General features: G+C 52.5%; 3 protein-coding genes across 3 annotated transcripts; 2 read left to right on the plus strand and 1 right to left on the minus strand.

Moving 5' to 3' along the window:
- Positions 1–17893: 17893 nt before the first annotated feature.
- On the minus strand, positions 17894–29712 carry LOC129130578 (olfactory receptor 14A16-like). The gene is made up of 3 exons (XM_054649081.2): positions 29649–29712; positions 29066–29270; positions 17894–18692 (listed from the first exon to the last, which is right to left on the minus strand). The coding sequence occupies exons 1-3, from the start codon at positions 29710–29712 to the stop codon at positions 17894–17896; spliced, it is 1068 nt and encodes a 355-aa protein (XP_054505056.2).
- Positions 29713–54540: 24828 nt separating this feature from the next.
- On the plus strand, positions 54541–55526 carry LOC129130724 (olfactory receptor 14J1-like). The gene has a single exon (XM_054649305.2). It carries the CDS (start codon positions 54594–54596, stop codon positions 55524–55526), a length of 933 nt encoding a protein of 310 aa, XP_054505280.2. The 5' UTR covers positions 54541–54593.
- Positions 55527–97703: 42177 nt separating this feature from the next.
- On the plus strand, positions 97704–98291 carry LOC129130733 (olfactory receptor 14J1-like). Its single transcript, XM_054649316.2, has one exon. It carries the CDS (start codon positions 97704–97706, stop codon positions 98289–98291), a length of 588 nt encoding a protein of 195 aa, XP_054505291.2.
- Positions 98292–140964: the final 42673 nt, after the last annotated feature.

Raw genomic sequence — 140964 nt, forward strand, 5'->3', positions numbered from 1 at the left:
AGTTGGCAAGGACCCAAACTCTCCACAGTCCCAGCTGAACGCCTGGATCTGTACAGGCTGTTTTGTCTGTCCCATTCTTCCTTCTTGATTGGCTGGAATGGTGCAGTTGCACTTTCTTCCTCCTCTAGAAGTGCCATGAGTGGGCCAAAGCTGGCGAGTGGGCTGTGCTCCTGAGGCAGTGCAGTCTGGAGCTGGTGGATGGAGAATTGCCCTTCTGCACCTCCAAACCAGAGCAAAAAGCTGTCAGTGGGACTTTGTGTCTTCAAGAAATCCCTGACAGTTTCAAAGGGAATGTGCAGCTCATTTCCAGGCTGAGAAGGAAGGGCATCTTCCAAAGGATTTGGGGTTTGACAGAGTTTCCATTCCCAGTCCTGCTTGGAGCTGGCAGGGCACAAAGCAATTTCCCATTGCTTCACCCACAATTTAACAGTGTTGGAAACAACCTCAAAAACTTTTAAAAAAGGGTGCTGAAGTCAGCAAGATGGATCCATGCCATCAGCAGATTTACAATGTAAATAACTGAGTTCTCTTTTTAAAAAGATCATTTACCTCCTAATGCCAAGAATGTAACTTTGCATTTATGTTTTGTTTTTTTCACTAACATTATGTTATATTTTTTCTCTCACACTTGGATTTTATTCTTATCTTCTACAATTTACCTATTTTTTCCTTTTTCCTTTTTTTTTCCTTTAAATAGAAAACATGTCCTATAAAAGGAATGTCCTTTGCTCCTGGTTCCCGTGTGGAGCAGCTCCCTTCCTGCTGGCTGAGGGCTGAGGCTTTTCCCCATTGCTGGGCACAGACTGATGGAGCAGCACTGCTGAACACGGGCACACAGAGGGACCAGGAGCAGCTGCCTCTGCCCACCTGAGGCTCCAAGGCCCAAACTCTGAGCAGCCAGGGCTGGAAGAGACTGGCAGCATCTGATCCCTGACTCTGGGCCAGGGCTGCACAAATGACCCCACAGCAGCAGCAGCAGCAGCAGCAGATGGAGCTGACTTTCAGCACAGCCCCTGCCCCTGTTCCCTCCCGTGTGCAGCGGTGTCACAGCAGCCTGAGGCACCTGGGAGCCCCCAGAGCCAGCAGGGACTTGAGATGGCAGCCCTGGGCTCCTGGAGGCTGTGCAAGGAACGGAGCTGGGCACTCCCTGTCCATGGGGAGCTTGCAGATGGAAAAGGCTGCTGTGCCCAGGCAGCTCCAAGGGCACAGAAAGGAGGGTCTGGAGCAATGGGTCTGTGCCAGTGCCACAGTCCTGGGCAGCAGCCAGCCAGCCCTGGGGGAACAGAGGGCACAGCACGAGGGACAGAAGCAGGCAAGGGCAGAGACTGGAGAGAGCCAGAGCCAGGAGCAGGAACAGCTGCTCCATTGCACTCTTGGAGAAAGCTTTGGGCTGGTTCAAAGCGCTGAAAGGCGTGAAGGGCAGAGAGGAGGCCGCAGCAAACAATGCTCCTGTTTGCACAGCCTCCCCTCTCCGTGTCCCAGAAGGAATTGCATGGACTGTGTTCTTCTCTCCGAGTCGTCTCGTTCAGCATGAGCAGCTCAGCACCAGGAGCTGAAGGAGCTGAAGCCTCAGGCCACAGGAGCTGGGCAAGAGGGAACTTTCTGAGCAAAGTAATGCTGCTAAACTAGCCCCAGCTGAATGCAGTGGATAGAATCATGGAATCACAGAATCCTTTCTGTTGGAAAAGCCCTCTGAGCTCACCCAGTGCAGCCGCTCACCCAGCAGTGCCAAGCCCAGCACTAAACCACGTCCCTTAAGTGCCAAGGCCTGGACACCAGCCCTGAGTGAGGCCTGAACAGCAGGCCCTGAGCCCAAGGTGGCCTCTGGATGAACCTTCCAGCCAAAGGTTATCTTTGTATCTGCTCCCTAATGAAATATGCATGGTCATTAGCACTGTGATAGATGTAGCCACTCATTAGTGAAACATGTATTGACCTTTGTGTGTTTAGAAGCCGGACAAGGCCATGAAATCTGACATCTGGCCTTGTTTGGGGCTGAATGGTCAAAGTCACCTCCCTTGGTTCCTCCAGGGGCCCTGGCCAGCCTTTGGGAGGGACCCAAGAGGAGGATGAAACCAGATGTTGCCACACTAGAAGTGCTGTCAGTTTGTCCATTCAGCACTGTCAGAGCTGGGCCCTCTCCCAGCGGGGTTGGAGCCTCAGCTGTGGCTGGAGGCACCTGCAGGAATTGCCAGTGCCCAGGAGTGGCTCTGCAGCCCTTGGCTGTGACAGCTTCCCCAGCTGCTGTGTGGGTCTGGGCGATGGTAAAGGCTGAGGGTAACTGGGGCTGGATCTTTCTCAATCACTGCTGCAATCTTTGGTGGGGATGGTTGGGTGCATTGCTGAGCTGCTCCTGTTGTGATTCTTTGCTGCTTTGAGCTGCAGGAAATGACACTGATTCCTTCAGTTGGTGTCTGTGTCTTTGGTGCTGACCCTGCCCACTGGCAAAACAAAATTGGCCCAGTCTGGCCAGATCCCAACAAAATGTCACTTGTTCAATGTAAATGTGAGGAATCAGTGCCATCAGAAATTCAAAAAAAATCAGGAAGCCCTTCCCCTGGAGTTCCCTGGCTCTGGAGTGGGCTGAGGTCAGAGCCGCACTTATAGTGTGGCAACATCTGGTTTCATCCTACTCTTGGGTTCCTCCCAAAGCCTGGCCAGGGCCCCAGGAGGAACAAAGCGAGGTGACTTTGACCATTCAGCCTCAAACAAGGCCAGATGTCAGATTTCATGGCCTTGTCCAGCTTCTAAATGCACAAAGGTCAATACATGTTCCACTAAAGAGTGGCTGCATCTATCACAGTGCTAATGACCATGCATATTTCATCAGGGAGCAGATACAAAGATAACCTTTGGTTGGAAGGTTCAACCGTGTGAGCAGTGGGGCAGTCAGGTAAAAGAGGCTGAACCCCTGGATGGCTTCAAATGCGTCCAAAAATTGCAGATGGAAAAGGAAAAGAGCTTGTGGGTTTGGGCAGACAAAGATTAATTTGTTAAGAGTACATTGGAAACAGCACCTTCAGAAGGAACAATTATTGTTGGAATGCCCCCACGTGGAGCAACAGAAGAAGGTTTTAATCTTGAGCTCAGATGCATTTGTGCAAGGGAAATATCAATATTATAAATAACTATATATCTATTTATAGTACAATAAGACCTTCATATATATTTGTTATATATTTTTATATGTAGGTCTAGGTCTGTCTATCTATATCAAATGTATATCTACATATAAAATTATAATAATGTGAAGTAGTGCTGACAATACTAATTTGGTAGCTTTGGCTGCTCAGGGATGTAACACTAAATACCCTACAGAACAGGATTGGCCAGGACCCTGATTTCAGTGGTCAACTTTGTGAGATTGTATACAATGAAAAAAGGAGGAAGCGAGGAAATTGGCTGTTTTTACAGGGTGTGCTGATACTGTGATGCAGAGTGCTTTGTCTGTTCCTGTGAAAAATTCAGTGATTAAGCCTGCAGGGTTTTTCATGTACCAGACTATGCCCAAGCTGCAGCATTGGTTGCACGGGTGAAGGGGTTGTTTAAAAAGCAGTTGAAAAAATGAGGAGATGGGAACCTTTGCCCATGGAGAACCCATCTCCCAGATGTGCTCCATGCCCTTAACAATGGCCCACTGGGGAAATGGAAACCCCCTGGCTGTGCACGGCTGCCCCCAGTTTGCAAATCCAACCATGGGCAGTGAGACTTGGACTGCCTGGGAAATTGTTCTGGCTGTGATGGCCCCTGGCAGGGCCAGCCCAGAGGCTGCAGGGCTGGGCCTTCATGCATTGGAATTAATGAGGAGAAATTCAAAGCAAATGAGAGCTATCAATACTGAAACAGGAATTCAGATTCCTCCAGGACACTTTGGTTTTATAACTGCTCACTCGAGCTTGGCCTTGCAAAGTGTTCATGTCATGAGAGGAGGAATTATTGTTGCAGATATCAAGGAGAAATTAAAGGAATTGTGTTAAACAATAGTGACCAGGATTGGATTAGTCAACCCCATGACAGGGTAGCACAATTATCAATATTGCAATTTTAAGAAGGATTGTGAAAAAAGGAGATCCACCTGCAATCACCACCGTTTGTGGAGATAAAGGGTTTGGATCCTGCAGCCCTAATAATGGAGGCAGAGTGTGGGTCCGGAGGCCAAATGGCCCTCCCGAGGCAGCTGAAGGAGCAGCTCCTGGGAAAGACAACTCTGAGTCCTGAAACCTGGGCAGGAACAATGGGAATGTGTCCCTGCAGCCAAGTGTTCTGTGTGAGAACAAGTAGATCTGACAGGATATTGTTTTCCACATGCTGCCAGACCAAATCTCCCTGTTTGCCCCAAGGGCCCCTTTGGGAAATGCTCTGATCCACGGGGCTCCATGTGAAGGCTGCTGTGACACTGAGGGACTTGCACAGGAATTGCATCCAGGAGCCCGGGTGCCCCTCAGGGACTGGGACCCGGCCCCTTCCAGCCCGAGGGGAAAGGGCCCCCCCAGGCCTTGTTAGCCCCAGACAGCATGGTAAAGCTGAACAGCAAAGGGCCTGGGGGCATTATTCTGGAATTACCATGGTGCCAGTTACATGGACAACGGAATTCTTGTTCATAACTCGGATGAGATTGAGAAAAATGAATGAAGAACGGTGTCACTGAAGTACTACAGGTGTCTGTAAGTTGTACCTTGATAGTCAGCCAGAATCTTTGTCTGCCACAAACACCTCTAGAGTTTCACCAAGGGGTTAGTCATCCAAATGTAATGATGAGTTCTGATGGATTGCTGAGCTTCTTTTGTAATTTTTTGCTAATGATGATGTGCTTTGCTGAGCTTATCCTTTTGTAATTCTTTGCAGCTGTGCATGATATAAATGACACAATTCCTTAAGTTGGTGTCTGTGTCTTTGGTAGTGACCCTGCCCACTGGTGAAACAGGGCCCCCTCTTGCCTAAGTGTTACCTGGGAAGGCAGAAACCCTCCCTCCAAAATTCCCCCTTCCTCCTTGTTCCCCCCCTTCATACCCTGAGCATGATGTGCTCTGGTCTGGGCTATGCCTGGGGTCAGTTGGGGTCACCTGTCCTGGCTGTGTCCCCTGCCAAGCTCCCCCGCAGCCCCAGCCCCTCCCCAGCGTGGCTGGACGAGGGGCAGGACAGGCCTTGGCTGTGCTGCAGCTCAGCAAGAACAAAACCATCTCTGTGTGCTCAGCGCTGTGCTCAGCACCCGGCCCAGCAGTGTCTCAGTGCCAGGGGCTGTGCCCTCAGTGCCTGCCAGGGCTTTCCATGGCAACTGCCAGGCCACGTGACCCAGGTGTCCCCCCAGTGCCGGTTGCCATGGAAACAGTGCCCAGCGCTGCCCCTTTCTGTCTGGCTGACCTGGCCTTTGGCCCTGGCAGTGCCCTTGGCTGCTGGTTCCTGGTGCCCGAGCGGCCAGTGTGGCACAGGGCAGGTGGCCATGGCACAGGCCCAGCAAGGGATCCCCTCTGGCCCTGGGCACTGACACCAGCCCTGAGCAAGGTCCGGCTCCAGGCATTGGTTGCCTTGGCACCAATCTAAGGAACAGGTCCCTGTGGCCGTTGCCATGGCACCTGGTGGCACCAACGAGTGTCGCTGCAATTGTACCTGGAACAGCCCCGGCACCGCTTTGTCCTCAGGGTTGCCATGGCAGCCCAGGGCAGCAACAGCTCTGCAGGCAAGGGGCCATGGAGCCTGGCTGCAGAAATGGCTCCTTGGGCTGCTTTCCAAGGAAACCTGAACTGATGGGGGTTGCCATGGCACCCAAAGCCAGCAGTGGGGTCAGTGCAGTGTCCATGGCAACAGTCCCTTGCAATGGCCCAGTGCAGGTTGGGATGATGATCCACCCTCACAGCTGGCCCAGGCAGGTCTGGAGTGGTCTCGGTGGCACCTTGGGCTTGGCACACACTTGAGGAGGGTGTCTGTTTGCAATGGGGAAACTCAAAGAGTTTTGGATTGCTTGAAAAAACACAAGAAGAAAAGCCGCTCTTTGGCTTTGTGCAGCCAGTTCTCCAAGCAAAGCAGGTCCCAGGTGAGTGAGGAGAGACAGGATGGGGTTGGGGAATGTGGAGCAAGGTTGTCCACACTGGGTCAGACTTAAAGGCACAGCTTCTCTGACCAGGCTAGACTTTCTTAGGAGAGTCTCTGGATGAATATCAATCACAGAATGCTGCAATCACCTCTTGTGTAATAGGACAGCAATAAAAGGCACCCTTTCAAATAGAAATATGTATTTCCTAGAAGCTCGTTGAAATATTTCTCCATAGCTGTAGCAAGAAACCTACCTAGTGAACTGCACTAGAGCAGAGGGAAATCCTGGTTCCAGCAGAACCCAAACTGTCAGCATGGACTCCTTGCTTCCATTCAGCCCCACAGTGTCACCCTGGCCCCTTGGCTCTGTGCTGCCATGTTGTACACAGTGTCACCATGGTCCTCTTAGTGCCACCAGGCCCCGCAGTGTCACAATGGCCCCTTGCTTCTCCAGGGCCCTGCAGTGTCACAATCATCAGAGAATCAGCCAGGCTGGAAATGACCTTGGAGAGCATCAAGTCCAACCTGGGACCCAACACCACCTTATCACCCAGACCATGGCACTCAGTCTTTCCTTAAACACCTCCAGGGACTGTGACTCACCCACCTCTCTGGGCAGCCCATTCCAATGCCCAATCACCCTTTGTGTGAAAAATATTTCCTAATTTCCAGCCTAAATGTCCCCTGGTGCAGCTGAAGGCTGTGTCCTCTTGTCCTGTCCCTGTTCCTGGGAAAAGAGCCTGACCCCCACCTGGCTGCACCCTCCTGTCAGGGAGTTGTAGAAAGTGATGAGGTCTCCCCTGAGCCTCCTCTTCTCCAGGATAAACAACCCCAGCTCCCTCAGCCACTCCTCACAGGACTTGTGCTCCAGACCCTTCCCCAGCCTTGTTGCTCTTCTCTGGACACGCTCCAGCCCCTCCATGTCCTTCCTAAATTTGGGGGGCCCAGAACTGGACACAGAACTTGAGGTGCTGCCCAACCAGTGCCCAGCACAGGGGAAGAATCACTGCCCTGGTCCTCTGTGGTGGTGTTTGCAGGGGTCCCAGGACAAGGCAAGAGATGAGAATCTTGACTCCATGTTTCATAAGGCTGATTTATTATTTTATGGTATATATTATATTAAAAGAAAATGCTATATTAAAACCATACTAAAAGAATAGAAGAAAGGATTTCATCCAAAGGCTAGGAAGTAAAGGAATGGAATGATGATAAAATCTTGTGACTGACCAGAGTCCCAAATGGGCTGGATGTGTGATTGGTCATCAAGTAGGAACAATTTCACCTGGGGCGTAAACAATTCTCTAAATCGCATTCCAAAGTAGCAAAACACGGAAAAGCTGAAGCTTCTCAGCTTCTCAGGAGAAAAGATCCTAGTGTGACGGTCCTGCTGGCCACACCATTCCTGATCCATAGGAGTGCCAGGGGTTGGATGAGGGAAATGGTGGGGAGAGGGTGGGGACAAAGTCTGATTGATTGTCAGCCGTGAAGGGTCCTGATCTTATCTATTCAGACTGCATTAGATGTTGCTGGGGGTCAATATCAATTGAAAATTGCTGATACCAAACTATAAACACAGAAAAAAACCAGGATAAAACAGTTCTCTCTACTTTTTTTTTTTTCAACATAGCAGATTCACTTTGAATACACTTCTGAAATGTGTCTAATTAACCACAGAAGAATTGAAAACTAAAATTATTCAATGGGGCTTTTCTTGTTTGGGTCTTTAGAACAAATCTTTCTGAGCCTTTTTCAGAGAACTCCTGAACTGAAGAGCTCAAGAAAGAAGAGGCCTCTGGAGTAGTGAAATTCATCAGCAACCTCCAAGTGGCTGAGGATCCATCCCCATCAGAGCAGCAATGAACAGCAATGGGCACAGCTTTGTGGCTGCTGTCCCAGCTTTGGCATGGGTCCTGGTCCTGGAGCAGGAGCAGCTCTTGAGGGCCCCAAGGCCGGGGCTCTTGTGCTGCCCTGGGCAGATGGGATGGCAGCAGGGGCTGCAGAGCTCTCAGCACCTCAGGCCGAGGGGAGCAGGGCAGCCAGGGAGCCTCCTTTGGCCTTGGCCAAGCACCTTCCCCCATGGCTGGGGCTGAGTCCTGTGGCAGCTGCAGCTGCTGCTGTGCCCTTGGCAGGGGCTGAGGCCGTGGGGCCAGTGCCCAGAGCAGCCTGGCCTGAGCAGAGCTGTGGGGCCAGAGCCGGCTGGGCTGGGCTGGGCTCAGAGAGGCCCTTGGTGCTGCCCAGAGCTCAGGGCAGCTGGCAGAGCTTGCAGGGAGCTGGGCTGGGCTCTGAGAGCCTGGCCCAGAAACCATCAGTGTCCATCTCAGCCTGGCTGAGCGTGCAGGGGCCAAGAAGAGACACCTTTCCCTTGCTTGTCCCCAGCTGTCATCACTGCCTCCAGTGTTCTGCTCTACCTGGAACCTGGGGACACTTTGTCACTCTTGTGCCTCACAGGAATCTATTTAAAGTACAAGAAACTTCAGTGTCTCAATTTAAGTTTGAGTTCCTGAGAAATTTTTGAGCCCTCTCTGGGGGACTGACTGATGAAAAGAGCAGCAAAGCCTGAGAGGGCACCTCTGTGGCTGTGTCATGGAGGCACAGAGCAGCTGGGATGTCAGCAAGGGGCTGTGTGACAGCACAGAGTGGGTTGTGTGACGTCACAGATTGGGCTATGACATGACAGAGTTTGTTGTGTGAGGTCATTGAGCAGCTACATAGAGGGGATTCTGTCACATAACAGAGCAGGCTGTGACATCATAGCATGGCTGTATGGCATCATAGAGTGGGATGTGAGATCAAAGTGTGTGCTGTGACATTACAGAGTGTCAGTATGACATCACAGAGAGGGTTTTGTGGCATCACTGAGGGGATTGTGACATCACACAACTGTCTGTGACATCACAATGTGAGGCCATAGAGCAGATATTGCCATCATAGAGGGTGGCTCTGTGACATCCGACAGTGGGTTGTGACATCACTGTCTGTGTAACTTCACAGAGAGGGCTGTGACATCACAGAACAGATTCTGACATCAAATGGTGGCTTTCTGACATCCCAGGGTCTTTTGTGACATCACAGTGCAGCTGCATGACACTCCAGGGTGAAATCCCAGAGTTTGCTCCGTGACATCACAAGGGTGCTGTGTAATGTCCCAGAGTGAGCTCTGACAGCACAGGGGAAATGTGACATCACAGAGAGGGGTGTGTGACATCACAGGGCTCTGTGACATCACAAAAATGGCTGTGTGACATCACAGGGGACTGTGTGACGTCATAGGAGGCAATGTGACATCACCGGGGCTGTGTGACATCACAGGGGCCTGTGTGACATCACAGAGATGGCTGTGTGACATCCCAGGGGCTGTGTGAGGTCACTGGAAAGGTCACTCTGCCCCGGCCCCCCTCACAGTTCCCCCCAGAGCAGTCCAACCCTGCTCGTGCACAGTGGGGTCCCCTGTCCCCCCGGGTCCCCCCGCCCCTGGTGCCGCAGCCTCCCCCAGAGGATGTTCCACGAGATCGACCCCAGAGCCTGACATGGGGACAGGGGGCCGGGGCCCTGGGGGTGGCACAGGGGGACAGGGACCCCCCGGCAGCTTCCCTGTGTCCCCCAGGGCCAGAGCCTGGGCCAGGGCTCCTTCACCCTGGTACCAACGAGGCCTTGAGAGCGCTGAAAAAATCCCCAGCAAGGGAGCAGCAAAAACCAGATTTAATATTAAGGGACAGCAGCACAAAGTTCCTTGGCAAGAGTCACTCTGCTCCTGACTGGACACTTCAGGCACACCAAAGAAACAAAGCAACAACAAAACCAAACCAAATCCAGGCAATCAAATCAGAAATGAACCGAGAACTGTTCCTGTGTATGTGTGACACAAGTACACTGAGGGGAAGGATAAAAGGAATACAGCCCAAAAGCTTAACAGAGCTCAAAGTTAACAGGACTGAACTTATACCATGACCTTTACTGATATCATCAATTTCATAATTTAGGAAAAAGCAGCATTTAGCAGGATTTAATCTAATTTATAACCAATGACTTTTTAATTTAACAGAGGAGTAACATTTCACAGTATTTAACTCAGCTTATAACTTATATTAAACATAATAACTTAGGAAAACAACAACTCCTAGCAGTGTTTAACTTCACTTAACTTGTGACTTAACCTTAACTGCAGGCAATGTAGGTAAGGTTAAGTCATCCTGACTGCACTTGGCACCAACAGCTTTCTTTGGCAGGGTGAGAACAGGGATGTTGTGCCACTGAGGGAACAAAACCAGTTCCCAGGGCTGCTCCTACAGAAAGCAGGAGCTGGTTGGGCAGCAGCAGTGCCTGGAGCAGACAGTGTTTGTGATGAGCTGCAGAGGAGCTGAGCCCAGGGGCTGTTGGCCAAGGCCGAGCCCCAAGGAGCATTTCTCAGCTGGCAGGGCAGCCTGAGAAGGGGAGGGGGGAATGCAGCAGCACAGGGCCCATGGAACCAAGGGAGCATTGTGACACTGTGGGGCCCTGTGAGACCAAGGGACCACTGTGACACTGTGGGGCCCTGTGAGACCAAGGGACCATTGTGGCACTGTGGGGCCTCATGGAACTGTGGAGACCATTGTGACACTTTGGAGTGTCATGGAACCAAGGGGCCATTGTGACACTGTGAGACCCCCATGGTCTCACAATGGTGCCAAAGGTCCATTGTGACATTGCAAGGCCTCATGGAACCATGGAGACACCATCAGGACAATTTACAGCCTCATGGAACCAGTGAGACCATTGTACCCTGGGGGTCCCCACAGAACCAAGAGGACCATTGTGATACTGTGGGGCCTCATGAAACCAAAATGCCTTTGTGACTCTGCAGGGCTGCATGGAACCAGAGGTCCATTGTGACATTGTGGAACCTTGTGTCATCAGTGGTTCATTGTGACACTGGGAAACAAAGGAGACCATTGTGACACAGCAAGGCTGCATGGAAACTTGGGACCATTGTGACATTGTGGAACCCCATTCAACCAATGGTTGATTGTGACACTGCAGGGCTGCATGGAACCAAAGCTCCAGGGTGACACAGAGGGGGGTCCAGTCATCAATGGTTCATTGTGACACTGTGGAGCCAAAGGAGACCATTGTGACACTGCAAACCCCCAGGGTCCAAAGGTCCATTGTGACATTGCAGGGCTCATGGAACAGAGGAGTCCCGTGACATTGTGGGGCCTGTGGAACCACGGAGATCATTGTGATACTGCAAGGCCTCATGGAATAAGTGGGACCATTGTGAAGCTGCAGGGCCTTCTGGAACCTAGGGGCCACTGTGACATTGTGGGACCCCATCAAACCAAGGGTGCATTGTGACACTGCAGGACTTTGCCATTGTGACACTGCTGGACCCCATAGAAACCAGTCACCATTATGGCACTGTGGGGCCTCACGGATCCAAGGCACCATTGTGACACTGTGGGGCCCCAAAACCAAGGGACCACAGAACACATGTGGCTGTTTTGGCCTCCCATGGGCTGCCTGACTGGTCCAGCTGACCTTGGCATGTTGAGGGTCTCTTCTCATCTGCTGTTGAATCACTGGGGCTCCATGCTTTCCTTCCTATGGAAAAGAGCTGTCCTTCTTGTCCAGGTGCCCATGGCCAGAATTGAATTCCACCTCCAACATTGCCTTACTGTGAGATACTTAAGGAGACTGTTGGCTCAAAATATTTTATGTGTGAAAGGGGCAGGTCCAGCCTTGCCCTGCCCTGGAACCCCAATCCCCCCAGAGCCTCTATCCCAGCCCAGCAGTGGCTGCCAGTCCCTGGCACAGCACAGGCAATGCTCCACAGCCACCTCTGCAGACCCCAGCCCAGCTCCTGAGGGACCAAATGAGCCCAAGCCCCAGCTGGGGGAAGGGCCCAGGGAGACCAAGGGGTATTGAAGGCTGACCACAAGGCAAGCACACATCTTGACCCTGGATCCTCCTGGAATTTCCATCTGAACAGTGCTGGAATCCAGGAGTTGGTAGCTGTGTGTGTGCTTCTCTAAATCAAATTTGTCTTCCTCTCTTTCTGTGTCTTCTTCTATTTCTGTCCTCTTGCAAATTTTGTTTAACATTAAACTGAACAGGCTTAGAGTTTGTGAAGTTGAAAGGGCCAGTTCAAAGCTTTAAGCAGTCTTTTTGGTTGATTCAAAGTCATATTAAACCATTTGCCAAAGTTTCTCTGACTTTTTAATGCTCCCAGTAAAGGCTGTTTTGCTGTTTTGAGCTCCTCAGAATCTCTTGTTGGTATTTCTCCAGTACTTCCAACTCAGAGGAAATAAACAATTTTAATTCCTTTTATATATCGAGAGAGTTGTTTAGTGGATGGGGGTAAGGGCTTGTGTGTCCTGCTTGGCCCAGCCCAGGCAGGGCTTTCCCAGCCACATTCCACACTCCATTGCCCAGCTGGAGCCGCTGCTGCCTCTGAGTTGTGCTGCCCCAGCCCCAGGGACGCTCTCCTTGTCTGCCCATTCCCCCACGCTCTCTGGGCAGGGATGGCCTCACTGGGGGCTGCTGACATCCTCAGCAACTTGGAGGCTGCTGCTGAATTTCCCTGCTCCAGAGGCTTGTTCAGCCTTCAGCTCTTCAGTGCAGGAATTCAGTGTCCCAGGGCTCATTAACATTGAGAACACCTGAACAAGCCAAACCTCTGGGAATCATTTGAATTTAATTTTCAAATAATTTGTGGTTAATTAGACAGATCTCAGTAGTATATCCAAAGTGAATGCAATATATTTAAAAAGACAGTGAGAAAAAGATTTTTCAGGTCCTGTTGATTTTTTTTTTTTTTTTCATTTTAGTTTTAGTTTTTAGTTTTAGTTTTTTAGTTTTAGGTTTTTTTGTTAATTAAATGATGTGTGCAATTTCCAATTGATACTGAATCCAAGTACCTCCTCATGCAGTTTGAATGGATATGAAAATCAAGACCCTTCATGGCTGACAATCAATCAGACTCTGTCCCTACCGCCACCCCACCATTTCCCCCATCCAAGCCCTGGCACTCAGAGCAGCCTTGTGCAAATCTGAGCTCCCTCCAGCCCAGGCTGCACCTGCAGCTTTCAGCTCCTTGGCTCCAACTCCCACCTGCTTTCCTTGCAGAAGGAGCTGCCCGAGACACAGAGGGATGTTCATTTCTTGTCAGCCAACAAAGGCAAGGGAAGGCACAGCTCCATCAAATGCAAAAGTCATTCCTCTGCTGGATATTAAATCCACTTTCCACAGCAGACAGTCTCAGAGCAATGGAAAACACCTTCCGGGCCCAGCACAGATCCCAAGGTCCCCCCAAACCCTCCCTGCCCCGATTCTGCCCAGATTTGCTCTTTGCACACACGAGTCACAGGCTGAAGTCAGGAGCTCCCTCCATGCCCAGAGGGAGGAAAAGAGAGAAAGGGGGTGAAGAGCTCTCCTGTGCAGAGTCAAGGTCCAAGTGCAGCCCCTGCAGTGGGAACCACAACTCATCAGGTTTGTGTCCTTTGGGCTCAGGGCCTGGTGACACTGAGAGGCACAGAAGGGTTTCTTGCCAACAAACACAATTTGAACATTTGAACAGTTTAATAACCATCACAGCTCTTCCCTCAGCTCTCTGGGATGTCCCAGCAGCATCTGAAATGTCCCCCATCCACCAGGAATTTCTGTACAGGAACAGTTTTAGACAAAGACATAAGAAAAGGTAATTCAGTGATAGATATAAACACAATTAAGATATTGACTAATGTGATATTTATTTGAATTTAAGAAAGACTAGGTAACTCCCTGAAGCTCAAAGCATGAAACCAATCGGTTGAGAGGCACTTGAAGGACCAGAGAGCATCTGGAGGAGAAAATCTGGAAGGAATGGGAAGAATAAAGTTCCAGAGAGCCTAGTGAAGAGATGCCCTTAGACATGGCCATTTAAACAAGAGAGCTGAAAACACATGAAGGAAGAGCGAGAGGAAATATTATACAGAATATTGGTGACACAAGTAGAGGGGAAGATCAGTATTTTATCTTCTGCCATTATTAGAAGAATCCAGTAGATCCAGGAAATTCCTGTTCCTGATGGGAAAACATTGCCATTTCTTAAAAGGACTCAAATGACCCAGATAATAAAGATTTGCTTGTATATTATGAAACTAACAGGTATTAAAACCTATGCCCCTTTCCAGGCAGACATCAGCTGTGTGCCCATGAAGAGGCAGTGCCACTTGTGCCCTGAGGTGCCCAGCTGGGATTGGATCTCTCCCAGAGCACCTGAGGGAGAGCAGAGCACCTTGCAAGCTGCAGGTCCCTGACAGCCCCACAGGGCTCCTGTCCCATCAACATCTGCTCTGCTCCAGTCTGAAACAGGGCCCAGCATGGTGCCGGGATCATCAGAGAGCTGAGGTGTGTGCTGGAATTCAATGGCCTCCCCATCCCGCAGCAGCCCTGCATTTCCCTGCTGCAGCCTTGGTCTCCAGCCCAGCCATGGAGGCTCTTTGGGCTCTGGAGTGTTGCTGCAGCCGCCAAGGGCAGCTGAGCTCTGCCTTTGGCACAGTCAGGCCTGGCCAGCGCAGGCCATGCTCAGCAATTGCTTGTGTGTGCCTGGCCTTGCTGTCAGCCCCGGCAGCGGCTGCGTGGCCCCTTTGTGGCCCTGTGCTGGCCCAGCCATGGTGGCCTAGCCCCTGTGCAGGCCCAGCCCAGGCCAGGAGCATTGCGGCTGGGAACGGCCCCTGTGCCGTGGTGCCCACAGCAGCCTTGGGGCTCTGTGCCCCATGGCCTCCCTGCTGGGCAGCCTCTGCCAGCTCCTGCAGAGCCCCTGGCACCTGTGGGGCTGCACAGACAGCCCTGCCCCGGGCTCTGCCGGCCTCTGGGCCAGCAGAGAGGCAGCCAGGGCTGGCCATGGCCGGGAACAGGCCCTGAGCCCTGCAGGAGGATGGAGCTGGGCCACAGCCAAACTCAGCCCAGGCCAAAGCTGGGCTCAGCAGCCAGGGCTGCCAACACATGGGCACAGAGGCTGGCGCTGACAAATGTCCTGGGCCCCCTCCCTGCTCTGTCCATGCCACCAAGGGCACAGAGCAGCCTCCTCTCTGGGCCACTTGCCTGTTTGCAATGCCTTGCACAGGCGCTGGCCCTGCCCCACAAGGCCTGGCCTGAGTCCTGCCCCTGCACGCTCAGCCAGGCTGAGATGGACACTGATGGTTTCTGGGCCAGGCTCTCGGAGCCCAGCCCAGCTCCCTGCAAGCTCTGCCAGCTGCCCTGAGCTCTGGGCAGCACCAAGGGCCTCTCTGAGCCCAGCCCAGCCCAGCCGGCTCTGGCCCCACAGCTCTGCTCAGCCCAGGCTGCTCTGGGCACTGGCCCCACGGCCTCAGCCCCTGCCAAGGGCACAGCAGCAGCTGCAGCTGCCACAGGACTCAGCCCCAGCCATGGGGGAAGGTGCTGGGCCAAGGCCAAAGGAGGCTCCCTGGCTGCCCTGCTGCCCTCGGCCTGAGGTGCTGAGAGCTCTGCAGCCCCTGCTGCCATCCCATCTGCCCAGGGCAGCACCAGAGCCCCGGCCTTGGGGCTGCTCCTGCCCCAAGGCCCAGGGCCCATGCCAAAGCTGGGACAGCCTCAAAGCTGTGTCCATTTCTGTTCATTGCTGCTCTCATGGGGATGGATCCTCAGCCACTTGGAAGTTGATGATGAATTTTATTACTCCAGAGGCCTCTTCTTTCTTGAGCTCTTCACGAATTCAGTGAGAAAAGCTCCTAAATATTTGTTCAAAACACCTGAACAAGAAAAGCCCCTGGGAATAATTTAGGTTTTCAATTCTTCTCTGGTTAGTTAGACAAATATCAGAAGTGCATTCTAATGTCCTAATGATATTGACCCCCAGCAACTCCTAATGCAGTCTGAACAGAGATGAAAATCAAGACTCTTCATGGCTGACAATCAATAATACTTTGTCCCAATCCCATCCACACCATTTCCCTCATCCAGCCCCTGGCGCTCCTATGGATCAGGAATGGTGTGGCCAGCAGGAGCAGGGCAGGGATTCTTCCTCTGTGCTCTCACTGGTTGGGCAGCACCTCGAGTGCTGTGTCCAGTTCTGGGCCCCACAGTTTAGGAATGACATGGAGGAGCTGGAGCGTGTCCAGAGAAGGGCAACAAGGCTAGGGAGGGGTCTGGAGGACAAGTCCTGAGAGGAGAGGCTGAGGGAGCTGGGGTTGTTTATCCTGGAGAAGAGGAGGCTCAGGGGACACAAGGCCGTGTCAGGGCACAGGTTGGACTTGATGATCTCCAAGGTATTTTCCAGCCTTGTTGATTCTGTGATTCTCTGAAACCACCCTTGGAGCAGCTGCAGGATGAGCCCGGGGCCTCCTCTTCAGCAGCTCCAGCAGCCCAGGTCCCTCAGCTTCTCCTGGCAGCCCCAAAGCCCATCCTGTCAGTCCTGCAGAGCCTCTGCAGCTCCTCCTCATTGCCCAGAACAGGGAGCCCCAGAGGCAGACACAGCAGCCCAGATGTGCCCCCCTGGCCTGGGGTGCCTCTGGCAAGGGAGCAGCACCAGGCACTGCAGGAGCCTGCAGACAATTCCTGCAGCACTTGTAGGATGATCCTGCTGCCCAAGGGACGTTCCCATGGGGCCAAGTCAGGAACTGCAATGGGGAGTGGGGCCAGAGAGGAAAGGGCAAACAGGGATGGGCTGTTTGCAGGGCAGGGAACAGGGCTGGGCAATGGGAAGAAATTTGTAGCAGAAGAGTAAAGAAGGCAAAGGTGAAGCCAAGGAAATGGTCAGGGCAGTTTGGGGGTGGCTGCCAGGCAGCCCTGGCTCTGAGCAATAGCGTCTGCAGTGGCACAGGAAACTCCCAGCTGATGGGAACAAACTTTCTGGCTGAGTGCAGAGGCCAGGACAAAGCTGAGTGGTTTCCCTGGTGTCCCGCAGGCCTTGCTGGCCCCAGGGGCTGATGGCATTTGTGCTCCCTCAGGTTCATGTCCCCACAGCAACAGCATGGGGGTGCTGCCCCTGCTGTGTGCAATGCAAACAGGGGCTGCTGAGGCAGTGCTGCCGTGTCTGTGCCTGCAAGGATGGGGCACCTGTGTGAGCTGGGGGAGAGGCCAGGGCTGCAGAGGGGGGATGTTGTTGGCAGCTGCATGAGGACGCTCTGGGACGCTGCCCTGGGCTGTGCAGCGCACTGGGCATGGATCAGCCCCTGCTCTGCTGCTCCTTCCCGTCTGGCCCAGGGCCCTTGCAGAGCCCCAGCCATGCTGTTTGCCCCCAGCCTGCCCACGGCCAGCCTGGGGCTGCTCCCGGGGGTTTCTTTGCTGAGCATTGGCCTGGCCGTGTTCTTGAGAGAGCCTGGGCAAGGAGCCTGGAGCCCCCAGGGCCTGGCCTGAAGCCTCAGCGCTGCCCCAGCAGTGCCCATGGCCTGTCCCTGCTGCAGCCCCGGCACTGCCACCCCCAGGGCTGTGCCCGGCCCCGAGAGCACTCAGGCCCTGCAGCAACACCAGGGCCACCAGGGCAGCGGGGCAGGGCCACGGCAGCAGCACTGGCAACACCAAGTGCTGCTGCTGCTGCTGCTGCTGGGCACAGCTGCTGGGCCAGCACTGATCTGCCCCAGCTCTGCACACAGACATTGCTGCTGCAGCTCCAGAGAAGGCAACACAAGGGCATCTCTGCAGAAAATTCTGCTGGGAGATCCTTTAGTTCCCTTAAAGCCACCGAGAAAGCAGACCCTCATTGACACAGTCTGTGGCCACAGGGAAGGTGGAGAGAAAAAAAAATGAGAAATGGCACAAATAATGACATTTCTTTGTGGACAAGATTAAAAACCTAAAATAAAAAAGACAAAGAACCTCACAATGAAACCAAGAAGAAGTATCAAATATGACTTTTATTGCAAGTGATTTGCAGAAATTGGCCAGCAGTTTAATGTTTCTGAAAGCATCCAGTCATCAGTCTCCACACTGCAGCCTTGAGCTCCTGGTTCCTCAGGCTGTAGATGAGGGGGTTCAGGGCTGGAGGCACCACCGAGTACAGAACTGACAGGGCCAGATCCAGGGATGGGGAGGACATGGAGGGGGGCTTCAGGTAGGCAAAAAAGCCAGTGCTGAGGAACAGGGAGAGCACGGCCAGGTGAGGGAGGCAGGTGGAAAAGGCTTTGTGCCGTCCCTGCTCAGAGGGGATCCTCAGCACAGCCCTGAAGATCTGCACATAGGAGAAAACAATGAACACAAAACAGCCAAAAAATAAACAGGAACCTACAGTAAGAAGCCCCAGTTCCCTGATGTAGGAGTGTGAGCAGGAGAGCTTGAGGATCTGTGGGATTTCACAGAAGAACTGGCCCAGGGCATTGCCATGGCACAGAGGCAGGGAAAATGTATTGGCCGTGTGCAGCAGTGAAAAAAGACAGGCACTGGCCCAGGCAGCTGCTGCCATGTGGGCACAAGCTCTGCTGCCCAGGAGGGTCCCGTAGTGCAGGGGTTTGCAGATGGACACGTAGCGGTCGTAGCACATGATGGTCAGGAGGAAATACTCTGCTGAGATGAAGAACAGAAAGAGAAAGAGCTGTGCAGCACATCCAGTGTAGGAGATGTTGCTGGTGTCCCAGAGGGAATTGTGCATGGCTTTGGGGACAGTGGTGCAGATGGAGCCCAGGTCAGCGAGGGCCAGGTTGAGCAGGAAGAAGAACATGGGCGTGTGCAGGTGGTGGCCGCAGGCTACGGCGCTGATGATGAGGCCGTTGCCCAGGAGGGCAGCCAGGGAGATGCCCAGCAAGAGGCAGAAGTGCAGGAGCTGCAGCTGCCGCGTGTCTGCCCATGCCAGCAGGAGGAAGTGCCTGATGCAGCTGCTGTTGGACATTTGCTCTGCCTTGGCATGGGGATCTGTAAGAAAAGTAATCATGGAATAGTTGGGTTTGGAGAGGACTTGAAATATCCCAGCACAGGCTGGGGGCACTTTCCCCCCACTGCCTGCCCAGGGCTCTGCTGCCTGGAGCTGTCCCTGCCAGCAGCTGCTTCCCTGTGCCCAGGGCTGGGCCCTGCCAGTGCTGCCAGAGCTCAGCCCAGCCCTGGGGGCTCAGCTCTGCCCTGCAGAGCCCTCCCAGCTCAGGCACTGCCCAGGGGCAGCTCCGGCTCTGCAGGCTCTGAGGGCAATGTCAGAGTGATAGTGGAGCCCTGGAAAATGTAAAAAATATTCTTTGAAAATATTAGGCTTTGTGTTTTCTCAGATCACTGCACCTGCATAAGCAGTATGATAAAAGATATAATTGTTAGATGTGATGATTGTTTAGAAATTAAATATAATTATTATATTACCAAAGGAAGAATTGTGAGAAACTATGTTGGAAATTTAAAGGGAGCTATGTTTAGCTGAAATCTGTGTATACAATAGATGAATATAAGTTTAATAATTAACATGAAATTTAAGTAATGATAGAGTATAAAACACGTTCACCTCGAATGTATGGTCAGAATCAGATTTGGGTGGAAACTACCTTGATTCCCAGAGCTCTTGAATAAAAAGCACCACATATAATCGCTTATGTGATTATGTGTTTTTGAACGCTAACAAGAGCTACCCTGAGGAGGCTGGAAAAGCAGCACTGATGCTGCCTCTAAAGGGCTCTGTGCTGATTTCTGTAACTGCCGGGTTTATAAACATCTGAGAGGATTGGTTTTTTTTTTTTTTTAACCTGAACTGAGAGATAAATATCTATGTGCAATTTCCTATCAAGACAACCAAGAAAAATAGATTTAAAAAGCATGATTTCCTCTTTCATCCAGTCCCTGCATCGCTGTGGTCTATTTATAACTTACTTGGAAATGTTCTGCAGTTAAATGCCATGCTGGGAGCAGTCCTGAACAATGCAGCATCCTCCCCACACAAGGAGAACACTCCCAAGCCTCACCAGCTGTCTCCTGCCACCCAGATCTTGTCCCCCAGCGCTGGGAGCAGCTGCCAGGGCTGGCTGAGAGCTGTCCCTGGCAGGCAGCAGAGTCCCTGCCCCAGCACAGCGCCCTGGGCTGCAGGACCCTGCTCTGCAGGACAGCCCTGGGCACCCCTGGCTGCTCTGCACAAGAGACAAGCAGAGAATGTACTCACAGGCTCTGCAGGCATTGGCATGTTCCAGCTGCAGGAGATGGCTCCAGGAGCTGCAGCTGCACTGTCCTGCAGCCAGAGGTTCCTGTGCCAAGGGCTGGCAGTGATTGTGCCCCAGGCACTTCTCAGCCCCTTCCCAGCCCTGACTGATTGAAGCTCTCTGTGCCTCTGGGCTGTGCCCGGGCTGGCTGCAGGCAGTGCCCCAGCCCTGCTGGGCTGGCAGAAGAGCTGCTCATCAAGAGAAATGTGCTTTTGAAGCTCTTCTTGGTGACCAGGAGCTGCCTCTGGGCCAGGAGCCCAGCCCAGCTCAGCAGCACAGACACAGCACAAGGACTTTAATCAGCCTCTGGGGCTTTGTGCTCAGGCCCTGGACATCAGTCCCTGAGAGGGAGCTGAAGAAACCTCTCCAGAACTCCAAGGCAGAATCCAACTCCAAACTTTCTTGCATTTTTAATGGGTCCCAGAGAGGGAAACGACTGAGAAAGTGTCCCCAGGCCCCAGGCAGAGCAGAGAACTGCAGGCAGTGATGACAGGTGGGGACAAAGAGAAGCCAAGTCTTGGTGCCCTGGGGCACAGCAGGGTCTGTGCCAGCAAGGGCTGGGAGGAGACACCTTGTGCTGAGGCCCTGGGGCCTCCTGGCCCAGCCCCAGCCAGGCTGGGCACTGTCAGCCCCTTGTGCTGCCCTCAGCATCCCCCCCTAGCCCACATCCCAGTGGCCTCAAGGATCTGCTGCAAGGAGTCCCTGGGGAGCCTTGCTCAGCAATGGCCCTGGGGGCTCCTGAATGCTCCCTGCAGGGACTGCAGCTTTTTCAAAGGACTTTGGCTTTGGCTTTTGCCTTGGAGTCTCTGAGAGGTTTCTGCAATCATGGCCTCCAATTATCTGCTGTAATTAGTCCCTGGAGAGGCTTTGTCAGTAAGGAGACTCAGTGGGGTCATTAATGCTTCAAGGTACTCAATTATTTTAAGGTACTTGGTTTTTCCCTTTTGATACAGACTCTGTGAGAGGTTTGTGCAATCATGGCCCCAATTATCTGCTTTAACGAGTCCCTGGAGAGCTTTGTACTGACACTCAGTGGGGCTCATTAATGCCTTGAGATACTGAAGGTTTTTAAGGTACTTTGGATTCTCCTTTCCACTCTGAATCTCTGAGAGTTTTTTGTCTAATTCTGGCCTCCAATTCTGCCCTCCAAGGAGTCCATGAGGAGCCTGTGGTGGAGATGGACCTCAGTGGGGCCCATTCATGCCTTGAGACACTTTGGGGTTTTCTTTTGACTTTGACTCCTGGAAAGATTTTTTGCAATCTCCTCTCAGGCCCTGAGGTTCCAGGGCTGAACTCCAAATGCATCACAGGGCTCATTAGGATCAGGCAAGTCCTGACAAACCACGACTCTGCCTTGACTTTCCTCTTGTCTAGGCCACTTCAGCAGGAAGATTTCCTTTTATAGTCTGGGAGAAATATTTCAATGAGCTTCTAAGAAATATGTAAACCTATTTTAAAGAGTGTATTTATTATTGCTCTCTTAAGGAAGAACTTATTGAAGCATGTAGTGCTTGATATTGATCCAGGGTCTCTCCTAAGGAGGTCTGGCAGGTCAGTGAAATTGTACCTTGGAGTTGACCCAGTGTGGACAACCTTGCCCCACATTCCCCAACCCCGTGTGAGAAATGATTTTTACTTTCAAAAATTTAAATGCTTTATTAAGACCTTATCAAAATACAACAGAAGACTGAATAAAGCAAAGAATACAGCACTGGGACGAAAGAATTCAGTCACTGAGTGCTCATCTATAAAATGTATGATTTGTCTTTTATACCTCCAGCCCCTCCCAAACTCTTGTCAATCGACTCCTTCTTCTCTGTCCAGTGGTGGAGATCACTGTCTCACCCCTTGATTGGAGGTCAGGTGCTGCCATAGGAACAAGCCAACCCTCCCAAATGCCCCAGCTACTGAGGCCATCCTGTGATAGCAATGCAAGGGGGAGGGGAAGGATAACTGTACATCTACAAAATGTCCCTTAACATATATTTAATATTCACCCCTTAATTGTGAGAGTCAACCATAGGATTATTCTTCTATAACAAACTCACCTTTTCTTTTTCTTTAAGTCATTTTGTTCAAACAATTGAGTCAAAATTTTTCTCTCTCTTTTGAATGAGTCATACCAGCATCTGTTGATATGGGCAAGGGCAGTGGGAACAGGAGAAAAAAATATCAGGTTTTCCTTGGACACACTTATTTGGAATGGGCAAAAGGGCATCCCAGAGGTCCAGTGTGGCTTTGACTCCCATCTACCGTGCCTCTGTGGCTGCTGCCCATAGTTGGTGCATCTTAGGGGTGAGCACAGAGGCCAACTCGGTCCTGCCCTCCAGTCCCTGTTGAAGTAAAGGACAACTGAGGAATTACAGAGGTCTGGAATGGCCTTTTGTCCCTACCTTACCATGCCCATGGGGTTGCTACCCACAGCAGGGCTATGGAGCCTTCTTGGTAGCAAACAAGGGGGCCAACCCGGCCTTGCCCTCCTTCCTTTGTCTTATTTTCTTAAAGAAGCTGTCCCATTGCCTTTTACAGTCCCTTGTGTACTTCCCCTCAACAGATGCTGGTAATTCTCACCCATGAAAACAGGAAGACAGTTCTCGAGCTGGCTGGTGGAAGCTTGACTCTGCTTTTTGGGCATCTTGGTGTTTTCCTGGTTGTCTCTCAGTCTCTGCTTGAGAGTCAATCTTGTTTCACCCAGCCTGAATGTTACAGTCCACTCTTTGGTTCTTCTCCTGGGCCTTTGACTCTGTTGCCATGAGTCCATCCCCGCTCTGCAGCTCGCACGGCCGATTCGGTGGTGAGCAGTGCCTGAAAGGGACCTTCCCACTGGGGAGTTAGAGGCTGATCTCTCCATGGCTTAATCATCACCCAATCCCCGGGATTAATATTATGGATTCTGAAATCCAGGGTGGTAGTTGGAGGAATTTCCCCTTTATGTCTTAGCCCTTATAAGGTTTGTGCTCTAGACATTACTTATTTCTTGGCATCCCCTTCCTCATAGGTGGCAGCCTTCTGGGGTGAGGTCAGGAAGGGAAACCCAAACATCATTTCATAGGGTGACACCCCCGGATCTGACCGGGGTTGGGTTCTAATTCTTAATAAGGCCAAAGGGAGACATTTTATCCATGACATTTGGGTTTCAATCATTAGCTTAACTAGAGCTCTTTTAGGAGTTTGATTCATCCTCTCAACCCAACGGGAACTCTGTGGATGCCATGGAGTTTGTAATTCCCATTTTACTCCCAGGGCCTGAACAATTTTCTGCAATATCTTCAATCTGAAATGAGTTCCTTAGTCTGAATCAATCGTGTTTGCCATCCCATATTGGGGTATGATTGATTCTAGAAGTGTTTTACTCACAACACTGGCATTGGCTTTCACAGTGGGTACCACCTCTACCCAATGAGTCAAGTGATCTGCTATCACTGGCAAAAACTTCCACCATTGTACCTGGGGAAGCTCAGTAAAGTCTACTTGGATGTTTTGGAAGGGCCTTAAGGCCAGTTCTCACCCTCCTCTGGGTGTTTTCCTCATGATTTTCTTATTCACTTGTTGACAAATCACACCCTGTTCAGTTACTTGCTTAGCTATTCTGAAAATTCCTGTGCATCCCCAGCCCCTTAGATATTGATCACTTTGTGCTTGTGTACCCCAGTGTGTTGTTCCATGTATGCCTTCTAGCATTTTCCTGGCAAGGGGTTTATTATTATTTCCTTCCATCTGCTCATTTCCCTTTGTTGTCTTTCTTGGCTCCTATTTTAAGGAGTTCTTCCTTTTCTGACCCACTGAATACAGGGACTTTTTGCATTTCTCTCATGGATGTTAATACTATTATTAGTTTTTCTGTCTCTGATTCAGTTGCATTTTTAGCTTCTAAATCAGCTAAATTGTTCCCTTGCTCCCTTTTTGATGTCCTTCAACATATACCACCACTACTTCCTCTGGTAATTGTAAGGTTTCTAACTCTTCTAAGACAAATTTTTCATGAATCGGCCACTTTCCCTTTGAATTTATTAGCCCTCTCTCTTCCCAAATTTTTCCAAAGATATGCACTGTTCCAAAAGTGTATTTTTAGTCTGTATATTTTGTTCCCCTTTTCTGTGCTAATATTTCCAGAGCTTGCTTTATGGCATACAACTCACACCTTGGGCTGACCAATAGGAAGGTAACTTTCTCTTTTCTATGGCCACCAACCCTTCATGCCCTATAGCGTACCCCGATACCCTGTGCCCCTTTATTACCCGTGAAGATCCATCAATGTTCAGTCATTTTCCACCTTGGAGTGGTTGATCTGTTAGGTCCTCTATTACTTTAGTTTGATAGTTCATAACCTCTAGGCAATTATGTATTAGTTTCTTACTTGGTTCTCCATACAAGAACTGGGCAGGGTTGAGTTGGTTCCTCACGATCAGCTCTAAACCATTATCTCTTAAGATGGCTTCATACTTTAGCACTCGGGAATCAGTGAGCCATTTCTCAGCATTTTGGCTTAGGATACTCCTCACTGAGTTTGGGATATATATCTTCAATTTTCCCCCAGAGGGTAATTTTTTGCTTTCTGCTATGAGTAGGGCAGTCACTGCCACAGCCTGAATGCAGGTTGGCCACCCCCGGCTGACAGGGTCTAGTAATTTTGATAAATAGGCCACTGGTTTCCTGGATCCTCCCCAGTCCTGGGCTAACACTCCATGTGCTACCCCTTTGTCCTGGTTCAGGGCAAATTTGGGAGAGAACCCCCAAAGGGGCTCCTCTAGGAAAGCAGATTCAATCAGCCCCTCCCCCCAGCCGGTCCGGGAGAAACTATCTCCTTGGAGAAAAGTGGAAAAAACTGTTTATTCAACAATAGAACTTCTTGCTGCTCCAAAAGAGAGGAGACAAACTTTTCCGACAGACTCAGAAAAGTCCCCTCCCTGGGCTGCAGCTTGGCTGACTCAGTCTCTTATCAGTCCCTCCGGCCCTGGAGATGCCATGGCCCAGGCCCGACCCGGTGGCCACAGGTGGGGGGTGCCAGTGGTGTTCTGGGTGTTTATTCCAGAGCAGGCTTAAACAGGTCCAAAGAAAAGGGGAAAAAACACAGTCCAGGGAACTTCTTTGCCTCAGTGAGCTAAAACTAACTGAAGCAAAGGAGAGCTCTGTCTCACTGTCTGTCCATCTGCAGACAACACAGTCCAGGAGTGGGAATGTGGAGGAGTGAGTGCAGTGCCTGAAAACAAACTGCGCGCTTCTTCTCTCCCCCCTTCACTCTCTGGAACAAGTCTTAAAGCTGCAAAACTTATTATTCAGCATAAACAGAGCAAGACAATTGGGGATAAAAGCATCATATAGTCAACCCAGGACACCCCTTATCCACGTATCGTCTGCTTACTACTAAAACTAATATATATTCTAACTCTACAAACACATACATTATACATCCAATATACAGCTATACACAGACAATGGTAGTAACATTCAGCAAACAGTGATATTTACACATAGGTCTCACCCCACAATCAGATCTCCCTGAGGTACACATCGTGTTCTTCCATCTCTGCATTATCCACCATGTGCAACCTGGTCCCTGAGCAAAAACAACCCCACAAATGAGTGTGTCTGTACTCGAGGCAGAATTGATCCAAACTGTCTTCCCTAACAAACCTCTGACATGTAGCACTGGAATTTTACCTCCATCTATTATATTCAGGGACTCAGACTGGGCAGGACCTGCTCGGTTGCTGGAACCTTGGCTGTTAACTAACCAGATGACCTTTGCTAAATGCTGCTTCCAATTTTTGAAAGATTCTCCCACTCAAGGCTTTCTACTGGCTTTTGAGTAGTCCATTGTACCTCTCTACTTTCTCTGCATCTGGTGCATGGTAGGGGATTTGGTACACCCACTCAATGCCATGTTCCTTAGCCCAGGTGTTGATCAGGCTGTTCTTGAAATGAGTCCCATTGTCTGACTCAATCCTCTCAGGGGTTCCATGTCTCCACAGGATTTGCTTTTCCAGGCCCAGGATGGTGTTCCAGGCCACAGCATGAGGCACAGGGTAGGTTTCCAACCATCCAGCGGTGGCTTCCACCATGGTCAGCACGCAGCGCTTGCCCTGGCGTGTCTGGGGCAGTGTGATGGAGTCAATCTGCCAGGCCTCCCCATACTTGTACTTGGACCCCTGCCCACCGTACCACAGGGGCTTCACTCGCTTGGCCTGCTTGATGGCAGCACACGTCTCACAGTCATGGATAACCTGAGAAATTCTGTCCATGGTTAGATCCACCCCTCGGTCTCGTGCCCACTTATAGGTGGCATCTCTGCCCTGATGACCTGAGGCATCATGGGCCCATCGAGCTGGGAATAACTCTCCCTTTTGTTGCCAATCTAAGTTTATCTTGGACACCTCTATTTTTGATGCCAGCTCTACCTGCTCGTTGTTTTGGTGTTCCTCATTAGCCTGACTCCCTGGGAACATGAGCATCCACATGGCAGACTTTCACAGGCAGCTTCTCTACCCTGGTACCAATGTCTTTCCACTCATCAGCAGCCCAAATTGGTTTTCCTCTACGCTGCCAGTTGGCCTCTTTCCACCTCTCCAGCCATCCCCACAGAGCATTGGCTACCATCCATGAGTCAGTATAAAGGTAGATCTTTGGCCACTTCTCTCTTTCTGCAATGTCCAGGGCCAGTTGAACAGCTTTGAGTTCTGCAAGTTGACTTGATCCACCTTCTCCTTCAGTGGCCTCTGCGACCGGTCGTGTGGGGCTCCCTACGGCTGCTTTCCACTTCCCGTTCATCCCTGCAATGCGACAGGAACCGTCAGTGAAAAGAGCGTAGCGTGTTTCCTCTGGAGGCAGTTGGTTGTATGGAGGAGCCTCTTCAGCCCATGTCACTGGTTCTTGTTCTTCATCTGTGACAGCAAAATGTTCATCTTTGGGCCAATTTGTAATTACCTCCAAAATCCCAGAGCGATTCAGTTTACCTATACAGGTGTGCTGTGTGATAAGAGCAATCCACTTGCTCCATGTGGCACTGGTGGCATGGTGGGTGGTGGGAACCTTGCCTTTGAACATCCACCCCAGCACCAGTAGTCGGGGTGCCAGGAGGAGTTGTGCTTCTGTACCAATCACCTCTGAGGCAGCCTGGACTCCTTCATAGGCAGCCAAGATTTCCTTCTCTGTGGGAGTGTAGTTGGCTTCAGACCCTCTGTAGCTTCGACTCCAAAATCCCAGTGGTCAGCCTTGAGTCTCCCCAGGCACCTTCTGCCAAAGGCTCCAGGAAAAGCCATGGTTCCTGGCTGCAGAATAGAGCACGTTCTTCACCTCTGGTCCTGTTCTGACTGGGCCAAGGGAAACCGCATGAGCGATCTCCTGCTTGATCTGGGTAAAGGCTTGTTGCTACTCAGGGCTCCAGTGGAAAGTGTTCTTCTTGCGGGTGACCAGGTAGAGAGGGCTCATGATCTGACTGTACTCAGGAATGTGCATCCTCCAAAAGCCTATGGCACCTAGGACAGCTTGTGTTTCCTTCTTGTTAGTTGGTGGAGACATCACAGTGATTTTGTTAATGACATCGGTGGGAATCTGACGCTGTCCATCTTGCCACTTCACACCCAGGAACTGGATCTCTCAGGCAGGTCCCTTTACTTTGCTCTTCTTGATAGCGAAGCCGGCTTCTAGCAGAATCCTGATGATCCTCTCCTCTTTCTCAAATACTTCCATTGCTGTGTTCCCCCACACAATGATGTCATCAATATATTGCAGATGTTCTGGAGCCTCACCCTTTTCCAGTGCAGTCTGGATCAGTCCATGGCAGATGGTGGGGCTGTGCTTCCACCCTTGGGGCAGTCAGTTCCAGGTGTACTGCACAGCCCTCCAGGTGAAAGCAAACTGAGGCCTGCATTCTGCTGCCAGAGACAAACACGTTAGCAATGTCTATAGTGGCAAAGCACTTTGCTGCCTTGGACTCCAGCTCGTACTGGAGTTCCAGCATGGCCGGCACAGCAGCGCTCAGTGGTGGAGTCACTTCATTCAAGCCACGATAGTCCACAGTCAATCTCCATTCTCTGTCAGACTTGTGCACAGGCCAGATGGGGCTGTTGAAGGGTGAGTGGGTTTTGCTGACCACCCCTTGGCTCTCCAGCTCACGGATCATTTTGTGGATGGAGATCACGGCATCTCAATTTGTTCAATATTGCCAGCGGTGCACTGTCGAGGTGGCAATTGGCACTCGTTGCTCTTCCACCTTCAGGAGAGCTACTGCAGATGGGTTTTCTGATAGTCCAGGCAAAGTATTCAACTGCTTGATGTTCTCAGTCTCTACAGCAGCTATGCCAAAAGCCCATCTGAGTCCCTTTGGGTCTTTGTAACAGCCATTCTGGAGGAAATCCATGCCCAGAATACACGGGGCCTCTGGGCCAGTCACAATAGGATGTTTCTGCCACTCCTTCCTAGTCAGGCTCACCTGGGCTCCCAACAGGGTCAATTGCTGTGATCCCCCCGTCACCCCAGCAATGGAAACAGGTTCTGCCCCCACATGTCCCAATGGTATCAGGGTACACTGCACACCAGTATCAACTAAGGCATCGTATTTTTGTGGCTCTGATGTGCCAGGCCATCGGATCCACACTGTCCAGAAAATCCGGTTTTCCCGTATCTCTTCCTGGTTAGAGGCAGGACCCCCCCTAGCCCTGGTTATTATTTCTTTCCTGGGCATACATGGTAGAGGTACCTTCCAGGGGATCTGACGGATGATACTCAGCAGCTCAGTCATGGGAGGTTGAGGCTACCTTCACTTTACTGAGTTCCCTCGATTAGTGTTTCCCTCCTTGAGCTGATGCATCCACGCTGCCAGGACAGAAGTGGGTTTCCCATCCCACCTTCCCATGTCTGCCCCATGGTCACGCAGAAAGAACCACAGGTCAGCCTGTGGGCTGTACCCTCTCTCTCTAGCTGGGGAACGTTGGGCTCTGACTCTGGGGCCTGTGACTCACACTGGTGCAATGTGGGAACTGTTCCTCCTCACCTCCTCCCTCATCTCCCTCATCTCCTCTCTGAGTTCTTGGACCACAGCAGAGACATGAGCCTGCATTGGGCCATTGATCACACTCTCATAATTTCTAAGCTTGTTGGCAACAGAACCCACTGTCTCTCGTTTGTTATTGGCATTAATCATTGCAATGAAGGTGGTGTATTGAGCTGGCCCCAGATTTGCCAGACTCCACAACATTTGCCCTGTGCACCTGACCTTGTTGGGGTCATTATCATGCTGTCCATCCCTCCCAAAGAGTACCTCCAATACTGCCACGTCTCTCAGCTCTTGGATCCCTTCCTCAAGAATCTTCCAGCGCATTCTGTGGTGCTGGTCCTGCATTCTCTCCCTGTGGACAAACCTCTCTCTGACACTCATTAAAAGCCGCTCCCAGAGGGAAAGGGACCTTGGCTCCTGTACAAAAGTCTGATTGATACCTGAGTCCTGGGTCAAGGGTCTCAAATTCCTTGCCTCACCACCATCCAGCTGGACACCTGTACCCATAAGGTCCCAGACCCAAAGCAGCCAGGTTGTATAAGCCTCACATCCCTGTTGTAAAATGTCTTTGTGCAGATTACGGAGACTTTCGTACATCTGGGACTCGGTCATGACCTCAACTGTTGCCTCTCCTGGGCGTTGGGAAGGCTCTCCTTTCATATCCTCATCTGGGTGCTCTGATTTCATCTTAAATCTCCTTGTTTCCACCAGGGCACTGCTGCTGGCTGTGACTGCCTTTGCAGTTCAGCTGGAACCTGGACAGTTGTAACATCTGTGGGTTCCACTGCTGCACCATCAGACTCTCCCTCTTTGAGGCAGGGGGATGGCTTTTCACCAGCTGTGGAAATGTACTCCTTCAGCACCTGGCCCATCTCTTTCATTAGAACCCTCATCCAGCCTGGGTGGTTCATTTCTGAGGTGGGCTGTGGGGCAGGGTCAGGCTCTGGGGCAGCAGCATCTCTTATTTCTGGGGTAGGTGTCAGTGTGGTTATCAAAGTTAATCTTCCCTTATCTCTGAATGCTAAATGTAACAGGCCTATCAGCAACACCAGCCACTGTATGATATCCTTAGCATTTAGAGTGGATCTGAACCCTTTGAAAACTGGTGGGGCAGACCCAAAGAGCTGGGTGAAGGGCTGGGAAAAAATTTGCCCCCATGTCATTTCCTCACAGTAAGTACCATTATTAAAGTAACCCCAAAACCATACACTTAGCGTGTGATAGCTCTGAATCCATGTGCCTGCCTTCCAGAGGAAGTTAAAGATCCATTAATTCCTCACCTCATTAAGCCATAAAGCAAACTGGATAACAGCCAGGGCAGCCTTAGTTTGGTTAGCCTGTGTTCCCAAGGATTGCCTGGGTGCTCCTGATGGGGCAGAAGGAAGAGCTCCAGGCCCTCCGTGAGGGTGATGAGGGCAGTGGGCTGTCAGCGGGGGCTGGCTGGGGGAGCTGCAATGCCTGGGCAGGAGCTGCAATCCCTGCCCCGGCTGCGGTGGGCTTTGCTCCTTGCGTGGACCAGGGGTGGCGTGGGCAGAGCACACAGAGATTTCAGGGATGCAGGCAGGGGGATTCATGGCCAGCACTTTGCAGCTGATCCCCTTGGCCTCTCCTCTCTTGTGGCCATGGCAAGAGCTGGGTGGGATGGCTCTGGCAGGAAGGTCTCCTTGGATTCCTGCACATCCAGGTTCTGACCGTGGCTCTGTTCCTCTCTCTTCCAGCCTTTGAGCCCTGAGTGAAGACAACAGCCCCTCCTGCATAAGCACATTTGTTCAGGTGATGTTTGAGGGAAGAGCTGCAGAACTTTCATCTGCTGGCTCAGAAGAACCAGTGACTCTTTAAGACCTCCAGATCCCTTGGAAGGTGAGACCACCAGGAGACCAGAGGGGATCAGCTGGAGTTCCAGGCACAGCTGATGACTGGCACAACTGAGCCTGTGGGAAGCTCCCATGGCTCCTGCCTTCTCCCTCCCTGTTGACAGCTCCCTCCCTCCAGCCCTCAGACCGTGCCCATCCCCTTTCTTCCCTCCCAGCTCATCCCTCTGCTTCACCTTCCATTAATAAACAGTTTGGCTTCCTCACTTTACCTGCATCTCTGTGGAGCTGGAGCGATGCAAATCCAGGGCCCTGGGACACACAGGCCCCTGCTGCCATTCTCTTCCACGCCGTGTTTTGTGCACAGACACAGAGGAATGAGGGCAGATCAGGCTGGAAAGGTTCCTGTGGTGAAGGCGCAGTTGTACAGCACTGTGGAGTTACAGATCTTGCTGAGCACCCTGGAGCCCCTGGATTTTGGAAGAGCAAACCTGATGATGCTCTGAACCCAGCTGAGAGGGATTCTATGGCAAGCATCCACGGAGGGCAAAGGAGCTTGGAATGCTGGAAGTTTTCAAGAACAGCTTCCTGAAAGCACAGCAGTGCTCCATCCCTGCACAGGATGAGGAAGAGGGCAGAACCAGAGACCATCCGGGCTTAGCACGGAGCTCTGGGTGTGCCTAAGGGCAGATGAAGCAGCAGCACGGTGCCCGAGACTCGGACACGCGGCCGTGCCGGTGCCCGGAGCGCTGTCAGGCAGTGCCGGGATCCCGGCTGTGGTTCTGGTCCCCACAAGTGAGGAATGGCAGCCCCAGGCTCAGAGCCAGTCAGGAAGCCAACCAAGGGAGAGCAGAGGGAGGGCACCCTTCCAGTCTCTCTTGGGCATGGCCGCAAATCAACCCCTGCTGCTTCTTCCTCCACCTGTGTTTGGGCTGTGCTGGTGGCAGAGCCAGCCAGGTTGTGCTCTGTGTTCCAAAGCCTGTTGGGAGCGGGCATGAAAAGCGCTGCGTGCACAGCAGAGAGTCCTGGAAGGTGCTGGCAAGAGCATCCTGTGGGGACAGGGCTCTGGGCTCTGGCTGGGAACAGCCTGGTTTTGGTGCTGTGAGCGCAGGCAGGAGCTGAGGCAGGGGAAGAGGCAGCAGGCAGCTTGTGTTTGTAGAGGGCCTGGGGCTGCACCTCTGAACCTGCACCTGGACACACACTTGGGGGAATACGAGCTAGAGCTGGAGTGCCTGTCCTGAAAGGACCTGGAGTCATTCAGCCTTGCCAGCTTTGCTTAAGAGTGTGTTGGTGTTCCCCAGGAAAGCCACATATTTGGAGAAACGCCTTTGGAGGAAAGGGGCTTGCTTCTCAAGGAAAGTGCTTCCCAGGGAGCTCCCAGTGAGGCAAGTGTGAGTGTCCCCCTTTGGCTCTCTGTGCTCCTTTCAGTACTTGAGGCCCCTTGCACTTGGCAGAGGGGCAGGGAGAAGGCTGTGAAGAGCAGGTTTGGCATCCGCCTGGACCTGCAGAGACCAAGCCAAGCACTTGCAGCAGGGTGTGTTCCCCTCCTTTGGACAGAGGTGTGAGCAGGAGCATCTCTGTCCAGCCACGAGCCCCAAAGCTCTCTGTGAGAGCTGTGAATTAAAAGGCCTTTACACACACACTTTTCACATCTTTCCTGTCTGCTGTGTTTCAACTCTTGGCAAAATGCATTTGCCTCCTGCTTGGTGGGAGCTGCTGTGGCCCAGGGCCAGCACAGAGCTGGGATGTGCAGGCCAGGCAGCGAGGAGAGCCTTGGCTGATCTTGGTGTGTGCCTGGCCTCAGAAAAGGCCTCCCAAGGTGTCCTGCTCATTGGCTCTCCCTGTGCATCTTGGAGAGAACAAGGTGGGCATTTCTGGCAGCTGGGCATCAGCAGGCCTTAAAATGGGGGCGTGTGGTGGAGTGAGCCCAGCTGAGATCCCCTGAGAGGAGCCCAGTGCTCCTTGCTCCTCTCTGCTGACCCGGGAGCGTTTGTCTGCTTTCGGGATGGCCCTGGCTGTGTCAGGGCTGCTCCGTGGACACGAGACAGCCGCTCCTGTCCCGCTGGGTCCCAGCAGTGCCTGGCAGCAGCCCTGCATCCACGTCAGGATGCTGGCCAAGGGAGGCCCGGGGAGCTGAGGCAGCTGATTGGAAGCTTTTGCAGATACACACAGGGGATGGCCAGCAGTGTTCCCTCAGGATACAGCAGTGCTGAGGCGCCTCCCCAGAGCTGCCTGATGCTGCCCACTCCTTGTGGCACCAGTTGCTTTCCTGTGGGATGTTCTAGCTCCCCCAAGAGTGAAGAGGGAGCTGGAGAAAGAGCTGGCCAGGCTGCTCTGGATCCTTTCCCAGCAGCCCTGGCTGAGTGGAGCAGTCCGAGCTGAGCGCAGAGGTGCCCATGGAACAGCCGTGCCCAGGAAGGCTCGCTGGGAAGGGGGATCCAGGAACCACAGGCCTGGCAGCCTGAGCTGCTACCAGGGAAGGCCTTGGAGCAGATCCTCCTGAGTGCCAGCCCACGGCACGTGCAGGGAACCAGGGCATCTGCTGGAGGCTGGGAAAGCTCTGCAGAGGGACGGGCACAGCTGGGGCTCCTGGTGAGGTGCTGAGGGCTTCTCTGTGGGATTTTGGGGGATAGGTGTTGGTGGGGTGTTGGGGAAGGAGTTGTCTGGAAGGTGAGAGGTCTGGGCTGGAATTTGAGTCAGTTTGAAGGCAGCATCTATGCTTTGGCACAGCTTTGGTTATGGAGGGCAGAAAGAATATCTGTGACTATTTCTATTCATGGTCCTGTTTCCCCTGCAGGGAACAAGAGGGGAGAGCTGTACTTTATTGGCCACTTAGATATCTGTACTGCGGGAGGATCAGCCCTTTTGCCATCTACTCCTTTGTTTGGGTTACTCTTGTAACACTGAGTGGTCTTTCATTCCTTGAGAGTTTTTATTCCTTAAGAAAATTAGGAGATTATCATCCCTTCATCAAAATCCATTTGCAAATCAAAGAATGATCTTCTTTTTGGCTCTCTGTAGTGTTATGTTTTGTAAAGTGACATTCAATGGATGATAAAGCAAATGAGTTGCTGCTTCAGGATGGGACACAAACTTGTAGACCAGTCAGATTCTCAGGCCATCCCAATAGATTTGGGAAGTTTGCAAATTTTGGAACTACTTGAGCTGAGCAATGGGAAGTACAACTTTCCTGAAGTGAGGATTCCTTAATGCCAGATTCTTCTGTTTCTTCATGGCAAAGATGTGTTTGTGGTGCAGGAAATGACTTCAATGAGAAAATAATTCCAGCACAGAGTAAGAGCTTCTGACAGAGACCAAGTGTTGCCAGCAGTTGCTGCAGGTGCTGCTGCCATCAGCCCCCAATGCACGTGGGCTTTGGCTCCCTGTGGCACAGCAGCCCCCCAGGGGCACAGGTCTCTGGGGCAGGAGACGGGCACCAGCGCTGCCAGGGCTCGGGGGTGGCAGCTCTGCTTGGGCAGGGACTCTGCCACAGCTGCTGCTGTCAGCGCTGCCCGGGCCCCAGGGCTCAGAGCAGCATTCGTGCCCTGGCCCACACATTCCTTGTCTGTGTCACACCCGTGGGTTTAGGATGGCCAACGGCCGGGAGGTGTCCCAAGGAGGCCGTGCCAGCTTCCCTGGAAGGCCCCGTGCCCTTCCCAGTGCGGCTGCGTCGGCAGCCCTGGGGCTCCTTCTGCTGCCCTGAGCCCGCAGAGCAGGGCAGCGTTTGCTGATGCTCTGAGCCCTTCCTAAAGATCCTGTGGGGCTGCCTTAGACACCTGGGGCCAGGCATTCCTTCCAGCCTGGGCCACTTTGGCTGGGCTGGGGGCGGCCTCAGGGCAGGCGGCAGTGTGTGCAGGGGCCCTTTGTGACACGGTGCAGCACGGTCACTGTGGCATAGAACGGGTGTCCAAGGGCCCTTTGTGACACGTGGGAAATAGAAGCTTGCCCGGCTGCTGGGAACAGGCAACGGGGCAGAACGGGACAGAGCGGTGCCGTGAGGAGCCCCCGCACAGCGCCCTCGTTCCTGTCCCACCCGGAGCCTTTCCCAGGCGTTATTCCTGCAGGTGACCTCGAGGCCAGACCCCAATCCTTGACAGGAGTCCCCTGTCCTGGTGGCCGGAGCCCTCGAGACCAGAGTGCAGGACTTGCTGTCCTGAAGCCTCCCTGAGGCTTCTCTCTTGAAGGTGCCTTCCAGGCACCACTGCAGGACTTGCTGACTCAGAGCATTTCTGAGGCATCTTTCCTGCAAGTAGCCACAAATCCAGTCACTGACATGGAGCAGAGACCCCCGAGAGTGCCCAAGCTGGCCTGGGTGGAGGAGGAGGAAGAAGGCCCTGGAGCTACCCCAGCACAGGAGACCGAAGAGGTGGTGCTGTTTGAGCTGCTGCAGGAAGGTGAGTGGCAGAGCTGGGCCGCAGGGTTGGTGCCTGCAGCCAGCTTGGCAACATCGCATCCCATCCCATCCCATCCCATCCCATCCCATCCCATCCCATCCCATCCCATCCCATCCCATCATCTCCTGGGCATGTTCCCATGTACAGAATGGAACAGAGATGAAGAAGACATGGAGCAGAGACCCCCAAGAGTGCCCAAGCTGGCCTGGGTGGAGGAGGAGGAAGAAGGCCCTGCAGCTGCCCCAGCACAGGAGACCGAGGAGGTGGTGCCGTTCCAGCCACCGCAGGAGGGTGAGTGGCAGAGCTGGGCCACAGGGTTGGCATCTGCAGCCAGCTTGACCCCATGCCATGCTATGCCATGCCATGCCATGCCATGCCATGCCATGCCATGCCATGCCATGCCATCCTATCCCCTGGGGAAATGCCCATGGACAGGACGGAAGAGGGCCTGGGCAGACACCCTGCAGTGGCCGCGCTCCATCCCCTGGGCCATCCCGGGGCTCTCCCTGCCTGGGCAGCGCAGGGCTGGGCTGTGTTCTCCGGCCTCTCCCGCAGTTCCTCAGCTCTGGCTGCTCTCGCTCTTTGCCAGATGCAGCCCTGGAGTGCACACAAGAGCAGGAATCCAGCCGTGGCCGCTTCCGCAGCACAGCACAGGTACCTGCAGCCACCCCCACCTGGGCTGGGCCTGCTGTCCCTGCTCAGCCCAGCACCGTGTGTGCAGCACTCCATGCAACATCCCCGGCTTCCTGCCCTTCTCCTACAGTTCATCTGCAAATTCATCAAGAGAATGCAGGAGGAGGAGACCATCACCATGGGCACTGGGCTCAGACCATACTCGCCCATCTTCAAAACCAAGCCCAGTGCTGCCCTCCTGTGTATGCTTGCAGAGGAAGGTTTTTACTATCCAAACCAAGTAAGCAGCCTGTGGGCAGGGTTTGATCCTCCCAGGAATTGCTTGGCCTCCCAAGCCACGCATGCTGGTTGCTGTGAGCCTTTGAGGCCACATGGCAGTGCGCTGGGAAGGGAAGCACTTCTCTGGGCAAGCTGGGAACATTGCTCCCCCTGGCAGCTTCCCCAGTCTCCCTGTGCCTTCTCCAGGTGCCTGCCATGGTGAGGTTCATCCACCAGTGGCTCGTGGCCAATGATTGTGCTGAAGCCAGGCTGGACGAGGCCCTGCTGGATCTCACGGAAGCACAGCCAGATGACGCAGTCCTGACGCTGCTGCGTGTGGCCCCGTCCTGTGACAGGTATGGGGCCCACCTGCCCAGAGGGCTCAGGCCTCCCCAGCCCATCAGCCTGTACAGCCTGCCGCAGGTGTCTGAGCAACAGAGACTTCCAGGGCCCTCTGGCTGCTGCCTTTGCCAGCCCTGGCACGTCAGCCCCTGAGCCTGCTGCCATGCTCCCTCCCTGCCCCTCAGGGCTCTGTCCCCACAGGCCTGGGCTGCCTGGTTGCTGCTGGCCAGGGCCAGTGGGCAGAGGCAGAGCTGGCAGCCAGCTCAGCTCCCCACGCTGCTGTGGCTGAGACCCCCCTGAGACAGAGCTCTGACCCCCCAGAGCTGCCATGGCCATGTGGAAGACCATCATGGGCTCAGCCAGGACTGCCGAGCTGGCACAGCTGATCCTCCTGGATGTGCTGGGGAGCTGGCCAGTGCACAGCACGTGCACCTCCGATGGGGACCAAACGGCTGTCTTTAACCTGGCTGTGAGTTTCTGCAAGTGGCCTTTGCTGGCCCCAAGGCCGCCTCTCCAGCAGCTCTCCATCCTCCTTCCCCCACTGCATCTGCCTGCCTCAGGCGCTGGCCTGAAACCTGGCCCAGGGGCAGCTTCAGGCCCAGCAGGCCCCGTGCTCCCCCTGCCAAGCTCTCTGCGGGCCTCTCCTTGCCACGCTCGGGCCCTGCCACACGGACGCCTGGGCACTGAGCGCTGTCTCGGGGGCCTTTGTCCCTTGCAGGCAACCGTGGTGATGTGGAAGATCCTGCAGGTGCCCTGTCTGCCACGGATATTGAAGGTGTATTTCCCCCGCCTATTTGTGCATCTGCTCTTCCAAGTGTTCTCCAGCACCTTGGAGATGCCAGAGGAGGTCGATGCCTTCTGGAAGCAATGCCAGCAAGAGCACGGCCTTGCCACCAGCCCCAACAGGTGCTCCATCCCACTCCTCCTGTCCCTGCCACGTGGCCTGCCAAGGAGCCAGTGCTGCCAGCGTCACCTGGCCTTTGCTGTGCACACAGGTTTGCAGTGCGCACCCTGAAGTCCCTGCTCTGCCTTCTCCGCTGTGAGGATGTGGTGGTGGCAATGGAACGCAGGTGTGGCTGGAACACGCTGCTCTCTCTTGACACCCACCACTTTGCCGTGGCTCTGCTGGCCAGGTGAGAGCCCCTTCTCCCCACTGCCTCTGACATTTGTGCTCTGTGCCCGGGGTGTCCTGCAAAACATGGTCATGGGCCAGAGGGCCTTGTCACTGTGGGACAGCCAAGCAGACTGGAAAAGGCTGGGAGAGGAGGGTGCCCATGAGAAAGCAACTCCCGAGTGGCCCAGGTCCCCTTGCTGGAAGGGTGGTGGGGAAAGATGAGAACTCTGTGAGTCACTCCTGGGAGAGATTTGCCCCACTGGCTCAGGGTCTTGTTTCCTTTTTCCTCTCTTTAGAGAAATTTCCCATTCAGCCCTACACTTTTGTTCCGGGATTGCATTCTACCTGCTCGCCATGCTCGGCCAAGAGATGCCATACTGGGATTTCCCTGCCCTGGCATTCCTTGTGGAGGTGAGCCTCAAGGCCAGCGCTGCCTCCCAGCTCTCTGCCCTCTCGTAGGCACAGCTGCCAGGACGGTGCCTGTGCCCTGTGCTGCTGCCTGGGCCCGGCCCTGTGCGGTTCCGGGCTCCTGCCGGCCGGCTCCCTGTCACTGCCCTGTGCCTTTCAGGTCCTCGAGTGCCTGGACTTGAGGGAATGCAGTGACACTGTTCTGCAGATCATGGCACAGAACCTGCAGAGCCAGCACAGGGCCAGGCGTTACTTGGCACTCAGAGGCCTGGTAGTGCTGGGCAAGAATCCCTTGATGGTGAGAAGGGGGCAGTGGCTGAAGCCGTGCAGGCAGCGTGGGGCCGGGCAAGGCAGTTGCTTGGCCTTGCCTGGGCTTGGGGCGCTGGGGCGGCTGCTCCCAGCTCTCCTGCCTCCCGCTTCAGCTGCCCCAGTGCTTTGGGACAGGCCTTTGGCCTCTGGGCCCTGCGGCAGCAGACTGGCCTTTCACAAACTTGTGTTCTGCACAGGCTGAAAAAATGGGGAGCTTGACCCAAAGTCTTGTGGAGCTCCTGCAGGAAAATGATAGCCACATGATCAGGATGACCATTCTTCTACTCCGATATTTGCTCCTGGATATTGGGGGTGCCCCAATAGCCACCCCCATTGCCCTGCAGCTGGCTGAGGCGCTCCTGCCACTCTTTGACCACGTAAGGCTCTGTGCCCACAGCCACGGCCGCCGGCTGCTGCCCGCACACTTGGTGCCCTGTGCAGATGCAGGCCTGTGCCCTGGGGGGCCTGAGGCAGCTGATGCTGAGGTCTTTTGCCCTTCCTCTCCTACAGGATGATATCCGGGTGCAGCTGAGCTCCATGTGTGTCTTTCAAGAGATGCTGGACTTTTTAAGAGAAGATGGAAGAAAGGCCCTGAAGTCCCACGTGCGCCAGAGCCTGGTCCCACTCTACGTCCACTGCCATGATGAGAATCAGATTGTTGCTGAGGTGAGGACCTGTGGCCACCTGCTGTCCCCCTGGCAGGGCACTGGGCTGCCTCCTGCCCTGGCACCTTGCGGGCTGCAGCCTCCTCCAGGCTGTGGCACTGGGATGCTCCTGTGCCCTGGCCTGTGGGGCCAAGACCACGTCTCTGCTGCTCTCCAGGCCTCCCGGGAAATGCTGCGTTCTGCAGCCAGATTCCTGAAGAGGAGAAATCTCGAACAAATGCTCCAGGTGGATCAGACATGGAGGTTTGGCGACTGCTTGGTAAGAGAAGCCGAGAACGCCCAGGCTCGGCCTGGAGAAGGCCCCTGAGGGCGGTGCTCAGTGTGCGGGGCCGGGCCGCTGTGCCCCTGCCCGCTGCTGCAGCCAGAGGCCGCGGGGGCTCTGCTCCAGGCTCCCGTGGGCCCGAGCCGGGTGCCCATGGAGCCCCGGCCCGGCGGGGCTGCGGGCTGGCACCGCGGCTCCCCGGGCAGCAGCTGGCCCTCTGCCCCTTGCCCTCGGGAGCCCTTGGCCAGCGGCTGCTGGCCGCGCCTCAGGGCTGTGCGGGCAGGGGAGGCCAGGGCTGGGCGCAGGCAGCGCCCGGCCCAGGGGCTGAGCCCGCGCCAACCCTTCCCTCCTGCCGCTCTCTGCAGCTGGCAGAGGACAGGAGCCGAGCGGCCGAGCACCTGCGCCGGGCCCTGCGTTACCTGCAGAGCCCACAGGAGCCCCTGCGAGCGGCGGCCATCAGGTTCATGGGTGAGCCACGAGCCCGGGCTCCCTCCCCGTCCCGCCGCAGCTCGGCCCCGGCCCCGCCTGCTGCCCCGGCAGCGCCAGCCGGGCCCGGCGCCGTGGAGCCCCGCCTGGGCTGGGCATTGCTGCTGCCGCCCTCTGGCAGCCGTGCCCTGGGGCGGCAGCGTGCGCCAAGGGCCGGGCTGAGCCCTGCCGGGCCAGCAGCCCGTGTGGCCACAGCGCCGGCAGCGCCGCCGGCAGGGAGCTGTGCCGCTGGCGCCGTGACAGGCTCTGTGTTCACAGGCATGGCCGGGCGGCACCTGAGGGGGCAGCAGCAAGAGCTGCAGCTGATCTGCACTGGTGAGTGAGGCCAGCGGGCTGGCAGCGGGGGCTGCCGGGGGTAGAGCTGCAAGCCCTGCCCCGGCTGCGGAGGGCTCTGCTCCTGGGGGCAGAGCACACTGAGATTTCAGGGCCACGTGGGCCATTGGTGGCCAGCAGCTTCGGGCTGATCCCCTTGCTCCCTGCTCCCTCCTGGCCATGGCAAGAGCCGGCTGCGATCGCCCTGGCAGGGGGCTCTCCTCGGCTCCCCGCAGATCCGGCATCTGACCATGGCTCTGTTCCTCTCTCTTGCAGCCCTGGAACGCCTGAGGGAGGACATGAGCAGTGCCGTGTCACAGCTGGCACTTGAAACACTGCATGTCCTCCGAGCAACAGCCAGTGGGCGATATTCCATCTTCCAGAGGCTGCACGACCAGCTGCACAGGGCATGGATCACTGGGCCTCGTCTCTCACGGCTCGGCTGGCTGCACTGCTGGAGCTCTGAGGACAGCTGATCCGGGAGGCTCTCTTTGCTGGGGCAGCCTGAGCCAGTGGGGAATTTTACTTTTCTTTGAGATTTTTCTTTTCTTCCATTCTATTTTTTACCCGATGTAAATATATACCATGTTATAATATACATACTCTCAGGAGATTTTCTTTGCTGCCCAGGGTCCGTAGGGCATAGGGAAAGTGGAGAAAAGCCTGCTTCTACTTAGCATGCTGCCCATGCATGCAGTGCTGCAGGGAAAATGGCCAGAAGCCCCTTGGCCTGTGGTGGCTCTGCTGAAGCCTTTGTGCTGCCCACAGAGCGGCTGGGCAGGGGCCGGAGCTGCGGGGATCCCTGCCAGAGCGGTGCCTGGAGATGGCCACAAGGCCTGTGCCAGGCAGGAAGCGCCATCCGTGCCCTCCTGCCCGTCTGCTGCTGCCTGCCTTGCTGAGGGCTCCCAGGTGCCTCTGGCTGGGGCTGCTCTGGAGCTGCTGTGGGGCTGCGGCGCTGCTGCCGGGCAGCTTGGCCGGGCTGGGGCAGGGCCTGAGGGGCTGGGGCGCTGGCAAGCCCTGAGCAATGGGGCTGTCAGAGGCCACAAGCAGCCCCCTGGCAGCCGCCTTCTTCCTGCCAGAGTTGACTTGCAAGACAGATCCCGGCACTCTGCAACTAACAGCATCAGTGTTGTTGGAAAGCCAAATGCAGGAAAATGTCTGACCTTTGGTCTTGTCAGCAAAGCTCAGAATTAAACCCAGGATTTGATCTGAGACCTTGGAAAGGGCTTCCGAACTCAGGTGCTGGAAGCCAGAATGCGGATTTCTAGTTTCTAGCAGAGACACGGGGAGGAAAGTTGAAGTGGAGGAATGTTTAGAGTTTTAGAGTTCCAGATCTAGAAAAAATCAAAGTAGTTACAACAGTAAACAAGAAGTTTAGGATGCAGTGCTGTAGGTTTGTTGCGTCATGGCATGATTGGCTAAGGAAGCTTCCACTGTAGCATGATGTGGGAAGCCAGGAAATTCCTCGGGCTGCTTTGCAGGACTCGAGACCCTGTCAGAGGTCTCAGAGACCTTGGCACAGAGCCCAAGACCCCTGTGCCTTTGATTTAGCCCTTGGAAAAAACAATTCCCAACCTTGTATGAAGAATGACAAGCCACAAAATGAAAGGGAATTTATCACAGAGTGGAAAAATAGATTTTGGGGCTTTTTAGAATGGGGCTTCAGGGGGCAAGATGGAGGAATCTGGGCATGTCCAGCCTTCCTCCTTCTTCTTCTTGGCCTCCATGTTCTGCTGTGATGTTGGCACTTTTAGATTGGTTACGAGTAGAAGCTCACTGTCTAACGTAGATGATAGGTATGGGAAAGTAATTGTAAATATTATACAGGTAGTTGTTTTTAGTATAAAAAGATAACACCGCCCCAGGGGAGGCAGAGTGCCTTAGACTGTCTTGCTGAGCAGACCTCGGCAGGACAGGAGAAAGAATTTTATAGATAAGATACAAGAAACAACCTTGAGACCGAGAAATGAAGAGCTCTTACTCCTTCTTCGACCATGGGGCTAGGAAAAGAGACTTTCTAACTTATCTCAGGGTCACTCTGAGCAGCTAGAGACCCCGAGAGCATGAGTCCCTAAGAGGAAATATTGAAGGATTGGCTCCAAAACATAAATATCCTTGTTGGCCGTGTCTTCTTGGCCAAGAAATCCTTCAAAGCTCTTGGAACTACAAGTCTTGCGGCCCTGTGAGCCATGCGGTGGAGATGGGAGCCAAACTCACCCTTCCTGACTATGTAGAAGAGAAGAAAAAGCAACGGCATCATCTAAAAAATTCAGAGGTCTGCTCTCTAGCTCATTCCAAACTCCTTCAACTCGCCCAAAGTGTGATTTAGCTACAAATAGGTGACAGGGACTTTAGTGCTGCCTCTTTGACTCCAGAGTGGCTGCTTTAGAATCTTTCCCATAACCCTGTGTAGTTGTGTGCCAGAAAAGTATCATTTGAAGAAACTTTCCCAACTGACTTGCATGGAGGTTTGTTTGAAGGGTGTTTGAGGGGAAAGGCTCCCAGCAGAGCTCTGGGCTTTGGCCTAGCTGTGTCTCCTGCTGATTATGAAGTGTGCCATCAGCTGCAGGGCTTTCTGGGCTAAAAATACCATCAAGTCACTTGGACTTGCTCTTTTTGGCCTCTAAAAGCTGGACCCACTTTTGGGGCAAATTTGGAGACCTCATCTATGGGTGGATGGAGCACCTAGGATTTTCCCAGTTGCTGGGAATGGTTCTCCAGGTCCCTGGAGTATCCAGGGCCCTGGTAAGTTCCAGCTCCACACATGCCTTGGCAATGAGAAGCAGAGGAACCCAGACCTTTTTGTGCTGCCTGTGTCACTGCACCAGGGCCATGGGATGGGAACATGCAGCCCTTGTGCTGGAGCTGAGCTGCTCTGCCCAGCACTGGTGGCCGCCATCCAAGCTGGTTTTGCTTGTGCTGGTTCCCTGACAGCTGGGGCCCTGGGCAGAGCCCTGAGAGCCTGGTGTCCCCCCAGGGAAGGAGCAGGAGCCCCTGGAGAAGCTGTACCGGGTGGGATGCTGCTGCTGCTGCTGCTGCTGCTGCTGCTGCTGCTGCTGCTGCTGCTGCTGCTGCTGGAGACAGCCAGGATGACATCAAGGATGACAAGCTCTTCCTCAGCCTGGCCCCTGGAGGCTGAAGGTGATGGACTTTGATTCTGGCACCTTCTTCAAAGGCAAACTCCACAGGGAATTTGCAGATGAGTCCCCACCTGGGGAAATTCTGCCAGATTTGGGCATGGCCCAGCCTGGCTGGGAAGCAAAGGTTCCCCCTTTGCTGGGGCAGATGCAACTCATCCTTCAGTCGCTGCCCAGCTGCTTTTTGGCAGGGCTGTGGGGATGGGCTGGGCTGGGTACGAAATGGGAGTGGGCTCCTGGCCCTGCCAACAGCCCCCAGCACCCACCGTGCCCCGGGCTGGGGCTGGGGCTGGGGCTGGGGCAGCCAGCCCGACACAAACAAAGCCCCATGGTGGGAGCAGAGGTGGGACTCCAGAACCTGTGCAGGGGCTGCTTTGCTGTGCAGGCAAGGAAGGGCTTGGGCTGCTCAGCTGCCCTTGTTTGCTTTGGGATCACCGTGATTTTGGGGGCAGTGCAGGGGGGAAGAGAGAAAGTGTGGGCTTCCCTCAGCCATGGCTGGGTTTTTCCCTACCATGTAGGAGTTGGGCCTTCCTCAAGGCCCTGACAGAGATAAGAATTTTTCCCATTTTTCTTGCTTTCCCTTTTTGCATCTAATCTCTTTTCAAGAATGTGTTGTTTGTTTTTCCAGAGGAAGCGTTCTAGGTGGTCCAGTGTGGATGGGGAAGTGCTTGGGAGCAGCTGTGGCGTGGATGGTCTGTGCCCTTGGAGAAGGCTGAGGCCATGGTTTGGGAGCAGCTTTTCTTCCAGCCATGGCTGGCGTGAGGTGGGTCCCTGTGTGCTTGGCAGGGTGGGATCAGAGCTTTTGGGAGATGGCAGCGAGCACAGGAGCATCCTGCTCTGGGCAGCTGCTGAGGGCTGGATGTGCCGTGGCTGGCTGCAGGCTGGGTACATGTCCTGCCCTCCTGCTCTGCTGCCAAAGGCAGCAGGGATGGGCAGCTCTGGGCACAGCTCTGGGCACAGCCAGCACGGCCTAGGCCCCGCATGCCTTGGCACAAGGGCACAGGAGCCCTCAGCTGACGGGCGGTTTCTGCTTTCTCTCCTTGCAGCCGGGCTCTGCGGGTGCTGAGGCTGCTCTGGGCTCTGCCAGGGCTCTGCTGGGCTCAGCCCTGGGCCCAGATGGGCTGGCTCTGCCCTCACATTGCTCTGACAGCTCTGCATCAGATGAGCCCGTTGTGAGCACAGCGCCTGAGCTTTCTGCTTTGGCAGCTGAGTGAGACTCTGCTGCAGGCCCAGAGATTGCAGCTGGGGACACACATCCAATTGGCAAGGACCCAAACTCTCCACAGTCCCAGCTGAACGCCTGGATCTCCCCAGGAAGTTTTGTCTGTCCCACTCTTCCTTCTTGATTGGCTGGAATTGTGCAGTTGCACTTTCTTCCTCCTCTAGAAGTGCCACGAGTGGGCCAAAGCTGGCGAGTGGGCCATGCTCCTGAGTCAGTGCAGTCTGGAGCAGGTGGATGGAGAATTGCCCTTCTGCACCTCCAAACCAGAGCAAAAAGCCCTTAGTGGGACTTTGTGTCTTTAAGAAATCCCTGACAGTTTCAACGGGAATGTGCAGCTCATTCACAGGGTTAGAAGGAAAGGCATCTTCTAAAGGATTTGGGCTTTGACAGAGTTTCCATTCCCCGTCCTGCTTGGAGCTGGCAGGGCACAAAGCAATTTCCCATTGCTTCACCCACAATTTAACAATGTTGGAAACAACCTCAAAAACTTTTAAAAAAGGGTGCTGAAGTCAGCAAGATGGATCCATGGCATCAGCACATTTACAATGTAAATAACTGAGTTCTCTTTTTTAAAAGATCATTTACCTCTTAATGCAAAGAAGGTAACTTTGCATTTATGTTTTGTTTTTTTCACTAACATTATGTTATATTTTTTCTCTCACACTTGGATTTTATTCTTATCTTTTACAATTTACCTATTTTTTCCTTTTTCCTTTTTTTTTCCTTTAAATAGAAAACATGTCCTATCAAAGGAATGTCCTCTGCTCCTGGTTCCCATGTGGAGCAGCTCCCTTCCTGCTGGCTGAGCTGCTCAGGCAGAGCCCAGCAGCTCCTGGCCCTGCAGGGCTGAGGCTTTTCCCCGTTGCTGGGCACAGACTGATGGAGCAGCACTGCTGAACACGGGCACACAGAGGGACCAGGAGCAGCTGCCTCTGCCCACCTGAGGCTCCAAGGCCCAAACTCTGAGCAGCCAGGGCTGGAAGAGACTGGCAGGATCTGATCCCTGACTCTGGGCCAGGGCTGCACAAATGACCCCACAGCAGCAGCAGCAGCAGCAGCAGCAGCAGCAGATGGAGCTGACTTTCAGCACAGCCCCTGCCCCTGTTCCCTCCCGTGTGCAGCGGTGTCACAGCAGCCTGAGGCACCTTGGAGCCCCCAGTGCCAGCAGGGACTTGAGATGGCAGCCCTGGGCTCCTGGAGGCTGTGCAAGGAACGGAGCTGGGAACTCCCTGTCCATGGGGAGCTTGCAGATGGAAAAGGCTGCTGTGCCCAGGCAGCTCCAAGGGCACAGAAAGGAGGCTCTGGAGCACTGGATCTGTGCCAGTGCCACAGTCCTGGGCAGCAGCCAGCCAGCCCTGGGGGAACAGAGGGCACAGCAGGAACGACAGAAGCAGGCAAGGGCAGAGACTGGAGAGAGCCAGAGCCAGGAGCAGGAACAGCTGCTCCATTGCACTCTTGGAGAAAGCTCTGGGCTGGTTCAAAGCGCTGAAAGGCGTGAAGGGCAGAGAGGAGGCCACAGCAAACAATGCTCCTGTTTGCACAGCCTCCCCTCTCCGTGTCCCAGAAGGAATTGCATGGACTGTGTTCTTCTCTCCGAGTCGTCTCGTTCAGCATGAGCAGCTCAGCACCAGGAGCTGAAGGAGCTGAAGCCTCAGGCCACAGGAGCTGGGCAAGAGGAGACTTTCTGAGTAAATGAATGCTGCTAAACTAGCCCCAGCTGAATGCAGTGGATAGAATCATGGAATCACAGAATCCTTTCTGTTGGAAAAGCCCTCTGAGCTCACCCAGTGCAGCTGCTCACCCAGCAGTGCCAAGCCCAGCACTAAACCACGTCCCTGAAGTGCCAAGGCCTGGACATCAGCCCTGAGTGAGGCCTGAACAGCAGGCCCTGAGCCCAAGGTGGCCTCTGGATGAACCTTCCAAGCAAAGGTTATCTTTGTATCTGCTCCCTAATGAAATATGCATGGTCATTAGCACTGTGATAGATGTAGCCACTCATTAGTGAAACATGTATTGACCTTTGTGTATTTAGAAGCCGGACAAGGCCATGAAATCTGACATCTGGCCTTGTTTGGGGCTGAATGGTCAAAGTCACCTCCCTTGGTTCCTCCTGGGGCCCTGGCCAGCCTTTGGGAGGGACCCAAGAGGAGGATGAAACCAGATGTTGCCACCCTAGCAGTGCTGTCAGTTTGTCCATTCAGCACTGTCAGAGCTGGGCCCTCTCCCAGCGGGGTTGGAGCCTCACCTGCGGCTGGAGGCACCTGCAGGAATTGCCAGTGCCCAGGAGTGGCTCTGCAGCCCTTGGCTGTGACAGCTTCCCCAGCTGCTGTGTGGGTCTGGTGATGGTAAAGGCTGAGGGTAACTGGGGCTGGATCTTTCTCAATCACTGCAGGCAATCTTTGGTGGGGATGGTTGGGTGCATTGCTGAGCTGCTCCTGTTGTGATTCTTTGCTGCTTTGAGCTGCAGGAAATGACACTGATTCCTTCACTTGGTGTCTGTGTCTTTGGTGCTGACCCTGCCCACTGGCAAAACAAAACTGGCCCAGTCTGGCCAGATCCCAACAAAATGTCACTTGTTCAGTGTCAATGTGAGGAATCAGTGCCATCAGAAATTCCCAGATGGGAAGCCCTTCCCTGGAGTTCCCTGGCTCTGGAGTGGGCTGAGGTTGGAGCCCTGTGGGAGCAGTGGGGCAGTCGGGTAAAAGAGGCTGCACCCCTGGATGGCTTCAAATGCATCAAAAAATTGCACATGGAAAAGGAAAAGAACTTGTGGGTTTGGGCAGACAAAGATGAATTTGTTAAGAGTACATTGGAAACAGCGCCTTCAGAAGGAACAATTATTGTTGGCATGCCCCCACACGGAGCAAGAGAAGAAGGTTTTAATCCTGAGCTCAGATGCATTTGTGCAAGTGAAATATCAATATAATAAAATACTATATATGTATTTATAGGATAATAAGACCTTCATATATATTTGTTATATATTTTTACATGTATGTCTAGGTCTGTCTATCTATATCAAATGTATATCTACATATAAAATTATAATAATGTGAAATAGTGCTGACAATACTAATTTGGTAGCTTTGGCTGCTCAGGGATGTAACACTAAATACCCTACAGAACAGGATTGGCCAGGACCCTGATGTCAGTGGTCAACTTTGTGAGATTGTATACAGTGAAAAAAGGAGGAAGGGAGGAAATTGGCTATTTTTACAGGGTTTGCTGATACTGTGATGCAGAGTGCTTTGTCTGTTCCTGTGAAAAATGCAGTGATTAGGCCTGCAGGGTTTTTCATGTACCAGACTATGCACAAGCTGCAGGATTGGTTGCACGGGTGAAGGGGTTGTTTAAAAAGCAGTTGACAAAATGAGGAGATGGGAACCTTTGCCCATGGAGAACCCATCTCCCAGATGTGCTCCATGCCCTTAACAATGGCCCACTGGGGAAATGGAAACCCCCTGGCTGTGCACGGCTGCCCCCAGTTTGCAAATCCAACCATGGGCAGTGAGATTTGGGCTGCCTGGGAAATTGTTCTGGCTGTGATGGCCCCTGGCAGGGCCAGCCCAGAGGCTGCAGGGCTGGGCCCTCATGCATTGGAATTAATGAGGAGAAATTCAAAGCAAATGAGAGCTATCAATACTGAAACTGGAATTCAGATTCCTCCAGGACACATTGGTTTGATAACTGCTCACTCGAGCTTGGCCTTGCAAAGTGTTCATGTCATGAGTGGAGGAATTATTGTTGCAGATATCAAGGAGAAATTAAAGGAATTGTGTTAAACAATAGTGACCAGGATTGGATTAGTCAACCCCATGACAGGGTAGCACTATTATCAATATTGCAATTTTAAGAAGGATTGTGAAGAAAGGAGATCCACCTGCAATCACCACCGTTTGTGGAGATAAAGGGTTTGGATCCAGCAGGCCTAATAATGGAGCCAGAGTGTGGGTCCGGAGGCCAAATGGCCCTCCCGAGGCAGCTGAAGGAGCAGCTCCTGGGAAAGACAACTCTGAGTCCTGAAACCTGGGCAGGAACAATGGGAATGTGTCCCTGCAGCCAAGTGTTCTGTGTGAGAACAAGTAGATCTGACAGGATATTGTTTTACACATGCTGCCAGACCAAATCTCCCTGTTTGCCCCAAGGGCCCCTTTGGGAAATGCTCTGATCCACGGGGCTCCATGGGAAGGCTGCTGTGACACTGAGGGACTTGCACAGGAATTGCATCCAGGAGCCCGGGGGCCCCTCAGGGACTGGGACCCGGCCCCTTCCAGCCCGAGGGGAAAGGGCCCCCCCAGGCCTTGTTAGCCACAGACAGCATGGTAAAGCTGAACAGCAAAGGGCCTGGGGGCATTATTCTGGAATTAACATGGTGCCAGCTCCATGGACAACGGAATTCTTGTTCCTAACTCGGATGAGATTGAGAAAAATGGATGAAGAACGGTGTCACTAAAGTACTACAGGTGTCTGTAAGGTGTACCTTGATAGTCAGCCAGAATCTTTGTCTGCCACAAACACCTCTAGTGTTTGACCAAGGGGTTAGTCATCCAAATGTAATGATGAGTTCTGATGGATTGCTGAGCTTCTTTTGTAATTCTTTGCTAATGATGATGTGCTTTGCTGAGCTTATCCTTTTGTAATTCTTTGCAGCTGTGCATGATATAAATGACACAATTCCTTAAGTTGGTGTCTGTGTCTTTGGTAGTGACCCTGCCCACTGGAGAAACAGGGCCCCCTCTTGCCTAAGTGTTACCTGGCAAGGCAGAAACCCTCCCTCCAAAATTCTCCCTTCCTCCTTGTTCCCCCCTTCATACCCTGAGCATGATGTGCTCTGGTCTGGGCTGTGCCCGGGGTCAGTTGGGGTCACCTGTCCTGGCTGTGTCCCCTGCCAAGCTCCCCCGCAGCCCCAGCCCCTCCCCAGCGTGGCTGGACGAGGGGCAGGACAGGCCTTGGCTGTGCTGCAGCTCAGCAAGAACAAAACCATCTCTGCGTGCTCAGCGCTGTGCTCAGCACCCGGCCCAGCAGTGTCTCAGTGCCAGGGGCTGTGCCCTCAGTGCCTGCCAGGGCTTTCCATGGCAACTGCCAGGCCAGGTGACCCAGGTGTCCCCCCCAGTGCCGGTTGCCATGGAAACAGTGCCCAGCGCTGCCCCTTTCTGTCTGGCTGACCTGGCCTTTGGCCCTGGCAGTGCCCTTGGCTGCTGGTTCCTGGTGCCCGAGCGGCCAGCGCGGCACAGGGCAGGTGGCCATGGCACAGCCCCCAGCAAGGGATCCCCTCTGGCCCTGGGCACTGACACCAGCCCTGAGCAAGGTCTGGCTCCGGGCATTGGTTGCCTTGGCACCAATCTAAGGAACAGGTCCCTGTGGCCGTTGCCATGGCACCTGGTGGCACCAACAAGTGTCACTGCAATTGCACCTGGAACAGCCCCGGCACCGCTTTGTCCTCAGGGTTGCCATGGCAGCCCAGGGCAGCAACAGCTCTGCAGGCAAGGGGCCATGGAACCTGGCTGCAGAAATGGCTCCTTGGGCTGGTTTCCAAGGAAACCTGAACTGATGGCAGTTGCCATGGCACCCAAAGCCAGCAGTGGGGTCCCTGCAATGTCCATGGCAACAGCCCCTTGCAATGGCTCAGTGCAGGCTGGGATGATGATCCACCCTCACAGCTGGCCCAGGCAGGTCTGGAGTGGTCTCGGTGGCACCTTGGGCTTGGCACACACTTGAGGAGGGTGTCTGTTTGCAATGGGGAAACTCAAAGAGTTTTAGATTGCTTGAAAAACTAAAAGAAGCAAAGCTGCTCTTTGGCTTTGTGAATCCAGTTCTCTGAGCAAAGCAGGTCCCAGGTGAGTGAGGAGAGACAGGATGGGGTTGGGGAATGTGGAGCAAGGTTGTCCACACTGGGTCAGACCTCAAGGCACAGCTTCTCTGACCTGGCCAGACCTCCTTAGGAGAGTCCCTGGATCAATATCAATTACAGAATGCTGCAATCACATCCTGTGTAATAAGAACAGCAATAAAGACACCCTTTAAAATAGGAATACATATTTCTTAGAAGCTATTTGAAATATTTCTCCATAACTGTAAAAGGAAATCATCCTGATGAACTACACGAGAGCAGAGGGAAATAAATGCAGAGCCATGGTTTGTCAGGACTTGCTTGATCCTAATGAGCCCCGTGGTGCATTTGGAGCTGAGTCTGGAACCTCAGGGCCTGAGAGGGGATTGCACAAACCTTGCCAGGAGTCAAAGTCAGAGGAAAAACCCAAAGTGTCTCAAAGCATGAATGGGTCCCACTGAGGTCCATCCCTAACAGAGGGTCCTCATGGACTCCTTGGAGGAGAGAACTGGAGGCCAGGATGGCATGAAATCCTCTCAGAGACTCAGTGTGGAAAGGAAAATCCAAAGTACCTCAAAAACCTTGAGTATCTCAAAGCATTACTGAGCACCACTGAGTGTCAGTACAAAGCTCTCCAGAGACTCGTTAAAGCAGATAATTGGGGCCATGATTGCACAAACCTCTCACAGAGTCTGGATCAAAAGGGAAACACCAAGTACCTTAAAATAACTGAAGCACCCTGAAGTATTAATGAGCCCCACTGAGTGTTGTTACTGACAAAGCCTCTCCAGGGACTAATTACAGCAGATAATTGGAGGCCAGGATTGCACAAAACTCTCACAGACTCCAAGGCAAAAGCCAAACCCCAAGTCCTTTGAAAAACCTGCAGTCCCTGCAGGGAGCATGAAGGAGCCCCCAGGGCCATTGCTGAGCAAGGCTCCCCAGGGACTCCTTGCAGCAGATCCTTGAGACCACTGGGATGTGGGCTAGGGGGGGATGCTGAGGGCAGCACAAGGGGCTGACAGTGCCCAGCCTGGCTGGGGCTGTGCCAGGAGGCCCCAGGGCCTCAGGATAAGGTGTCTCCTCCCAGCCCTTGCTGGCACAGACCCTGCTGTGCCCCAGGGAACCAAGACTTGGCTTCTCTTTGTCCCCACCTGTCATCACTGCCTGCAGTTCTCTGCTCTGCCTGGGGCCTGGGGACACTTGCTCAGTTGTGTCCCTCTCTGGGACCCATTAAAAGTCCAAGAAACTTTGGAGTTGGATTCTGCCTTGGAGTTCTGGAGAGGTTTCTTCAGCTCCCTCTCAGGGACTGATGTCCAGGGCCTGAGCACAAAGCCCCAGAGGCTGATTAAAGTCCTTGTGCTGTGTCTGTGCTGCTGAGCTGGGCTGGGCTCCTGGCCCAGAGGCAGCTCCTGGTCACCAAGAAGAGCTTCAAAAGCACATTTCTCTTGAGGAGCAGCTCTTGTGCCAGCCCAGCAGGGCTGGGGCACTGCCTGCAGCCAGCCCGGGCACAGCACAGAGGCACAGAGAGCTTCAATCAGGCAGGGCTGGGAAGGGGCTGAGAAGTGCCTGGGGCACAATCACTGCCAGCCCTTGGCACAGGAACCTCTGGCTGCAGGACAATGCAGCTGCAGCTCCTGGAGCCATCTCCTGCAGCTGGAACATGCCAATGCCTGCAGAGCCTGTGAGTACATTCTCTGCTTGTCTCTTGTGCAGAGCAGCCAGGGGTGCCCAGGGCTGTCCTGCAGAGCAGGGTCCTGCAGCCCAGGGCACTGTGCTGGGGCAGGGACTCTGCTGCCTGCCAGGGACAGCTCTCAGCCAGCCCTGGCAGCTGCTCCCAGCGCTGGGGAGAAGCTCTGGGGGGAAGGAGCTGCCCTGAGCAGGGCAGGGGCTGCTGCTGAGAGGGGCTGGGTGGGGCAGGGCTGCTCCCAGCTCCAGACCAGCCTGGGCACAGCTCCGCAGGGCACTTCCCAAAGAAGGTAAGCCTGGGATTGCTGTAAAGATCAGGAGCTTTCCTGAGAGTGTTTTCAATTTCCTGCTTGAAGAAGGATGGGAACATTGGGGTGATGACAAAAATATTTTTTTTATTTTATACAAATTTCATATATTTGTAGCTCTATAAATTACTATTACATAGTTATAAATCTATATTCCTATTTTAGGTCTATTAAACTCTTAATGAAATCTATTACTATTATATACATCTGTAACTATAATCCTTTATTAACTTTATCATTTTCCCTAACCTTTTTCTTTGATTTTAGAAAAATAAGCTGATTGTCTAAATGCATTCCTGAAATACATATAGTATACAATACATATAGTATCCTGTATCGTCTTATTATCAGGAAGAGGACCTACAAGAAGAACATTTTGTTTTTTGACCAGAATGTGAGCAGTCATAACAAAAAGTGAAGGCAAAGAAACCCTTGGACCTACTCCAATGGATTGAGGCAGGGGTGTGTAACTGGGGTAAGTGAATCTCCTATTGGATGTTCCTGTTAAATATCCTAATTAATCAACCTTAATAAATTGTTGAAATCAGGCCCTGGGTGTGCCCCATCCCCACTGGGACACCTGGAAGTTTCTAATTTATGTCTAGTTTTTACTTTGCTGTTCTAACACTATTGCAAGGGTTTTTTTGTTTTCTTTTTTGATTATAGACAACAAGGGGATGAGAGAAGCAGAACAGGAATTGTAATCCAAGAATCCCAGGACATTCTGAGTTGAAAGGGACACACAGGATCATCAAAGGAATATTTGGTCTTTTACAGGGACTGCAGAACTGTAAATTAAGCTGATCAGTGTCTCTGCTGGGAGCCTCCCAAAGGGCCCTCAGCCACTCCTCAGCCCTGCACAGCAGCAGCATCACCTTTGCAGGGCCCAGCAGGGCTCTCCTGAGCTGCCCTTGCCCAGCTGCACACAGAGCCTGCCCCAGCCAGGGCCCTGCACACAGGCAGGTTTCTGTAGGGCCCCAGCCAGGGCACGCAGGCTGGGATGGGCTCTGTGAGCGCTGGCAGGGACAAGGCTCCTCTCAGGAGGGAATGTCCAGGCCCAGGGAGATGCTCAGGGAAGGAGAGGGGGCTGGAGAGAGCAGGGCTGGGGCAGGAGGGCACTGTGGGTGTGTGGGAGGTGCCGGGCACAGCTGGGCACGGGAACACTGTCCTGAGTGCCCGGCTGTCTCTGCCCTGCCCTCTCAGGCACAGCACCACAACATCTGCTCTTGCTTCTGCACTGCCCTGACATTGGCACTGTTATCTGCTGCTCTCAGGGAGGCTCTGGCATCTGCAGCAGCTGAGTCAGGCACTGCCCTTGGCATTCCTGCCAGGCAGGGCTGTCCATGGCAATGGGGTGTCCAAGCTTCCCTGGCACCTGTGGGGCTGTGGGCAAAGCAGTCCATGGCAAAGGGGAATGAGCTGAGCCCCCTCCCTGAGATCCCATCATGGGCAGAGCCATGGATCTCCTTGCTGTGCCCTGCCAGGCTCTGAGCTGCCCTCCTGGGTGCAGATCTGTGCCAGAGCCTCTGGGAGTTCCCTGAATGTCCCACGGGCAAGGGCAGAGCTGCCACAGCTGAGGAAATGCTGCTGGGTTTGCCCAGGGAGCCGTGAGTGTCCTTGGCACAAGGGGGTGCTGAGACCTTGCCCAGAGACCTTGAGAGAGGGTGAGACATTCAGGGATCCCTCTGCTCTGGGCAGGGTCTGGTTTATCCCAGGGTGACCCGGGAGTGTGATTGTGCTCTGATTGCAGCCAAAGGTGCAAAGCCAGGGCAGCTGGGAACAAGCCCATCCAGCCCCTCACCTTCCCTGAGCCACAGGGAATCCTTTGCCTCTCCCATGTCTCAGTGGCAAACTCTGAGTGCAGCAGAAATGCTGGGGATTTGTGACCTCACAGAGCCAGGAATTATGTATGGGTAAGAAAAAATTCTTTAAACCAGCACCTGCCACCCATGTCCTATAGAATTGGGAGTGCAGAGGCTACCAAGACTTCCTGCAGTAGGAGTGATTCCCCTGACAAATCCTGAATATCCAGCCTTGTTCCTCTGCCACATGGCCACAAACCCAGGGCAGTGGGGCAGGGATGGCTCCTCGAGAGGCCCCATGCACAGGCCTGGCTGCTCCTTGCACACTCAGCCAGCACAGGTGGAGCTCAGGCAGGGACCTGGGTGAAGGTTTTCCCAGAGCAGGAACAAGGCTGGGTGAGTCCCAGCGGGGCAGTCTGCAGGGAATGGCCCAGGTTTGGCCCAAAGCAGCCTCTCCTGACTTGTCACTGTCCTTTCTCCATGAACAGGTGCCCATGTGCAGCCCCAGCAAATGTCCAACAGCAGCTGCATCAGGCACTTCCTGCTGCTGGCATTGGCAGACACGCGGCAGCTGCAGCTCCTGCACTTCTGCCTCTTGCTGGGCATCTCCCTGGCTGCCCTCCTGGGCAACGGCCTCATCATCAGCGCCGTAGCCTGCGGCCACCACCTGCACACGCCCATGTTCTTCTTCCTGCTCAACCTGGCCCTCGCTGACCTGGGCTCCATCTGCACCACTGTCCCCAAAGCCATGCACAATTCCCTCTGGGACACCAGCAACATCTCCTACACTGGATGTGCTTCCCAAGTCTTTTTCTTTCTGTTCTTCCTTGGATCAGAGTATTTCCTCCTGACTGTGATGTGCTATGACCGCTACGTGTCCATCTGCAAACCCCTGCACTACGGGACCCTCCTGGGCAGCAGAGCTTGTGCCCACATGGCAGCAGCTGCCTGGGCCAGTGCCTTTCTCAATGCTCTCATGCACACGGCCAATACATTTTCCCTGCCCCTGTGCCATGGCAATGCCCTGGGCCAGTTCTTCTGTGAAATCCCACAGATCCTCAAGCTCTCCTGCTCAAAATCCCATCTCAGGGAACTGGGGCTTGTTGCTGTTAGTGTCTTTTTAGCGCTTGGTTGTTTCATGTTCATTGTTTTCTCCTATGTCCGGATCTTCAGGGCTGTTCTGAGGATCCCCTCTGAGCAGGGACGGCACAAAGCCTTTTCCACCTGCCTCCCTCACCTGGCTGTTGTCTCCCTGTTCCTCAGCACTGCAGCGTTTGCTCACCTGAAGCCCCCCTCCATATCTTCGCCATCCCTGGATCTGGCCCTGTCAGTTCTGTACTCGGTGGTGCCTCCAGCCCTGAACCCCCTCATCTACAGCCTGAGGAACCAGGAGCTCAAGGCTGCAGTGTGGAGACAGATGACTGGATGGTCTCAGGAACATTAAACTGCTGGCCAATTTCTGCAAATCACCTGTAATAAAAGTCATCTTTGAGTCTTCTTGTTGGTTTCATCTTGGATGTTCTTTTGCTTCGTTTTAGTTAATATTGTCGCCAAAGAAATGTCATGGTTTGTGGCAGTTTTGTTGTGTTTATCTTCACATTGCCTGTGGCCACAGACTGTGGCAATGATGGGCTGTACACTTGGTGTATTTAAAAGAGATAAAGGATGTCCCAGCAGAATTTTCTGCAGAGATGCCCTTTTGTTGCCTTCTCTGGAGCTGCAGCAGCAATGTCTGTGTGCAGAGCTGGGGCAGATCAGTGCTGGCCCAGCAGCTGTGCCCAGCAGCAGCAGCAGCAGCACTTGGTGTTGCCAGTGCTGCTGCCGTGGCCCTGCCCCGCTGCCCTGGTGGCCCTGGTGTTGCTGCAGGGCCTGAGTGCTCTCGGGGCCGGGCACAGCCCTGGGGGTGGCAGTGCCGGGGCTGCAGCAGGGACAGGCCATGGGCACTGCTGGGGCAGCGCTGACACCTCAGGCCAGGCCCTGGGGGCTCCAGGCTCCTGGCAGCCACCCCCAAACTGCCCTGAGCATTTTGTTTGCTTCACCTTTGCTTTCTTTACTCTTCTGGTACAAATTTCTTCCAATTGCCCAGCCCTGTTCCCTGCCCTGCAAACAGCCCATCCCTGTTTGTCCTTTCCTTTCTGGCCCCATTCCCCATTGCAGTTTCTGACCTGGCACCACGGGAACGTCCCTTGGCCTTCTTGGCCACCTGGGCACACTGCTGCCTCATGTCCAGCCTGCTGTCCATCAGTCCCTGCAGGTCCCTTTCTGCCTGGCTGCTCTCCAGCCACTCTGTCCCCAGCCTGTAGTGCTGCAGGGGTTGTTGTGGCCAAAGTGCAGGACCCGGCACTTGGACTTGTTAAACCTCACCTTGTTGGATTTGGGCCCTGGATCCAGCCTATCCAAGGCCCTGTGAAGAGCCCTTCTACCCTCCAGCAGATCCACACTCCCAGACAACTTCACCGTCACCAGGGTTCCATGAGGCCCCAGAGTGTCCCAATGGTCTCCATGATTTCATGAGGCCTCCCAGTGTCACAATGTCCCTTTGGTTCCATGGGACCCCTTGGTGTCACAAAGTCCCTTGGCTCTTGGGCCCTGCAGTGTCACAATGGCCATTGCTCCCCCAAGGCCTTGCAGTGTCACAATGGATCCTTGGTTCCATGAGGTCTGGCAGTGCAGCAATGCTCCCCTTGGTTCCACAGTGTCACAATGGTCTCTTGGTCCCAAGGGCCACCACAGTATCAAATATGATTCCTTCATTCCACGAGTCCCTGAGGAGCAGCACTGGCCCCTTGGTTCCATGGGGCCCTGCAGTGTCACAATGACCCCATCGTGACGCCAGGTCCTGCTCTGTCACAATGCTCTGCATGGTTCCACAGGGCCCTGAAGGGTCATAGTGGCCTCTCTGGTTCCATGAGGCCTCAGAGTGCCACAATGAATTCCTTGGTGCTGCAGTGTCCCAATGGAGCCCTGGTGACACAAGATCCTGCAGTGTCACCAGGGACCCTTGGTTCCATGGGGCACCACAGTGTCACAATTGTTCCCTGAGTTCCCAGAGTCCTTGCAATGGAGCAATGGCCCCTTGATTCCATTGTCCCCAGGCTCTCCCAAGGCTCTCCTTGGTTCCACAGTGGCACAATGGCCCCTTGGTTCCACAAGGCCCTGCAGGGTCACAGTGGCCTCTGTGGTTCCAGCAGGACCCAGACTGTCACCATGGACTCCTGGCTTCCATTCAGCCCCACAGTGTCACCATGGCCCCTTGGCTCTGTGCTGCCATGTCATACAGTGTCACCATGGTCCTCTGAGTGCCACCAGGCCCTGCAGTGTCACAATGGCCCCTTGCTTCCCCAGGCCCTGCAGGGTCACAATCATCAGAGAATCAGCCAGGCTGCAAAAGACCGTGGAGAGCATCAAGTCCAACCTGGCACCCAACACCACCTTGTCACCCAGACCATGGCACTCAGTCTTTCCCTAAACACCTCCAGGGATGGTGACTCACCCACCTCCCTGGGCAGCCCATTCCAATGCCCAATCACCCTTTGTGTGGATAATATTTCCTAATGTCCATCCTAAACTTTACCTGGTGCAGCAAAAGGCTGTGTCCTCTTGTCCTGTCCCTGTTCCCTGGGAGAAGAGCCCGACCCCCACCTGGCTGCACCCTCCTGTCAGGGAGTTGTAGAGAGTGATGAGGTCTCCCCTGAGCCTCCTCTTCTCCAGGATAAACAACCCCAGCTCCCTCAGACACTGCTCCTCACAAGACTTTCTTCCAGTCCTCTGACCAGCCTTGTTGCCCATCTCTGGACACGCTCCAGCTCCTCTATGTTCTTCCTAAATTGGGGGCCCAGAACTGGACACAGCACTTGAGGTGCTGCCCAAGCAGTCCCCAGCACAGGGGAAGAATCACTGCCCTGCTCCTGCTGGCCACACCATTCCTGATCCATAGGAGTGCCAGGGGCTGGATGAGGGAAATGGTGGGGAGGGGGTGGGGAAAAATTCTGATTGATTGTCAGCCATGAAGGGTCTGGATTTTCATATCTGTTCAAACTGCTTTAAAAGCTGCTGGGGATCAATATCAATTGGACATTGCTGAAGTCAATCTATAAACAGGAAAATAAAACTTAACAGAACAAAACTGTACTCTTTGCATTGTTTTATACTATTGTATATTCACTTTGAGTACACTTTGTCATCTGTCTAATTAACTACATTAAGAACTGAAAATTTGAAATATTCCCCAGGGCCTTTTCTTGTTCAGGTTTTCTGAACAAATGTTTATGAGCTCTTCTCAGTGAATTCCTGAACTGAAGAGCTCAAGAAAGAAGTCTCCGGAACACTAAAATCCATCAGCAGCCTGCAAGTGGTTGAGGATCCATCCCTATCAGAACAGCAATGAACAGCAATGGGCACAGCTTTGTGGCTGCTGTCCCAGCTTTGGCATGGGCCCTAGGCCTGGAGCAGGAGCAGCTCTTGAGGGCCCCAAGGCCGGGGCTCTGGTGCTGCCCTGGGCAGATGGGATGGCAGCAGGGGCTGCAGAGCTCTCAGCACCTCAGCCCGAGGGGAGCAGGGCAGCCAGGGAGCCTCCTTTGGCCTTGGCCCAGCACCTTCCCCCATGGCTGGGGCTGAGTCCTGTGGCAGCTGCAGCTGCTGCTGTGCCCTTGGCAGGGGCTGAGGCCGTGGGGCCAGTGGCCAGAGCAGCCTGGGCTGAGCAGAGCTGTGGGGCCAGAGCCGGCTGGGCTGGGCTGGGCTCAGAGAGGCCCTTGGTGCTGCCCAGAGCTCAGGGCAGCTGGCAGAGCTTGCAGGGAGCTGGGCTGGGCTCCGAGAGCCCGGCCCAGAAACCATCAGTGTCCATCTCAGCCTGGCTGAGCGTGCAGGGGCAGGACTCAGGCCAGGCCTTGTGGGGCAGCGCCAGCGCCTGTGCAAGGCATTGCAAACAGGCAAGTGGCCCAGAGAGGAGGCTGCTCTGTGCCCTTGGTGGCACGGACAGAGCAGGGAGGGGGCCCAGGACATTTGTCAGTGCCAGCCTCTGTGCCCATGTGTTGGCAGCCCTGGGTGCTGAGCCCAGCTTTGGCCTGGGCTGAGTTTGGCTGTGGCCCAGCTCCATCCTCCTGCGGGGCTCAGGGCCTGTTCCCGGCCATGGCCAGCCCTGGCTGCCTCTCTGCTGGCCCAGAGGCCGGCAGAGCCCGGGGCAGGGCTGTCTGTGCAGCCCCACAGGTGCCACGGGCTCTGCAGGAGCTGGCAGAGGCTGCCCAGCAGGGAGGCCATGGGGCACAGAGCCCCAAGGCTGCCGTGGGCACCACGGCACAGGGGCCGTTCCCAGCCGCAATGCTCCTGGCCTGGGCTGGGCCTGCACAGGGGCTGGGCCACCATGGCTGGGCCAGCACAGGGCCACAAAGGGGCCACGCAGCCGCTGCCGGGGCTGACAGCAAGGCCAGGCACACACAAGCAATTGCTGAGCATGGCCTGCCCTGGCCAGGCCTGACTGTGCCAAAGGCAGAGCTCAGCTGCCCTTGGCGGCTGCAGCAACACTCCAGAGCCCAAAGAGCCTCCATGGCTGGGCTGGAGACCAAGGCTGCAGCAGGGAAATGCAGGGCTGCTGCGGGATGGGGAGGCCATTGAATTCCAGCACACACCTCAGCTCTCTGATGATCCCAGCACCATGCTGGGCCCTGTTTCAGACTGGAGCAGGGCAGATGTTGATGGGGCAGGAGCCCTGTGGGGCTGGCAGGGACCTGCAGCTTGCAAGGTGCTCTGCTCTCCCTCAGGTGCTCTCAGAGAGATCCAACCCCAGCTCAGGGCACCTCAGGGCACAAGTGGCACTGCCTCGATGATGTCTGCCTGGAAATTGGCACAGGTGTTAATACCTGTAAGTTTCATAATACACAAGCAAATCTTTATTATCTGGGTCATTAGAGTACTTTCAAGAAATGGCAATATTTTTCCGCCAGTGTCCTGGTTTGAAAAGGATGCGAGTTTTTTGGGATGCTGTTGTCAAACCAATAGGTGCTCAGATTTGAATATTGGCACCTGGTGTGGCCACTGAGGACATGGATGCTCCTCTGAGAACACAGGGGGTTAAAAGCAGGGAACTCCCAGGGGGAGCTCTCTTGGTTCTGTCTGTGAAAGAGGTCAGAGCTGCCCTGCCCGGCTGTGGGCTGGCAGGGGAGGGGAAGCCATGCGGCCGCGTGAGGTAGGCCGGGCCTTGGACAGAGAGGGGAGGTGAAGTCCCCTGCAGGATGGAAGGGTGGAGGAACATTGGAGAGTCATCGGGCAGCCAGCCCCCCAGAGAGAAAGAGAGAAAGAGAGAGAGAAAGAGAGTGAGCCTGTGCCTGTGCTTGTGCCAGCTCGAAATTCGGTATCACATGCAGGCAGCACGGCCAGCCATAAAGGAGAAGGGGGGTGCAGCGAGAAGGGGCCTGGCAGGCAGCGTGGGAGTTCTGGACAGGCAGAGCCTGAGATTTTTAACCCTTTTCTTGCATGATGGAAACCTTACTGATCCTCCTGGAGTTGAATGAGAAGAGAGATAGAGATGAGATAAGAGGAAATGGGCCACGAGAGAAGTTGAGAAGAATCTTCGTTGAGAGGAGGTGATGGAATGGCCTTTGGCTGGACTTTCCTTGTATAGCCATGAACAGAACCATTTTTTTCCTGTGACACAGAGACTGCATCTAGGGGGAGGCAATGGCTTGGAACCAAGAGAGTGCAGTGATGTTATGTGAAGGAGTGCGTGAACAGAGACAACGGGTGAGGAGGGTGGTGGTGCTCTCCATCTTCAGGGAAGAAGAAGAAGAAGATCTCTTTTCTTGAGACCCCTCGGCCCCAGGGGCTGAATTTGGGAGGGACAGGTGTCCCGAAAGTGAGAGACTGTGCTTTTTTTGGAACTGGGCAAAGCATCCTTAAAAGGGGAACCCTAGAAGCAGCTCTGGTCCATGTGCAGTGGTGAGAGCACTGGGCATGAAAGGAAGATGTCACGATGGCAAATGATCTCCAGGCAGTGCCCTGTGTGACATGGAAACACAAAAGGTCTCAACTGTGTTTCCAGGGGAAGCCTATGGTACAAGAGGGACTCCTCTCTTCTTGATGAACTGAGAACTGATTATCTAAAGGGTGGTGATGGACTGAGAGTTGGTGATCTGAGGGGTGGTAACTGAATTGAGAATCCAAGGTTTTGTCTTACTGTGATGTATTGGGAATTTGGTGGGGGGAGGAGGAATGTTTGGAAGGTTTTCATCCTGAGTTCTGTGTGTGTTTCTTTTATATATTGTAAATTAATAAAGTTTTTTTTTTTTCCCCTTTTATTCCTCAGCTGGAGCCTGCTTTGCCCTATTCCTGGTCACATCTCACAGCAGACACCAGGGAGAATGTATTTTCATGGGGGCACTGGCATTGCGCCAGCGTCAAACCGTGACACCTTTGTAGCAGATGATTGGCCCGTCTATAACTCAGAGCTCCTCCGCACCACAGGTAAGAGACCCAACCTGGCAGATACTTGGGACAGGTGGACAAAAATGCTGCCCAATGCTCGAGAGGAACCCCAAGAATTGGACCTGTTGGGGTCCTCCAAGGCCACGTACTGTGTCAAATTTTACTTTAGATGCCTGAAAAACAATTGGCCAGAAATTGACTGGAACAAAAACACATACCAAAAAGACAAATCAGCAATTAACAAAGCCTGTAACTATCCCTATGGATAACTATCAACTATATTGAAAAGCGGTAAATGCAATGCCTTATTGCCTATCAAATTTTAACATGGTCTGATTTCTTTAACAAGAATGCTAACAAATGTGCCATATAAAATGATGCCAGATACAGTCACAAAAAGCTGTTGGGTTGTTCAGCAATATGCTAAATTGCACGTTATTATATTTATTTTCCAGTAACCCGGCACTTCAAAAAGTCTTACTGAATTTCTGTTTCCATGGAATTTGCAGTTACCGTGGGTTTTTCTCATAACTGATTTACTTATAATTCTAACATGCTTGTTACAACTTGAATCCCTCCAGTGCACCATCATGCTGTTATTTCACTTATGGCTTATTCACCTTTAAGTAGTTTTATTGTGTTAATAACCTTGGACAAAATTACATCATGCCATTATCTGTAAATTTTAAGGATGTTCATTTTAATTCTGTTAAATCAAAGCCCAATATTGTAATGCTCAGTTACATTCTGTTAAATTAAATAAGGCAAAGGTTTTTTTTGTTAAATTTTGTAGATTTAATTTCTGTTAAGTTTCAGTATTACTAAATTTGAACAACATTCTATTCCAGTTTTTATGGGTCCAGTTATGTTTGGTATTAATAGTAATTAACTTTGAGTTCTCTCGAGTGCGCTTTTTGTTCTACTAAGGTGATAATGAATTTAATTTGAAATCCTTTTAGGGCTGAGTTTAAGTTCCTCTTGCTAAGCTCTAGCGCTGTCCAAATAAATTTCTGTCAGGTTTGAGTGTTATTTAATCTGAGGTATGATAAATTTTACTAGTGAGCTGTTCAGTGTTTTCCTTTGATGCATTTATTCTGTCATAAATACATCAATCTTTGTATTACTGTTTTTATAGCCAGCTTTTCATATGCTTTACCATCTTTTGGTGTAATTATCTGCAAGACACGTGTCATTTCAGGAGCCTCCTTTTGTTCTCTAGCTGCTTATGTATCTCCCAGACCAGACTACCCCTCTGGCTGGGCTCCGCACTCTGGCTCTATGGTTTGACCCAGTGCTGCCTCATCATTTTTAAGTATTTTTCAGAGTTCCAAGAAATGGTATCTCAGCTTTGTGGGAAGCCTCCTCTAAACTGATGGCATTGTGACATCTACTCTAATCAGATGCAGCCCCAATTATTATTACAGAACCACTCCAACATTCTGCTGGGTTTAAAGCATCTCTGTGCTGAGGGAATTTTGGAGGAGACAGCTCTTGCATGGTTCATTCGTCTGTCACCCCTAGACCTTTACTCCTAAGTGCTATTCTCAAGAGCCTTGTTTTAAATGATGTTTAGGGAATTCTCTCCCACTTAGAGCTTGGGTGGTGGCCAGGCCTTTGCTCTTCCTGGATGGGAATTGACAACAGACCCAGATGTTTTCTGCATCAAAACTAGATTTGAGTTGTTTTGACTTGGCAATTTGACTCTCTAGATATGACAGTTGAACTCTTTTTAAAGGCAGCTTGGGAATTATAATCTGGAAATAATTCTCCAAGTCCCCCCTGAATCGAGGTTTGTCAGCTGTTTGCAGACTCTGGGATGATGGTACATTATTGCAGAGATTGCTATTTACCTAATTCCACCTATGTTGTTAGCTTTGTCTGCTATTTGAAATATTCCTGATTGTTGTATCCATATTATTCCTAATTGCTCTAAGTTTCTTGTCCACTGCATGTATGATTTTGCTATGATGTTTCTTCATACTCATAACAAAATACATGCATCTCATTCTTAAAAAACAATAAAGAAAAGGAATGAATGCCATAAGAACGTTCAAATAATGCAATATGTACATGAGAAATTTGGACAACTAATCATTTTGAATAATGCAATATTTACATGAGAAATTTGGAAAAAAGTCCATCACATCTAAATCCCAGTTGAGTGTACCACAGTGCAGCCTGATTGATTCATTAACTTCAGGAGAAGATGTGCCTGTGTTTCATCAGCAGCAGCTCAAAGCAGTCACCTGTTCATTCCATCAGATACTGATCAGCTCTGAAAAAATGAGGCCCAGTGCAAAGAGAAATAACCTCATCACCTTGCAGCCTTTGCTTAAAAGGTTTCCTTGCAGCCCTTGTGGCCAGGGCAGGAACAGGAGGAGGACTGCCCAGACATGGCTGTGTCTGGGCACTGACAGAGGCAATTTGCCAACAAAAGCCTCCTGGCATCCTCACGGTACAGAGCTCCTACGAACCTTCTCCAGTTATTCCCTGTTCCAGCACCCAGGAGGACATTCAGTGATGTCAAAGATCAACATTTCCAGCTCATAGACTTTCTCATACTTCTCAACTCATTGGAAACAATGGTCATTTCTTTCCATTTCCCTAAGAGACATTGGACATTATTCTTTTGTTTTCTCATGCTGCAAAACCCTGCGTCAATGACTTGATAGAATTTGGTAAGTTTTGTTGATTGTAATTGGTCTTTTATCTATCTTATCCCATATCTAACAGATAATAACCAGTGATAACCTTGATGAGATAATGCCCGCACAAGAGTGAGCTGTTTCAACATCAGAACATAGGAGCCTTTTTTAAATGAACGAAAAGGGGGAGATGTCATAGACAGGTAGAATAATGATAAAAGAAAGGCCCTATGAAATCAGGCCTTGTTCTGCGATGTTAATAGCTGGCCTGTCATCACTTCTGAATGCAGCTAAGCAGTTACAAGTTCCCATGTGAAGCTATTGTGAGAATGAGCAAATGCACCTGCAACAACAAGGGATTTGTCCCATGAGAATCAGTGAAGAGAACAGGTAAACAATACAATAGAGAGATCTGATGCACAAGTAAAATCTATTTTATTAACCAATAATAGAATAACTGATAAGAAATCTCTGAACTAACTAAAGTTGCACACAAGGCTTTTCAAACTGTGTAAAATGAGTTGCATGAATAGAGAATAAAGAGTTCTCCAGCTCAGCTGGGTCCTCTGGGATTTCAGTTCCCCCCTTCTTTGAGGCTTTGGGTTCCCTCTTCTTTGGGGCTTTGGGTTCCCTCTTCTTTGGGGCTTTGGGTTCCTTCCTCTCTGAGGTTTTGGCTGCCTTCTTCTGTGGGATTTTGCTTTCCTTCCTCTCTGATGCATTGGTTTCCTTCCTTTCTGATGCTTTGCCTTTCTTCCTTTCTGATGCTTTGCTTTCCTTCTTCTCTGAGATTTTGGTTTCCTTCTCTGAGATTTTCGTTACCTTCCTCTCTGATGCTTTGGTTTCCTTCTTCTCTGGGATTTTGGTTTCCTTCTTTGGGATTTTGGTTTCCTTCTTCTCTGGGATTTTGGTTTTCTTCCTCTCTGGGGATTTGGTTTCCTTTTTTGGGATTTTGGTTTCCTTCTTCTCTGGGGTCTTGGCTTTCCCCTTCTCTGGTTTTGGAGGTTGCTTTCCCACAGAGACACCCTTCTTTTCCTTCTTCTGCCTCTCTTCATCCTTCCGCCTCTCTTCCTTCTCTAAGGCTTTTGCCTCCTCCTCAAGCTTTTTAGCTGACTGCTTCAGCTCCCTTCTGCAGACAAAATAGAAAACATGGCTAAGAGTCCCTACCAGAAACTTGGGCTCCCTAGTCCTGGCTGGCTCTGCACTTCACTCCTTGACCCTGAGGCCATTTCTGTGAATTCTCCTCAACCCACAGAGGCTGGGAACATCCCAAGTGAGGCCATTGGTGGAAGGGGACCTCCAGGCCCAGCCAAACCTCAGCTTTGCCATCATAAGCTCTTGACTGTGCAAGCTCCCTCTGAAGGCACAGCCAGACCCCTCCAGCCCCTGCCCAAGGCTGATCCAGCAGCTCTCTGTGCTGGTGCCTGAAAACGCCCTTTGTCTCTTGGCTTCCCAGTTTAGAGCAGAGCACAGATTGCTGACATCTGCTTATCTCTCCTACAATTCTTACTCAGCTCATTCAGCCCCCTTCCTCCTGGGCATAGCTGAAGCATGATTTTAAAGAGTTCAGATTTCAGCTGAGGCTTAGAAGCAATTCCCATTGATCAGGATGTAAGTTAGACAGGCAGACCATAGGTTAATGATTATGAGATGCTTAAGCCGGAGCTGAATGTTCTATTGTTTACCATGAGGAGCTTCTTTCTAGAAGGAAGTGGAGGAAGTGAACTGTTATAAGAACATCTTGAAACCAGGAGAACAATGCTTAGGACCTGGGCTTGATGTCAATCAGTCACTAAGCAGGCGACCTTGGATCGTGCCAGAGGGTCACAGAGACCTGATGAAGACATTCCTGACTTCATCCCTTAAGACCACAGACCCAATTCGAGACCCAATTCAAGGGAGGAATTGCACAGGTGTGAAGGACCAATGAGCTCATTTGAATACAGAGCGGGGATGGGAGGTGCTGGGCTTGTGCAGATGTATTGTATGTAAGATCTTGGGCAATAAAGAGAGGGCAAAGAACCTTGGACAGCGCGGTCACGCCTTTTAGGGATGGCTCTGGTGCCGCCCGCCGGTGTTAATAAACACACCACTGTCTAACTTTAATTAGTTAGAGAGTCTCTGTCCATGACCTTCGGTTTTAATGACTCCTAGCCTGCTCCTTCATGAGAACAATGCTATCAGTCAGAAAGCAAAGGCTGCAGGAACTCCTCTCCTGCAAGGCAGGCTCTTGTCAGCCAGATTTCCTGCTGGAACCCAGCTGTGACCAAGCAAACCAGTGCTGGCTGCCATGGAAACCATTGGAAGCAGCCTCGTCCCTCTCCTCCCCATGAAACCAACTTCAGCCTGGCCTGAAGAAGTCCTGATGCACAGGCTGGCTTGAAGCAGCCTCCACTCCCAGCTCCACCCTGGGCCTGTGTGTCCTGAGCTGGGCTGCCTTGCTGGAGCTGAGCTTCTCCTGTGCTTGCCCACGGCTGCAGCTGCAGGGGAGCCTAAAGGACATGAGCTTTTCTGGCTGCTGTCCCACCATAAGGAGAACCCTGGCAGATCAGCATTGCAAGGGCTTCATCTGGGGCAGCAGCAGGACCCAAAGCAAGGTTTGCTCTGTGCCCCACGCCTGCCCATACCACAGTGCCACTGTTTTGGTGAAGAAGGGAGATGATGAAGAAGATGCCACTCAACACCAGGCACTTCAAGCCACCTCTAGAGGCAGTGCCAAGGCAAGCCCAGAGCCCAGCTCCCTGCAGGCAGCAGCTAAGCCAGGAGGGCTCAGCACTCCAATAGAGAAGAAGATGTTGTGTCTCAACAGGAGAAGGTCCTTCCTCTCTTGGCAGCCAGGGAGCTCAGAGTGGCCCTCCCTGTGTTGCTGCTGGCCCTTGCTATGCAGCACCTCTGAGCTCAGAGTCCTTGGAGCAGGGAAGCCCTGCAGGGACAATAACCCATGGCAGAGCAGGAGCCCATGGAAGGCTGACTCACCTCTCCCTCAGAGGGGCCTGAGAGCCACAGTTGATCTCCCGGGGGCTCAGGGAGGAGCTGACACGTGAGGCCTCCCCGGGCACCAGCCCCTCGTAGCTGGGGCCTCCCTCCACGTGGCACAGCTCCGGGACACTGCAGGTGCTGCTGAGGTGGCCAGAGAAGGTGGAGGAGACCTGCTGGCTCTCTCCTGGCTGCAGCACACCTGGCACTGGCAGGACACTGAAAGCCTGGGTGGAAGACAGGAGAGATTGAGGTGCTGAGCATGGAAATGGATGCAGAAGAGCATCTTGGAGCAAAGTGCAGCTGTAGCCAGAGGGGCCTATTCCCCAAACACTGCCAGAATCACCCTCACCTCATCCTGCATCCATGCCACTGACCAGTGCAGGGACCATGGGGAAAATCTTCTCCCATCCTCACGGGTCAATGCATTAATTAGTACATTGCATGAAAGTGACCTGGGATGTCTCCTGGCAGTAGAAATTCTCTCTGATGCACAACTTGCCTTTAAAAAGTTTCAAAACTTCCTGCTTTTAGAAAAGGAGGAGACTCAGAGTGAGAGCTCTTGGAGCTGAGGGAAGGAGCCCAGCCCAGCTCATCTGACTCCTGAGGCTCTTCCCCTCTCTCTGATTTAAATGCTGCTTTCTCAAGGTGCTACAGCAAAAGCTCCTGCAAAAACTTCCTGTGGAGCACCTGAGGAGTTCCAGGGGGAGCAGTGCCCTCCATAGGTGCTGCAAAGTGTCCTTGGGCAGCCCTGCAATGTGTCCTGCACGGCCTCTCCAACAAGCAGCTGCTTCAGCAGCACTTTGTGATGGGCCTGCAGGGATGGGAGGCCCCTCTGTGGCCAATACTGAGGGCCCCCAGCGGCACTGGCAGCTCCAGCCCTGCTTGCCACACTGACAATGGGCAGTGAGACAGATTCCCTCCTACCTTCTCTGCTTCGAGGGAAGGCTGCGGTTCGTCCACGGAGCTGCTGATTCCCTCAAACCCTATGTCATGGTTTGACACTGGCACAATGCCAGTGCCCCCATGAAGATACCTTCTCCCTGGTTTCTGCTGTGAGATGTGACCAGGAATAAGCAAAGCAGGCTCCTACTTAGGGAAAAAAAAGAACCAGAACTTTATTAACTACTCTACAACTACAGATAAAATGAAACACACACACAGGGAAAATGAAAACCTCACAAATGCATTTCCTCCTCCCCCCACCAAATTTCAACACAATACATTTGATCCTCAAATCACCAACTCTCGGTCCAGCAGCACCTTTTAGACAATCAATCCTCAGTTCATCAAGAGGAGAGGAGTCCTTCTTGTACCATGGGCTTCTCTTGGAAACACAGCTGAAGCTTTGTGTGTTTCTGTGTCACTTGTGGCACCGCCCGGAGTACATCTGCCGTCGTGACTTCTTCCTTGTCATGTCCAGTGCTCTCACCACTGAACACGGACCAGAACTGCTTCTAGGGTTGTCTTTTAAGGATGCTCTGTCCTGATCCAAAAAAGGCACAGTCTCTCCTTTGGGACACCTGTCCCCACAATCTCTCCTTTGGGACACCTGTCCCCCCCATATTTTTTCACCCCCTGGGGCCGAGGGGCATCAACACTGAACCCTCTTGGCTCTGAGGCCATTGCCTCCCCCTAGAATGCAGTCTCTGTATCACAAGGAACATGGTTCTGTCCATGGCTATACAAAAAGAGTCCAGCAAAAGCCACTCCATCATCTCTTCCCACTAGGATTCTTCTCTACTCTTCTACTATCTCTCACTCGCCCAGACCTCTCTCACACTGGCCCATTTCCTTTTTTCATCTTCCACTCTATCTTCTAGGAAAGGTCAATGTTCTGTAAAGTTCTCATTTTCCAAAAAGGGGTTAAAAGCTCCTACAAGCGGCCGGTTGAACTCCCCCCTTCTTCTCCGTCCCAGCCGTGCTGCCGGCACAGGCCCATGTTTATCAAGCTTCAAGGTCACAGTCTCAGGCAGCGGCTCTTTCTCTCTCTCTCTGTGTCTCTCAGGGGGGGCTGCCCGATGGCTCCCGGTGTCTCTCTCTCTCTCTCTCTCTCTCTTCCACCCTTCCACCCCGGGGCTCAGGCCTACCTCTCTCGGCCACATGGCTTTTCCCCTCCCCCTGCCCAGCCAGCAGCTGGGCCGGAGGAGAGACCCGAACTCTTTCCCGCCGGAAACCCAAGAGGACCCTCCCAGGGGAGAGCTCTGCTTTTAACCCCGTGTTCTCAGAGGCGTGTCCATGTCCCAATGGCCAGGTTAAATGCCAATATTAAAGTCTGAATATCCATTGGCCAAAAACACAGCATCCCAAAAAACACATTTCCTGTCAAACCACCACAGGGAGCAACTCAAAGAGGTAGAAAATGAGGCACTACAGCATGCCAGACACTTTCAAAAGCGCGGCTGGGGAAGGGAAAGACACGCTGAGTTTTCTTACCAAAGGATGGTGCTGTCTGTACATTTTGATGCTGATGCCTCATTCTCAATGAATTGTTTCCATGGTATGGGAAAGGTGAATGAGTAGATGGTGCTGTTGGAGCTGTGCTCACTGGGGCAGCAGCAGCTCTGGGGTGATTCACTCCGCAGCTGCAATCACCCCACTCAGGGCTCTCAGGGCCAGCTCCCCATGAGCTTGGTGATGCTGAGCAGAGGTGCACTGCTCTGTGTCCATGGGATAAGCCCAGGGTGACTGCAGGTCTGTGGAGTTGCCACTGCTCTGCATGAAAACCCAAAGGCAGAACTTGTCCTGTTGTATCTTTTGACTTCTGCCATTCAGCAGCACAAAGCATCTTCTGCCTTTGCTGGGTGTTCATTGCATCATTAGACAATAACTCACAAGAAGGGAAGGTTCCACCTGTATTTCTATTTTGCTTTCTTGCTTCTGCAGGTGGAACTGATTAACAAAGGAGCTCTTGATGCTCCCTTCACCTATATCCCTTCAACCACAAATGTGGACTTCTGCTTCACGGTTGAGCCTGAGCAGGGCATGATTGCACCAGGTGGGACCCAGACTGTTCAGATCTCCTTCCATACCACCGTGCTGGGGAGCTTTGAGGAAAAATTCCAGTTCAGTGTGGCTGGATCTCCTACACCTGTGATCCTGACCATCAGGTAAGGACTCTGGGAGCTTGGTGGGCACATCTGTAGCTGTCTCTGGGACATCCCCCACCTACCTCATTTTGGGGTTGAGCAGAGAAAAAAGGTGATGCCCGAGGTCTTAATCTCTGCTGTGATCCTGGCATTGCCTTAGTGTCAGGATGCCTCCTGCCCTGTGTGGTACCCAGGAGCTGCAATGACTCCTCCCTGCAGGGATCTCCCTCTGCCTTGGGCCATGGCAGGCAGTGGGATGGAGCAGCTCTGGGCAGCAGCTGCTCTGGGATGTCCCACCTGAACACCCAGCAAGGCCCCCAGGGCTTTGCAGATGGGCCAGCCTGGGGGATTCTGCCCCAGCAGCAGTGTTTTTAAAAACTTCCATTAATAATCCATGCCAGATGGGCAGCAGCAGCCTCAGCTCCCCTCTCATGGCCATGCTGTTGGGGACAAGCTGTGCTCCCAGCTCCTGTGCACAGAGTGCTCTGGTGCCTCCTTTGCACAGCCAGCAAAGGGCTGATGTGGGAGTCAGGAACTGTGCAGCAGGAACTGTGCCAAGGACTGGGGTACCATCCCATGGGCTGGTGCCATGGCAGGAGACAATCCTGGCCCAGCCAAAGGGAGAAGGGCTGATCACAGGGGAGGCAGAGCTCAGTCCTCAGCACCACAGCAGTGTGAGGCCTTGTCCCTGCCAGCCTGAGCCATGTGCTGCTGGGATAATGCAGTGGAAGCAGGAGAGCTGATGCTGGCTGCTCTGCAGCTTTGGAGCTGGGCTCCTGCTGTTGGGGGGCACTGGCTCAAGGCAGTAAAGAAATGAAAGCAATCTGCACTTGATTGTACCAATAAGATAAGGGAGATGGATAAAAAGGAACAAGGAAGTTATTATTTGGCAAGAGAAAAGTGATGAGTAGGTCTGCCCATAGTGGAGAAACAATTATGCTGGCTTTGTTTTTGGAGGAAAAGTGCTGCTTTTTTAGTTTGGAAATCAAGAGGGAACATTTCACCAGTCCTTTCCTCTAGGATTCACCTGTCCCCTGGGTAGAACTGTTGCTGCTCTTTTCAGAGGATGTTTGGGGCTCCCCTGGATTCATGTCTCAGAACTGTGTCTGTAATGACTGTGTGGGTCAAACTCTCCTGAGAAAGCTCCTCCACGGGAACAGCAGTTCCAGCTAAGAAGGAGCAAAGCAGGGAACCTGTGGCTGGAAAGGCTGGTTACAGAAGTTTGTGGGGACACCTTGATGTCCATCCCATTGCAGCTGGGGAAACTGAGGCACGGAGCCCTGTCTGGGTGTGTGTTCAGGGTCCTTCATGGGACCCCCAGCATCCCAGGGGCTTCTCCTGCCTGCCCATCAGTGGCTGTTGGCTGCTGGCCACTTGGCTTGAGCTGCCTCCTGTGCACAGGGCCCTGTGCTGAGCACACGGTGCTGTGTTGGTTGGAAACCCAGGGTGCCCTGAGCCCAGGTTTTGTGCCCCGAGCCATGACAGCCGGACCTTTGCAATGCCTTTAACCGAGCCCTTTCCTGCTCTGTCCTCGGCCTCCAGGGGCAGCGTCACTGCACCGAATTTACACTTCGACCTCCCTGAGCTCGACTTCGGGGACATCTCCTTTGGTGAGTGTTGCCTGGGCTGGGACACAGTGTCAGGGATCTGTGCCTTCCAACAGAAAAGCATCCCTCACTCCTGGTCTGCCCCAGCAGCCTCTTCAGGCTGTGAACTGCTGCTGCCTCAGGGGGCATTTTGCCATTGTGAGATCAAATAGAACCAAGGAATAGAAAGGCAGTATTTTCTAGTGTCTCTGTCCTGCTTTAAAAGACAGATCCCCACCATGTGTGGCGGTATCTCTGGCTTTGCAGGATGGAAAGCAAATCTCAGAGCCAAAGTGGGGATCCCCTTGCAGGCACAATCACAGTGAGCAGCATGGCTGTGATGTCCCTGTTTGTTGGGTGAGGTGGGACATGGTTCCTAATTGCTAATCTCAAACCAAGGCTGGGGTTTGCCCCCAGTTGAGTGGACTCTGAGCTGTCACGTGCTCAGTCTGTTTGGCCCAAACCAAGAGATGCTTTAAGGGTCCTGCAGAGAGAAACTGCATTAAGGTGCATCACATTCTAGTTCCTGATTCCATCCTCATTTTCTTTTGCTGTAGCTTCTTCTCAATGACAACTCACTGTTTATGTATCGTGAAAACAGTGGGAATGTTGGCAGACTTACCAGGGAATTTGACAGCTTGAATTCTCAGAGTAAATGCTGGGTCTGGGTGCACACTCATCACTGAGAGAGAACTGGTGCTGGTTTGGGGCAGGGGAGGGAGCTCCTTCCCCTCCCAAAGAGAGAAGCTTGCAGTGTTCAGCAGGGCTAGGAGTGGGCATTTTCAAGGCTGCAGTCTGGAATCAGTGTCCAAGGGAACTCAGTGATGATTAATTCCTCATGCAGCTTCTCGGTGAGCTGTAGTTCAGAAAATAAAGAGCTCAACTCCAATCTCACTTTTATCCTGGCAGGATATTCCCACCAGGATCATGCCATAATGGGTGCCTGAATGGATATTTGTGTCCTTTCCTAGGCTTTCCCTATACCCAGAGATGTTGCCTCACCAACTGCTCCATGGTGCCCGTGACATTCAAGCTCCGCATGTCGGACGATGGCACGCAGCCGGCTGTTGACAGCCTTGACCAAATACGCAAAGAAGGTGACCCATCCTGGAGGAAGGGAATTCATTTCTATGTGGAGCCAAGGGAGTTCACCATGAATCCCAGCCAAGGAACCATCCTCCCCCAGGGACACCAGGACATTGAGGTATGGGAAGAATGCAGCCGTAGATGCTTCAGCACCAGGGCTGAAGCTTCACTGGAGTGTGGGAGGGCTTTAGCTCTGGTGCCAGCTTTGAGCATCGTGGCAGTGAGAGATCTGCACTGCTGGGAGGCCTCTGCTAGCTGGCTTACCCAGGATGTTCCTCAAGGAGCACTGGTTTGTTTCCAAAATCCTACACTGAGATCAATACCATATGGTCAAGTCCTGAAGCCATTCTTTTGCTTTTGAGAGCGATTTCTTGGATTGCAAGTGGGCAGAGCAAGGCTGAAGGCAGAAGGTGGCTGTCAGAGAGATGTCATTGTATAAAGCAGTTAGCTTTTCTTCTTGGTCTCATTTTCCCTCTCCTGAGGAGCAGAAAAATTTGGGTTCGCTGCAGGGATCTCCAGTGGAGACAAAAACCTCTGCAGCCATGTGTTGCGGTTCAAATTGATTTTATCGATTCCTTGTTCTGTTGTACACCCATGTTCTCCCTGAGTTGGCTCACACCTGTGTTTTACCCTCCCTCAATGCTGTCCCTCATGCCGTTCCCTGCCCCTTGTTCCAGCTCTTTTCCCTGCCTGTCTAGGCAACCCAGCCCCTTTTGTTCCCAAACCTTCTTTGCCACTTGAACCTCGGGCCAATCCCTGATTGCAATACCCCTTTGGAATTCCCCTATTCTTGGAGACCCCATTGGCCATGTGACCCATCCTCTTTACCCTCCTACCCCCAGTGGTCCCAGACACTTGATGTAATCCCCTCACTCCTCCCCTGAGGATTCCCTATTGATTTGCTGTTTGTATCCACCCTCTGATTTGTATTTTTACAAAAGCCCTGGCACAGGAGTATCCAGGGCTCTTGTGCCTCTGATTCCTTTATTTGGAATAAACCCTTCCTTGTGGAACTTCAAGACAGAGAGCCTCCTCCTTTCTCCTCTGCCTGGTCCCTGTGGTGGCTTGTCTCTTGCGCTGTACAGCAAGTGGCTCTGAGGGCTCTGCCTCTGGTAAATGCCCACCCTGGGGCAGCTCCCCACTCCTGGCGTGGTGCCGGAGTTCTAAGAGCCAGCCCGGGCTCTGGGTACCATGGCAGCCATGAACTGCCCAGCACCTGCTGGGCCACACTTTGCCCTCAGCCTTCTGCTGTAAAGCTGAACTCATTGTGTTCAAGTCAGATTTCCTCTGCATTTATGTCATTGTAGTCAGATGAGAAATTGGCCCCTTAATTTGAATACAGTGGTGTGTAGAGCTTTAGTCTAATGTTTTAATGAAGCTGACCGATGCTGTGATAGCAAGGTGTGTTTAACAAATCTGCTATTGCCAGAAGGCTTTTGTTACTCTGAGACTGTGCTCTACACATGGACCAGCAGAAGAATTAAAGCCAAATCCTTCCTCAAGAACTGGAGGAGGTCACATGTGGGTAATGAGCTTTTGTAAGGAAGAATTTACTGTTCTTTTTTCTACCAGGTGACCCTGTGTTCCAACACCGTGATGGAATTCTACAGGAGATTGCTGGTGGACCTGGAGGGTTTTGGTGAGGGAGTGGCATCAGTGGTCATCACAGCCAGGTACCAGCCCTTCCTGGCCTCCCCCAGGCACCGCCTTGCCCAGGCTTTGCTGGCTGCAGCTGCCAAGGAGAAGAGCTGCTTAATGGCCTCATGTTGTGCCAGCTGGACATGAGAACAGCAGTGCTTGGACAGCAGCCTGTGGTGAAAAGCACCCCTGCTCACAGCCCAGCATGGTCCTGGGCCCTTTTCTAAAGGGACCAGGAATGGTATCATTGATTGGCCTGGGTTTTGGTGCTTGAGGTGGAACAAATTTCCCAAGGGCCTCCTCTCCTTCTTCTGCAAGAGGTGGAGTTGCGCTGGTTGTGAGCACTGTGCACTGGTTTGGGCCACACCAAGCAGCTGCTGAGAGTCAGGGTCTGGCTCTGTCCATGAGGGCCCATGGCAGGGGGGAAGTGGCTCCCAGCAAGAGTGGGGAGGGCAAGGTCTTATGAGTGGAAAGCAGCCTTGATGTGGCAGGTCAGCTCCAGTTATTCTCCTTCCCTGTGCTTCCCATTTTGAGCTTTAATGTTGTCAGAGCTGAGACCAAAAGTCGTTGTTGCTGCAGCAGAATTCCACCCTGCTGTGCTGCTGTGGGTGTCAGTGTGATGCCAAGAGGGATGCAGCTCCCTGGTGCTGTTCCCTGTCCCAGGCAGAGCCATGCAGGCAGTGCCTGGGCTGCCATTCTGTAAAGCAGGTGGAGCTGGGGCCAGGCAGGGCCTGGAGCTGTGCAGTGAAGGAGCCAGGGAGCTGCAGGGCCTGGCAGGGGCTGATCAGCCCCTCTGTGGGGCAGCTGCTGTCTCGTGCCCTCCAAGGCTGGGGCAAAGAGCTGAGTTCTCAGGCAGGGCAACAGCACCATGGCAGAGAAGGGAGTCATTTTTACTGAGACACTGGAGTTGTGTGTTCCTTGAGCCTTAGGGAGCCCTGATCCTTGTTGGGAAGGCTCCCCCAGAGCTCGTGGGTCACTGGGACTGTTCCAGGAGTCCTTGCAAGCCTTTTTGGGTAAAGGAGGGGCTGAGGCAGCTGTGGCTCAAAGTGCTCTGCCTGGGGCACTGGGCAGCCTCTGGGTGCTGCCTCTCAGGGTTTGCCCCTCCTTGACAAGACGTGTTGGAGTGGGAAGAGGTAGAAGGCAATTTATCACTGTAGGGCTGTTCAATGCCCATTTGACAGTGACCAACGTGTTCTGCTCCATTTCACAATCTTTGGGGGTAAATGTTCTCCATTCTCTCAGTATCTCTGATTGCCCTGGGGTCATCTCTCTGCCCAGATGTCTCGTTCCTGAGCTCCAAGTGTCCTCCCCAGTCCTGATGTACGATGAGTGCCACCTGAAGGTGCCGTATGAGAGGAAGATCCTCATTAGGAATCCCAGCCACCTTCCTGGCTGCTACGGGCTCATTCCCCAGGTTTGGCATCACATCCACCTCCTTCTGTCAAATATTACTGAGGAGATTGTTAGGGGAAAAAAGGGTTTGGATAAGACCTTGCTGGTTTCTATTCAGCCTTAAAGATCTGCTGAGAGCAGGATCCTACCCGACTGTAAACTTTAGGAGGCAGTTGAAGCTCCTGAGGAAACAGTTGATGTTCTGGTCTTCAGGGTGTTTTCATGTGGGAGATCTGAGAGGGTTGTGAAAAGCTGCTGCATCCACAGACACCAGTGCCTCTGCTGGCAGCCTCCTTGCAGGCTCCCCTGGGAGTGCTAAGCCTAAAATTCTTGCATCTTGTGTGTGCCTTTTACCTTTGTGCTGGGGAGTTTTAAACGTGTGTGTAAGTTGCTGTTGCAGTGGATGTTAAGGAGTCTAAAGTTTCTTCAGAGGTGCCTCTGAAGTTGCATTTCATTCTGTCCCTTCCAGAAACGCAAGGAGGACTCTGCTGTGCTCTACTCCAGTCCCAAGCCCTGTGGGATTGTGCAGCCCCAGAGCACAGCAGAGATCCCAGTTGTGGTGGAAGTGCAGGCCCTGGGCACTCATCGCACCAACGTTGTCATCGGCGTGTTCGGGGATGAGAGAAACCCACTGGTGAGGGCAAGGGGAGATGTGAGCCTGTGTGCAGCTGCTCGTGGCAGGGTGCACAGGGACAGGGATTCTGCTGGGGAAAACAGGCCCAGGCTGCTGGGGAGAAGGACAGGAGGGATGGGGGGCACAAACAGCTCCTGCCTTAGAGGTGGCAATCTCAGGGTCTGACACAGAATGGAGTTCGGCTGAGCTGGAATCCAGGGGCATTTGAGTTCATTCTTCTTTCAAATGCTGTTAACTTTGGAAACATCTGTTTGAAAATGTCATCCCTCTGAGCACAAAAGAGGACGTCAGAAGACTTCTGGGAACCTTGAGCTTTCTGTAAAAGAAAGGAAAGCTGGCATTTGAAGACTGGTTGCAAGGATTGAAACTTCTATTAAAACATATGGAAATGGCGATGCCAAATTCCCTGGATGGCACCAGACATCGGAACCTGGGCCATTGTGGCACTGCCTGTAAATCAGTGAACAGGAAGGACAGGCAATGCAGGCTGTGCCAGGGAGCCTGAAGTTTGATAAAACAGTTGCTTTCAACTATCAGGCTGCTTCCCTTAAAGAGGAGGGTTTCTCCCCACCAGAAGGACCAGTTGTTTAACTGTCAGCCTGGTCTTAACTAGAGATTTCTTGCAAAGGTAAAAGCTTTGGGCCAATAATTTTTAGTTTGAAAGGTTCTCTTACCTTAATCCTTTTTGATTTGGAGGTGAACATGTAATTTTCTTTTTCCCCAAAAGCCCAGCATTTCAGCTGGAGAGTGGTATCTGTCCCTAAAGAAATAACTTGGGCAAGGTTGAGCTGTTGAAGGTTTTTTAGGTTTCCCTGTTGTGGTTTGTTTTGTGGTTTTTTTTTTTTTTTAAATCTTTCTTGCTTGCTTCCTGGAACAGAGAGCACAACTACGGAGCTCAGGACAGCTGGCAGAAACCTCCCCAAGCCCAAGGCTGGCAGAGCTTGGCAGGATCCCAGCACCACAGCCTGTGTATGTATGGATGGATGGATGGATGGGGAATGCGACCTGAGTCGCCTGGGAGTGTTGGAAAATGTCAACCAAGCCCCCAGCAGTGTCAGGGGAACATTCCTGATAAATCCCTGGTGGAGCTGCAGAGTTTCTGGCCTTGGGCACTGGGGGGGCTCTGCTGGCTGGGCACTGGCTGGGTCTGCCCCTCGGTGCCTCAGATCTCACCTTTTTGCTGCCTTCTCTGTCTTTCCCTCTCCCACTATGCTTTCTGCATCCCCAGCAGGTGTTCATGCCTGTCCTCTGCAGTTGCTCAATGCAAGCAGTTGCAGCTGCTGCAGCAGCTCAGTGTCATCCCTGGGCTGCCTTTAGAACAGACCTGCTCCAGCCTGGATTGGGAAGGGCTGGATCAAACCATTTCTCAGGTCAACGTGCCAGCACCCACCCAGGGGCTGCATCCTGGCCAGGAGCTGCTCGTGCAGGTGTCCCTCCCTCCCACTGCAGCTCCCTGTTCATAGTTGTGTTCTTTTCCAGATGTGAGCCTTACCCATCTAAATTCCAACCCCAACCACCAAAGGGGAAGAGACCCAGTTTGGATTCCTCGGCATCTCTAAGGAGACGCTTCAGGATTAGAAATGTGGAGGAGGCAGCCACAGCCCTGAAAGAATCGTGGGGTTTTGCCCAATCTCCAGGAGCAGAGGTAGATTTTCTTGTACCCCTACTGCTTGTGCTGCCTCCCCAGCCTGCCAGCACCAAGTCCTGCTCCTGCTGAGCTCCCTTTTTGCTGCCCTGCTCTGCTGTGCTGACAGTGGGCTGGGCAGCAGGGCCAGTGGCTGGGTATGGGCTGTGTGGGAGGGAGAAATAGGAGAGTTTTCCTTGGAGAAGCTGACTCAGAACCTACAGACCTGTGATGAGTGTGGGATTTTTTTTTTGCCTTGTTTCCTTCCCAAAGTAAGATGAGCCTTTTCTCTGCATCATCATGGTAAGACCTCCAGCTTCCTTCCCACAGCCAGCTGGGATGATCCTGATCTCCATGGAGCCTCTTGCCAAGGCAGCCAGACTCCCTGTTTGCAGGGCTCTGCTTTCACCCAGAGCTGCTGCTGCACTGCTGGCCCTGAAGCTGTCTCACAAAGGGAGACTTTGCAAAGTGGCTGTCTCTTCCTCCCAGCACAGAAAATGGCATGTTTTCCAGGTGCCAGCACCAACTCCTGCAAACCCTCACCTGCCACGAGGCTTGGAGGGATTCAGGTGCTCCCTGGACGTGGCGCACACTCCCCTGGGAGCGGAGAAGGCAGGAGGGAATCTGTCTCACTGCCCATTGTCAGTGTGGCCAGCAGGGCTGGAGCTGCCAGTGCCGCTGGGGGCCCTCAGCATTGGCCACAGAGGGGCCTCCCATCCCTGCAGGCCCATCACAAAGGGCTGCTGGAGCAGCTGCTTGTTGGAGAGGCCGTGCAGGACATGTTGTAGGGCTGCCCAAGGACGCTGTGCAGCACCTGTGCAGGGCACTGCTCCCCCTGGAACTCCTCAGGTGCTGCACAGGAAGTTTTTGCAGGCGCTTTTGCTGTAGCACCATGAGAAAGCAGCATTTAAATCAGAGAGAGAGGGGAAGAGCCTCAGGAGTCAGATGAGCTGGGCTGGGCTCCTTCCCTCAGCTCCAAGAGCTCTCACTCTGAGTCTCCTCCTTTTCTAAAAGTAGGAAGTTTTGAAACTTTTTAAAGGCAAGTTGGCGTCAGAGAGAATTTCTACTGCCAGGAGACATCCCAGGTCACTTTCATGTAATGTACTAATTAATGCATTGATCTGTGAGTGTGGGAGAAGATTTTCCCCATGGTCCCTGCACTGGTCAGTGGCATGGATGCAGGATGAGGTGAGGGTGATTCTGGCAGTGTTTGGGGAATAGGCCCCTCTGGCTACAGCTGCACTTTGCTCCAAGATGCTCTTCTGCATCCATTTCCATGCTCAGCACCTCAATCTCTCCTGTCTTCCACCCAGGCTTTCAGTGTCCTGCCAGTGCCAGGTGTGCTGCAGCCAGGAGAGAGCCAGCAGGTCTCCTCCACCTTCTCTGGCCACCTCAGCAGCAGCTGCAGTGTCCCGGAGCTGTGCCACGTGGAGGGAGGCCCCAGCTACGAGGGGCTGGTGCCCGGGGAGGCCTCACGTGTCAGCTCCTCCCTGAGCCACCGGGAGATCAACTGTGGCTCTCAGGCCCCTCTGAGGGAGAGGTGAGTCAGCCTTCCATGGGCTCCTGCTCTGCCATGGGTTATTGTCCCTGCAGGGCTTCCCTGCTCCAAGGACTCTGAGCTCAGAGGTGCTGCATAGCAAGGGCCAGCAGCAACACAGGGAGGGCCACTCTGAGCTCCCTGGCTGCCAAGAGAGGAAGGACCTTCTCCTGTTGAGACACAACATCTTCTTCTCTATTGGAGTGCTGAGCCCTCCTGGCTTGGCTGCTGCCTGCAGGGAGCTGGGCTCTGGGCTTGCCTTGGCACTGCCTCTAGAGGTGTCTTGAAGTGCATGGTGTTGAGTGGCATCTTCTTCATCATCTCCCTTCTTCACCAAAACAATGGCATTGTGGTATGGGCAGGCGTGGGGCACAGAGCAAACCTTGCTTTGGGTCCTGCTGCTGCCCCAGATGAAGCCCTTGCAATGCTGATCTGCCAGGGCTCTCCTTATGGTGGGACAGCAGCCAGAAAAGCTCATGTCCTTTAGGCTCCCCTGCAGCTGCAGCAGTGGGCAAGCACAGGAGAAGCTCAGCTCCAGCAAGGCAGCCCAGCTCAGGACACACAGGCCCAGGGTGGAGCTGGGAGTGGAGGCTGCTTCAAGCCAGCCTGTGCATCAGGACTTCTTCAGGCCAGGCTGAAGTTGGTTTCATGGGGAGGAGACAGATGAGGCTGTTTCAGATGGCTTTCATGGCAGCCAGCACCGGTTTGCTTGCTCACAGCTGGGTTCCTGCAGGAAATCTGGCTGACAAGAGCCTGCCTTGCAGGAGAGGAGTTCCTGCAGCCTTTGCTTTCTGACTGATAGGATTATTCTCATTAAGGAGCAGGCTAGGAGTCATTAAAACCGAAGGTCACGGACACAGACTCTCTAACTAATTAAAGTTAGACACTGGTGTGTTTATTAACACCGGCGGGCGGCACCAGAGCCGTCCCTAAAAGGCGCGACCGCGCTGCCCAAGGTTCTTTACCCTCTCTTTATTGCCCAAGATCTTACATACAATACATCTGCACAAGCCCAGCACCTCCCGTCCCCACTCTGTATTCAAATGAGCTCATTGGTCCTTCACACCTGTGCAATTCCTCCCTTGAATTGGGTCTCGAATTGGGTCTGTGGTCTTAAGGGATGAAGTCAGGAATGTCTTCATCAGGTCTCTGTGACCCTCTGGCACGATCCAAGGTTGCCTGCTTAGTGACTGATTGACATCAAGCCCAGGTCCTAAGCATTGTTCTCCTGGTTTCAAGATGTTCTTATAACAGTTCACTTCCTCCACTTCCTTCTAGAAAGAAGCTCCTCATGGTAAACAATAGAACATTCAGCTCCGGCTTAAGCATCTCATAATCATTAACCTATGGTCTGCCTGTCTAACTTACATCCTGATCAATGGGAATTGCTTCTAAGCCTCAGCTGAAATCTGAACTCTTTAAAATCATGCTTCAGCTATGCCCAGGAGGAAGGGGGCTGAATGAGCTGAGTAAGAATTGTAGGAGAGATGAGCAGATGTCAGCAATCTGTGCTCTGCTCTAAACTGGGAAGCCAAGAGACAAAGGGCGTTTTCAGGCAGCAGCACAGAGAGCTGCTGGATCAGCCTGAGCAGGGGCTGGAGGTGTCTGGCTGTGCCTTCAGAGGGAGCTTGCACAGTCAAGAGCTTATGATGGCAAAGCTGAGATTTGGCTGGGCCTGGAGGTCCCCTTCCACCAATGGCCTCACTTGGGATGTTCCCAGCCTCTGTGGGTTGAGGAGAATTCACGGAAATGGTCTCAGGGTCAAGGAGTGAAGTGCAGGGCCAGCCAGGACTAGGGAGCCCAAGTTTCTGGTAGGGACTCTCAGCCATGTTTTCTATTTTGTCTGCAGAAGGGAGCTGAAGCAGTCAGCTAAAAAGCTTGAGGAGGAGGCAAAAGCCTTAGAGGAGGAAGAGAGGCGGAAGGATGAAGAGAGGCAGAAGAAGGAAAAGAAGGGTGTCTCTGTGGGAAAGCAACCTCCAAAACCAGAGAAGGGCAAAGCCAAGACCCCAGAGAAGAAGGAAACCAAAATCCCAAAAAAGGAAACCAAATCCCCAGAGAAGAAGAAAACCAAAATCCCAGAGAAGAAGGAAACCAAAATCCCAGAGAAGAAAGAAACCAAAATCCCAGAGAAGAAGGAAACCAAAGCATCAGAGAGGAAGGAAACCAAAATCTCAGAGAAGGAAACCAAAATCTCAGAGAAGAAGGAAAGCAAAGCATCAGAAAGGAAGAAAGGCAAAGCATCAGAGAGGAAGGAAACCAAAATCTCAGAGAAGAAGGAAACCAAAATCCCAGAGAAGAAGGAAAGCAAAGCATCAGAGAGGAAGAAAACCATAATCCCAGAGAAGAAGGAAAGCAAAGCATCAGAGAAGAAGGACACCAAAGCCCCAGAGAGGAAGGAAAGCAAAATCCCACAGAAGAAGGCAGCCAAAACCTCAGAGAAGAAGGAACCCAAAGCCCCAAAGAAGAGGGAACCCAAAGCCCCAAAGAAGGAGGAACCCAAAGCCTCAAAGAAGGGGGGAACTGAAATCCCAGAGGACCCAGCTGAGCTGGAGAACTCTTTATTCTTTATTCATGCAACTCATTTTACACAGTTTGAAAAACCTTGTGTGCAACTTTAGTTAGTTCAGAGATTTCTTATCAGTTATTCTATTATTGGTTAATAAAATAGATTTTACTTGTGCATCAGATCTCTCTATTGTATTGTTTACCTGTTCTCTTCACTGATTCTCATGGGACAAATCCCTTGTTGTTGCAGGTGCATTTGTTTTTCACCCTCAGAACAGATTGCTCACAAAGTCTCATTCTCACAATGGCTTCACATGGGAACTTGTAACTGCTTAGCTGCACTCAGAAGTGATGACAGGCCAGCTATTAACATGGCAGAACAAGGCCTGATTTCATAGGGCCTTTCTTTTATCATTATTCTACCTGTCTATGACATCTCCCCCTTTTTGTTCATTTAAAAAAGGCTCCTATGTTGTGATGTTGAAACAGCTCACTCTTGTGAGGGTATTATCTCATCAAGGTTATCACTGGTTATCTGTTAGATATGGGATAAGATAAAAGACCAATTACAATCAACAAAACTTACCAAATTCTATCAAGTCCTTGACACAGGGTTTTGCAGCATGAGAAAACAAAAGAATAATGTCCAATGTCTCTTAGGGAAATGGAAAGAAATGACCATTGTTTCCAATGAGTTGAGAAGTATGAGAAAGTCTGTGAGCTGGAAATGCTGATCTTTGACATCACTGAATGTCCTCCTGGGTGCTGGAACAGGGAATAACTGGAGAAGGTTCGTAGGAGCTCTGTACCGTGAGGATGCCAGGAGGCTTTTGTTGGCAAATTGCCTCTGTCAGTGTCCAGACACAGCCATGTCTGGGCAGTCCTCCTCCTGTTCCTGCCCTGGCCACAAAGGCTGCATGGAAACCTTTTAAGCAAAGGCTGCAAGGTGATGAGGTTATTTCTCTTTGCACTGGGCCTCATTTCTTCAGAGCTGATCAGTATCTGATGGAATGAACAGGTGACTGCTTTGAGCTGCTGCTGATGAAACACAGGCACATCTTCTCCTGAAGTTAATGAATCAATCAGGCTTCACTGTGGTACACTCAATTGGGATTTAGATGTGATGATCTTTTTTCCAAATTTCTCATGTAAATATTGCATTATTCAAGATGATTAGTCATCCAAATTTCTCATGTACATATTGCATTATTTGAACGTTCTTACGGCATTCATTCCTTTTCTTTATTGTTTTTTAAGAATGAGATGCATGTCTTTTGTTATGAGTATGAAGAAACATCATAGCAAAATAATACATGTAGTGGACAAGAAACTTAGAGCAATTAGGAATAATATGGATCCAACAATCAGGAATATTTCAAATAGCAGACAAAGCTAACAACATAGGTGGAATTAGGTAAATAGCAATCTCCGCAATAATGTACCATCATCCCAGAGTCTGCAAACAGCTGACAAACCTCGATTCAGGGGGGACTTGGAGAATTATTTCCAGATAATAATTCCCAAGCTGCCTTTAAAAAGAGTTCAACTGTCATGTCTAGAGAGTCAAATTGCCAAGTCAAAACAACTCAAATCTAGTTTTGATGCAGAAAACATCTGGGTCTGTTGGCAATTCCCATCCAGGAAGAGCAAAGGCCTGGCCACCACCCAAGCTCTAAGTGGGAGAGAATTCCCTAAACGTCATTTAAAACAAGGCTCTTGAGAATAGCACTTAGGAGTAAAGGTCTAGGGGTGACAGACTAATGAACCATGCAAGAGCTGTCTCCTCCAAAATTCCCTCAGCGCAGAGATGCTTTAAACCCAGCAGAATGTTGGAGTGGTTCTGTAATAATAATTGGGGCTGCATCTGATTAGAGTAGATGTCACAATGCCATCAGTTTAGAGGAGGCTTCCCACAAAGCTGAGATATCATTTCTTGGAACTCTGAAAAATACTTAAAAATGATGAGGCAGCACTGGGTCAAACCATAGAGCCAGAGTGCGGAGCCCAGCCAGAGGGGTAGTCTGGTCTGAGAGATACAGAAGCAGCTAGAGAACAAAAGGAGGATCCTGAAATGACACGTGTCTTGCAGATAATTACACCAAAAGATGGTAAAGCATATGAAAAGCTGGCTATAAAAACAGTAATACAAAGATTGATGTATTTATGACAGAATAAATGCGTCAAAGGAAAACACTGAACAGCTCACTAGTAAAATTTATGATACCTCAGATTAAATAACAATCAAACCTGACAGAAATTTATTTGGACAGCGCTAGAGCTTAGCAAGAGGAACTTAAACTCAGCCCTAAAAGGATTTCAAATTAAATTCATTATCACCTTAGTAGAACAAAAAGCGCACTCAAGAGAACTCAAAGTTAATTACTATTAATACCAAACATAACTGGACCCATAAAACCTGGAATAGAACATTGTTCAAATTTAGTAATACTGAAACTTAACAGAAATTAAATCTACAAAATTTAACAAAAAAACCTTTGCCTTATTTAATTTAACAGAATGTAACTGAGCATTACAATATTGGGCTTTAATTTAACAGAATTAAAATGAACATCCTTAAAAGTTACAGATAATGGCATGATGTAATTTTGTCCAAGGTTATTAACACAAAAAAACTACTTAAAGGTGAATAAGCCATAAGTGAAATAACAGCATGATGGTGCACTGGAGGGATTCAAGTTGTAACAAGCATGTTAGAATTATAAGTAAATCAGTCATGAGAAAAACCCACAGTAACTGCAAATTCCATGGAAACAGAAATTCAGTAAGACTTTTTAAAGTGCCGGGTTACTGGAAAATAAATATAATAACGTGCAATTTAGCATATTGCTGAACAACCCAACAGCTTTTTGTGACTGTATCTGGCATCATTTTATATGGCACATTTGTTAGCATTCTTGTTAAAGAAATCAGACCGTGTTAAAATTTGATAGGCAATAAGGCGTTGCATTTACCGCTTTTCAATACAGTTGATAGTTATCCATAGGGATAGTTACAGGCTTTGTTAATTGCTGATTTGTCTTTTTGGTATGTGTTTTTGGTCCGGTCAGTTTCTGGCCAATTGTTTTTCAGGCATCTAAAGTAAAATTTGACACAGTACGTGGCCTTGGAGGACCCCAACAGGTCCAATTCTTGGGGTTCCTCTCGAGCATTGGGCAGCATTTTTGTCCACCTGTCCCAAGTATCTGCCAGGTTGGGTCTCTTACCTGTGGTGCAGAGGAGCTCTGAGTTATAGACGGGCCAATCAGCTGCTACAAAGGTGTCACGGTTTGACACTGGCGCAATGCCAGTGCCCCCATGAAAATACATTCTCCCTGGTGTCTGCTGTGAGATGTGACCAGGAATAGAGCAAAGCAGGCTCCAGCTGAGGAATAAAAGGGGAAAAAAAAAAAACTTTATTAACTTACAATATATAAAAGAAACACACAGAACTCAGGATGAAAACCTTCCAAACATTCCTCCTCCCCCCACCAAATTCCCAATACACCACAGTAAGACAAAACCTTGGATTCTCAATTCAGTTACCACCCCTCAGATCACCAACTCTCAGTCCATCACCACCCTTTAGATAATCAGTTCTCAGTTCATCAAGAAGAGAGGAGTCCCTCTTGTACCATAGGCTTCCCCTGGAAACACAGTTGAGACCTTTTGTGTTTCCATGTCACACGTGGCACTGCCTGGAGATCATTTGCCATCGTGACATCTTCCTTTCATGCCCAGTGCTCTCACCACTGCACATGGACCAGAGCTGCTTCTAGGGTTCCCCTTTTAAGGATGCTTTGCCCAGTTCCAAAAAAAGCACAGTCTCTCACTTTCAGGACACCTGTCCCTCCCAAATTCAGCCCCTGGGGCCGAGGGGTCTCAAGAACAGAGATCTTCTTCTTCTTCCCTGAAGATGGAGAGCACCACCACCCTCCTCACCCATTGTCTCTGTTCACGCACTCCTTCACATAACATCACTGCACTCTCTTGGCTCCAAGCCATTGCCTCCCCCTAGATGCAGTCTCTGTGTCACAGGAAAAAAATGGTTCTGTTCATGGCTATACAAGAAAAGTCCAGCCAAAGGCCATTCCATCACCTCCTCTCAACAAAGAGTCTTCTCAACTTCTTTCGTGGCCCATTTCCTCTTATCTCACCTCTATCTCTCTTCTCATTCAACTCCAGGAGGATCAGTAAGGTTTCCATCATCCAAGAAAAGGGTTAAAAATCTCAGGCTCTGCCTGTCCAGAACTCCCATGGCTGCCCTGCCAGGCACCTTCTCGCTGCACCCCCCTTCTCCTTTATGGCCGGCCGTGCTGCCTGCATGTGATACCGAATTTCAAGCTGGCACAAGCACAGGCACAGGCTCACTCTCTTTCTCTCTCTCTTTCTCTCTTTCTCTCTGGGGGGCTGGCTGCCCGATGACTCTCCAATGTTCCTCCACCCTTCCATCCTGCAGGGGCCTTCACCTCCCCTCTCTGTCCAAGGCCCGGCCTACCTCACGCGGCCGCATGGCTTCCCCTCCCCTGCCAGCCCGCAGCCGGGCAGGGCAGCTCTGACCTCTTTCACAGACAGAACCCAAGAGAGCTCCCCCTGGGAGTTCCCTGCTTTTAACCCCCTGTGTTCTCAGAGGCGCATCCATGTCCTCAGTGGCCACACCAGGTGCCAATATTCAAATCTGAGCACCTATTGGTTTGAAAACAGCATCCCAAAAAACTCACATCCTTTTCAAACCAGGACACTGGTGGAAAACTATTGCCATTTCTTGAAAGTACTCTAATGACCCAGATAATAAAGATTTGCTTGTATATTATGAAACCAACAGGTATTAACACCTGTGCCAATTTCGAGGCAGACATCATCGAGGCAGTGCCACTTGTGCCCTGAGGTGCCCTGAGCTGGGGTTGGATCTCTCCGAGAGCACCTGGGGGAGAGCAGAGCACCTTGCAAGCTGCAGGTCCCTGACAGTCCCACAGGGCTCTTGTCCCAGCAACATCTGCTCTGCTCCAGGCTGAAACAGGGCCCAGCATGGTGCTGGGATCATCAGAGAGCTGAGGTGTGTGCTGGAATTCAATGGCCTCCCCATCCCGCAGCAGCCCTGCATTTCCCTGCTGCAGCCTTGGTCTCCAGCCCAGCCACGGAGGCTCTTTGGGCTCTGGAGTGTTGCTGCAGCCCCCAAGGGCAGCTGAGCTCTGCCTTTGGCACAGTCAGGCCTGGCCAGCGCAGGCCATGCTCAGCAATTGCTCGTGTGTGCCTGGCCTTGCTGTCAGCCCCGGCAGCGGCTGCGTGGCCCCTTTGTGGCCCTGTGCTGGCCCAGCCATGGTGGCCCAGCCCCTGTGCAGGCCCAGCCCAGGCCAGGAGCATTGCGGCTGGGAACGGCCCCTGTGCCGTGGTGCCCACAGCAGCCTTGGGGCTCTGTGCCCCACGGCCTCCCTGCTGGGCAGCCTCTGCCAGCTTCTGCAGAGCCCGTGGCACCTGTGGGGCTGCACAGACAGCCCTGCCCCGGGCTCTGCCGGCCTCTGGGCCAGCAGAGAGGCAGCCAGGGCTGGCCATGGCCGGGAACAGGCCCTGAGCCCCGCAGGAGGATGGAGCTGGGCCACAGCCAAACTCAGCCCAGGCCAAAGCTGGGCTCAGCAGCCAGGGCTGCCAACACATGGGCACAGAGGCTGGCACTGACAAATGTCCTGGGCCCCCTCCCTGCTCTGTCCCTGCCACCAAGGGCACAGAGCAGCCTCCTCTCTGGGCCACTTGCCTGTTTGCAATGCCTTGCACAGGCGCTGGCCCTGCCCCACAAGGCCTGGCCTGAGTCCTGCCCCTGCACGCTCAGCCAGGCTGAGATGGACACTGATGGTTTCTGGGCCAGGCTCTCAGAGCCCAGCCCAGCTCCCTGCAAGCTCTGCCAGCTGCCCTGAGCTCTGGGCAGCACCAAGGGCCTCTCTGAGCCCAGCCCAGCCCAGCCGGCTCTGGCCCCACAGCTCTGCTCAGCCCAGGCTGCTCTGGCCACTGGCCCCATGGCCTCAGCCCCTGCCAAGGGCACAGCAGCAGCTGCAGCTGCCACAGGACTCAGCCCCAGCCATGGGGGAAGGTGCTGGGCCAAGGCCAAAGGAGGCTCCCTGGCTGCCCTGCTCCCCTCGGGCTGAGGTGCTGAGAGCTCTGCAGCCCCTGCTGCCATCCCATCTGCCCAGGGCAGCACCAGAGCCCTGGCCTTGGGGCCCTCAAGAGCTGCTCCTGCTCCAGGCCCAGGACCCATGCCAAAGCTGGGACAGCAGCCACAAAGCTGTGCCCATTTCTGTTCATTGCTGATCTGATTGGGATGGATCCTCAGCCACCCTGAGGATGCTGATGAATTTTTTTTCTCCAGAGGCATTTTCTTTCTAGAGCTCTTCAGTTCAGGAATTCAGTGAAAAAGACTCATAAACATTTGTTTAAAACACCTGAACAAGAACAGCCCTGAGGAATAATCAAAGTTTTCAATTCTTCTGTGGTTAATTAGACAAATTTCACAAGTGTTTTCAATTTGAATCTGCTGTATTGAAAAAAAAAAGGAAAGAGAACTGTTTTATCCTGTATACTTTTCCTGTTTATAGTTTGGTATAATTAATGTCCAATTGATATTGACCCCCAGCACCTCCTAATGCTGTGTGAAGAGATATAAAAATCAAGACCCTTCATGATTGACAATCAATCGGACTTTGTCCCCACCCCCTCCCCACATTTCCCTCATCCAACCCCTGGCACTCCTATGGATCAGGAATGGTGTGGCCAGCAGGACCAGGGCTGTGCTTGACATTGGTTCTGCAGCACCTCGAGTGCTATGTCCAGTTCTGGGTCCCCCAATTTAGGAAGGACATGGAGGGGCTGGAGCGTGTCCAGAGAAGGGCAACAAGGCTGGGGAGGGGACTGGAACACAAGTCCTGTGAGGAGCAGCAGAGGGAGCTGGGGTTGTTTATCCTGGAGAAGAGGAGGCTCAGGGGAGACCTCATCACTCTCTACAACTCCCTGACAGGAGGGTGCAGCCAGGTGGGGGTCGGGCTCTTTTCCCAGGAACAGGGACAGGACAAGAGGACACAGCCTTCAGCTGCACCAGGGGAAGTTTAGGCTGGAAATTAGGAAATATTTTCCACACAAAGGGTGATTGGGCATTGGAATGGGCTGCCCAGGGAGGTGGGTGAGTCACCATCCCTGGAGGTGTTTAAGCAAAGACTGGATGTGGCACTCAGTGCAATGGTCTGGGTGACAAGGTGGTGTTGGATCCCAGGTTGGACTTGATGCTCTCCAAGGTCATTTCCAGCCTGGCTGATTCTCTGATGATTGTGACACTGCAGGGCCCTGGGGAAGCAAGGGGCCATTGTGACACTGTGGGGCCTGGTGGCACTAAGAGGACCATGGTGACACTGTGTATGACATGGCAGCACAGAGCCAAGGGGCCAGGGTGACACTGTGGGGCTGAATGGAAGCAAGGAGTCCATGGTGACAGTCTGGGTCCAGCTGGAACCACTGAGGCCACTGTGACCCTGCAGGGCCTTGTAGAACCAAGGGGCCATTGTGGCACTGTGGAACCAAGGAGACCCTTGGGAGAGCCTGGGGACAATGGAATCAAGGGGCCATTGCTCCATTGCAAGGACTCTGGGAACTGAGGGAACAATTGTGACACTGTGGTGCCCCATGGAACCAAGGGTCCCTGGTGACACTGCAGGAACTTGTGTCACCAGGGCTCCATTGTGACACTGCAGCACCAAGGAATTCATTGTGGCACTCTGAAGCCTCCTGGAACTAAGAGGCCACTATGACCCTGCAGGGCCTTGTGGAACCATGCAGAGCATTGTGACAGAGCAGGACCTGGTGTCACGATGGGGCCATTGTGACACTGCAGGGCCCCATGGAACCAAGGGGCCAGGGCTGCTCCTCAGGGACACCTGGAATGAAGGAAACATGTTTGACACCGTGGTGGCCCTTGGGACCAAGAGGCCATTGTGACACTGTGGAACCAAGGAGAGCATTGCTGCACTGCCAGACCTCATGGAACCAAGGATCCACTGTGACACTGCAGGGCCTTGGGGAAGCAAGGATCCATTGTGACACTGCAGGGCCTTAGGGGACCACGGTGCCATTGTGACACTGCGGGCCCCAAGGATCCAAGGGACTTTGTGACACCAAGGGGTCCCATGGAACCAAAGGGACATTGTGACACTGGGAGGCCTCATGGAATCTGGGAGACCATTGGGACACGCTGGGGCCTCATGGAACCATGGTGACACCAAGTTGGCACAAGGAGCAGGGCAGTGATTCTTCCCCTCTGCTCGGCACTGGTTTGGCAGCGCCTCAAATGCTGTGTCCCATTCTAGACCCTTTGGGGTGGGCATTAGGGAGAAATTTGTACCAGGAAGAGTAAAGAAAGCAAAGGTGAAGCCACGGAAATGGTCAGGGCAGTTTGGGGGTGGCTGCCAGGCAGCCCTGGCCCTGAGCAACAGCGTCTGCAGTGGCACAGGACACTCCCAGCTGATGGGAACAAACTTTCTGGCTGAGTGCAGAGGCCAGGACAAAGCTGAGTGGTTTCCCTGGTGTCCCGCAGGCCTTGCTCGCCCCAGGGTCTGATGGCATTTGTGCTCCCTCAGGTTCATGTCCCCACAGCAACAGCATGGGGGTGCTGCCCCTGCTGTGTGCAATGCAAACAGGGGCTGCTGAGGCAGTGCTGCCGTGTCTGTGCCTGCAAGGATGGGGCACCTGTGTGAGCTGGGGGAGAGGCCAGGGCTGCAGAGGGGGGATGTTGTTGGCAGCTGCATGAGGACGCTCTGGGACGCTGCCCTGGGCTGTGCAGCGCACTGGGCATGGATCAGCCCCTGCTCTGCTGCTCCTTCCCGTCTGGCCCAGGGCCCTTGCAGAGCCCCAGCCATGCTGTTTGCCCCCAGCCTGCCCACGGCCAGCCTGGGGCTGCTGACAGGGGTTTCTGTGCTGAGCATTGGCCTGGCCGTGTTCTTGAGAGAGCCTGGGCAAGGAGCCTGGAGCCCCCAGGGCCTGGCCTGAGGCGTCAGCGCTGCCCCAGCAGTGCCCATGGCCTGTCCCTGCTGCAGCCCCGGCACTGCCACCCCCAGGGCTGTGCCCGGCCCCGAGAGCACTCAGGCCCTGCAGCAACACCAGGGCCACCAGGGCAGCGGGGCAGGGCCACGGCAGCAGCACTGGCAACACCAAGTGCTGCTGCTGCTGCTGCTGCTGGGCACAGCTGCTGGGCCAGCACTGATCTGCCCCAGCTCTGCACACAGACATTGCTGCTGCAGCTCCACAGAAGGCAACAAAAGGGCATCTCTGCAGAAAACTCTGCTGGGACATCCTTTAGTTCCCTTAAAGCCACCGAGAGCACAGCCCCTGATTGACACAGTCTGTTGCCACAGGGAAGGTGGAGAGAAACAAAATGAGAAATGGCACAAGGAATGAGATTTATTTGTGGACAAGATTAAAAACCTAAAATAAAAAAGATTTTGTTGCTTCCCCCTTTTCTCGGGTCTTTGGATCCTGCCCCTCATACTGTTCCCATGTTCTTCATGTTTATATTGTTTTTCACCCAGTTATTAAAGTTCCTTCTAAACAACTCCATCGATCCTGCTCCTTTTCATTTTCACCACCCTTGCCCTGAAGTCAGGGAACCAGAGAGGTTTGTCACAGCCACCCTCATTGTGACCTTTGGCACCCAAACAGGGACCATGACACTCAGGGCTCCCTGTGTCAGTCACGTCAGCTGGGGTTAGCTGATGGATAGGCCAGCGCTCCCTGGGATTTTGGATTGTTCCAGGCCCAGTGGATTCATCGTTGCTTCAAGGGACCTTGCCCAGGATCGGCAGGGACAACGATGGTTTCACCTGCATAGGATTGCAGGTGGGTTTGGGGAAATGCAAGACATTTATTGCCCGTTTTGCCACTGTGTTTTTACAATATGCACCCACATCCCATAATTGATTTGGGGTCCTCTGGTGGCATTTCCCCATAAGGCAGAGAAAGAGAAAAATGGGCAGCCAGAGGTCCAAAGTAGAAAGGAGCATATACGGATGCTTCAATTCTCACTGATCATGACAAAATATTTTCAAAGAAGAAATTAAAATCAATCATGAAGTGGATCATTAAAAATTTTCCAGAGGCCTTTCCTGATGAAATCCATACCACTGAATTTTGGGACTCAGTGGGAGTTAAATTGTACAAGCTTTTGATCAAAAGGGACCCCACTGCACCCCGCATGCTCCCCATCTTCCACACCACCATTCACCAGCAAGCATTTTGTTGAAAACTCAATCCGTTGGTCACTCCTAACTCGGGACCTCCCCTCAAACCTGCCTTTCTCAGACCTTCCACGATGGTCCAAGCTGGCAATGGCCACGCTGTCTTGGAGCATCATGCCCTGGAGACTCAAGATGGAAGGAGCCCGAATGTGACTTGGGAGCCCGACCATCCTCCCTCCATCTTGGCTCCTCCCCTTCCTGCTACCACAGCGTTCTCTTCCGCCCTGAACGAACCTCCAGACTCCACCCCCACAACTGCAGGTCACGCCCCCACTGTCAATCATCCTCTCCACCCTGGGCCATGCCTCCAGTTAAGAAAGGAGACTGGCAAATAACCTCGAAACTCCTCATTGCCGCTGTATATTAGAAGGGGTCAGAATCCCAGCTATCAGCCATTGCTTTATGGGGAAATCAAGGATCTGTGTAGGGAAGCTAAAGACTATAGGAAGGACTTACCTTGTTTTAATGGCCTAATGACGGCCATATTTACATGTCTTAACTCCCTATGATTTAAAATATATTATGACCATGCTGTTGTCACCTACAGAATACACCCTGTGAGAAGGGGATGGAAGTGTTTACTAAATCAATTAATAGCAGACTATGCTAATAATGAGGCAAGGGCAGAATTGACAATCAGCCATCCAGCTGGAGAAGGACAACACAGCCTACCAGATGATCAAGCAGCAGGTATCCCCACAGAAGTATTGGATGATATCAAAGAGATGGCTTTGAAAGCTTTAATCCAGGTATCGGATGGTAGCACCCCCAGTTTGGACTCCCTTGGGTGGCTGCAGCTAAAGCTTTAGGACAATCAGACCATCCTGGGTGCCTGTTGAGTAAGCAAACCAATGCTGCCTCCCTCACATTGAGTGGCTGCTCTCAGACACAGAGACCATCAGACACGCCACCGTGCAGAACAGCGATAGAGTTTTTACTCTGGGCACATGGGCATGGCTGTGTAGACTCTGAGGGCATGTGCTGCATGAACCTCTCCAGCCACAGCGAGTCAATCCACAAGAGCATTCAGGTACTGCAGGAAGGGTGCAAGAAGCTTCAAGTGGAAAACAAAGATTGGTTCAATAAACTCTTCCAATCCAAGGGATTAAAGGGTTGGATGATGTCGAGCTACCACAGGACTATTCATTCTCTTAGTGGTTGTTGTTGTATCGTTAATTCTACTGTGTTTGTTTGGATGCTTCTAGAAAGTCTTACAAAATTCTTTCAGTTCCATCTTTGTTGTAAAACAGAAAGGGGGAAGATACCCAACACAGGCTCCTCATGGACTCATTGGAGGAGAGAATTGGAGGCCAGGATGGCACAAAAACCTCTCAGAGACTCAGTGTGGGAAGGAAAATCTTCAAAAGTACCTAAAAGTATTCTTAAATCCATAAAGTACCTTATAAACCTTGAGTATCTCAAGGCATTAATGAGCCCCACTGAGTGTCAGTACAAAGCTCTCCAGGGACTCATTAAAGCAGATAATTGGGGCCATGATTGCACAAACCTCTCACAGAGTCTGTATCAAAAGGGAAACACCAAGTACCTTCAAATAACTGAAGTACCCTGAAGCATTAATGAGCCCCACTGAGTGTTGTTACTGACAAAGCCTCTCCAGGGACTAATTACAGCAGATAATTGGAGGCCATGACTGCACAAACCTCTCAGAGACTCCAAGGCAAAAGGCAAACCCCAAGTCCTTTGAAAAAGCTGCAGTCCCTGCAGGGAGCATGAAGGAGCCCCCAGGGCCATTGCTGAGCAAGGCTCCCCAGGGACTCCTTGCAGCAGATCCTTGAGGCCACTGGGATGTGGGCTAGGGGGGGATGCTGAGGGCAGCACAAGGGGCTGACAGTGCCCAGCCTGGCTGGGGCTGTGCCAGGAGGCCCCAGGGCCTCAGGACAAGGTGTCTCCTCCCAGCCCTTGCTGGCACAGACCCTGCTGTGCCCCAGGGCACCAAGACTTGGCTTCTCTTTGTCCCCACCTGTCACCACTGCCTGCAGTTCTCTGCTCTGCCTGGGGCCTGGGGACACTTGCTCAGTCATGTCCCTCACTGGGACCCATTACAAGTCCAAGAAAGTTTGGAGTTGGATTCTGCCTTGGAGTTCTGGAGAGGTTTCTTCAGCTCCCTCTCAGGGACTGATGTCCAGGGCCTGAGCACAAAGCCCCAGAGGCTGATTAAAGTCCTTGTGCTGTGTCTGTGCTGCTGAGCTGGGCTGGGCTCCTGGCCCAGAGGCAGCTCCTGGTCACCAAGAAGAGCTTCAAAAGCACATTTCTCTTGAGGAGCAGCTCTTGTGCCAGCCCAGCAGGGCTGGGGCACTGCCTGCAGCCAGCCCGGGCACAGCACAGAGGCACAGAGGGGTTAAACTCAGCCTGGGCTGGGAGCACAGGGCAGAGCTCACTCAGGGCTCACTAGAGCAGAAATCAGCCCAGGTTTGAAGCAGTCATTGCCTGGCTGTGGGAACAGAAGCTGCAGTTCCTGCAGGGATCTCCTGGAGCTGGCACATCCCACAGCTTTTAGGACCTTTCAGGAGGACACTCAGGGCTGCTCCAGGGCAGGGCTGTGGCCCTAGGGCAGGGCTGTCTTTCCCTGCTGCCCCAGCCCAGGCACAGCCCAAGGCAGCTCCTGTTGCCAGGCTCTGCTGCAGGGCTGAGCAGCCGGGGCTGCAGCCAGGGGTGCCCAGGGCTGTCGTGCAGAGCAGGGTCCTGCAGCCCAGGGCGCTGTGCTGGGGCAGGGACTCTGCTGCCTGCCAGGGACAGCTCTCAGCCAGCCCTGGCAGCTGCTCCCAGCGCTGGGGAGAAGCTCTGGGGGGAAGGAGCTGCCCTGAGCAGGGCAGGGGCTGCTGCTGAGAGGGGCTGGGTGGGGCAGGGCTGCTCCCAGCTCCAGACCAGCCTGGGCACAGCTCCGCAGGGCACCTCCCAAAGAAGGTAAGCCTGGGATTGCTGTAAAGATCGGGAGCTTTCCTGAGAGTGTTTTCAATTTCCTGCTTGGAGAAGGATGGGAACATTGGGGTGATGACAAAAAAGATTTTTGCTTTTTTTACATTTTCATATATTCATAACTCTGTTAATTAATATTATATTGTTATAAAATATAATCCTTACTTTATTCCATTAAACTCTTAACTAACTCGATTAAGCTACTATTATATACTTTTATAACGATAATCCTTAATTAACTCTAGCACGTTTCCTAACCATTCTCTTAGATTTTAGAACGATAAGGTGACAGTCTACATTACTGAAATACTTTCTTATTATCTGTCTTATTATCAAATAGTCATATTATCAGGAAGAGAACCTACAAAAACATTTTTTTATTGACCAGATAAATAAGCAGTCATAACAAAAAGTGAAGGTAAAGAAGCCCTTGGACCTACTCCAATGGATTGAGCCAGGACTGTGTAACTGGGGCAACTGAATCTGCTACTGGATGTTCCTTTTCAATATCCTAATTAATCAACCTTAATAAATTGTTGAAATCAGGCCCCAGGTGTGCCCCATCCCCACTGGGACTCCTGGAAGCTTCCAATTTATGTCTGGTTTTAACTTTACTGTTCTAACACTGTTGCAAGGGGGTTTTACTCTACTGTTTTACTGTTTTACTCTACTGTTCTACTGTTGCAAGGGGGTTTTCTTTTTCTCTTTTGATTATAGACAACAAGGGGATAAGAGAAGCAGAACAGGAATTGTAATCAGATACAGAATATTCTGAGTTGAAAGGGACACACAGGATCATCAAAGGAATGTTTGATCTTTTACAGGGACTGCAAAACTGTAAATTAAGCTGATCAGTGTCTCTGCTGGGAGCCTCCCAAAGGGCCCTCAGCCACTCCTCAGCCCTGCACAGCAGCAGCATCACCTTTGCAGGGCCCAGCAGGGCTCTCCTGAGCTGCCCTTGCCCAGCTGCACATAGAGCCTGCCCCAGCCAGGGCCCTGCACACAGGCAGGTTTCTGTAGGGCCCCAGCCAGGGCACACAGGCTGGGATGGGCTCTGTGAGCGCTGGCAGGGACAAGGCTCCTCTCAGGAGGGAATGTCCAGGCCCAGAGAGATGCTCAGGGAAGGAGAGGGGGCTGGAGAGAGCAGGGCTGGGGCAGGAGGGCACTGTTGGTGTGTGGGAGGTGCCGGGCACAGCTGGGCACGGGAACACTGTCCTGAGTGCCCGGCTGTCTCTGCCCTGCCCTCTCAGGCACAGCACCACAACATCTGCTCTTGCTTCTGCACTGCCCTGACATTGGCACTGTTATCTGCTGCTCTCAGGGAGGCTCTGGCATCTGCAGCAGCTGAGTCAGGCACTGCCCTTGGCATTCCTGCCAGGCAGGGCTGTCCATGGGAATGGGGTGTCCAAGCTTCCCTGGCACCTGTGGGGCTGTGGGCAAAGCAGTCCATGGCAAAGGGGAATGAGCTGAGCCCCCTCCCTGAGATCCCATCATGGGCACAGCCAGGGATCTCCTTGCTGTGCCCTGCCAGGCTCTGAGCTGCCCTCCTGGGTGCAGATCTGTGCCAGAGCCTCTGGGAGTTCCCTGAATGTCCCACGGGCAAGGGCAGAGCTGCCACAGCTGAGGAAATGCTGCTGGGTTTGCCCAGGGAGCCGTGAGTGTCCTTGGCACAAGGGGGTGCTGAGACCTTGCCCAGAGACCTTGAGAGAGGGTGAGACATTCAGGGATCCCTCTGCTCTGGGCAGGGTCTGGTTTATCCCAGGGTGACCCAGGAGTGTGATTGTGCTCTGATTGCAGCCAAAGGTTTTCCCACTGCAGGTAGAAGGGCGAGTGTGTCCCAGCTGTAGGGATTGTCTACAGGGAATGGCCCAGGTTTGGCTCCAAGCAGCCTCTCCTGACTTGTCACTGTCCTTTCTCCATGAACAGGTGCCCATGTGCAGCCCCAGCAAATGTCCAACAGCAGCTGCATCAGGCACTTCCTCCTGCTGGCATTGGCAGACACGCGGCAGCTGCAGCTCCTGCACTTCTGCCTCTTGCTGGGCATCTCCCTGGCTGCCCTCCTGGGCAACGGCCTCATCATCAGCGCCGTAGCCTGCGGCCACCACCTGCACACGCCCATGTTCTTCTTCCTGCTCAACCTGGCCCTCGCTGACCTGGGCTCCATCTGCACCACTGTCCCCAAAGCCATGCACAATTCCCTCTGGGACACCAGCAACATCTCCTACACTGGATGTGCTGCACAGCTCTTTTTCTTACTGTTCTTCCTTGGATCAGAGTATTTCCTCCTGACCATCATGTGCTATGACCGCTACGTGTCTATCTGCAAACCCCTGCACTACGGGACCCTCCTGGGCAGCAGAGCTTGTGCCCACATGGCAGCAGCTGCCTGGGCCAGTGCCTTTCTCACTGCTCTCATGCACACGGCCAATACATTTTCCCTGCCCCTGTGCCATGGCAAAGCCCTGGGCCAGTTCTTCTGTGAAATCCCACAGATCCTCAAGCTCTCCTGCTCCATATCCTACCTCAGGGAACTGGGGCTCATTGCTGTTAGTGCCTGTTTAGCTCTTGGTTGTTTCATGTTCATTGTTTTCTCCTATGTGCAGATCTTCAGGGCTGTGCTGAGGATCCCCTCTGAGCAGGGACAGCACAAAGCCTTTTCCACCTGCCTCCCTCACCTGGCCGTGCTCTCCCTGTTCCTCAGCACTGTCATATTTGCTCACCTGAAGCCCTGCTCCATGTCCTCCCCATCCCTGGATCTGGCCCTGTCAGTTCTGTACTCGGTGGTGCCTCCAGCCCTGAACCCCCTCATCTACAGCCTGAGGAACCAGGAGCTCAAGGCTGAAGTGAGCAGACTGATGACTGAATGGTTTCGGAAACATTAAACTATTGGCCAATTTCTGCATATCACTTGTAATGAAAGTCATCTTTGATACTTCTTGTTGGTTTCATTTTGGAAGTTCTTTTTCTTTTTTTTACTTTTTTCATATTATCTACAAAGAAAAGCCATTGTTTGTGCCATTTCTCATTTTGTTTCTCTCCATCTTTACTGTGGCCACAGACTGTGTCAATGAGGGGTTGTGCTCTTGGTGGCTTTAAAGGAACTAAAGGATCTCCCAGCAGAGTTTTCTGCAGAGATGCCCTTGTGTTGCCTTCTCTGGAGCTGCAGCAGCAATGTCTGTGTGCAGAGCTGGGGGCAGATCAGTGCTGGCACAGCAGCTCTGCTCCTGCTGGCCACACCATTCCTGATCCAGGCCAGGAGCCATTGGCCTTCTTGCCCACCTGGGCACACTGCTGCCTCATGTCCAGCCTGCTGTCCATCAGTGCCTGCAGGGCCCTTTCTGCCTGGCTGCTCTCCAGCCACTCTGTCCCCAGCCTGTAGCACTGGGGCCAAATATCAGGGCCTTGCACTTGGATTAATTAAACCTCACCTTGTTGGATTCATCCCCTGGATCCAGCCTGTCCAAGTCACTGTGCAGAGCCCTCCGACCCTCCAGCAGATCAACACTCACATCCAGCTTGGTGACATTTGTGAAGATGTCCTTGGTTCCATGGGGCCCCTCAGTGTCACAATGGCCTCTTGGTTACACCAGGCCCTGCACTGTCACACTGGTCTCCTTGGTTCCATGGGGCTTCACAGTGTCACAATGTTCTCATTGGTGCTGCAGTTCCACAGTGGCCCCTTGGTTCCATGGGGTCCCAGGGTATCACAATGGCCCCATGGTCCCACACTGTCACCATGGTCTCTGGGGTTCCACAAGTCCCCTCAGTGTCACAATGGACTCCTTGTTTCCACCAGGCCACACAGTGTCACAACGTTCTCCCAGATCCCTTGAGGCCCCATCGTGTCACAGTGGCCCCTTGGTTACACAGGATCCTGCAGTGTCACAATGTCCCCTTGGTGCCATGAGGCCTCGCAGTGTCAGAATGGCCCCTTGGTTCCACTGGGCCCTGCAGTCTCCCAATGGTCTCCTTGGTTTTGCAGTGTCAAAATGGTGAAACCCCTTGGTTACACGAGGCCCAGCAGTGTCACAATGGCCTCTGTGGTTCCACGAGGGCCCAGAGTGTCACGAGGCACTCCCTGGTTCCATTTGGCCCCACAGCACAGCAATGGAGCCCTGGTTCTGTGGGGCTGCACGGTGTCACCATGGTCCTCTTAGTTCCACGAGGCCCTGCAGTGTCACAATGGCCCCAGAGTGTCCCAATCATCACAGAATGACAGAATCAAATAGGCTGGAAAAGACCTTTGGGATCATCAAGTCCAACCAATGCCCTAATACTGCCTTGTCACCCAGACCATGCCACTGAGTGCCACTGGAGAGGGACAGTGACTCTGCCACCTCTGCCCTGGCCAGCCCATTCCAGTTCCCACTCACCCTTTCTGTGGAGAACTCCTTCCTATTGTCCAGCCTGAGCCTCCCCTGGTGCAGCTTAAGGCTGTGTCTTCTTGTCCTGCCCTGCAGCAGATCCACACTCACACCCAGCTTGGTGCCATCTGCACTTTGTGAATGCTGGACTCGATCCCCTCACCCAGACCATCAGTGAAGATATTAAACAGGACTGGGCCCAGCACAGATCCCTGGGGACAGCACCAGTGCCTGGACACCAGCTGGGTGCAGCACCATCCCCACCCCTCTCTGGGCCCAGCCTCCAGCCAGCTCTTAAATCTCCCAGCCAGGAGGGAACCTGCCCAAGCCGTGGGCTGCAGCTTTTCCAGGGAATGCTGTCAGAGACAGAGTCAAAGGCTCTGCTGGAGTCCAGGCACACAACATCCACAGCCTTTTCCACATCCACAGGTGGGTCACCTGGGCATAAAAGGAGACCAGGTTGGTCAGGCAGGACCTGCCACCCCTAAATCCACTGAGCTGGCTCTGATCCCTGGGCCATCCTGTGGGTGCCCTGTGATGGCACTCAAGGTGATCTGTTCCATAACCTTGCCAGGCACCCAGGTCAGGCTGACAGGCCTGGAGTTCCCCAGCTCCTCCTTCCAGCCCTTCCTGGGGATGGGCTCACACTGGCACCTCCAGTGCTCTGGGCCCTCCCTGCTGAGCCAGGACTGATGGTAAATGATGGAGAGCAGCTTGGGGAGCTCATCCACAGCTCCCTCATCCCCCTGGGATGGATCCCATCTGCTCCCAGGGACACCTGTGAGCATCTGAGTGGCTCAGCAGGTCCCCAGCTGCTTCCTCCTGGATTCCAGGGGGCTGTTCTGCTCCCTGTGCCCATCTACCAGCTCAGGAGAACACTTGTCCTGAGGACAACCTGTCCTAATATTAAAAATTGAGACAAACAAGGTGTTAAGTAGCTCAGCCTTTTCCTTATCTTTATTTACTATATTCTCCACTTTATCCAATAAAGAGTAGAGGTTCTCCTTATCCCCAGTTTTGCTATTAATTTATTTATAGACACATTTTCTATTATTTTTTACACAAGTGGACAGGTTAAGCTCTAATTGAGCTTTCACCTCTTTCCTTTTCTTTCTGCATAACCTAATAACATCCTTAAACACTGCCTAAGTTTCCTGACCTTGTGTCCAAAGGTGATGCTCACTCTTCCTTCCCTTGACTTCCCACAAAAGCTCCATGGGCAGCCAGGCCAGTCATTTTCCTCACCAGCTCATCTTTTGCCACACTGGCACAGGCTGCTCTTCACACTTAAGATTACTTTTTTGAAATGTGTCCATCCTTACTGGATCCCTTTGATTTTTAAGGGCTGTTTCTTTTCAAAAAAATCAGTACCTGATTTTATATTCCCCAAATCAGCATCCTAAACAGGCCAAAGTCTGCCCTTCCTAATTCCAGTGCAGAAGTTTTGTTGCTGCCCCTCCTTCTCTCACAGAACATTGAAAACTTGATTATTTCATGGTCACTGTGCCCCAGGCAGCCTCTGAGCCCCACATCTGCCCCCAGCCCTTCTCTGTCTGTGAACAGCAGCAGACAGAGCTTTCCTTGGCAGTGGGAGTGTTACCAAAAATTCGGTAAAATGAAAACTCCTTAACCCCAGTGTAGCATTCAGAAGCAGCATTCTTTATTCAGCTGGATGCACAGGGGAGAGCTCCTCCCAAAGCCGTGCAGGCTGAGTAAAGGAAAGTTTCTGTTTATTTTCTGTATTTTGCTCACATATTCATTGATTGTCCTGGATTAAACATACATATGATAATAATTTCTCCAAAATCATTGGCATATTTCCCCTCCCCTTTACCCATGTGTTCTTCTGTCCTGGGGGTCTCTCTGGTGGTCCCTGGTGGTTGTGGACCCCAATGTTCCAGTGGGTCTGGCTGAGCTGGCAGGACCCTGAGGCTGCTGAACTTCCAGTTCCCCTTCTCACACAATGGGCCTTGTGTGGTTTCCACAGGCCTGGGGATGTGGAGAACAAGCTCCAGGTGTCAGCTCACCTGGTGTAGGCAATTGATCACCTGGTAACATGAGGTCACAGAGTGGGCTATGACATCACAGAGTGGGGAATGTGAGGTCACTGATTAGCTATGGCATCATAGACTGCCTCTGTGACATCAGAGACCAGCTGTGTGACATTAGAGAAGGGGCTGTGAGCTCACAGAGCAGGCTGTGCCATCCCAGAGGGGCTGTGTGACATCCCAGAGGGGCTGTGTGCCATCCCAGCAGGGCTGTGTCAGGTCACTGGGTTGGTCACTTGGCCCCAGCTCCCCCTCACAGTTTCTCCCAACAAGTCCAATGCTGTTCATGCCCAGTGGGGTCCCTGTCCCCCGGGATCCCCCGGCCCACCTGGAGCCACAGCCTCCACCAAAGGATGTTCCACAGGATCCACCCCAGAGCCTGACATGGGGACAAGGGGCCAGGGCTGTGTGACCAGGACATCAAGGACGGGGATTATCCAGGTCACTGTGGCCTGGGTTGGGTTGCCCAGGGCAGGAAAGATGTCTGGCAGCTGGAGCAGGGCCTGGGAAGGGCCTCCAAGGTGGGGCTGGAGCCCTTGGGCTGTGAGCAGAGGCTGAGGGAGCTGGGCTTGTGCAGCCCAGAGCAGGGAAGGCTGAGGGACTCCCATCCCAGCCTGGCAGTGCCAGCGAGGAGGGGATGGAGAACACAGAGCCAGGCTCTTCACCGGGGGCCTGGTGGGAGACAAAAGCCAATGGGTGGGAGGGGAAAGAGGGGAGATCAGGCAGGACAGGAGGAGATGAAATGAGTCAGGCTGGTTTCAGCATTTCCTCAGCACCAAGAGCAGCCTGACCTCCCTTCTCCATCCACCACTGACAGCTTTGCAAATCAGAAACTGCTGGAGCTATTTCGCCCCCACTCCAAGACGATCATCCTGATACAAGAACTTGATTGTGTTTATATCTATCACAGAACCATGCTTGTCTAAAATTAATTCTAGTATGGAAATCACTTGTGAATGGTGGACTCATCAGGCACGGCTGGAACATTGCACATGGCTCAGGGAAGAGTGAGATTGTTATAAAATTGTGTCCTGTTCAACCATGGTCTGTTGGCCATGAAGAGAAACTTTCTGTTCCTCTGAGTCTCAGCAGTTCCTGACCCCCAAAGGACACAAACCTGATGAGTTGTGGTTCCCACTCCAGTGGTGGCAGCTGCACCTCCCTCCATCCCGAGAGCAGAGCTCCCTTGTCCCAGAGAGTCCCTGGCAATGCAGGGATGAAGGAAACAGGACAGGCTGTGGGGATCAGGGGCAGGGCAGAGCCACAGAGAAGAATGACTTTTGCCTTGGATGGAGCTGTGCCTTCCCTTGGCTTTGCTGGCTGACAAGAAATGAACATCCCTCTGTGTCTCGGGCAGCTCCTTCTGCAAGGAAAGCAGGTGGGAGTTGGAGCCAAGGAGCTGAAAGCTGCAGGTGCAGCCTGGGCTGGAGGGAGCTCAGATTTGCACAAGGCTGCTCTGAGTGCCAGGGCTTGGATGGGGGAAATGGTGGGGTGGGGGTAGGGACAGAGTCTGATTGATTGTCAGCCATGAAGGGTCTTGATTTTCATATCTATTCAAACTGCATAAGGAGGTACTTGGATTCAGTATCAATTGGAGATTGCACATGTCAATGAATTAACAGGGGAAAAAACTAAACACGACCTAAAAAAAATCTTTTCTCACTGTCCTTTTAAATATATTGCATTCACTTTGGATATACTACTGAGATCTGTCTAATTAACCACATATGATTTGAAAATTAAAATCAAATGATTCCCAGAGGCTTGCCTTGTTCAGGTGTTCTGAATGTTAATGAGCCCTGGGACGCTGAATTCCTGCACTGAAGAGCTGAAGGCTGAACAAGCCTCTGGAGCAGGGAAATTCAGCAGCAGCCTCCAAGTTGCTGAGGATGTCAGCAGCCCCCAGTGAGGCCATCCCTGCCCAGAGAGCGTGGGGGAATGGGCAGACAAGGAGAGCGTCCCTGGGGCTGGGGCAGCACAACTCAGAGGCACCAGCGGCTCCAGCTGGGCAATGGAGTGTGGAATGTGGCTGGGAAAGCCCTGCCTGGGCTGAGCCAAGCGGGACACGCAAGCCCTGACCCCCATCCACTAAAAAACTCTCTCAAGGAGACATTTAAAAGGATCTAAAGTTGTTTGTATACTCTGAATTGGACTCCCTGGAGAAATACCAAGAAAGATTCTCAGGAGCTCAAAAGAACAAAACAGGCACTACTGGGAGCTTGGGAAAATCAGAGAAACTTTGGCAAATGGTTTATTATGACACAGTAGTGGTTTTAGTTTGTTAATTTAAGATTTTTCTAATATTGAGATTTCTTAATCAATGTATTGATGAGTGTGGTGAGTTTTAGTGTTGGTTAATTATTTATGTATTTATTTTGTTGTGAGATAGGATTACGGGAAAGATAAACTAGGCCTAACATTTTAAGAGGGTATAAAGAAATTTTTATTAAAAGTAAATTGAAAAAGAAAAAAGTAGTAAGAATTAAAATAAACCCTTTAGAACAGTTTTTTTTTCTTTATAACTTTTTCTTTTTACTGACAATGTAAAGTAAGTAAACTTAAAATTTCTAGTTCGTTTACTATTTCTAGAATAGTCTTTTTTTAGTTTACTTTGGGAGAGAAGTTTTGCTTGCTAAGTTTATGGAGATTTTTTTACAAGAAGAAAAATTTTTTTTTTGTGGTTCTTAATTCTATCATGGATAACAGTTGTCTGGGGAACTTTGTTCTTGTGAAGTTGTTTTTATTGCTACAAGCTTTTTTACAGCTTGTAGATGGGCCATGTCAACTTATGGGGTGTTGTTTTAAAGATGGATTCTTTAAGGGTAAAAGTTTTTATTTTTTACTTTTAAAATTATTTTTATCTCTGGGAATAGAGATCTTCTCTTGGGGATAATGGATTACTTGGATTTTTTTTCCCTCCTGTTTAAACTTTTGATGAAATTACAGTTATTTTTACATTTGTTTATTTTATTATGGAGGGGATTTTTTGATACTAATTGTAATTTTTTTTTTAAAGTTTTTTGTGTTATAAAGAAAAAGAATTTTTTCATTATAGTTTACAAGAGTATTTTAGTTTTTAGATTAAGGTATTTTTTCTTCTTTTTTATTTGGGATTTAATTTCTCCTTTACTGACTTTAATGGTTTTATATATATATTTTTATATGCTGGTATTTTGTTTTTTTCTTTTACTCGATGGAGCAATGAAGTATTGAAAGGATTAACACCTGACCTGCCAGTAACTTGTGGTGGAAGTTGCGGTTGGGTTGTGTTAGGATTGGTTTTATGGTTGGTTTTGGGGATTTTTTTGTGTTTAATTTTAGTTGTAGGGTTATTTTGTGTGGGTGGTAGGTTGTAGGGGTTTTTTGTTTTAGTTGTGTTGGGGGGAGGGGACTTAATGGTAATATTTTAATGGTTGTGGCTGGCTCTGTTCTGGTTGGGGTTTTGTAGCCTCTTTTATTTTCCTGTTTGGGAGTTGTTGGGGTTTGGTTTGGTCAGAATGGGGCTGATGGGGGGGGCAGCCTGGGGAGGGGGAAAGGGGCTCAGCCCATGGCAGGGCTGCTTGGTTTTGTTTGGTTTGGTTTGGTTTGGTTTGGTTTGGTTTGGTTTGGTTTGGTTTGGTTTGGTTGAGATGGGGGCCAAGACCAGGGCCCACTGCTTCTTTGTTGACTGGAAAGAAAGAGGAGTTTCCTGGGTTTTTTCATCTTTAACATTTGTGTTTCACAGGGCATGTTCAGTATCTCAGTGGTTTAACAGATTGTCAGTGACACAAAAAGCTTTGTATTATGTTTTAAAATTCTTCTCATATCAAACTACGACAAAAATTAAACCAACAAAAACACTTTTCAAAGCATTGACTTGGCCCATTCAACTTCACAAACTCTAAGCCTGTTCAATTTAATGTTAATCAAAATTTACAGGAGCACAGAAATAGAAGAAGACACAGAAAGAGAGAAAGACAAGAAAGATTTAGAGAAGCACACACACAGCGACCAACTCCTGGATTCCAGCAGTGTTCAGATGGAAATTCCAAGAGGATCCAGGGTCAAGATGTGTGCTTGCCTTGTGGTCAGCCTTCAATACCCCTTGGTCTCCCTGGGCCCTTCCCCCAGGTGGGGCTTGGGCTCATTTGGTCCCTCAGGAGCTGGGCTGGGGCTGCAGAGGTGGCTGTGGAGCATTGCCTGTGCTGTGCCAGGGACTGGCAGCCACTGCTGGGCTGGGATAGAGGCTCTGGGGGGATTGGGGTTCCAGGGCAGGGCTGGGCTGGGGTTCCAGGGCAGGGCAAGGCTGGGCCTGCCCCTTCCTCCCCCCCCCACAAAATGTTTTGAGCTGACAATCTCCTCCAGTCTCTCACAACAGGGAATGTTGGAGGTGCAATCCAAATTCTACTTATGGGTGTCTGGAGGAAAACAGTTCTTTCCTATAGGAAGGAAAGCACAGAGCCCCAGTGTTTGGAAGGCACGTGAGAGCCTCACTAGGCCAAGGTCTGGCAGACTTGTCAGGAATGGCAGATTTTGTCTGGGAGCAGTTGTTGGATTTAGGGAAGATGGAACACAGTCTTGGCCATGGGTGGCTGGAGAAGCAGGGCAATTCGTTTATATAGGAAGGAAAGCACGCAGCCTTCCCCAGGGTTTAAGGGACAGATGGGAGGTGACCCTTGTGAAACAACTGCCAGCCAGACTTGTCCTGGCAATACTCCTATGGGAACAATCACTGGATATAAGGAAATTTGGAGGTGGAATTCCCAATTCTGGCCATGGGTGCCTGGAGAAGAAGGACAGTTCTTTTCCATTGGGAAGGAAAACATGGAACCCCAGTACTTCAGAGAAGATGAGAAGAGACCTTCAACATGCCAAGGTCAGCTGGACCAGTCAGGTGGTCCCTAGGAGGCCAAGCCAGCCAGACCTGTTCCATGTTCTTTTGGTTTTATGGTGCCCCATAGTGTCACAATGGCTCCTTGGACCCATGGGGCCCTGCAGTGTCATAATGGTGACTTGATTCCATGGGGTCCAGCAGTGTCACAATAGACCCTTCTTTCGATTGGCTTCCACAGTGTCCCAGTGGCCCCAAGGTTTCATAAAAAAGTGTCACAATGGTCCCAATGATTCCATGAGGCCTTGTAGTGTCACAATGGTCTCTGTGGTTCCCCAGGTCCCACAATGAACATGGGACTCCTCGGTTCCATGAGCCCTGCAATGTCACAATGGACCTTTGGACCCTGGGGGTTTGTGGTGTCACAATGGTCTCCTTTGGCTCCACAGTGTCACAATGGACCAATGATGACACAAGGCCCAACATGTCACAATGGACCTTTGGTTCCATGCAGCCCTGCAGTGTCACAAAGGCCTCTTGGTTTCCCCAGGCCCCACAGTATCACAGTGGTGCTCTTGGTTCTGTGGGGACTCCCAGGGTCACAATGGTCTCACTGGTTCCATGAGGCCTCACAGTGTCATAATGCTTTGCTTATTCCATGGGGACTTACAGTGTCACAATGGTCCCTTGGTCTCACCGGGCCCCACAGTGTCACAATGCTCCCTTGGTTCCATGGGCCCTGTGCTGCTGCATTCCCCCCTGCCCTTCTCAGCCCGCCCTGCCAGCTGAGAAATGCTCCTTCGGGCTCGGCCTTGGCCAACAGCCCCTGGGCTCAGCTCCTCTGCAGCTCATCACAAACACTGTCTGCTCCAGGCACTGCTGCTGCCCAACCAGCTCCTGCTTTCTGTAGGAGCAGCCCTGGGAACTGGTTTTGTTCCCTCAGTAGCACAACATCCCTGTTCTCACACTGCCAAAGAAAGCTGTTGGTGCCAAGTGTGGCCAGGATGAACCATTGCTGGGATTGAAGCCCCTCTCTTGGGGCCCTGCAAACAGCGCTCCAAAAGGAGCCCTTGGAGCTCTCCTGGGCCAGCGACTCCCTCTGAGTGGGGCCTCTCCCAGCCGGGAACTCTCCCGTTTGCTGCACTCGGGGATCCCCAACAACGACGGGGCCTGGGCCGATCCCCCCACTCCTCCAGGCTCAACCCTTCACCCCCTGGGGAGATGCCAAAGGATCCTCAGGGAGCATTTCCTGCCCTCAGGGGAATTTCTCCCAGGCGCCTTGCACTGACTCTTTGTGTCTGTGTGCACACAGGAGTGCCTGTGCTGGGGAAATGGGGCAGAAATGCTGCTCTCTCAGGGGTTTGAGTGCCTTGGATAGCTGAGTCAGTCAGGCCTGTAGATCAGGCTAAATCACAAGGTCTAAGCTAAGTTAAATGCTCCTAAGAATTGTTCTTTCGCTAAATTGTTATGTTTAATATAAGTTATAAGCTAAGTTGAATATTGTTAAATAGTATTCCTCTGTTAAATTTCTAAGTCATAGGTTTTAAGTCCGGTTAAATACTGTTTAGTGCTGTTCTTTTACTAAATTGTGAAGATGAATGTATCAGTAAAGGTTAAGGTGTAACTTAAGTCCTGTTAGGTTTCACCTCTGTAAGCTTTTGGGCTGTATTCCTTTTATCCTTCCCCTCACTGTCCTTGTGTCACACACATGCACAGGAACAGTTCTCCGTTCATTTCTGGTTTGATTGCCTGGATTTTGTTTGCTTTTGTTGTTGCTTTGTTTCCTTGGTGTGCCTGAAGTGTCCAGTCAGGGGCAGAGTGACTCTTGCCAAGGAATTTTGTGCTGCTGTCCCTTAATATTCAATCTGGTTTTTGCTGATCCCTTGCTGGGGATTTTTTCAGCGCTCTCAAGGCCTCGTTGGTACCAGGGTGAAGGAGCCCTGGCCCAGGCTCTGGCCCTGGGGGACACGGGGACGCTGCCGGGGGATCCCTGTCCCCCTGTGCCACCCCCAGGGCCCCGGCCCCTGTCCCCGTGTCAGGCTCTGGGGTCGATCTCGTGGAACATCCTCTGGGGGAGGCTGCGGCGCCAGGGGCGGGGGGACCCGGGGGGACAGGGGACCCCACTGTGCACGAGCAGGGTTGGACTGCTCTGGGGGGAACTGTGAGGGGGGCCGGGGCAGAGTGACCTCCCCAGTGACCTCACACGGCCCCTGTGATGTCACATAGCCCCTGTGATGTCACACAGCCCTCTCTGTGATATCACACAGTCCCCTATGATGTCACACAGCCTCCTGTGATGTTACACAGTTGCTCTGTGATGTTATAGAAGACTCCGATGTCAAAGAGTCACTCTGCGATGTCACAGTTTGTTCTGTGATGTCACAGCCTGCTCTATGATGTTACACAGCCACCTGGTGATGTCACAACCCACTCCCTCATGTCACTGAGCCACCCTCTATGATGACAAGATCAGCTCTATGGCCTCACACTATGATGTCACAGACAGCTGTGTGATGTCACAACCCCCTCAGTGATGTCCCAAAACCCTCTCTGTGATGCCATACTGCCACTCTGAAATGTCACAACAGGCACTTTGACCTCACAGCCACACCACTCTGTGATGCGATACATCTGCTCTGTGATGACATAGAAGACACTGTGATATCACAAAGTCATCATGTGATGTCACTGTCTGTTCTGTGATGTCACAGCCTACTCTATGATTTTACAGCCAGCCAGTGATGTCACAACTCACTCTCTGATGTCAAAATTCCATCCCCTATGATGGCAGGATCTGCTCTATGTCCTTACCCTTACTCTATGATGTCAAAGATAGCTGTGTGATGTCACAACCCCCTAAGTGATGTGTCCCTATAGAGTGGTCAAGTGCTTGAGGCCAAGAGTGCCTGGACAAGAGGCACAGTTCTTTTCTATAGGAAGGAAACCACAGAATCCCAGGGTTTGAAGGCAGGTGAGAAGCAGTCACCAGAGGCCAGGGCCAGCCAGACCTGTCTGTCCCTGCAGCTTTTGTCTGAAAGCAGCCTTTGGATATAAGGGGAGTTTTGTGGGTGGAATTCCATTTCAGCCATGGGTTCCTGGACTGGAATGACAGTTCTCCATAGGAAGGAAAGGACAGAGCCCCAGTGTTCCAAAAGCTGATTAGAGGCAGCCCCAAGGAGGCCAAGGCCAGCCAGACTTGTCAGGGAAGAATCCTTGGACAGACAGAGTTTGGGAGGCCAAACCCCACATTTGTGTATTGGGCTCTGGACAAGAAGGACAGTTCTTTTCCATAGGAAGGAAAGTGTGGAACCCCAGTGCTTCAAAGGAAGATGATAGCTGGCCCTCAGGACACCAAGGGAACCTAGATAGTCCTGGCAGCTTTTGTCTGGAGCTGTCCTTGGATTTAAGGAATTCTGGAGGCGAATTCTCAGTTTTGGCCATGGATGCCTGGACTTGAAAGATGTTTTTTTCCATGAGAAGAAAAGCACAGGCCCCCGGTGTTTTGAAGGCAGATGAGAGGTGGCCCCCAAGAGGCCAAGGCCAGCCAGAGCTGTCTGTCCTGGCAGGTTTCATATGGAAATAATCCTTGGATATAATCAAATTTGGAGGAAGAATCCAAATTTCAGCCATGAACCCCTGGAGGAGAAGGACAGTTCTTTCCCACAGGAGGAAAGCATGGAACTCCAGGGTTTCAGGGGCTGATGAGAAGCAACCCTCAATATGCCAAGGTCAGCTGGACTAGTCAGGCAGCCCTCAGGAGGCCCAACCAGCCAGACCTGTTCCATGTTCTTGGATCCTTGGGGCCCTGCAGCATCACAATGGCCCATTGGTTCCATGAGGCCCTGTAGGATCACAACAGATCTTTGTTTCCATGAGGCCCAGTGATATAACAATGGTCTCCTTGGCTCCATGGTGGCACAATGGCCCCTTGCTTCCATGAGGCCTTGCAGTATCAAAATGGTTTCCTTGTTTCCATGGGATTGTGCAATGCCACAATGGGCCCATTGGTTCCATGAGTTCGTGGTCTTAAAATGGCTCCTTGCTTCCATGGGTTCCTCAGGATCACAATGGCCCCTTGGTTCCAAGAGGCCTGGATGTGTTATACTGGCCCCTTGCTTCCACGGGGACCTGCAGTGTCACAGTGGCCCCTTGTTTCCATGAGACCTTGCAGTGTCACAGTAGTTGCCTTGGTTCTATGAGGCCCTGTGGTGTCAAAATGACCCCTTTGTTCCATGGGGACTCAGAGTGCCAGAATGGTCTCATTGGCTCCATGAAGCCCCTCAGTGTCACAATGGTCTCTTTTGGTTCTGCAGTGTCACAATGGCACCTTGGTTCCGTGAAGCCCTGAAGTACGGAATGGCGCCTTGGTTCCATTGGGCTCCTCCATGCCACACAAGTTCCCAGTTCCACGGAGCCCTGCAGTGTCACAGTGCTCTCCTTGGTTCCATGGTGCCACTCAGGGTCACAAGGGCCCCTCAGCTCTACAAGGCCCCATAGTGTCACAACTGCCCCTTGCTCCCATGAGACCGTGCCATGTCACAATGGTCTCATTAGTTCCATGAGGCCCTGCACCTCCACAATGGCCCTTGAAGTGTCACAATGGTCTCAGCAGGTTCCCCGACTGGTTCACAATGGCCTCCTTGGTTCCATGATGCCCCATAGTGTAACAATGGTATCCTTGGTTCCACAGTTAGAATGGCCCCATGGTCTCATGGAGCCCCACAACCCCTTATAGAGCCCCACAGCCCCTTGTGGAGCCCCACAGGGTCACTGTGATCCCCTTGATTCCATGAGGCCCTGCTGTGCTACAATGGCTCCTTGGTTCTATGAGGCCCTGTGGTGTCACAATGGCCCCTTGGTTCCAGTGAGTCCCTAAGTGTCATATCAGTCTCCTTGGTTCTATGAGGCCCCACAATGTCACAATGGACTTTTTGTTCCATGAGCTTTTGTACTGCCAAAACCAGACAACAACAGTCCCCTTGGTTCCACGGTGTCACACTGGACCCTTGGTTTTATTGGGACTCACAGTGTCAGAAGGGGCTCCTTGGTTCCATGAGGCCCTGCAGAGCCCCTTGATTCAACAGGGCCTCAAAGTGTCATCATGGCCTCCAGGATTCCATGAGGCCCTGCAGTGTCACAATGGAGCTTTGGTTCCATTTGTTCCAGCACTGTTCCATGAATCCTTAGTTCCATGGGGCCCTGTAGTGTCACAATGGACTCCTTGGTGCCACACAGTGTGACAACTGCCCCTTGGCATGCCAACGCTCCATGGTACCACAATGATGCCTTGCTTCCAAGAGGCCTTGTAGTGTCACAATGGCCCCTTGGTTCAATGAGGCCTTTGGTGTCACCATGGTCTCCATGATTCCATAAGGTCTTGCAGTGTCACAACAGACCATTGGTTTCACTGTGCCCCACAGTGTCACTGTGGTCCCCTTGGCTCCACAAGGCTCTGAAGTGCCACAAAGGCCCTTTAGTTTCACAAGGCCTCAAAGTGTAAAAATGGCCTCCATGGTTCCATGAGGCCCTGCTGGGTCCCAATGGACCTTTGGTTCCATGATGCCCCAGAGTGTCACAATGGTATCCTTGGTTCCTTGGACCCTTCATCCCATGGAGACCCCCAGGGTTCACTGTAGTTCCCTTGACTCCATGAGGCCCTGCCAGTCTATAATGGCCCTTTGGTTCCAGTGGGTCCTAAAGTGTCAGTCTCCATTGTTCCATGAGGCCCCACAAAGTCACTGTGGTCCCCTTGGTTCCACCTGCCCCACAGTGGAACAATGGACTCTCGGTTCCATGAGGTTCCCCAGTGACAATGGTCTCCTTGGATCCGCAGTGTCACAGTGGCCCCTTGACTCCATGTGGCCATACTGTGTCACAATGGCTCATGGTTCCATGAGGCCACAGAGTTTAACAAGGGACCCTTGGTTCCATAAGGCCTTGCTGTGCCACAATGGATTTCTGGTTCCATGAGCTTTCACACAGCCAACAGCATCTCCTTGGTTCTGCAGTGTCACAATGGACCCATGATTCCACAAGGCCTTGATGAGTCAGAATGGCCCCTTGGTTCCAAGAGGTTTCTCAGGGTCTCAATGGTGTCCTTGGATCTGCAGTATCCCAATGTGGTGTATCACAATTGGTTCAATGTAGCCCCAATGTGCCAAAATGGATTTTGGTTCCATGGGGTTCTGCAGAGTCACAATGGACCCTTTGTTCCATGAGTTTGCACAGTGTCACAGCTGACTCCTTGTTCTGTGAGGCCTTGCTGTCACCAAATCTCTGAAATATCAGAATAAGGCTCCTTAACACTAATTTCCTATTTAAGAGGGTATCATTTATTCAGGCCTGAGGTCTAGTGAGGGATAGCCCCAATCTTATGTGGACATGTAATTCTACCGGCATTGCTAAATGTGTATTACAATTTACTCATTACCATAAAACCCACCCCAAGTTCCCAGTTGCAGTCCTTTTTTTTTTTTGCCACTACATTCTTGACCCAGATGTCTTCCTGTCTTCCAGCCATCCTTGCTGGGAAAGCAGCCCCTGCATGCCTTGTTCCTGTGCTAAAAGTTCACAGGCACAGTAAAAATTGATTTAACCCTTTTGGTATCAAGGCTAAGGCTTTGTGTGGGCAGGCAGAGGCAGGCAGGAGGCAGAGCTGTCAGCAAAGGAAGGGCCCAGCCAGGTGGGGCAGCCGGGGGATGCCGACAGCCTGCAGGGACAGAGGCGCAGGGCAGGGACACCGTAGGACAGCCTGGGCTGCACAGGGCACAGGGATGGGCAGCAGCTGCAAGACAGCCCTGACAGAGCCAACTTGGGCAGCACTTTGGCCATGACAGACACAAAGCGCACCAAAGCCCCAGAGGGTCATTACAGTCCTTGTGCTGTGTCTGTGCTGCTGAGCTGGGCCGGGCTCCTGGCCCAGAGGCAGCTCCTGGCAAGGGCAGCAGAGCTGCAGACAGACAGCTCTGGCCAGGAGCAGCTCCTGTGCACAGCCCAGCAGGGCTGGGGCACTGCCAGGGCCTCTCAGGGACACCAGCAGGGCACAGACAGAGCTCCCAGGGGCTCAGCACTGGCAGGGGCTGTGGCATGTCCCAGAGGGGGCTGTGTCACAGCAGCTCCTCTGTGGCTGTGTCATGGAGGCACAGAGCAGCTGTGATGTCAGCAAGGGGCTGTGTGACAGCACAGAGTGGGCTGTGTGAGGTCACAGATTGGGCTATGACATCACAGAGTTTGTTGTATGTGGTCATTTAGCAGCTACAGCAACATAGCGGGGATGCTGTGACATCACAGAGCAGGGTGTGACATCATGGCACGGCTGTATGGCATCATAGAGCTGGCTGTGAGGTAAAAGTGTGTACTGTGACCTTACAAGTGTCAGTATGACATCACAGAGAGGGTTTTGTGATATCACTGAGGGGGTTGTGACATCACACATCCGTCTGTGACATCATAGGGTAGGGTGTGAGGTCATAGAACAGATCCTGCCATTATAGAGGGTGGCTCTGTGATATCAGAGAGAGGGTTGTGACATCACTGCCTGGCTGTGTAACATCATAGAGCAGCCTGTGACATCACAGTACAAATTGTGGAATCACAGGGTGACATTTTGACATCACAGAGTCTTCTGTGACATCACAGTGCTGCTGCATGACATTCTGGGGTGACATCCCAGAGCTGGCTCTGTGACATCACAGGTTGCTGTGTGACATCACAGGGGCTGTGTGAGGTCACTGGGGAGGTCACTCTGCCCCGGCCCCCCTCACAGTTCCCCCCAGAGCAGTCCAACCCTGCTCGTGCACACCGGGGTCCCCTGTCCCCCCGGGTCCCCCCGCCCCCGGCGCCGCAGCCTCCCCCAGAGGATGTTCCACGAGATCGACCCCAGAGCCTGACACGGGGATGGGGGGCCGGGGCCCTGGGGGTGGCACAGGGGGACAGGGACCCCCCGGCAGTGTCCCCGTGTCCCCCAGGGCCAGAGCCTGGGCCAGGGCTCCTTCACCCTGGTACCAACGAGGCCTTGAGATCACTGAAAAAATCCCCAGCAAGGGAGCAGCAAAAACCAGATTGAATATTAAGGGACAGCAGCACAAAGTTCCTTGGCAAGAGTCACTCTGCTCCTGACTGGACACTTCAGGCACACCAAGGAAACAAAGCAACAACAAAAACAAACAAAATCCAGGCAATCGAACCAGAAATGAACTGAGGACTGTCCCTGTGTGTGTGTGTGTGTGTGTGTGACACAAGGACAGTGAGAGCAAGGATGAAAGGAATACAGTTCAAAAGCTGAACAGAGCTCAGACTTAAAAGGACTTAACTTATACCTTAATCTTAACTGATACCTTAAATTTCAAAATTTAGCAAAGGACAGCATTTAGCAGGATTTAATCTAACTTATAATCTATGTCTTTGCAATTTAACAGACGATTAACATTTAACAGTATTTAAGTCATCTTATATTAAACATAACAATTAAGGAAAACAACAACTCTTAGCAGTGTTTAGACTTCACTTAGATCTTGTGACTTAACCTTACCTACAGGCAATGTAGGAACCGTTAAGTCATCCTGGCCACACTTGGCACCAACAGCTTTCTTTGGCAGGGTGAGAACAGGGATGTTGTGCCACTGAGGGAACAAAACCAGTTCCCAGGGCTGCTCCTACAGAAAGCAGGAGCTGGTTGGGCAGCAGCAGTGCCTGGAGCAGACAGTGTTTGTGATGAGCTGCAGAGGAGCTGAGCCCAGGGGCTGTTGGCCAAGGCCGAGCCCCAAGGAGCATTTCTCAGCTGGCAGGGCGGCCTGAGAAGGGGAGGGGGGAATGCAGCAGCACAGGGCCCATGGAACCAAGGGAGCATTGTGACACTGTGGGGCCCTGTGAGACCAAGGGAGCATTGTGACACTGTGGGGCCCGGTGAGGCCATGGGGCCATTGTGACACTATGGGGCCCTGTGAGACCAAGGGATCATTGTGACACTGTGAGAGCCCATCAAACCAAGGGTCCATTGTGACACCACGGGGCCTCATGGAACCATGGAGACCATTGTGACACTTTGGGGTGTCATGGAACCAAGGGGCCATTGTGACACTGCGAGAACCAATGGTCTCACAATGGTACCAAGGGTCCACTGTGACATTGCAAGGCCTCATGGAACCATGGGGAGACCATTAGGACACTACACAGCCTCATGGAGCCAAGGGGACATTATGACACTATGGAGCGCCATGGCACCAAGGAGACCATTGTGACACTGAGGGGACTCATGGAATCACGGAGACCATTGTGGTGCTATGTGGGCTAATGGAATAGGCAAAGCATTGTGACACTGTGAGGCTTCAGGGACCCAGTTAGACCATTGTGACCCTGGGAGTCCTCACAGAACCAAGAGGACCATTGTGATACTCTGGGGCCTGGTGAAACCAAGAGGCCTTTGTGACACTGCAGGGCTGCATGGAACCAAAACTCCAGGGTGATATTGCAGGGCCTGATGTCATCAGTGGTCCATTGTGACACTGTGGAGCCAAAGGAGACCATTGTGACACTTCAAACCCCCAGGGTCCAAAGGTTCATTGTGACATTGCAGGGCTTATGGAACAGACGAGTCCCATGACATTGTGAGGGCTGTGGAACCACGGAGACCATTGTGACACTTCAAGGCCTCATGGAATCCTTGGGACCATTGTGACACTGCAGGGCCTTCTGGAACCTAGGGGCCACTGTGACATTGTGGGACCCCATTGAACCAAGGGTCCATTGTGACACTGCTGGACCCAATGGAATCAAAGCATCACTGGGACACTGTGGGGCCCGATGGAACCAAGGGGACCATGGTGATACTGCAGGACCTCATAAAAGCAAGGGAACATAGAACAGGTCTGGCTGTTTTGGCCTCCCATTCACTGCCTGACTGGTCCAACTGACCATGGAATGTTGAGGGTCTCTTCTCATCTGCTATTGAAACACTGGGGCTCTGTGCTTTCCCTCCCAATGGAAAAGAACTCTCCTTCTCCGCCAGGTACCCATGGACAGAATTAGGATTTCACCTCCAAATTTCCTTATATCCAGGGATTGCTCCCATAGGAATATTGCATGGACAAGTCTGTCTTGCAGTGGTTTTACAAGGGTCACCTCCCATCTGTCCCCAAAACATTGGAGAAGGCTCCGTGCTCTCCTTCCCATGGGAAAGAACTGTCCTGCTTCTCCAGGTACCCATGGCCTAGATTGGGCTTCTACCTCCAAAATTCCCTACATCCAAAGATAGCTCCCAGACAAAATATATCATTTCTGACAAGTCTGAATGCCCTTGGCCTAGTGAGGCTCTCACCTGCCTTCCAAACACTGGAGCTCTGTGCTTTCCTTCCTATGGAAAAGAACTGCCCTTCTTGGCCAGGCGCCCATGGCCAGAATTGGGATTTCACCTCCAACACTGCCTGTTGTGAAAGATTGGAGGAGATTGTGGCTCAAAGGATTTTGTGTTTGGGGGAGGAAGGTCCAGCCTTGCCCTGCCCTGGAACCCCAGCCCTGCCCTGCCCTGGAACCCCAATCCCCCCAGAGCCTCTATCCCAGCCCAGCAGTGGCTGCCAGTCCCTGGCACAGCACAGGCAATGCTCCACAGCCACCTCTGCAGCCCCCAGCCCAGCTCCTGCGGGACCAAATGAGCCCAAGCCCCACCTGGGGGAAGGGCCCAGGGAGACCAAGGGGTATTGAAGGCTGACCACAAGGCAAGCACACATCTTGACCCTGGATCCTCTTGGAATTTCCATCTGAACAGTGCTGGAATCCAGGAGTTGGTAGCTGTGTGTGTGCTTCTCTGAATCTTATTTTTCTTTCTGTCTCTCTGAGAGAGAGAAAGAAAAATACTTTTTTTGTCCTTGTGCAAATTTCGATTAAATTTAAATTGAACATGCTTAGAGTTTGTGAAGTTGAATGGGCCAAATTAATGCTTTGAGAAGTGTTGTTTTGTTGACTGAATGTCCTATTAAACCTTTTGCAAAAAATTTATTTGATTTTTAAAGTTGCCAGTAAAGGCTGTTTGGTTGTTTTGAGCTCCTCAGACTCTCTTATTGATATTTCTTAGTGCATCTAACTCAGAGTACACAAAAAAACAGAATTTCCTTTTAAATGTCTCCTTGAGAGAATTGTTTGGGGGATGGGGGTCAGGGCTTGTGTGTCCTGCTTGGCCCAGCCCAGGCAGGGCTTTCCCAGCCACATTCCACACTCCATTGCCCAGCTGGAGCCGCTGGTGCCTCTGAGTTGTGCTGCCCCAACCCCAGGGACGCTCTCCTTGTCTGCCCATTCCCCCACGGTCTCTGGGCAGGGATGGCCTCACTGGGGGCTGCTGACATCCTCAGCAACTTGGAGGCTGCTGCTGAATTTCCCTGCTCCAGAGGCTTGTTCAGCCTTCAGCTCTTCAGTGCAGGAATTCAGGGTCCCAGGGCTCATTAACACTGAGAACACCTGAACAAGCCAAGCCTCTGGGAATCATTTGATTTTAATTTTTACTCTTTTCTGGTTAAGTCGACAGATCTCAGTAGTATATTCAAACTGAATATGTTCTTTTTAAAAAGACAATGAGAAAACATTTTTAAGTCCTGTTTAACTTTTTTTTCCTATTAATTCATTGATATGTGCAATCTCCAATTGTCACTGAATCCAAGTGCCTCCTCATGCAGTTTGAATAGGTGTGAATATCAAGACCCTTCATGGCTGACAATCAATCAGACTCTGTCCCTACCCCCACCCCACCATTTCCCCCATCCAAGCCCTGGCACTCAGAGCAGCCTTGTGCAAATCTGAGCTGCCTCCAGCCCAGGCTGCACCTGCAGCTTTCAGCTCCTTGGCTCCAACTCCCACCTGCTTTCCTTGGAGGAGGAGCTGCCCGAGACACAGAGGGATGTTCATTTCTTGTCAGCCAGCAAAGCCAAGGGAAGGCACAGCTCCATCAAATACCAAAGTCATTCCTCTGCTGGATAATAAATCCACTTTGCACAGCAGACAGTCTCAGAGCAATGGAAAACACCTTCTGTGCCCAGCACAGATCCCAAAGTCCCCCCAAACCCTCCCTGCCCTGATTCTGCCCAGATTTGCTCTTTGCACACACGAGTCACAGGCTGAAATCAGGAGCTCCCTCCATGCCCAGAGGGAGGAAAAGAGAGAAAGGGGATGAAGAGCTCTCCTGTGCAGAGCCAAGGTCCAAGTGCAGCCCCTGCAGTGGGAACCACAACTCATCAGGTTTGTGTCCTTTGGGCTCAGGGCCTGGTGACCCTCAGAGGCACAGAAAGGGTTCTTGCCAACAAACACAAGTTGAACATTTGAACAGTTTAATAACAATCAAGCTCTTCCCTCAGCTCTCTGGGATGTCCCAGCTGCTTCTGACATGTCCACCATCCCCAAGGGATTTCTGTACAGAACAGTTTTAGACAGAGACATAAGCAAAGCTAATTCTGTGATAGATATAAACACAATTAGGATGTTTATAGGTAATGTGGAGTTGTATATGTAATATGTGAAGTTTAAATATATACCACTAATGTGGTATATATTTGAACTTCAGAAAGTTTGGCAACTAGCTGAAGCTCAAAGCATGAAACCAGTCATTTGAGAGGCACTTGAATGACCTGAGAGCATCTGGATGAGAAAATCTGGGAGTGATGGAAAGGACATAGATCCCATTTCTCTAAATGAAGAGATGTTCTTAGACATGGACATTTAAACAGGAGAGCAAAAAACACCTGAAGGAAGTGGGGTCATTAAATATTAGAGTGAATGTCAGTATCAAAGGTAGAGGGGAAGATGAGTATTTCTTCTCCTGCCATCAGTAGAAGAATCCAGTAGATCCAGGAAATTCCTGTTCCTGCTGGGAAAAGTTTGCTGTATCTTAAAAGTACTCAAGTGACCCACATAATAAAGATTTGCTTGTATACTATGAAACTAACAGGTATTAACACCTGTGCTCCTTTCCAGGCAGACATCAGTTGTGTGCCCATGAACAGACAGTGCCACTTGTGCCCTGAGGTGCCCACCTGGGATTGGATCTCTCCCAGAGCACCTGAGGGAGAGCAGAGCACCTTGCAAGCTGCAGGGCCCTGACAGCCCCACAGGGCTCCTGTCCCATCAACATCTGCTCTGCTCCAGTGTGAAACAGGGCCCAGCATGGTGCCGGGATCATCAGAGAGCTGAGGTGTGTGCTGGAATTCAATGGCCTCCCCATCCCGCAGCAGCCCTGCATTTCCCTGCTGCAGCCTTGGTCTCCAGCCCAGCCATGGAGGCTCTTTGGGCTCTGGAGTGTTGCTGCAGCCCCCAAGGGCAGCTGAGCTCTGCCTTTGGCACAGCCAGGCCTGGCCAGCGCAGGCCATGCTCAGCAATTGCTTGTGTGTGCCTGGCCTTGCTGTCAGCCCCGGCAGCGGCTGCGTGGCCCCTTTGTGGCCCTGTGCTGGCCCAGCCATGGTGGCCCAGCCCCTGTGCAGGCCCAGCCCAGGCCAGGAGCATTGCGGCTGGGAACGGCCCCTGTGCCGTGGTGCCCACAGCAGCCTTGGGGCTCTGTGCCCCATGGCCTCCCTGCTGGGCAGCCTCTGCCAGCTCCTGCAGAGCCCCTGGCACCTGTGGGGCTGCACAGACAGCCCTGCCCCGGGCTCTGCCGGCCTCTGGGCCAGCAGAGAGGCAGCCAGGGCTGGCCATTGCCGGGAACAGGCCCTGAGCCCCGCAGGAGGATGGAGCTGGGCCACAGCCAAACTCAGCCCAGGCCAAAGCTGGGCTCAGCAGCCAGGGCTGCCAACACATGGGCACAGAGGCTGGCGCTGGCAAATGTCCTGGGCCCCCTCCCTGCTCTGTCCCTGCCACCAAGGGCACAGAGCAGCCTCCTCTCTGGGCCACTTGCCTGTTTGCAATGCCTTGCACAGGCGCTGGCCCTGCCCCACAAGGCCTGGCCTGAGTCCTGCCCCTGCACGCTCAGCCAGGCTGAGATGGACACTGATGGTTTCTGGGCCAGGCTCTCGGAGCCCAGCCCAGCTCCCTGCAAGCTCTGCCAGCTGCCCTGAGCTCTGGGAAGCACCAAGGGCCTCTCTGAGCCCAGCCCAGCCCAGCCAGCTCTGGCCCCACAGCTCTGCTCAGCCCAGGCTGCTCTGGGCACTGGCCCCACGGCCTCAGCCCCTGCCAAGGGCACAGCAGCAGCTGCAGCTGCCACAGGACTCAGCCCCAGCCATGGGGGAAGGTGCTTGGCCAAAGCCAAAGGAGGCTCCCTGGCTGCCCTGCTCCCCTGGGCCTGAGGTGCTGAGAGCTCTGCAGCCCCTGCTGCCATCCCATCTGCCCAGGGCAGCACCAGAGCCCCGGCCTTGGGGCCCTCAAGAGCTGCTCCTGCTCCAGGCCCAGGGCCCATGCCAAAGCTGGGACAGCAGCCACAAAGCTGTGCCCATTTCTGTTCACTGCTTCTCTGATGGGCATGGATCCTCAGCCACTTGGAGTTTCCTAATGAGTTTTACTACTCCAGAGGCCTCTTCTTTCTTGAGCTCTTCAGTTCAGGAATTCAGTCAGGAAGGCTCATAAACATTTTTGCAAAAATTCCAGAACAACAAAAGCCATAGGGAATATTCTATGTTTTTATTAAATTCTCTGAAAGATTAGACAGATTTCAGAAGTGTATTCTAAGTGAATACATTGTATTGACAACAATGCAGAAAGAAGTGTTTTGTCATGTTAAGTTTTCTTTACCTGTTTGTAGATTGGTATCAGCACTCTCCAATTGATATTGACTTCTAGCACCTTCTAATCCAGTCTGAACAGATATGAAAATCAAGACACTTCATGGATGACAATCTAGAACACTTTGTCCCTATCCCCTCCCCACCATTTCCCTCATCCAACCACTGGCACTCCAATGGATCAGGAATGGTGTGGCCAGCAGCACCAGGGCTGTGATTCTGTGATTGGGCATTGGAATGGGCTGCCCAGGGAGGTGGCTAAATCACCATCCCCCGAAGTGTTTAAGGAAAGACTGGATGTGGCACTGAGTGCCATGGTCTGGGTGACAAGGTGGTGTTGGGTGCCAGGTTGGACTTGATGCTCTCCAAGGTCATTTCCAGCCTGGTTGATTCTCTGATGATTGTGACACTGCAGGGCCCTGGGGAAGCAAGGGGCCATTGTGACACTGCGGGGCCTGGTGACACTAAGAGGACCATGGTGACACTGTGTGCGACATGGCAGCACAGAGCCAAGGGGCCAGGGTGACACTTGTGTCACCAGGGCTCCATTGTGACACTGCAGCACCAAGAAATTCATTGTGGAACTCTGAGGCCTCATGGAACCACAGAGGCCACTGTGACCCTGCAGGGCTTTGTGAAACCATGGAGAGCATTGTGACAGAGCAGGACCTGGTGTCACGATGGGGTCATTGTGACACTGCAGGGCCCATGGAACCAAGGGTCCAGGGCTGCTCCTCAGGGATTCCTGGAATGAAGGAAACATGTTTGACACTGTGGTGGCCCTTGGGACCAAGAGGCCATTGTGACATTGTGGAACCAAGGAGAGCATTGCTGCACTGCCAGACCTCATGGAAGCAAGGATCCACTGTGACACTGCAGGGCCTTGGGAAACCATGGTGCCATTGTGACACTGCAGGGCCCATGGAACCAAAGGGACATTGTGACACTGGGAGGCCTCATGAAATCATGGAAACCATTGGGACACTCTGGGGCCTCATGGAACCCTGGTGACACCAAGCTGGGTGTAAGTGTGGATCTGCTGGAGGGTAGGAGGGCTCTGCACAGGGCCCTGGACAGGCTGGATCCAGGGCCCAAATCCAACAAGGTGAGGTTTAACACGTCAAAGTGCCGGGTCCTGCACTTGGGCCACAACAAGCCCTGCAGCACTACAGGCTGGGAACAGAGTGGCTGGAGAGCAGCCAGGCAGAAAGGGACCTGCAGGGACTGATGGACACCAGGCTGGACATGAGGCAGCAGTGTGCCCAGGTGGGCAAGAAGGCCAATGGCTCCTGGCCTGGATCAGGAATGGTGTGGCCAGAAGGAGCAGGGAAGACATTGGCTGTTTGCAGGGGAGGGAACAGGGATGGGCAAGAGGAAGAAATCTGGACCAGAGAAGAGTAAAGAAAGCAAAGGTGCAGCCAAGGAAATGCTCAGGGCAGTTTGGGGGTGGCTGCCAGGCAGGCCTGGCTCTGAGCAACAGTGTCTGCAGTGGCACAGAAACTCCCAGCTGATGGGAACAAACTTTCTGGCTGAGTGCAGAGGCCAGGACAAAGCTGAGTGGTTTCCCTGGTGTCCCGCAGCCCTTGCTGGCCCCAGGGGCTGATGGCATTTGTGCTCCCTCAGGTTCATGTCCCCACAGCAACAGCATGGGGGTGCTGCCCCTGCTGTGTGCAATGCAAACAGCGGCTGCTGAGGCAGTGCTGCCGTGCCTGTGCCTGCAAGGATGGGGCACCTGTGTGAGCTGGGGGAGAGGCCAGGGCTGCAGAGGGGGGATGTTGTTGGCAGCTGCATGAGGACGCTCTGGGATGCTGCCCTGGGCTGTGCAGCGCACTGGGCATGGATCAGCCCCTGCTCTGCTGCTCCTTCCCGTCTGGCCCAGGGCCCTTGCAGAGCCCCAGCCATGCTGTTTGCCCCCAGCCTGCCCACGGCCAGCCTGGGGCTGCTCACGGGGGTTTCTGTGCTGAGCATTGGCCTGGCCGTGTTCTTGAGAGAGCCTGGGCAAGGAGCCTGGAGCCCCCAGGGCCTGGCCTGAGGCGTCAGCGCTGCCCCAGCAGTGCCCATGGCCTGTCCCTGCTGCAGCCCCGGCACTGCCACCCCCAGGGCTGTGCCCGGCCCCGAGAGCACTCAGGCCCTGCAGCAACACCAGGGCCACCAGGGCAGCGGGGCAGGGCCACGGCAGCAGCACTGGCAACACCAAGTGCTGCTGCTGCTGCTGCTGGGCACAGCTGCTGGGCCAGCACTGATCTGCCCCAGCTCTGCACACAGACATTGCTGCTGCAGCTCCACAGAAGGAAACAAAAGGGAATCCCTGCAGAAAACTCTGCTGGGAGATCCTTTATTTCCTTTAAAGTCACAAATAGCACAGCCCCTCATTGACAGTCTATGGCCACAGGGAAGGTGGAGAGAAACAAAATGAGAAATGGCACAAACAATTACATTTATTTGTGGACAACATGAAAAAATGTAAAGAAAACAAAAAGAACCTTAAAAATGAAACCAGCAACAAGTATCAAAAATAAAATTTATTATAAGTGATTTGGCAAAATAGGCCAGCAGTTTAAGTTCTCTGAAATTTTCCAGTCATCAGTCTCCCCACTGCAGCCTTGAGCTCCTGGTTCCTAAGGCTATAGATGAGGGGGTTCAGGGCTGGAGGCACCACCGAGTACAGAACTGACAGGGCCAGATCCAGGGATGGGGAGGACATGGAGGGGGGCTTCAGGTCAGAAAATATACCAGTGCTGAGGAGCAGGGAGATCACAGCCAGGTGAGGGAGGCAGGTGGAAAAGGCTTTGTGCCGTCCCTGCTCAGAGGGGATCCTCAGCACAGCCCTGAAGATCTGCACATAGGAGAAAACAATGAACACAAAACAACACAATGCTAAACAGGCAATAACTGCAATGAGGCCAAATTTCCTGATATAATGTTTCGAGCAGGGGAGCTTGAGGATCTGTGGGATTTCACAGAAGAACTGGCCCAGGGCATTGCCATGGCACAGGGGCAGGGAAAATGTATTGGCCGTGTGCAGCAGTGAATAGAGAAAGGCACTGGCCCAGGCAGCTGCTGCCATGTGGGCACAAGCTCTGCTGCCCAGGAGGGTCCCGTAGTGCAGGGGTTTGCAGATGGACACGTAGCGGTCGTAGCACATGATGGTCAGAAGGAAATACTCTGCTCCAGTAAAGAACAGAAAGAAAAAGAGCTGTGCAGCACATCCAGTGTAGGAGATGTTGCTGGTGTCCCAGAGGGAATTGTGCATGGCTTTGGGGACAGTGGTGCAGATGGAGCCCAGGTCAGCGAGGGCCAGGTTGAGCAGGAAGAAGAACATGGGCGTGTGCAGGTGGTGGCCGCAGGCTACGGCGCTGATGATGAGGCCGTTGCCCAGGAGGGCAGCCAGGGAGATGCCCAGCAAGAGGCAGAAGTGCAGGAGCTGCAGCTGCCGCGTGTCTGCCAATGCCAGCAGCAGGAAGTGCCTGATGCAGCTGCTGTTGGACATTTGTGATGCCTTGGCATGGGGACCTGTGAGAAAAGTAATCATGGAATAGTTGGGTTTGGAGAGGACTTGAAATATCCCAGCACAGGCTGGGGGCACTTTCCCCCCACTGCCTGCCCAGGGCTCTGCTGCCTGGAGCTGTCCCTGCCAGCAGCTGCTTCCCTGTGCCCAGGGCTGGGCCCTGCCAGTGCTGCCAGAGCCCAGCCCAGCCCTGGGGGCTCAGCTCTGCCCTGCAGAGCCCTCCCAGCTCAGGCACTGCCCAGGGGCAGCTCTGGCTCTGCAGGCTCTGATGGCAACGTCAGAGCAACCCTGAGGAGGCTGGAAAAGCGACACTGATGCTGCCTGTGAGGGGCCCTGTGCTGATTTCTGTCTCCGCCTCCTTTATTCAGATTGCAGATAAATTTGGTTTTTTCCACCTGAACAGAGAGATGAATATCTATGGGTAATTTCCCATCCATGCAACCAAGAGCAGTAGATTATTAAAGCAGGATTTTCCCTTTTATTCAGGTCCTCCCTTGCTGTGCTCCCTGTATAATCTACTTGGAAATGTTCTGCAGTTAAATGCCATGCTGGGAGCAGCCCTGAATAATGCAGCATCCTCCCCACACAAGGAGAACACTCCCAAGCCTCACCAGCTGTCTCCTGCCACCCAGATCTTGTCCCCCAGCGCTGGGAGCAGCTGCCAGGGCTGGCTGAGAGCTGTCCCTGGCAGGCAGCAGAGTCCCTGCCCCAGCACAGCGCCCTGGGCTGCAGGACCCTGCTCTGCAGGACAGCCCTGGGCACCCCTGGCTGCTCTGCACAAGAGACAAGCAGAGAATGTACTCACAGGCTCTGCAGGCATTGGCATGTTCCAGCTGCAGGAGATGGCTCCAGGAGCTGCAGCTGCATTGTCCTGCAGCCAGAGGTTCCTGTGCCAAGGGCTGGCAGTGATTGTGCCCCAGGCGCTTCTCAGCCCCTTCCCAGCCCTGACTGATTGAAGCTCTCTGTGCCTCTGTGCTGTGCCCGGGCTGGCTGCAGGCAGTGCCCCAGCCCTGCTGGGCTGGCACAAGAGCTGCTCATCAAGAGAAATGTGCTTTTGAAGCTCTTCTTGGTGACCAGGAGCTGCCTCTGGGCCAGGAGCCCAGCCCAGCTCAGCAGCACAGACACAGCACAAGGACTTTAATCAGCCTCTGGGCCAGGAGCCCAGCCCAGCTCAGCAGCACAGACACAGCACAAGGACTTTAATCAGCCTCTGGGGCTTTGTGCTTAGGCCCTGGACATCAGTCCCTGAGAGGGAGCTGAAGAAACCTCTCCAGAACTCCAAGGCAGAATCCAACTCCAAACTTTCTTGCATTTTTAATGGGTCCCAGAGAGGGACACGACTGAGCAAGTGTCCCCAGGCCCCAGGCAGAGCAGAGAACTGCAGGCAGTGGTGACAGGTGGGGACAAAGAGAAGCCAAGTCTTGGTGCCCTGGGGCACAGCAGGGTCTGTGCCAGCAAGGGCTGGGAGGAGACACCTTGTGCTGAGGCCCTGGGGCCTCCTGGCCCAGCCCCAGCCAGGCTGGGCACTGTCAGCCCCTTGTGCTGCCCTCAGCATCCCCCCCTAGCCCACATCCCAGTGGCCTCAAGGATCTGCTGCAAGGAGTCCCTGGGGAGCCTTGCTCAGCAATGGCCCTGGGGGCTCCTGAATGCTCCCTGCAGGGACTGCAGCTTTTTCAAAGGACTTTGGCTTTGGCTTTTGCCTTGGAGTCTCTGAGAGGTTTGTGCAATCCTGGCCTCCAATTATCTGCTGTAATTAGTCCCTGGGGAGGCTTTGTCAGTAACAACACTCAGTGCTGCTCATTAATTCTTCAAGGTGCTTCAGTTTTTTAAGCTACTTGGTGTTTCCCTTTGATACAGATGCTATGAGAAAGATTGTGCAGTCACAGCCTCCAATTATCTGCTGTAATTAGTCCCTGGAGAGGCTTTGTCAGTAAGGAGATTCAGTGGGGTCATTAATGCTTCAAGGTACTCAATTATTTTAAGGTACTTGGTGTTTCCATTTTGATACAGACTCTGTGAGAGGTTTGTGCAATCATGGCCCCAATTATCTGCTTTAATGAGTCCCTTGAGAGCTTTGTACTGACACTCAGTGGGGCTCATCAATGCCTTGAGATACTCAAGGTTTTTAAGGTACTTTGGATGTTCCTTTCCACTCTGAATCTCTGAGAGGTGTTTTGTCCAATTCTGGCCTCCAATTCTCTCCTCCAAGGAGTCCATGAGGAGCCTGTGTTGGAGATGGACCTCAGTGGGGCCCATTCATGCCTTGAGACACTTTGAGGTTTTCTTTTGACTTTGACTCCTGGCAAGGTTTGTGCAATCTCCTCTCAGGCCCTGAGGTTCCAGACTCAGATTCAAATGCACCACGGGGCTCATTAGGATCAGGCAAGTCCTGACAAACCATGGCTCTGCCTTGATTTCCTCTGGTCTGGAGCAGTTCAGCAGGAAGATTTCCTTTTACTGTTATAGAGAAATATTACAAAGAGCTTCTAAATAATATGTATTCCTATCTTAAAGGGTGTCTTTTATTGCTCTTCCTATTATACAAAAGGTGATTGCAGTATTCTGTGATTGATATTGATCCAGGGTCTCTCCTAAGGAGGTCTGGCCAGGTCAGAGAAGTTTGACCTTGAGAACTGACACAACCTTGCCCCACATTCCCCAACCCCGTGTGAGAAAAGAGTTTCACTTTCAAAAATTTAAATGCTTTATTAATGCCTTATCAAAATACAGCAGAAGACTGAATCAAGAAAAGGATACAGTGCCAGGAGCAAAGAATTCAGTCACTGTGTGCTCATCTACAAAATGGATGCTCTGTCTTTCATACCTCTAGCCCCTCCCAAAGTCTTGTCAATCGACTCCTTCTTCTCTGTCCAGTGGTGGAGATCACTGTCTCACCCCTTGATTGGAGGTCAGGTGCTGCCATAGGAACAAGCCAACCCTCCCAAATGCCCCAACTACTGAGGCCATCCTGTGATAGCAATGCAAGGGGGAGGGGAACGATAACTGTACATCTACAAAACTTCTCTTAACATATATTTAATATTCACCCCTTAATTGTGAGAGTCAGCCATAGGATTACTCTTCTATAACAAACCCCTCTTTTCTTTTTCTATAAGTCATTTTGTTCAAACAATTGAGTCAAAAATTTTCTCTCTTTTTTGAATGAGTCATACGAGCATCTGTTGATGTGGGCAAGGGCAGTGGGAACAGGAGAAAAAAAGTCTCAGGTTTTCTTTAGACACACTTATTTGGAATGGACAAAAGGGCATCCCAGAGGTCCAGTGTGGCTTTGACTCCCATCTACTGTGCCTGTGTGGCTGCTACCCATAGTTGGTGCATCTTAGGGGTGAGCACAGAGGCCAACTCGGTCCTGCCCTCCAGTCCCTGTTGAATTAAAAGACAACTGAGGAATGACAGAGGTCTGGAATGGCCTTTTGTCCCTACCTTACCATGCCCATGGGGTTGCTACCCACAGCAGGGCTATGGAGCCTTCTTGGTAGCAAACAAAGGGGCCAACCCGGCCTTGCCCTCCTTCCTTTGTCTTATTTTCTTAAAGAAGCTGTCCCATTACCTTTTACAGTCCCTTGTGTACTTCCCCTCAACAGATGCTGGTAATTCTCACCCATGAAAACAGGAAGACAGTTCTCGAGCTGGTTGGTGGAAGCTTGACTCTGCTTTTTGGGCGTCTTGGTGTTTTCCTGGTTTTCTCTCAGTCTCTGCTTGAGAGTCAATCTTGTTTCACCCAGCCTGGATGTTACAGTCCACTCTTTGGTTCTTCTCCTGGGCCTTTGACTCTGTTGCCATGAGTCCATCCCCGCTCTGCAGCTCGCACGGCCGATTCGGTGGTGAGCAGTGCCTGAAAGGGACCTTCCCACTGGGGAGTTAGAGGCTGATCTCTCCATGGCTTAATCATCACCCAATCCCCGGGATTAATATTATGGACTCTGAAATCCAGGGTGGTAGTTTGAGGAATTGCCCCTTTATGTCTTAGCTCTTCTAAGGTTTGTGCTATAGACATCACTTATTTCTTGGCATTGGCTTCCCCTTCCTCACAGGTGGCAGCCTTCTGGGGTGAGGTCAGGAAGGGAAACCCAAACATCATTTCATAGGGTGACACCCCCAGATCTGACTGGGGTTGGGTTCTAATTCTTAATAAGGCCAAAGGGAGACATTTTATCCATGACATTTGGGTTTCAATCATTAGCTTAACTGGAGCTCTTTTAAGAGTTTGATTCATCCTCTCAACCCCACTGGAACTCTGTGGATGCCATGGAGTGTGTAATTCCCATTTTACTCCCAGGGCCTGAAAGACTCTCTGAAATATCTCTGATGTGAAATGAGTTCCCCGGTCTGAATCAATCCTGTTTGCCATCCCATATTGGGGAATGATTGATTCTAGAAGTGTTTTACTCACAACACTGGCATTGGCTTTCACAGTGGGCACCATCTCTACACAATGAGCCCTGTGATCTATGATCACTGGCAAAAACTTCCACTGTTGTACCTGGGGAAGCTCAGTAAAGTCTCCTTGGATGTTTTTAAAAATCTGTAAGGCCAGTTCTCGCCCTCCTCTGGGTATTTTCCTCATGATCTTCTTATTCACTTGTTGACATATCACAAGCAGTTCAGTCACCTGCTTAGCTATCCTGAATATTCCTATGCATCCCAAATCCCTTAGAAATTGATCACTTAGTACTTGTGTACCCCAGTGTGTTGTTCCATGTATGCCTTCTAGCATTTTCCTGGCCAAGGGTTTATTCAACATTTGCCTCCCATCTGCTGATCTCCACTTCCCTGCGTTATCTTTATTGGCTCCTATTTTAAGGAGTTCTTCCTCTTCTGTCCCACTGAATGCAGGGACTTTTTGCATTTGTCTCATGGATGTTAATACTATTATTAGTTTTTGTCTCTAATTCAGTTGCATTTTTAGCTTCTAAATCTGCTAAATTTTTCCCTCGCTCCTCCTGAGTGGCCCCTTTTTGATGTCCTTTAACATATACCACCACTGCTACTACCTCTGGTAATTGTAAGGTTTCTAACACTTCTAAAATAAGTTTTTCATGAATCACTCCCTTTCACTTTGAATTAAATAGCCCCCTCTCTTCCCAAATTTTTTTCCAAAGGTATGCACTATTCCAAAAGTGTATTTTGAGTCCTGTATATATTGTTCTCCTTTTCCATGCTAATATTTCCAGAGCTCCTTTTAGGGCATATAGTTCACATGCTATAGATCACATGCTGACCAGTTGTAAGGTAACTTTCTCTTTTTTTTCTCTTTTTTTTCTTCTGCTAACTTTTCATACAAGAACTGGATGGCCTGCATGTATCCTTTGTCGCAGACATCTTTCATGAAAAATCCTTTCTTAGGATTTTTCCTTGTGAGAAGCTGCAGTTTCAGCAACCAAAGTAAACAATGGTTATCTGCTGCTGTGGAATGCAACAGGTAGACCCGTGATTGGTCTCCTGTGGGTGTTTGGATTTCTTGACCACTCATGGCAGAGCTGGCTCTTGCTCTGTCTGAGACACAGATCTTTGTTATTCATTCTTTTCTATTCTTAGCTTAGCTAGCTTCTGAAGAAACCTTTTCCTTTCTATTGCTTTTTAGTATAGTCTTAATGTAACATATATCACAAAATAATAAATCAAGCCTTCTGATCATGGAGTCAACATTCTCGTCTCTTCTTCATCCTGAAAACCCTTGTGACCACAGTCACACACATCATGCTCAGGGTATGAAGGGGGGGAACAAGGAGGAAGGGGGAATTTTGGAGGGAGGCTTTCTGCCTTCCCAGGTAACACTTAGGCAAGAGGGGGCCCTGTTTCTCCAGTGGGCAGGGTCACTACCAAAGACACAGACACCAACTTAAGGAATTGTGTCATTTATATCATGCAAGGCTGCAAAGAATTACAAAAGGATAAGCTCAGCAAAGCACATCATCATTAGCAAAGAATTACAAAAGAAGCTCAGCAATCCATCAGAACTCATCATTACATTTGGATGACTAACCCCTTGGTGAAACACTTGAGGTGTTTGTGGCAGACAAAGATTCTGGCTGACTATCAAGGTACAACTTACAGACACCTGTAGTACTTTAGTGACACCGTTCTTCATCCATTTTTCTCAATCTCATTTGAGTTAGGAACAAGAATTCTGTTGTCCATGGAGCTGGCACCATGGTAATTCCAGAATAATGCCCCCAGGCCCTTTGCTGTTCAGCTTTACCATGCTGTCTGTGGCTAACAAGGCCTGGGGGGGCCCTTTCCCCTCGGGCTGGAAGGGGCCGGGTCCCAGTCCCTGAGGGGCACCCGGGCTCCTGGATGCAATTCCTGTGCAAGTCCCTCAGTGTCACAGCAGCCTTCCCATGGAGCCCCGTGGATCAGAGCATTTCCCAAAGGGGCCCTTGGGGCAAACAGGGAGATTTGGTCTGGCAGCATGTGGAAAACAATATCCTGTCAGATCTACTTGTTCTCACACAGAACCCTTGGCTGCAGGGACACATTCCCATTGTTCCTGCCCAGGTTTCAGGACTCAGAGTTGTCTTTCCCAGGAGCTGCTCCTTCAGCTGCCTCGGGAGGGCCATTTGGCCTCTGGACCCACACTCTGGCTCCATTATTAGGGCTGCTGGATCCAAACCCTTTATCTCCACAAACGGTGGTGATTGCAGGTGGATCTCCTTTCTTCACAATCCTTCTTAAAATTGCAATATTGATAATTGTGCTACCCTGTCATGGGGTTGACTAATCCAATCCTGGTCACTCTTGTTTAACACAATTCCTTTAATTTCTCCTTGATATCTGCAACAATAATTCCTCCTCTCATGACATGACCACTTTGCAAGGCCAAGCTCGAGTGAGCAGTTATCAAACCAAAGTGTCCTGGAGGAATCTGAATTCCTGTTTCGGTATTGATAGCTCTCATTTGCTTTGAATTTCTCCTAATTAATTCCAATGCATGAAGGCCCAGCCCTGCAGCCTCTGGGCTGGCCCTGCCAGGGGCCATCACAGCCAGAACAATTTCCCAGGCAGCCCAAGTCTCACTGCCCATGGTTGGATTTGCAAACTGGGGGCAGCCGTGCACAGCCAGGGGGTTTCCATTTCCCCAGTGGGCCATTGTTAAGGGCATGGAGCACATCTGGGAGATGGGTTCTCCATGGGCAAAGGTTCCCATCTCCTCATTTTTTCAACTGCTTTTTAAACAACCCCTTCACCCATGCAACCAATGCTGCAGCTTGTGCATAGTCTGGTACATGAAAAACCCTGCAGGCTTAATCACTGAATTTTTCACAGGAACAGACAAAGCACTCTGCATCACAGTATCAGCAAACCCTGTAAAAACAGCCAATTTCCTCCCTTCCTCCTTTTTTCACTGTATACAATCTCACAAAGTTGACCACTGACATTAGGGTCCTGGCCAATCCTGTTCTGTAGGGCATTTAGTGTTACATCCCTGAGCAGCCAAAGCTACCAAATTAGTATTGTCAGCACTACTTCACATTATTATAATTTTATATGTAGATATACATTTGATATAGACAGACAGACCTAGACATACATATAAAAATATATAACAAATATATATGAAGGTCTTATTATCCTATAAATACATATATAGTATTTTATTATATTGATATTTCACTTGCAAAATGCATCTGAGCTCAGGATTAAAACCTTCTCTTGCTCCGTGTGGGAACATTCCAACAATAATTGTTCCTTCTGAAGGTGCTGTTTCCAATGTACTCTTAACAAATTCATCTTTGTCTGCCCAAACCCACAAGTTCTTTTCCTTTTCCATGTGCAATTTTTGGATGCATTTGAAGCCATCCAGGGGCGCAGCCTCTTTTACCCGACTGCCCCACTGCTCCCACGGGGCTCCAACCTCAGCCCACTCCAGAGCCAGGGAACTCCAGGGAAGGGCTTCCCATCTGGGAATCTCTGATGGCACTGATTCCTCACATTGACATTGAACAAGTGACATTTGGTTGGGATCTGGCCAGACTGGGCCAGTTTTGTTTTGCCAGTGGGCAGGGTCAGCACCAAAGACACAGACACCAACTGAAGGAATCAGTGTCATTTCCTGCAGCTCAAAGCAGCAAAGAATCACAACAGGAGCAGCTCAGCAATGCACCCAACCATCCCCACCAAAGATTGCCTGCAGTGATTGAGAAAGATCCAGCCCCGGTTACCCTCAGCCTTTACCATCGCCCAGACCCACACAGCAGCTGGGGAAGCTGTCACAGCCAAGGGCTGCAGAGCCACTCCTGGGCACTGGCAATTCCTGCAGGTGCCTCCAGCCACAGCTGAGGCTCCAACCCCGCTGGGAGAGGGCCCAGCTCTGACAGTGCTGAATGGACAAACTGACAGCACTTCTAGTGTGGCAACATCTGGTTTCATCCTCCTCTTGGGTCCCTCCCAAAGGCTGGCCAGGGCCCCAGGAGGAACCAAGGGAGGTGACTTTGACCATTCAGCCTCAAACAAGGCCAGATGTGAGATTTCATGGCCTTGTCTGGCTACTAAATACACAAAGGTCAATACATGTTTCACTAATGAGTGGCTACATCTATCACAGTGCTAATGACCATGCATATTTCATCAGGGAGCAGATACAAAGATAACCTTTGGCTGGAAGGTTCATCCAGAGGCCACCTTGGGCTCAGGGCCTGCTGTTCAGGCCTCACTCAGGGCTGGTGTCCAGGCCTTGGCACTTCAGGGACGTGGTTTAGTGCTGGGCTTGGCACTGCTGGGTGAGCGGCTGCACTGGGTGAGCTCAGAGGGCTTTTCCAACAGAAAGGATTCTCTGATTCCATGATTCTATCCACTGCATTCAGCTGGGGCTATTTTAGCAGCATTCCTTTGCTCCAAAAGTTCCCTCTTGCCCAGCTCCTGTGGCCTGAGGCTTCAGCTCCTTCAGCTCCTGGTGCTGAGCTGCTCATGCTGAACGAGACGACTCGGAGAGAAGAACACAGTCCATGCAATTCCTTCTGGGACACGGAGAGGGGAGGCTGTGCAAACAGGAGCATTGTTTGCTGTGGCCTCCTCTCTGCCCTTCACGCCTTTCAGCACTTTGAACCAGCCCAGAGCTTTCTCCAAGAGTGCAATGGAGCAGCTGTTCCTGCTCCTGGCTCTGGCTCTCTCCAGTCTCTGCCCTTGCCTGCTTCTGTCCCTCGTGCTGTGCCCTCTGTTCCCCCAGGGCTGCCTGGCTGCTGCCCAGGACTGTGGCACTGGCACAGATCCAGTGCTCCAGAGCCTCCTTTCTGTGCCCTTGGAGCTGCCTGGGCACAGCAGCCTTTTCCACCTGCAAGCTCCCCATGGACAGGGAGTGCCCAGCTCCGTTCCCTGCACAGCCTCCAGGAGCCCAGGGCTGCCATCTCAAGTCCCTGCTGGCACTGGGGGCTCCCAGGTGCCTCAGGCTGCTGTGACACCGCTGCACACGGGAGGGAACAGGGGCAGGGGCTGTGCTGAAAGTCAGCTCCATCTGCTGCTGCTGCTGCTGCTGCTGCTGCTGCTGCTGCTGCTGTGGGGTCATTTGTGCAGCCCTGGCCCAGAGTCAGGGATCAGATCCTGCCAGTCTCTTCCAGCCCTGGCTGCTCAGAGTTTGGGCCTTGGAGCCTCAGGTGGGCAGAGGCAGCTGCTCCTGGTCCCTCTGTGTGCCCGTGTTCAGCAGTGCTGCTCCATCAGTTTGTGCCCAGCAATGGGGAAAAGCCTCAGCCCTGCAGGGCCAGGAGCTGCCGGGCTCTGCCTGAGCAGCTCAGCCAGCAGGAAGGGAGCTGCTCCACACGGGAACCAGGAGCAGAGGACATTCCTTTTATAGGACATGTTTTCTATTTAAAGGAAAAAAAAGGGAAAAGGAAAAAATAGGTAAATTGTAAAAGATAAGAATAAAATCCAAGTGTGAGAGAAAAAATATAACATAATGTTAGTGAAAAAAACAAAACATAAATGCAAAGTTACATTCTTTGCATTAGGAGGTAAATGATCTTTTGAAAAAGAGAACACAGTTATTTACATTGTAAATGTACTGATGCCATGGATCCATCTTGCTGACTTCAGCACCCTTTTTTAAAAGTTTTTGAGGTTGTTTCCAACATTGTTAAATTGTGGGTGAAGCAATGGGAAATTGCTTTGTGCCCTGCCAGCTCCAAGCAGGACTGGGAATGGAAACTCTCTCAAAGCCCAAATCCTTTAGAAGATGCCCTTCCTTCTCACCCTGTGAATGAGCTGCACATTCCCTTTGAAACTGTCAGGGATTTCTTAAAGACACAAAGTCCCACTGACAGCTTTTTGCTCTGGTTTGGCAGTGCAGAAGGGCAATTCTCCATCCATCACCTCCAGACTGCACTGCCTCAGGAGCACGGCCCACTCGCCAGCTTTGGCCCACTCGTGGCACTTCTAGAGGAGGAAGAAAGTGCAACTGCACAATTCCAGCCAATCAAGAAGGAAGAGTGGGACAGACAAACATCCTGTGGAGATGCAGGCGTTCAGCTGTGACTGTGGAGAGTTTGGGTCCTTGCCAATTGGATGTGTGTCCCCAGCTGCAATCTCTGGGCCTGCAGCAGAGTCTCACTCAGCTGCCAAAGCAGAAAGCTCAGGCGCTGTGCTCGCAACGGGCTCATCAGATGCAAAGCTGTCAGAGCAATGTGAGGGCAGAGCCAGCCCAGCTGGGCCCAGGGCTGAGCCCAGCAGAGCCCTGGCAGAGCCCAGAGCAGCCTCAGCAGCCGCAGAGCCCGGCTGCAAGGAGAGAAAGCAGAAACCGCCCGTCAGCTGAGGGCTCCTGTGCCCTTGTGCCAAGGCCTGCGGTGCCCAGGCCATGCTGGCTGTGCCCAGAGCTGTGCCCAGAGCTGCCCATCCCTGCTGCCTTTGGCAGCAGAGCAGGAGGGCAGGACATCTGCCCAGCCTGCAGCCAGCCACGGCACATCCAGCCCTCAGCAGCTGCCCAGAGCAGGATGCTCCTGTGCTCGCTGCCATCTCCCAAAAGCTCTGATCCCACCCTGCCAAGCACACAGGGACCCACCTCACGCCAGCCACGGCTGCAAGAAAAGCTGCTCCCAAACCATGGCCTCAGCCTTCTCCAAGGGCACGGCCCATCCACGCCACAGCTGCTCCCAAGCACTGCCCCATCCACACTGGACCACCTAGAACGCTTCCTCTGGAAAAACAAACAACACATTCTTGAAAAGAGATTAGATGCAAAAAGGGAAAGCAAGAAAAACAGGAAAAACTCTTATCTCTGTCAGGGCCTTGAGGAAGGCCCAATTCCTACATGGTAGGGAAAAACCCAGCCATGGCTGAGGGAAGCCCACACTTTCTCTCTTCCCCCCTGCACTGCCCCCAAAATCACAGTGATCCCAAAGCAAACAAGGGAGGCTGAGCAGCCCAAGCCCTTCCTTGCCTGCACAGCAAAGCAGCCCCTGCACAGGTTCTGGAGTCCCACCTCTGCTCCCACCATGGGGCTTTGTTTGTGTCGGGCTGGCTGCCCCAGCCCCAGCCCCAGCCCCAGCCCGGGGCACGGTGGGTGCTGGGGGCTGTTGGTAGGGCCAGGAGCCCACTCCCATTTCGTACCCAGCCCAGCCCATCCCCACAGCCCTGCCAAAAAGCAGCTGGGCAGCGACTGAAGGATGAGTTGCATCTGCCCCAGCAAAGGGGGAACCTTTGCTTCCCAGCCAGGCTGGGCCATGCCCAAATCCGGCAGAATTTCCCCAGGTGGGGGACTCATCTACAAATTCGCTGTGGAGCCTGGCTTTGAAGAAGGTGCCAGAATCAAAGTCCATCACCTTCAGCCTCCAGGGGCCAGGCTGAGGAAGAGCTTGTCATCCTTGATGTCATCCTGGCTGTCTCCAGCAGCAGCAGCAGCAGCAGCAGCAGCAGCAGCAGCATCCCCACCTGGTACAGCTTCTCCAGGGGCTCCTGCTCCTTCCCTGGGGGGAGACCAGGCTCTCAGGGCTCTGCCCAGGGCCCCAGCTGTCAGGGAACCAGGACAAGCAAAACCAACTTGGATGGCGGCCACCAGTGCTGGGCAGAGCAGCTCAGCTCCAGCACAAGGGCTGCGTGTGCCCATCCCATGGCCCCGGTGCAGTGACACAGGCAGCACAAAAAGGTCTGGGTTCCTCAGCTTCTCATTGCCAAGGCATGTGTGGAGCTGGAACTTACCAGGGCCCTGGATACTCCAGGGACCTGGAGAACCATTCCCAGCAATTGGGAAAATCCTAGGTGCTCTATCCACCCATAGATGAGGTCTCCAAATTTGCCCCGAAAGTGGGTCCAGCTTTTAGAGGCCAAAATGAGAAAGTCCAAGTGACTTGATGGTATTTTTAGCCCAGAAAGCCCTGCAGCTGATGGCACACTTCACAATCAGCAGGGGACACAGCTAGGCCAAAGCCCAGACCTCTGCTGGGAGCCTTTCCCCTCAAACACCCTTCAAACAAACCTCCATGCAAGTCAGTTGGGAAAGTTTCTTCAAAGGAGACCTTGCTGGCACACAACTACACAGGGTTATGGGAAAGATTCTAAAGCAGCCACTCTGGAGTCAAAGAGGCAGCACTAAAAGTCCTGGTCATGAGTTTGTAGCTAAATCCCACTTTGGGCGAGTTGAAGGAGTTTGGAATGAAGTAGAGAGAAGACCTCTGAATTTTTTAGATGATGCCATTGCTTTTTCTTCTCCTCTACATAGACAGGAAGGGTGAGTTTGGCTCCCATCTCCACCGCACGGCTCACAGGGCCGCAAGACTTGTAGTTCCAACAGCTTTGAAGGATTTCTTGGCCAAGAAGACACGGCCAACAAGGATATTTATGTTTTGGAGCCAATCCTTCAATATTTCCTCTTAGGGACTCATGCTCTCGGGGTCTCTAGCTGCTCAGAAGGACCCCGAGATAAGTTAGAAAGTCTCTTTTCCCAGCCTGGTGGTCGAAGAAGGAGTAAGAGCTCTTCATTTCTCGGTCTCAAGGTTGTTTCTTGTATCTTATCTATAAAATTCTTTCTCCTGTCCTGCCGAGGTCTGCTCAGCAAGACAGTCTAAGGCACTCTGCCTCCCCCGGGGCGGTGTTATCTTTTTCTACTAAAAACAACTACCTGTACAATATTTACAATTACTTTCCCATACCTATCATCTACGTTAGACAGTGAGCGTCTACTCGTAACCAATCGAAAAGTGCCAACGTCAGAGCAGAAATGGAGGCCAAGAAGAAGAAGAAGGAGAAAGGCTGGACATGCCCAAACTACTCCATCTTGCCCCCTGAAACCCCATTCTAAAAAGCCCCAAAATCTATTTTTCCACTCTGTGATAAATTCCCTTTCATTTTGTGGCTTGTCATTCTTCATACAAGGTTGGGAATTGTTTTTTCCAAGGGCTAAATCAAAGGCACAGGGGTCTTGGGCTCTGTGCCAAGGTCTCTGAGCCCTCTGACAGGGTCTTGAATCCTGTAGGGCAGCCCGAGGAATTTCCTGATTTCCCACATCATGCTACAGTGGAAGCTTCCTTAGCCAATCATGCCATGACGCAACAAACCTACAGCACTGCATCCTAAACTTCTTCTTTACTGTTGTAACTACTTTGATTTTTTCTAGATCTGTAACTCTAAAACTCTAAACATTCCTCCACTTCAACTTTCCTCCCCGTGTCTCTGCTAGAAACTAGAAATCCGCATTCTGGCTTCCAGCACCTGAGTTCGGAAGCCCTTTCCAAGGTCTCAGATGAAATCCTGTGTTTAATTCTGAGCTTTGCTGACAAGACCAAAGGTCTGACATTTCCTTGCATTTGGCTTTCCAACAACATTGAGATGCTGTTAGTTGCAGAGTGCCCGGGATCTGTCTTGCAAGTCAACTGTGGCAGGAAGAAGGTGGCTGCCAGGGGGCTGCTTGTGGCCTCTGACAGCCCCATTGCTCAGGGCTTGCCAGCGCCCCAGCCCCTCAGGCCCTGCCCCAGCCCGGCCAAGCTGCCCGGCAGCAGCGCCGCAGCCCCACAGCAGCTCCAGAGCAGCCCCAGCCAGAGGCACCTGGGAGCCCTCAGCAAGGCAGGCAGCAGCAGACGGGCAGGAGGGCACGGATGGCGCTTCCTGCCTGGCACAGGGCTTGTGGCCATCTCCAGGCACCGCTCTGGCAGGGATCCCCGCAGCTCCGGCCCCTGCCCAGCCGCTCTGTGGGCAGCACAAAGGCTTCAGCAGAACCACCACAGGCCAAGGGGCTTCTGGCCATTTTCCCTGCAGCACTGCATGCATGGGCAGCATGCTAAGTAGAAGCAGGCTTTTCTCCACTTTCCCTATGCCCTACGGACCCTGGGCAGCAAAGAAAATCACCTGAGAGTGTGTATATTATAACAGGGTATATATTTACATCGGGTAAAAGATAGAATGGAAGAAAAGAAAAATCTTAAAGAAAAGTAAAAATCCCCACTGGCTCAGGCTGCCTCAGCAAAGAGAGCCTCCCGGATCAGCTGTCCTCAGAGCTCCAGCAGTGCAGCCAGCCGAGCCGTGAGAGACGAGGCTGAGTGATCCATGCCCTGTGCAGCTGGTCGTGCAGCCTCTGGAAGATGGAATATCGCCCACTGGCTGTTGCTCGGAGGACATGCAGTGTTTCAAGTGCCAGCTCTGACACGGCACTGCTCATGTCCTCCGTCAGGCGTTCCAGGGCTGCAAGAGAGAGGAACAGAGCCATGGTCAGATGCCGGATCTGCGGGGAGCCGAGGAGAGCCCCCTGCCAGGGCCATCTCAGCCGGCTCTTGCCATGGCCAGGAGGGAGCAGGGAGCAAGGGGATCAGCCCGAAGCTGCTGGCCACCAATGGCCCACGTGGCCCTGAAATCTCAGTGTGCTCTACCCCCAGGAGCAGAGCCCTCCGCAGCCGGGGCAGGGCTTGCAGCTCTACCCCCGGCAGGCCTTGCTGCCAGCCCGCTGGCCTCACTCACCAGTGCAGATCAGCTGCAGCTCTTGCTGCTGCCCCCTCAGGTGCCGCCCGCCCATGCCTGTGAACACAGAGCCTGTCACGGCACCAGCGGCACAGCTCCCTGCCGGCGGCGCTGCCGGCGCTGTGGCCACACGGGCTGCTGGCCCGGCAGGGCTCAGCCCGGCCCTTGGCGCACGCTGCCGCCCCAGGGCACGGCTGCCAGAGGGCGGCAGCAGCAATGCCCAGCCCAGGCGGGGCTCCACGGTGCCGGGCCCGGCTGGCGCTGCCGGGGCAGCAGGCGGGGCCGGGGCCGAGCTGCGGCGGGACGGGGAGGGAGCCCGAGCTCGTGGCTCACCCATGAACCTGATGGCCGCCTCTCGCAGGGGCTCCTGTGGGCTCTGCAGGTAACGCAGGGCCCGGCGCAGGTGCTCGGCCGCTCGGCTCCTGTCCTCAGCCAGCTGCAGAGAGAGGCAGGAGGGAAGGGTTGGCGCGGGCTCAGCCCCTGGGCCGGGCGCTGCCTGCGCCCAGCCCCGGCCTCCCCTGCCCGCACAGCCCTGAGGCGCGGCCACAGCAGCCGCTGGCCAAGGGCTCCCGAGGGCAGGGGGCAGAGGGCCGGCTGCTGCCCGGGGAGCCGCGGTGCCGGCCCGCAGCCCCTCCGGGCCGGGGCTCCATGGGCACCCGGCTCGGGCCCACGGGAGCCTGGAGAAGAGCCCCCGCGGCCTCTGGCTGCAGCTGCGGGCAGGGGCACAGCTGCCCGGCCCCGCACACTGAGCACCGCCCTCAGGGGCCTTCTCCAGGCTGAGCCTGGGCGTTCTCGGCTTCTCTTACCAAGCACTCGCCAAACCTCCATGTCTGATCCCCCTGGAGCATTTGTTCGAGATTCCGCCTCTTCAGGAAGCCGGCTGCAGAATGCAGCGTTTCCCGGGAGGCCTGGAGAGCAGCAGAGACGCGGTGTTGGCCCCACAGGCCAGGGCACAGGAGCATCCCAGTGCCACAGCCTGGAGGAGGCTGCAGCCCGCAAGGTGCCAGGGCAGGAGGTAGCCCAGTCCCCTGCCAGGGGGACAGCAGGTGGCCACAGGTCCTCACCTCAGCAACAATCTGATTCTCATCATGGCAGTGGACGTAGAGTGGGACCAGGCTCTGGCGCACGTGGGACTTCAGGGCCTTTCTTCCATCTTCTCTTAAAAAGTCCAGCATCTCTTGAAAGACACACATGGAGCTCAGCTGCACCCGGATATCATCCTGTAGGAGAGGAAGGGCAAAAGACC

The sequence above is a fragment of the Agelaius phoeniceus genome, unplaced genomic scaffold, assembly GCF_051311805.1.
Source record: "Agelaius phoeniceus isolate bAgePho1 unplaced genomic scaffold, bAgePho1.hap1 Scaffold_110, whole genome shotgun sequence".
Lineage (NCBI taxonomy): Eukaryota > Metazoa > Chordata > Aves > Passeriformes > Icteridae > Agelaius > Agelaius phoeniceus.

Bases quoted from the DNA above. Each gene is read 5' to 3' on its own strand.
- LOC129130733 (XM_054649316.2), top strand. From the start codon at position 97,704: ATGTGCTATGACCGCTACGTGTCTATCTGCAAACCCCTGCACTACGGG.
- LOC129130724 (XM_054649305.2), top strand. From the start codon at position 54,594: ATGTCCAACAGCAGCTGCATCAGGCACTTCCTGCTGCTGGCATTGGCA.
- LOC129130578 (XM_054649081.2), bottom strand. From the start codon at position 29,712: ATGACCGAGTCCCAGATGTACGAAAGTCTCCGTAATCTGCACAAAGAC. The intron at 29,271-29,648 runs GTGAGGCTTATA...ATCTGGGGCCAG, and splicing joins AGACATTTTACAACAGGGAT to CTCAATACACCACCTTCATT. The intron at 18,693-29,065 runs GTGAGTCACAGG...CCTCATCATCAG, and splicing joins AGTTCCCACATTGCACCAGT to CGCCGTAGCCTGCGGCCACC.